The sequence below is a fragment of the Episyrphus balteatus genome, chromosome 2, assembly GCF_945859705.1.
Source record: "Episyrphus balteatus chromosome 2, idEpiBalt1.1, whole genome shotgun sequence".
Taxonomy (NCBI): Eukaryota; Metazoa; Arthropoda; class Insecta; order Diptera; family Syrphidae; genus Episyrphus; species Episyrphus balteatus.
This window is the reverse complement of record NC_079135.1, coordinates 133011946-133114777: the sequence shown is the minus strand read 5'-3', so window position 1 is coordinate 133114777 and position 102832 is coordinate 133011946. Positions and strand designations below refer to the sequence as shown.

General features: G+C 31.4%; 9 protein-coding genes across 11 annotated transcripts; 6 read left to right on the top strand and 3 right to left on the bottom strand.

Annotated features, from left to right (window-relative positions):
* Positions 1 to 6664: 6664 nt before the first annotated feature.
* On the bottom strand, positions 6665 to 9705 carry LOC129909777 (nose resistant to fluoxetine protein 6-like; the record flags this gene model as incomplete). Its single annotated transcript, XM_055986847.1, has 9 exons — positions 6665 to 6856; positions 6920 to 7252; positions 7325 to 7454; positions 7574 to 7755; positions 7821 to 8034; positions 8724 to 8839; positions 8896 to 9095; positions 9161 to 9234; positions 9302 to 9705. Coding segments are annotated over 9 exons (1800 nt in total), but the record flags the coding sequence as incomplete, so codon positions are not given.
* A 4890-nt stretch (positions 9706 to 14595) lies between these two features.
* Positions 14596 to 20690, top strand: LOC129911075 (nose resistant to fluoxetine protein 6-like). The gene is made up of 10 exons (XM_055988733.1): positions 14596 to 14923; positions 17282 to 17690; positions 17750 to 17823; positions 17891 to 18090; positions 18157 to 18272; positions 19330 to 19543; positions 19601 to 19782; positions 19845 to 19974; positions 20034 to 20366; positions 20429 to 20690. The coding sequence occupies exons 1-10, from the start codon at positions 14671 to 14673 to the stop codon at positions 20624 to 20626; spliced, it is 2109 nt and encodes a 702-aa protein (XP_055844708.1). The 5' UTR covers positions 14596 to 14670; the 3' UTR covers positions 20627 to 20690.
* A 3666-nt stretch (positions 20691 to 24356) lies between these two features.
* On the top strand, positions 24357 to 31078 carry LOC129911076 (nose resistant to fluoxetine protein 6-like). Of its 2 annotated transcripts, none has more exons than XM_055988734.1 (10): positions 24357 to 24654; positions 28536 to 28953; positions 29021 to 29094; positions 29160 to 29359; positions 29452 to 29567; positions 29629 to 29842; positions 29903 to 30084; positions 30148 to 30277; positions 30343 to 30675; positions 30750 to 31078. In XM_055988734.1, the coding sequence occupies exons 1-10, from the start codon at positions 24402 to 24404 to the stop codon at positions 30921 to 30923; spliced, it is 2094 nt and encodes a 697-aa protein (XP_055844709.1). In that variant the 5' UTR covers positions 24357 to 24401; the 3' UTR covers positions 30924 to 31078. The 2 variants fall into 2 exon arrangements, with proteins under 2 accessions (XP_055844709.1, XP_055844711.1); XM_055988736.1 differs by lacking the exon at positions 24357 to 24654 and adding an exon at positions 27120 to 27138.
* Positions 31079 to 36535: 5457 nt separating this feature from the next.
* Positions 36536 to 37433, top strand: LOC129909892 (40S ribosomal protein S10b). The gene is made up of 2 exons (XM_055987039.1): positions 36536 to 36669; positions 36912 to 37433. Exon 2 carries the CDS (start codon positions 36912 to 36914, stop codon positions 37383 to 37385), a length of 474 nt encoding a protein of 157 aa, XP_055843014.1. The 5' UTR covers positions 36536 to 36669; the 3' UTR covers positions 37386 to 37433.
* Positions 37434 to 40667: 3234 nt separating this feature from the next.
* Positions 40668 to 41270, bottom strand: LOC129910398 (uncharacterized). The gene is made up of 2 exons (XM_055987775.1): positions 40980 to 41270; positions 40668 to 40920 (listed from the first exon to the last, which is right to left on the bottom strand). Exons 1-2 carry the CDS (start codon positions 41121 to 41123, stop codon positions 40762 to 40764), a joined length of 303 nt encoding a protein of 100 aa, XP_055843750.1. The 5' UTR covers positions 41124 to 41270; the 3' UTR covers positions 40668 to 40761.
* Positions 41271 to 43169: 1899 nt separating this feature from the next.
* Positions 43170 to 46802, top strand: LOC129908655 (RING finger protein 141-like). Its single transcript, XM_055985310.1, has 4 exons — positions 43170 to 43489; positions 43553 to 43781; positions 46207 to 46433; positions 46505 to 46802. The coding sequence occupies exons 1-4, from the start codon at positions 43338 to 43340 to the stop codon at positions 46656 to 46658; spliced, it is 762 nt and encodes a 253-aa protein (XP_055841285.1). The 5' UTR covers positions 43170 to 43337; the 3' UTR covers positions 46659 to 46802.
* A 1295-nt stretch (positions 46803 to 48097) lies between these two features.
* LOC129908652 (sin3 histone deacetylase corepressor complex component SDS3) lies at positions 48098 to 55968 on the bottom strand. The gene is made up of 7 exons (XM_055985307.1): positions 55710 to 55968; positions 55565 to 55640; positions 49267 to 49483; positions 48822 to 48920; positions 48596 to 48764; positions 48327 to 48535; positions 48098 to 48265 (listed from the first exon to the last, which is right to left on the bottom strand). The coding sequence occupies exons 1-7, from the start codon at positions 55837 to 55839 to the stop codon at positions 48170 to 48172; spliced, it is 996 nt and encodes a 331-aa protein (XP_055841282.1). The 5' UTR covers positions 55840 to 55968; the 3' UTR covers positions 48098 to 48169.
* A 2176-nt stretch (positions 55969 to 58144) lies between these two features.
* On the top strand, positions 58145 to 65922 carry LOC129908649 (protein SPT2 homolog). The gene is made up of 5 exons (XM_055985303.1): positions 58145 to 58370; positions 63546 to 65019; positions 65096 to 65222; positions 65453 to 65538; positions 65686 to 65922. The coding sequence occupies exons 1-5, from the start codon at positions 58308 to 58310 to the stop codon at positions 65769 to 65771; spliced, it is 1836 nt and encodes a 611-aa protein (XP_055841278.1). The 5' UTR covers positions 58145 to 58307; the 3' UTR covers positions 65772 to 65922.
* Positions 65923 to 68342: 2420 nt separating this feature from the next.
* Positions 68343 to 88267, top strand: LOC129908651 (histidine--tRNA ligase, cytoplasmic). 2 transcript variants are annotated; one of them, XM_055985305.1, is made up of 7 exons: positions 68496 to 68632; positions 82252 to 82508; positions 82642 to 82854; positions 82919 to 83140; positions 83213 to 83419; positions 87199 to 87786; positions 87852 to 88267. In XM_055985305.1, the coding sequence occupies exons 2-7, from the start codon at positions 82308 to 82310 to the stop codon at positions 88053 to 88055; spliced, it is 1635 nt and encodes a 544-aa protein (XP_055841280.1). In that variant the 5' UTR covers positions 68496 to 68632; positions 82252 to 82307; the 3' UTR covers positions 88056 to 88267. The 2 variants fall into 2 exon arrangements, with proteins under 2 accessions (XP_055841281.1, XP_055841280.1); XM_055985306.1 differs by lacking the exon at positions 82252 to 82508 and having other exon boundaries at positions 68343 to 68632; positions 87852 to 88266.
* Positions 88268 to 102832: the final 14565 nt, after the last annotated feature.

The following is a 102832-nucleotide window of genomic DNA, read 5'->3' as shown; positions in this document are numbered from 1 at the left end:
GTACATCCTCATAGGTGAAATATTAAGTGGCCCAATATCTTAAAATGAGTGTTACATATTTTACTAACATTCCTATATTAATTTCATCCCTTTATCACAAACTGCACAATTATTTTTCATCCTTTTACTTTTGCACCTCACTCCTTTAAAACATTAATTTGTATGAAAATTTAATAAAAATTTAAAGCAAGCAATTTAAGTTTTGCATGAAAATTCAATATTCCATGGTATAAATATAATTCATTTTTTGATTTTTTTTAATTCTCATACGATGTACAAAATGTATATGCGGTTTAAAAAAATGCAAAAATATTCCATATGGTGCAATGGCACCATTTCAAATGCGTTCTTTCTCACTAAAAAAAAACACCCTTTAACCCGAAATATTTTGATGTGCATATTTTATTATTTTTGGCTCTTGTTCTTTAAGTAAATGACTATTTATAAAGAGTGCAATAACTTTTTATATGATGGTCCAGGCAAATTGGTATTAGTTTTATTCGATCGGGCGTTAAAAATTACCTTGAAATCATGTATTATATTGATAAAAAGGTTTCATTAGCTATACTATGATATGCAAAAATGCGGGTGCAACACAGAAAAGCTCTTGTAACTACCCTCCTGGATGGAATACAAGGTGGCCCAATATCTCAAAAAGCTCTTTTATTGAGAACTACCAATGATATCAATTTCATGCTTTTATCACAAAGTGCATGATTTTGTTGCTAAGCCGCCTCACTAGTTTAAATTGGTACAGAGTGTAAAAAATGAGTTTATAAAAATTGCGAGCGTTAGCGAGCAAACAAATTTTTTTAGAGGAAATAAAGTTTACCCATTTTTAATCTTTATACAAGAAATTATTTCGTACAATTTTGAGTAGGTACCTATACAAAGTTGAAAAATAGCTTTTTTTCTCACTTATGTATACATTTCAAAAAGTTTTAAATTAAAAATTATGGAATTCGAGTGCAAAAAAGCCAATTTCAATAATTTTTTGTTAAATTGTTATGAATAAAGGAAAGAGACATGGTTTTTCGGATTTTTTTTCCGAAATTTTAATTTGGCATTCGCGGGGCCCCTCTAAGCGCGGGGCCGTGTGCGGGGGCACACTCCGCACACCCCTTCCGCCGCCTCTGTTGAAGAGTCGCGAAATGGCGATTTTCATACAAAAGTCAGAATATTATTTTTTGCAAGATATATAACCGTCTGGTGGTACCTATTAAAAAATCACCACTAACCCTTGATAGAAAATAAATTAGTGCCAGACGTTTTAACCACGGCATTACCCCCACCAGACGTCCTTAAGAGTCCTGAAATAGCGATTTTCATACAAAAGTCAGAATATTATTTTTTGCAAGATATATAACGGTCTGGTGGTACCTATACAAAAATCACAACGAACCCCTGATAGAAAATAAATTAGTGCCAGACGTTTTAACCACGGCATTACCCCCGCCAGACGTCCTTGAAGATTCGCGAAATGGCGATTTTCATACAAAAGTCAGAATATTATTTTTTGCAAGATACATAACCGTCTGGTGGTACCTATTAAAAAATCACAACGAACCCCTGATAGAAAATAAATTAGTGCCAGACGTTTTAACAACGGCATTACCCCCGCCAGACGTCTTTTAAGAGTCACGAAATGGCGATTTTCATACAAAAGTCAGAATATTATTTTTTGCAAGATATATAACCGTCTGGTGGTACCTATTAAAAAATCACAACGAACCCCTGATAGAAAATAAATTAGTGCCAGACGTTTTAACCACGGCATTACCCCCGCCAGACGTCCTTGAAGAGTCGCGAAATGGCGATTTTCATACAAAAGTCAGAATATTATTTTTTGCAAGATATATAACCGTCTGGTGGTACCTATTAAAAAATCACCACTAACCCTTGATAGAAAATAAATTAGAGCCAGACGTTTTAACCACGGCATTACCCCCGCCAGACGTCCTTGAAGAGTCGCGAAATGGCGATTTTCATACAAGTCGTTATTTCGGGACTTTTCAAGGACGTCTGGCGGGGGTAATGCCGTGGTTAAAACGTCTGGCACTAATTTATTTTCTATCAGGGGTTCGTTGTGATTTTTTAATAGGTACCACCAGACGGTTATATATCTTGCAAAAAATAATATTCTGACTTTTGTATGAAAATCGCCATTTCGCGAATCTTCAAGGACGTCTGGCGGGGGTAATGCCGCGAATAAAACGTCTGGGACCGAACTTTTTGCAATCAAGGTATCGCCCTCTATCGGCTCTATATGAATTAAAGTGGTTATATACTCGACACAAAAATCGGAAAAAATGCATTTTTCAACTCCCCATAAACCATAGAATGCCGTGAAATAAACCTGCCAGACTTTCGAATTCTTCATCAGGACGCTATTACCTACACATACATATGACTCATTTTCGGTTATCCAAAAACTCCCAAAATCTGCTGTGGGCTCTCGGTCTATTATTATATATTCATGAATGATGAATAACACTGGGCAGCAAAATTGCACCTTTTTTATGTTTTATGAATTTTCTAGACTGTTTTTTTTTTTCGAGCAGCTCTAGTTTGGATGATACAGGTACTAAGAAAATTCTTAACAAGTATATAGCAAAAAATCGATCATTGAGATTTTATAACAGGAATATATTGGTTTCAAGTTCAACACACCCAAAATATTTAGAAAAATATTGATTTTTTTCCGGAACAAAACCACTGTAAGCTAGGGAAATGCTTAAATAGTTCACAGCAAGAAATCGATTATGGGGTTCTATAAAGGATATTTCAAAATCGCAAGCTGATATACAAATTCTGACTTCAAATTCTAATTCAAAACACCCGAAATATGAAGAAAAGTAATTTTTTGTTCCTGAAATAAAACCACCGTAAGCTAGGAAAATGTTTAAAAAGTATATAGCAAAAAAATCGATTATCGGGATTTTTTAACAGGGATATCTCAGAAACGCGAGCTGAATTCGGATTTCGGATTCGAATTTTACACACCCGAACCTTTAAAAAGTATTCTCTTGTTCCTGAAACAAAACCACTGTAAGCTATTGAAATTCTTAAACAGTAGCAAAAAATCGATTATTGAAATTTTGTTAAGGGAATATCTCGAAAACACGAGCTAATAGAAAATGTTTGACTTTGGATTCGAGTTTAGTACCCTAAAAACTTTTTGGAAAAGTTCATCAAACTTAATAAAACAAAACACTTGTCGCCCGTTGTAATTTAATTATTTGTACTTCGACAGAAAGCGGTTGTACGTATTTCACCATTTTCCCCATCTGAATATACAATATAGGGTAAATTAGGGCATTATGGCATACCTAAGCACAAACTCAAATAACTTTACTACGGACTACAATTTTTACTTCAATCATTTTTTTTAATTAAGTTTCATAAAAACGTAACATAAATAAACTATTTAAGAATACAAATTCAAGCTTTTTAACAAAAAATAAATTAAATTAAAAATAGTCCAAAAAAAACCATATTGCCCTATGTACGGGCAATATGGCGAACCCCATTTACTTCGGAACCCTTTACTTTTTGTACGTATATTCAGCATTTCTGAAATATAATTGTAAATAAGTTTCATAAAATTAACGTTAAAATGAGGTTATTTTCAAATTTAAAAAAATGCAGAGTTACTTTTGAAATTAGTTTTACATGAGGGCATTATGGCGCAGTCGGGTATAATATAGCGCCATAATGCCCTTATTGCATCTGCGCCATATTGCAAAATATACACATATTCACAAAACTCCAAAAACTAAACAAAATTTTTACTTCAGTTAAAATATAACAAGTGATATAACCAAACCAAAACTGTACTCTGCGTTTCACTCTTTACAACAAACACGTGCACTGTATACTTACCGAGATACACACAAACAAAAACAATGCGATATTATATTGGAACCCAGAACCGGTATATTTTTTTTGTTTTCTTTTTTGTTTGGCACAAAAATAATAGCACTGACCTGCGATCGTCACAAGGGTAGTGTTCGACGAAGGCCAAAGTTTCTGCATTGGTTTTATTTAAATGCGAGTATTGGAAGTATGGTAGTTGAGAGGTGCGCCATAATGCCCGGTGCGCCATAATGCCCGAAGTTACCCTACAATATACAATACATACATTACAAATTATAATATATTATTGAAAGAGATATCACAAGTTTTTCAAGTTGTTTCAAAAAGTGCCACATATATGCGTTCTTGCTTCGTAAATATAAATAATAAATCAAAATTGTAAAACTCAAAAACTATAATTTTATGTTATTCATTATAATGTTGTATTCTATTGTTGGAAAACCTTCATTATTATGAATGACAAACAAAATATACACAGAGAAAAATATGACCCGCTAAAAACTAACAGATTGCCATATTGTTTTACCGTCCATACATTTCATAAGGAAATCTTATTAAAATCAACGATTAATAAGGTTTTTTTAAGGAGATTTCTTATTATTTTTATAAAGAAAATCTTATTAAAATTTGACTGAAAAGTTGATTTTTTTTGCAAGTTAGCACTTGAACAAAAATCGCGATCAATATTTTCATGGCAGGTTGGTTCAGGTGGTAAGGTGTGCGACTAATGATTTGAAGTCTTCAGTTCGATTCCCAGTCTGGTCATCGTTTTTTTTTATTTTTTTGCAGATTTTAAAACAATAAGGAAAACCCGATTGTTTTAATAAGGTTTCCTTCTTGGATGAAAACCATAGAGAAATCTTATTGTTTTTGTTCTATTTTATGTGGTCTATTTTTCTCTGTGTAGTACTCTCTTTGTATGGGCTATTTCCAGCAATTATTTTTATTTTTCTCACATGTAATAAGTCTCGCTAGTTTGTTATGGCTTTTACAGCCAAAAAATCCATACAAATTCAACTTTTTCGAAGATGTGCTATCTTCTTCCACCCTCAACAATCTTAGCACATAATTAGTTCCAAATTCAATGAGGTGCTTTTTATGAAAATCGGTCGAAAGTTGAGAAAGTTGAGAAAAAACCATTTCAACACAGGGCAAAATTCGATCATTTGGGTACAAAACAATGAAGCTATGTGGTCTTTTTTTTGAAAAGGATGAAGGTCGAAATAAACTTATTTTCCTCCAAAACACAGATTTTGGGAGTTATGAAAGTTTTAAATACAATTTTATAAAAAATATCAATAAGCCCTAATGAACGTGAAAGGTCCCCACTCAAGTATTATTTGAGTATTGCATATTGTTATTCATAAATAGAACAATTTTCATTCACTTAGACTTTTTAACAAAAAAAAAGTTACTCATACACCACAGTGACCCAAAAGTAAAGTATGACTGACAGTCATAATTAAATACTTTTTCGGTCGAAAATGCACATGTAGGGTTCTAAGATCTAAAAAACCTTCCTTAAAGTACCTATATCACCAAAAATAATCAATGTAGTGCAAGTGAAAAAAAAATCAAAATTCAAACAAAACAGCGGAAATTGCTAATCTGATTCTTGTCACTGATGAAAAAAAAAAATATAACGAACACCTTTTCTTTTTAAATCTGATAATAGTAAACTTTATTTCAAATATAATGCAAGTTTTTTTCTTTTCTTTTTTTTGAATATTGCTTTCATAACTCCCCAAAATATTTAATAAGAACTTAGACCAATTTTTTAAAGAAATTAAAGCATACTTATTGGTAAATGATAACTGAATTCTATTCAACCTACTTCTATTTTAACATGCAAAATGAAAATTCCCTCGTTACAACTTTTAGGGATAATTGACTGAACAAATAACTTGTATTTAATTTAAAATTTTGTTCAATTTTTTAACGTACATATTTTACTTCTTGCTCTTTGCTCTTTTTATCTAAACTTGATGAAAATCTTTGAAAACCTAATAGACCATAGTAATATCTTGGGAGTAGAGCTATAACTAAAACGTGACAACCTAGCTTTATAGCAACATGCAGTATGTTACGAGTTCTTTGATATAATCGTGTTTATTAACCCTGCGAAATCTATATAATACTGCAAACACTGCCACAATTTATAAAATCGACATTTTGAGGCGTATTTAGACAAGTACTAAACAGCACCCAAAATTATATGTGGGCTCTTAGACTATGGTAGGTATCGTCTTTATTCTAAATTTAGTATAGGCACTTATTATTGAAATAGCTTACACATCTTATTTTCTGTATATACATATGTCTTATTCTAAAGCTAATTGTATTTAAAAAGAATTGTTTTATCGAATGCAAGATACTGATCAGAGAGGAAACTTAGTTCAAAATAAAATATAATTATTTTATTCCTTTTGACGTCAACAAAGTGCCATAAAAAAACTGTTATCATTTCTATTTTTTGAGACTGATACATTTTGACAGACAATTGATTGGTCAATTTGATATTGAAGAGAGGTACTTTTTTTTTATTATTATTATCACTGACACCGGCTAAAAATGTGTTTAAGATAATTATTAAGAATTAAATTAAAATTTTCTACAAGTTGTTGTTGAAAAAAACCATATTTATGTATGTACAAATGTAGATTTTCTTCTCGTATTTTTTTCATTTTTGTGTGATAGCGTTATAAAGTAATTAAAATACTGAATTTTATTATTAAACAATTTTATTCTTAAATAGATAACAAAAATTCAACAAAAATTAAATTCTATTCTAATTCTTAGCTAATTTACATTTATAATCTGCTTTGGGTTGGCTTTAAACAGTTTCTTTCTTCGTGTCCATTGATTGTTTTGAACCATGAAAAAATGATTTTTCAATCACCAAAACTGGTGATTCAAATGCTAGTGTGACTATTATTGCTGCAATAAAGGAAGTACCAAACGTACCCCAGAAAACTAATATCTGTAATTAGAAATATATTTTTCAGAATACGTAAAGATAATGTTATTAGTTTTAAATGAATACCGCAGAATAATCAGAGAAATAGACGTCATTCTTTGTAATTCCATAATGAACACTTTGAACAGTTAAATGTACCAAATACATAGAATATGTCAATCGACCCAATGGTTGCCAGATGTAATGAGAAAGAAAAGCATTTACTAAGCCAGCAAATCCAAAGTGACATGCAAAAATAATCCATGATAGTGCAATTCCCCATGTGACACGTCTCAAAGATTCATACATTGCTGCTTCAAGGACACTTGTTTCATGGTCAGCATTTATTGTAAAATATGGTCCATAGATTATGGCAAAAATTAATGCAAAACACAATATCCAACCAAGTAATTGAATCATCTGAAATAAAATAAAATATTAACCAAATTTTGTTTTGAATTTATTACAAAGATTATATTCGTTAATAAAAACCTTTGGAAGTTGTATTGATTTGTACTTGATTCTGTGCATAAAATATCCAAATCCTAGACCGAGCAACCAAACTGAAAATCTGGCATGCGTTGGTATATAAGTCAGTCTCAGTTGATCATCTCCCAAAACTCTAGAAACAACATAAAATTTATCTCAAAATATAATAGATCAACTTCTACAAAGTCATATATAAAAGCTAATGTAAGCTTCTGTAAGGCCTTATAAAAGTTGATATACAAATTGGATTACCCCATGAACGTATTGAATCCATAGTCAAAAAATGTGACTATAACATATCCAATTGATAAAAAAGAAAGTAAGAACATGATTGGGATAAATTTCTTTCCCCATTTCCATAAAGGTATCAAAACAAAAGGTGACAAGAAGTACAGCTGAGTGTCAACTGCCAAATACCATGTTTGCGATACACACTAAAAATTTAAACAATATGTGAATTATTTGCGAATTCAAATATATAATAAAAGTTAAAGCCTACAATGTCCAATGGATTTGCGTAGTTTTGAATGTAAAGCAATGTAGACCACCAATTATCCCTGCAGTTTCCATTAAATTCTTTGTAGACTTCTCTTAGTGGACCGGTTCCTATATACTTGTCAATAGCAACATTGTAAAGTATTACAGCCGCTAAGGGAGGTGTTAGGCGTATGTAACGATGTAAATACATTAAAGAAATGTTTAATTTTCCATTACTGAAAGAAAAATAAAAGTTTTTATAATGAGCTCAGAAAATTACAAGCAAGGAGGTATGAAGCAGAAGCACTAATTATTATAGAAGTGATTAATATATCGTTGTTGGATTATCACATAAGCCACATGTCATAACTGTGCATAATTTTACTTCATCAAACTTGCCATATCCAAGCAGAAAATCTTGCGACACTGCAGAAGCATGCACTATGAGAATATCGATAATGGACTTATGTCCCACCTCAGTAAAACATGAATCCATCAATTGCGACAAAAGTCCATATTTTTTTTTTTTTAAGATAGGACACAAGTCGGACACTTAAGATCCATATCATGCCCTTAAACAATTTTTGGAATCATATTTCTAAAAAAGTTATGTTTTAAGTGAGATGTTAAGTCGGGACATAAGTCCACATTTAAGTTTTTGAGCAAAGTCCTTCTTAAGAGAGACATAAAGTCTTCGTTTTCGAATCTTACGGACCTCAATGAACTTGCCTTGTGAAACTGGAAGTAGCTAGCTAAGAACAGAGCTGGCTTAAAAAGCTTGTTTGTTAAGACTTGAGTCACTTCAAGAAGAAGAATTTCATAAATTTCTCTCTCCTCTCAGAGTGCATAACTATCTGAATTTCTATTTGCAAATAAAATTGTCCTTATGTACTTCTTTGGTTGTATATTTTTTTATCTTACATACCTTTTATCCAATTCACGAAATCCTAGCCAGGCTATAAGTAAGCCACTTATGAAGAAAAATGTATCAACTGAAACAGTAGCCATCGTAATATGCATTGTTGATGCAGCTTTGAACCACTTATTCAAGAAAAAAATTTTTTTAACATTTTTCAAACCAAATAAAATTTACTTACTGGTATTAAATCGAATTTATTTATCATTGGCAACATTGGAGACATTGAATAACAATGACAAAGTATAATCCAAACCATTGATAAAACACGAAATCCTGTTAAGCAATCAATACTGCTATCTGATTTTGCTTGACTTATTTGAAATAATTTTCTACCATTTCTAATTATGGAAAAGGCCAAATATATTTCTTTTGTCTTTTCTATAAAAAAAAAACAACACAAAGTTATGTTTGAAATACAATTAATGTAAAATATGATAACGTACTGTCAAATTTGTCCGTATAAATGTCATACAATGTACTTAGCAGCATTAGTAATCCAAAGATTGAAAATATTAATCTTTAAAATATATAGATTTTTGTATAAATTTTTAAACATGAAATTAATTTTGGGTTAATTTTATTACATGCCAACAATATTAATAATCTCAAAGTTTGGCTTTTCTGACGTCATACAGCTGTTAACATATATTCCTTTGAGTGCTCCATTTAGAGTATCAACAGTAGCTTCTTGGAAAATTTCTGTAAGTAAATCCGGATAACAAACATCGGGAACACATATTCCAATGCTTATAGTTATTAAATCTTCATAAACTCTTCCCTGAGCTGATTTATCATGATCCAATGGTGGGTGTTTTAATGATGGATCTTCTAATAATGGTACTGATGCAAAACAATATTGTCCATTTGTTTGACCAGTTGCTGCAGTTAGATTTGTTGATATATCAAGACACTCATCAAAGTTACCCAAATCCTGCAAATGACCGTATAGTAAGCCTGAGGGAATTTTACCCCATGAATCAATAACTATAAGATAAAATAAGATGAAAAGTTCAAGTGAAATAAAATTTTATATATGCCCTCAAGTTTCAATAAAATTATTATATAAGTATCATTAATAACGGTAAATAAATATCAAATATCAATGGAACCATTTCGATACAAAAAAAAATCATCAATTATTCGTTCTTGTTGATTCTCATGAATTAGTATGACCAATTTTTTTTATAAAAACTGATGCTCTGTTGTTTTTGACGTGATAACGTCTTATAAATCGATGAACCATGGAAGTATCCACGAAAAATTGACGCCATTTTCTCCCATTCCAGCAGAAATTTTAAGCAGTGCGGCAAAAAATTTCAATTCAAAATTAAAAAATAAACTATTGCGGATACAAAAATTTTCTATAACTTATTTGAAAGATAATAACCTAAAATTTAGTACTGATGAAAAATTCCATCATTTAATAGGGTAAATAGGGGTAAATTGCAAAAAGTGGCTATTTTCTAAACGCGACGTTGCAGAAAGTTGATTTTTTTTTATCGATAGATAAATTTATTGTTAGGCCAACAATTTTTTTTTTTTGACAATTTGAAAAATGCCATTCAAAAGATAATAATTAAAAGATTAGAGGTCCGCTATAAATTTTTTCTAAGTCTCTGCGTTTGGAAATATGAATTTCTGAAAAATACCTACTTTTTTAGGGGTATTTTTTTGGGGGAGTTTTTGTTTTTAGCAATTTTTTGCACCGTTCAAAAAATATCAAACTTATAGAACATATACCTAGCTTATGTGCAAAAAATTGGTACCAATCACCAGTGTGGGAAGAAATGCCTACTTCTTTTGTAGGCATTGTAGAAATATGATTGAAGCGTCATAAGAAAGGTCAAATAATAAGCTTTCAGATGATATACAATTTATACTAGGTTGTCATTTAAAAAATGGAATTTATGGTAATTGAAGAAAAAGAAGATTGATTTTCCTGCTTTTTTTGATGACAATTGATTGGGTTCAAAATATTCTAACTCTTTTTGTAGACATGGTTGATAAGAATATTTTGAGCTGAAACAATAAGCTTTCAGATGGTATAAAATAAAAAATGGATTAAATGGTGCTAGAAGAAAAAAAAAATTTGATTTTTTCACTTTTTTCATGAAAAATGATTGTTTTCAATAAATTATTTGTATATCTTTTACGCATTGTAAACATTTAAGTATGGTTTTATTCTTTAGAGTAAATATTAAATTTTTTATTGGTGTAATTTATTGTAAACTTTTTATAAAAAAAAAATTGATAAAATGAGAAAAGAAAAAAAATAAAGGTATTTTTTTAGCTTTTTCTTGTAAATGATGATAGGATTCAAAAAGTTATTCCGTTTTTCTACAAAACATACAGATATAAATATGTAAGGTCTTAATCTTTAGATAATGTTCTTTACTACAAGATTATATTATATCGTCCGTAAACCGGCTTACAGACACTTTTTTTTCTAAATCTGAACACCGCAATATCGGCGATGCTGTTATGAACTTATGTAAATCTTGCAATCCAAAATAAAATTTCACTTAAGATCTAGAAACTTTTATCTCTTCGAATACTTATAACAAACACTGTTTCACTCTTATACACATATATTTATAACTTTTTTAACAATTTTTTTACAGTGATTTATTTTACGTGAGAAAATTTTTTTTAATTAATTGATTTTATTAGTATAATTGATAAAAGTGTAAAGGGGGTTTCACTCCTTTTACTGAAAACACATCTAAGGTTATTTTTTCTTTTCTTGACATTAAAATTTCGCGTTAGTTTAATTCAAATTCAATCCAATATTATTAAATGAATTTTGGAGGCCTTTGTTACTTCTTTAACTTGAGTTTGGTTCAAAATTTATATCTTGTCTGCATTTTTCCTTATATTTTATAAAATTTTATAAAAAATTCGGAAAACTTTTAAATTATTATTCTTTTATCCATGGGCTTCCTTGAAAAATATTAAATACAAATTAAAATGAGAAGTTGCGTTATTTTATTATTGAAAATTCAATTTTTATTAACTTTTTTTTATTTATTCCTTTTTTTAACTTTTAAGGATACTTTTTGTTTTTTGTGTTTTTTTTTTCACAAAAGCACTGTTCTAATTCACTTTAAACTGAATAATTGTTGCATTAAAAAAATTAACGAAACACTTCAAACTAACTTACATGGAAGAACTTCCAAACTAGGAAACCGATTAACAATTTCTTTAAGTCCCAAAATACACTTTTCCGAATCATCTAATTCCGTTTTTGAATGCGAAATTTGTTTATTTTTTAAATGTTCAAAAAATATTTTCGTAATGATATCATTCGACAAAGTCACATTGTTCAAAAAAGAAACGGTTTGTACTTGAACTATAAGGACAATTAAAGTTATCAAGGATAAGAACAACAAGTTGATCATATTTAATTATTTTTAAACCGAATGTCTGCGACGCGATGCGGATTTTTCTTAACTGAAAAACATTTTATTCATGTTAGCCTTATTTATGTTTTCACCTCATCATTAGGTCAATTCGATAAGAATGATAAGTAAAATGTTTCATCAATAACTCCTGGGGAAATTTTTTCAACATTGAGAAATGGTTTTTATGTGTCTTGCAGCAGAGTTTTCGATAAATTTTTTTGTTTGATAAATTTTATGATATCTAAGTCAAAGTTACAAATGCATGTTGTACATTTGTGATTAAATATAAACTTGAATAAAGCTTTTTTCGTGGATATGGTCAAGGTATTCCCATTCATTCATTTATTTCATATCTTGGAAACCATTTTAATTAAATATCAAAGGTAACGTTTGTAGATGTGTTTTTTTTTCAGCGGATAGCTTAGAATTTTGTCTAAAAAAAGAAAAGAGATTTTTAAAACATTTGGTGATACATATTGAATCATCAAACAAAGTCTTATCTTGTTGAAAGTTGTTAAACTACTGCTACATTAAAGGACGGTAAGTTTTATTGGACCTGATTAACAATGGCATAACGATATTAATTAGCGATAAATATAAATTTTTATTACATGTGGTTGAGTATTAACCACAGTAAGTGGATGATGCAGAGTATTTCATTCTAAATTTTATTAATTTACGGGAAAGATACAAGTTTCAATTGTTTAATTCGAGATGGATTTAAAAAGAAATATACAACATGTACTCCAGTTACGTCATTCATAAAACCGTGAATCAGATTCAATAGCTCTGAATCTTGGTTGTTGATGATACTGGTCAAAATTATTCCAAGTCTTTGACCTCCAACGTCAAAGTCAATATTATGCAAAAAACCCAAAAGTTGATGACAATGCTAAAGTGGATGTAGAGCTTTATTGCTAAGATTAAGGTGTGAGCCCTTGATGCAGAACAATTTGGCAAATTTTAGACATTGACGAGGTAAAAAATGAAGATTAAATACGGTTTTCGAAAACATCACTTCGTTTTTGAGATAAGGATAACCAAAAAACCCAAACCAAAGGATAAACAAAAAATGTCATAAGTAAGGTAATATCAGAATTTTTTGACAGTAGCTTATTGGGGGGGCTCAGGGGGCACAAAAGCCCCAAATTTAAAAATCTTTTAATATTTCTTAACCTATTAAAAAACACTCCGCTAAACAATAATCAACAAAATATTTACTTACAGATTACAGAAGCATAATAATAGGAAAAAGAATCAGGATGAATTTGACCACTAGCCACTTGAATTTAGTGACATTTTAGACAAACAGAAACAGCAAGATGTTAAGTCTTCCTAAAAAATACTTTATTTCTTTTTGCTCCAAGTATTTTTAGGACGACTTAACTTTCCGTTTGTGGAAAATGTTAAGGAAGCAAGAACTCTGAAAAAAATAGATGTTTAAAGGCGAAAGGAGGACAATTCACAGTACCGCAGCACTTTTCTTCTCTCTCGATCAAAGAAAAATACAAAAGAGAGGAAAATGATTCATACTTTGGATTCACGATTCACCTATTTTATTTACTTAAAAGTCCTACAAAATATTAAAAGGGCACCAAAAAATAATTAAAAAATGCCCACATTTTTGAGATCCAGAAAAGGAATGTTGCTACTAGCGAAAAACGTGTATTCATCTTACTAAACAAACCTCTAACTAAATATTAACTGATAATTTAAATTAGTACCCTAAAACAAAGTTGTAATGTTTATTTATAAAACCTATTCATGAAGTCCTTATCGATTTCATTTCTTTAGAAATTAAAATAAATTGTAGGATAGAATGCTGAATCACTCAAACTTGTGGACTTTGGAGTATCTATGATAAATTGCACGTTTAGTGGTAAATTAATTTTTATTGATTAAACTTACTCATTTATAACTTCTACGAGTTCGAACATTAAAACAAAACTTCCCTAAGTTAAATCGGAAGCTATGATAACTGTTTATTGTATAGTTAGGATGTATATTACAATAACTGTTTACTGTGTAAAAATGAGGTTTTAGGTAATAAATATGTTATAAGTTTTTAAGCCAACAACAGTTTTATAGCTTTTTATAAAATTTATATGGCTTTCAGCTGGCTGATAAATTCAGGTTGAACTAGATCACTACTACTTACACTTTTAAACATTAAACGATTAGAGTTCACAATTGTTGTGAGTTTAGAAGTAGAACTAGAACTTCATACAATACCAACTTATGTAAATTCAAAATTCTTTTAAGCAAGTAGTATTGATTTCTTATCAATGTAATAAAAACTTACTTACTGGCTTATCCTTATCATTCAAAGAAACACTGATTTAATTACAATGTGAATGTGGGTTGCACATTTGCAGACTACCTTGATAATCTTATCAGATTATGTCTTCTAATAAACATTATATATTGTAATAAAAGGACAACTATCTTCAAGTAAATTTTCCAGTTATACTCAAGTTCTTGTTGTGCTCGTATCTAAAAGTTACAATCTTCTTTCTTATTGTTCAAAACTTTAATTTATATTTTAATTCGAAATGTCAAATTTAAAATTAACACTATTTTTAGTTTTAACTAATCTCATTTACCATCAAACACATTCTATATCGGTTATTAATAATGTAACAGTTTCAAGTGATTTCTTTCAAGAATTGTTTTTAAAGAAAATACGATTAGATTTTAAGTTAACGGATATAGCTAATAATGCAGATGATGTTAAAAACGCAGAAAAATGTGTTCTTCAGTTGCAAGAAATAGTGAATCAATTTCCAAGTGTTAAAGTTGCTCGTTGTAAGTCTCATTTTTATTCATTTGATAAAAGTTATAAGCACAAATTCTTATTTTTCTAAACTCAGTTTTACTACGGATTGATATTATATAATTATGTATTTAGTATATGAGTTTTTCAACTAAGGATATAATTCATAGCTTGTTAATCCGAAACCACTTCAGCACTTCTTAATCGAGGTTTAGAAGAAATGTACAAGTACACCGAAAAAAAAAATTGATAATAACAGCTATCAAATTATCATTTTTGAGTGACAAAAGTCGTCCAACAATTAAAATATCAATTTTGATATTTTATCATATCATTTTGACATTTTTTAATTTTAGGTGGATAGTGAAAATTTCACTTTGACAATTAAAATATCATTGTTGACTAGATTTTACGTTTTAGTTTATTATAATGAAACCTATTTCTTTCTCTTTTTTATTATTTTTATTATTTTAAGTATTTGCTTTCTTTTTTTCAAAACATTACTGAAAGTGAATATTCTTTACAAAATAGTGGTGATATTATTTTTTCCTCTTTAGGTGATATAATTGTTTTGTTATTTTCTCCCAAACGATGTGAAGTAAAATCTTATTGCCGAACAAATTTTCTCAGTAAATCATACATTTTACTTCGAAAAAACACAAAGCGCCTTTAAATTAGTACACATTAAGAATTTTTTATTTAATATTTTTCAATAATTTGGAATGAGAAATTGATATGAAAAAATGATAATAAAATATATCAAAACAAATTTCCAAAATGTGACATTTAAATATCATCCTGATAATAAAAATATTGTTTTAACATTTAAAATATCATAAAACACATTTTATAGAGCATTTTTGGCTGATATTTAAAAAATGTTAAATTGATATTTAAATAAATTGCACGACTGGGGTCGCACGTACTTGCTCTTATGCTTAAAGTAACTATAATGTTAAAGCTTTTTATTCAAGAAATTTAAAATTTGATATTTTGAAGAAATTTCATAAGTAGTATAAAAAAATTAAATCTGTTTTTATAATTAATAAAACTCCGTTTTAAAATATCTTAAAAAAAAAAACAAATATGCCATTTTATTTCTCGTATAAAAAGGTATTTTTAGAAAAAAAATTTTGAAAATTGTAGGAGCCGTTTTTTAAAAAAATAATTTTTTATATATAAAATTTTTTTAACATTTTTCAAAAAAAAAGTTGGTATGCCATTTTGAAGAAATAATTAATTTACACATAAAAACTAAATTTCAAAATTTTTCATTGATCCGTTTTCAAAAAATTGATTTTTCAAAAAAAAATTTTGAAATATTTTTTAAAAAACCAAAAATGCGTTTTTTGAAAATTTTCTAAAATTTTAATATTATCTTTACTTACACACTTTTGTATAAAAATTTTCATTTAAATCGGGTTAATTTTGTACGAGATATTCAGAAACGAAAAAAACCGTTCTATGACAGGTACCGTTAATAACGGTACAAAAAATATTTTTTTTATTTAAAAAGTTGGCCCTTATGTGTAGTACTACACACAAAAATTTTAATCAAAATCGTTAGAGCCGTTTTTGAAAAAAATTACCTTTTCTATTTCCGTTATATGGCAGGTACCGTTAGTTTTGGTAATAAAAAAAAAATTTCAATTTCCCCTCTAGGGAATCACCAAAAACTGCTAACTACCAAGTTTGAAGAAAATCACTTCACTCGTTTAGGCTGCAGCTCCAGATAGAGACAGACACACAGACAGACAGACAGACAGACAGACAGACAGACAGACAGACAGAATTGCAGGACCCACTTTTTTGGCATTCTCCATCATCGTAATGTCATGTAAAATTGTTATCTCGAGTTCGATTTTTTTTACGAATCCTAAACTTGCCCTATAGTACCTATATCGCAAGTAAAAATGTTAAATTGATATTGTTTTTTTTTTTCGGTGTATCTGAGTAAAATTGATCTTTAAGTTAATAAGACAGTTAAGCAAAATCAGCTTCAATCAGCTGAAACCTTAAAAAATCATTTTCTTTTAACACATTTAAAACCATTTTTTTATATGACAACCTATAATAAATGTTATATCACCTAAAAGCTTATTATTTAAGCTTTAATATGATGTTTCAATCACGTTTGTACAACATCTAGAAAAAAAATTACAATTTTTTAAAGCCAACTAACTGAGATTACGGTACTTCCTACACTGGTGGCTAGTCATCAGCAACAGATCTCCACAGGTGTTTTGAGGTATTTTTCAAGTTTTTCAATTTAAGATTGTATAACTTGTAGAGCAAGTACCGTTATTTGGCTGTGATAAATTTAGTGTTTAGTCTTTTCGAACTCCGTTTTCGGTCAATATAACTTTCTACCATATTTTCTACAATTTCAGTCATTGATGCTTGGGGAAAATTTCCATCTGGACTTCTCTATGGACACTTAAGAGATCTTGGTAACTACGATCAATGCGTTAAGACATCTGTAGAACTAAATGAGGAACTAGGAATTGCTACTGGAAAATACTGTATGGCAACTTTTCCCTTAACATCACCCATTAATGTATCCGAAAGTGATTTATCTTTACTACGAGAAACTCCGCTCGAAGAAAAAATTGATGCAAGATCATTAATTAAATTGAGAATAGGAGTGTGCATTCCAGAGATATGTAGTCCACAGATAATTACTGCAATTTTTCAAGGAATAACTGAAAATGTATTGAATGGAACACTTTCAGGTGTTAAAGTTTCAGGTTGTTCTGTTGCTAAGAAACCTAATTACAAAGCTGTGGATATATTTGCAATGTAAGTATCTTTGGATTTTTATTGGTCGTAGATACATATTAATTGGTTTTATTCAACAGTGTGTTATTTTCAACTATTGGTGGATTAATGTTGTTCAGTTCCTTGTATGATTGTTTTACAAGTTACTTTGAAAGTAAGATGAGTCGAAAGGAAATCTTCAATCTAAACTTTCCTATATTTTATTTATTTTATTTTTTAAGGAAAACCTATCCAACTTTTAATGGCATTTTCCGTAATAACCAATGGTAGAAAGTTATTTATGATCAACACAAAGAAATCACCAAACTCAATCGATTGTTTAACTGGTATCAGAGTGATGTCAATGATTTGGGTGCTCCATTGTCATAACTATGCGTATTATGCATCACAAAATTTGATTAATACTATAGACGTACTGAGTGTAAGAATGAAAATTCTTATTGTTTTCGAAAAAACTAAAATAACTAATATTTTACAACATTTACAGTGGTATAAAAAACCTTGGACTATGGCGGTTTTGATGGGCACCGTATCTGTTGATTCCTTCTTCTTTCTTAGTGGATTACTCTTGGCTTGGATGGGCCTGCGAGAATTAGATAAAACGTAAGTAATATAATATTAGTACAGGTAAAAAAATTTTTTACACAAAGTTTGCTTTTGGAATAAGAACCAAGAATCAAAAAAGTCTATAAGAAAAAATTGGGAGGAAGGGTATTTTTTGCGGACAAGAGGGAAGGGGTGTGACACATATTTTTAAAGTATTTTTTGATGCTGAAGCTAATAACATAAAAATAAAGTCAATACGATTGCTCTAAGAAAAGTTATTGCCGATTAAAAACAAGGGTGCTTGTTTTTTTACTTGAATTAAATATTATCAAAACCCATGTGAAAAATAAAATGATGAAAGTCGTGATGAAGGTTTAAGATAAAGCAGAAACAAAGGATTCATAAAATTTCTAAAAATATTTTTGGTGAAAGGTTGTTTTTTTTTATGGGTAGAGTTTTTTGTGAGAAAGGTAAGATGTGAAAAATAAGATACATTGATGAAAGTCGGGATGAAGGTTTAAGATAAAGCAGAAACAAAGGATTCATAAAATTTCTAAAAATGTTTTTGGTGAAAGGTTGTTTTTTTTTTTATGGGTAGAGTTTTTTGTGAGAAAGGTATCGTAACAGCTGACATACATTTTATTAATTTTTTAAACTTGATGAAAAAGTTTCTTTTCTTATAAGAGTTAAGAATCTAAAAAGTCTACAAAATTATCTTGAATGAAAGGGTTTTTTTTAATGATGAAATTCGGAATTAGTACCACAAAAACTGGGATAAAAATGTTTCACCAACTAAAATCGGTACAAATGTTTCATTTATAACAGAAACCAAGAATCTAAACAGGGTTGGGGTCGAAATGCTGTATGTTGCAAAATTCTGTATTCAAAATACTGTATGTCAAAATTCTGTACGTGCAAAATGCTGTACGCACAGAATTCTGAAAGTCAAAATTCTGAATAGCAAAAATCTGGTTGGTCAAAATACTGTATTTCAAAATTCTGAACATCAAAATTCTGTAAAAAATATCGTTTTGATAATGTAAAAAAGTGCGCGCGCACTTTTTTTACCAATGATAATTGGTCAATAAATCCTCTTGTTTTTAAATAATTTTAGGAAAGGAAAACTCAACGTACCAATGATGTACTTTCATCGTTACATACGGCTTACTCCAGCTTTAGCAGCCGTAATCTTATTTTATGTAACATTAAACAAATACATTGGAAGTGGACCATTCCGCCAAGCATTGATTGACGTTCATAGTTCCTGTGATGAGACATGGTGGTCCACACTATTGTATGTCCAAAATTATGCAACTCCAAATAAAATGGTAATATTTGTAATATAAGAAAAATTTACAATCTAGATAAATATTTCTTTCAAATAGTGTGTGGTGCAATCCTGGTATTTAGCGATAGATACTCAATTGTATGTCCTTTCGCCTTTGGTTCTTATACCGCTATGGAAATGGGGGAAAAAGTTTGTTCCAGTTTTAGTGATCCTTTCACTATTGTCTATTGGATGTATATTTGCAACATTTATCTCTATGGGTTACACAAGCTTAATTGGGTAGATATTTAAACTAAGGGAACACTATCACTTACTTTAATAATAAATTGTTCTTTTCACAGTTTTGGCGAATTAGATCGAGTACAAAAAATATATTTCCCTACCCACACAAGATATTCAGTATGGATTGTTGGAATTTGTTTTGGATTCTTTTTGCATTTAAATAGACAGCGTTCCTTGAGACCTCCAATGGTTGTCAATTTAACATTTTTTTTTAAATTTAGAAATTTCTAATAAAATTTTCCTCGAAGATTATGCGACTACTCGGATGGATTATCTGTTTTGGTACATTGATCTCCATCGTATTTGCACCTTACTTTACAATAAGCTCTGATCATTCAGCATCTGTTGGACATGCGGCCGCCTATGAAGGACTTAAACGTGTTGCTTGGAGTTTAGCACTAGCTTGGATTGTATTCGCATGTCATTTTGGATTTGGTGGACTAATTAATTCAATTCTTTCACATCCGATTTGGCAACCACTTGGTCGATTAAACTATTGCATGTATCTGGTTCACATGGCTGTGCAAACAATTAATTTTGGGACAGTTCGTACCGATGCATATTTCTCTGATTATAGACTTGTAAGTTTTATTTTTCGTTAGTTCAAAATTTTTCATTTTTTTAATTTAAATATTTTTCATAGTATTTAAATTTTTGGAGTACTTTTGGAATCTCTGTTTTGGTGGCAATATTGCTTTCATTGTCTTTTGAAGCCCCTGTACTTGCAATAGAAAAAGTTTTATTTGCCACTAGCCATAAGAAAGATGATGGGAATAGGGCCGTTTTGCCGACTGCTCCGAACATGGTTTCAATCAATGGCAACGTTTCTAAAGAAGTATAAAAGTTAATGTATATTATTTATGTTACAGATAGTATTTATTAAATAAGTTGTTGAGTATTATTTAAATTTTAATGATAAATAAATAAATTATTAAACTATTTTTTAAATGATAGTTTTTTTAGTACATATTCTGTAATTCTGTGAAATTTGCTATAAGTTTACCAATAAAAAAGCTCTTCCTCATAAAGTAGAACCTTAATAAGTTGATTTCCAAATATAACACCTCCAGGAAACAGGGAGAACATAAGTGGACTTCAGGGGAGACCTTTCGGCATCCTGTTTGACACAGCCAGCAGCGCAATCATTGAAGAGTAGAAGTAAAGTTATTTTACGGAGAAGTTTTAACCAGCCAACGCGATGGTCAAAACGTTTCCAATGACACACAATTTCCCAAGTAATGATAAAAAAGTTATGAAGAACAGATAAACCTATAAAAGCACACTCCTTCTTATTTTTCTGCAGTTCGGTAACATGGCTAATCTTGATAATCCCAAACAGCTAAGTTTTGAAATTGATACACATAGCTCGATTTGCGATGGATGATAACATAAAAACACAAAGTCATGACTCAATGTCCAAAAAATACGTCATTGAATAATAATCTTCTAATTCCATCTAGAAGCATTTGTAACTTCGCACCTACCGGTATTATTTCGAAATTTAGCTACGAATTCATCTAAATATATTCTGGTGTATCGTACTTCTATTTCGATAAAGTACTATAGGTAGGTAGGTACTTCCTATCTTGATTGATAAAATGTTCAATTTAAAATATCAATCATTAACTAAATTTAAAATTGAATGTTTGTATTTACGATTAAACGATTAGGTGATTTACCTATATCTTCAAACAAAAAGAAATAAAATGCACAACTGGGTCGCACGTACTTGCTCTTCGATTTCAAAATGCTAATATTTTTAAGACTTAGGTATTTATACAAATTTGGTAAATTTGGTAAATTTATATGAAAATAAAAATAAAATTAAAAAAACATGAAATTAGTTTTTTAAATGAAAAAAAAAAACTCTTTAAATGAAATCGAGCTCAAAGTTTTAAATTTTCAAAATCGTTAGAGCCGTTTTTTAAAAAGAAACTAATTTTTTATAAATAATTTTTTGAAAAAAAATGTTTTAAAATAAAGTTGGTTTGCCATTTGGTAGAGACTATTAATCAACAACTCTTTAACCTTAAACCAAAATTTCAAACAAATTTAAAGCCGCATTTTCGAAAATTTAATTTTTTTTTTTTCAAAAATCCAAAAATTACTTTTAGTAGAGTAACATAAGCAAATTATAGGGGAACCCGGCCGAACAGCTCTGATTTTGACGATTTTTTTTTTCAAACGTAGGTAATTAAAAGTACTTTAAAGTCTATAGATTAAAAATTGCCGATGTTGCCGTATTGTTTTTTAAAATTAAAATTAAATTTTTTTGAACAAAACCATTTTTTTTTTGCTTAAATTTCATAAAACAAATGATAGCAAAAGATTTTCTAGGTAATTTAAGGAAAAAAAATTTAAGGGAGTAAGGGTCAATCTTCCATAAGCGGTAAATGCAATTTTCCCACAATCTGACTTCAAACACAAAAAAATATTTTGAAAACAACGGCAACACCTACAATATTTTAAAATACATTTTTAAAAAGCCAGAAGCTCATTCTTATCTTTTAAATTTAAATCCACTAAATTTAATTAAGGGTTTTTGAAAAAATGGTCCTGAAACTCAGAATTAAAAAAAAATGTTATTAATGTTATTATTTTGGCCATAAATATTATAAGTTGAATTTCGAAGCAGAAAAATTAATATATATCACACTTTTGAAAAAAAAATTAAAAATTACTTCAATTTCAATGGGGTTTTCGATAAAAACTGAATTTTTGCATTGAAATAATAAATTTTCTCAAAGACTTTGGTAAATAAGAACTTTCAATTTTTGCTATTTAACTTTTAACAGTAAGGGTTATTAAATGAATAAAAAATAATTTTATATTTAGATGATGAACTTAAAAAAAAAGATAAGTTAAATTTTTTTTTCAAAACTTCTATTAAAAAAAGTTCTTCGAAAATTAAATACTTCTTAATTTTTTTCATAAACCGTAATGCATTTTGACATTTCCTTTTTTAATTTCAAATCATTATAAATGCGGCCAAAAAATTTTGAAAATAAATGCATTTTATATTACGAAAAAGTTTTAAAAACGACATGCTAAAATTTTTTCAATAATTTTTTTTTCAAAAATCTGAGTTCAGTTACAATTCTTTCAAAAGCCCTTACTTCAATTAACTTAATTTTAATTTTACAAATATGACTAAGCTTCTAGCTTTTTAAAAATGTATATTTAAATATTGTAGTTGTTGCCGTTGCGCTCAAATATTTTTTTGTGTTTGAAGACAATTAATAAGAAAATTGCATCTATCGCTTGAACGATGGAAGATTGTCCCTCACTTCAATATATTTTTTTTTTCTTGACTTTCTTAGACAATCTTTTGTCATCAATTAATTTATGAAATTTAAGAAAAATTTTTGAAAAAAAATTTTTTTTGTTCACAAAAATCTTCAATTAAATTTAAAAAATCAAAACGGCAACACCGGCATTTTTTTATCTATAGACTTTAAAGTATTTTTAATTACCGACGTTTAAAAAAAAATATTATCAAAATCTAAGCTGTTCGTCCAGGTTCCCTAATATTGCCAATTTTTAAGCTTTAGTTACTCCACTATTTTTTCAAAATTTAATTTTTGATTGATATAAAAAATATAAAAGTGCTTTTATTTAAAAAAATTTCGTTGAAATTAAGCCAATCGTTTGGGAGAAAATCAGATTGTAAAAAAACCGTTCTATGGAAGGTACCATTAAAAACGATTTTTGTAAAAAGATAGATCTTTTTCTTGAAAAGATAGATCTTGTCTATCCATCAAAAAACTGCTACATACCAAGTTTGAAGTAGATCGGCCCATCCATTTAGGCTGTAGCTCCTTATACAGACCGACAGACATTCTGACAGACGGACTTTCGAAACCCGCTTTTTTCGCATTCTCTATTATTGTAATACATATCATGAAAATTTGTTACCTCAAATTTTTTTTTTACGAATGCATAACTTGATATATAGTACCTATATCGCAAGTAAAAATTAAAAATTAAATGTACAACTGTGTCGAAAGTACTAGCTATACAATAAGAGATCCTGCATATAACGAAGAAATTAATATTTTTTCTTTGATAAACTGCATAATCATAGGCCGAATAAACAGATATTGACTGATGCATTGCTCAACATTTTGTTGGTACTTTTCGTGAAATTTTTTTAGGTCATCTGATGCATTCTACATTTTTTTACTAATACAATTCATACCGCAGGTAGACCAACCAAAAACAAAAAATGATTCATGACTAAAATTGTTTCTATAGTTTTTTTTTTGGTAAGATAAACAATATTAATAAAAAAATAGTGTTAGTTAGAAAAATTCAGAGATAACATTATTTTGGTCAAAACAAAAACAAAAATATTATCATTCCCAAGTGAATTTATCGCCAACGTGCGGCAAATGATCTAAACGTCTTCATTTAATCATGACAAATAATTCTTAACTGACCATTCTTAAAATTAAAATTTAAAAAAATTAATCAACAACAACAATAAATTAATCTTATCTTAAAAGTCTTTTAAAGAAATGAAGAAATAGAATAAAAGGATAACTATCTCCAAAATTATTTTTAGTCGGTATAAGCCCTTCGTTTGTCTAGATTCAAACTTTAAAACAAAAATCGTTATGCGACAAAAAATATTTATGTTATTATTTTTCCTTTTTGGAATCGCTAATCATGTGAATTCGAGAACAGTGGTGAACAATTTTACGGTTTCGAGTGATTTTATTCAAGATTTATTCATTAATGAAATTGAAAAGAATTTGGATCTATCTGATATTGTTGGATCCATTGGATCGGATATTTTAAATGCACAAAAATGTATAGTTGAATTGAAAGAAATAGTCAACCAGTTTCCAAGCTTAAAAGTTGCACGATGTAAGTGTTAAAATCTTTAATTTAAATCCCAAAGTTCAACTTAACAGTGTTTTTCAAGGTGTGATTGTGTTTTTATTAATTTAAAGTTAAGTGCGTATTTCATTTCGAGTTTGCTAGGCTTTAAAGTAGTCTATCAGATCTATTTTTCAATAATAGCGAATAAAAACTCGAGGGAATTTGGAGCCCCAAAAGAAGTTTAACGTTGCAAAAAATCCCATCTATAAGCCTTTTTCCTTTAAATACAAAATAACCACTTTTCATGGAATAAAATTGTACAAACAATTAAATTAAGTGTTTGTGACTAATTGAATATTTTAACGAAGTTTTCTTTTGTTGTTATTGTTGTTGTATTTTCAGATAGATATGAACGAATAAACGTTTTATTTATAATTAAAATCAAGAATAAAAGGCCTAAAAAAAAGATGGATTTAAATTTAACCACTTATGTACGATAACATTTATCTTATATTTTAAAATCTTTGACACATTTTTTTTTTTTTTTTTTGTAAAAATAGACTCGTATTATTTTATTAAATGGTGAAATAGGTCTTCCGTATTTCTGTGGTTAGGTATTTGAAGACTTTACTTTATCTCAATAAGGAGATACCCCTAGTAGTACAGGAAACAGGGAGTTGAAAATGGGTCATCTGAAAGGATCTGAATTTGATATTTCATATTAAGAGGCGCATTGAGACGAACATAAAAAAAATATAAGTAATATTTCAAAAAGTGAGGCCAGTAAATTTTTTCTGGCTTCGGATTCAAAATCAGCACCCCAAAAACCTTCAGAAAAGTATATTTTGGTTCTTCTGGCAAAAAAAAAACAGTTTAATTTTGTTATCATTGTAGCCAACCAAAATATTGCATTCATCAGGTTATAACTGAAATAGTTTTGGGCGAACAAGAAAACTTAATATGCCAAAATGTAGGAAATTTATCATGTATCAAAGTAATTATTATAAGAATTTTTTCTCTCAGACGAACATAAACCGAAAAAAAAATCTAAACCTCACGGTCATTTCCGAAAATTTTACATGTTTTCCTCAATAACTTTTTATAGAGAAACATTACAAAAAAAAATTATTTTTATAAAAAAAATTTGAGAATATGTTTTTCTACAAAACAAGATAAAAAAATTTATTCTACGATAAAGAGGAGCCGAGAAAATCACAAAAACGCATTTTTCAAAATGGCGGCCAAACAACACGTTTTGGTACAAAAGCAATATTTTGTATGTTCGTCTGAAGACGCCTCTTCATATGAAAATATCAAATTCAAATCCTTTCCAAAAATTCTCAGATGATTCCCTAATGCCTATAGATGAAGGGTGTTAAATAAACCTTTAACAATCATAGTTCCTTCTTAATTAGTTACCAGCACACACTCGTATTAGTTTATTAGTACAAATCGGCCATTCCAAAGTAATGGAGAAGGTATATTTACGCTTATTGTCCAGTTTAATTGGATGACAAAGCAATCTGCTTTATGGAAACTTGGTGAGTCGCTACTGCTCATCATTAAGTTGGTGTAAAAGAAGTTTTTACGAAAACTCAACCAATTGTTGCGAAGTTTTTCACATTTAAAGTTGATAACGGAGAAGACCGTACGTGTCTTCTCCGTTACCGTCTTTGTCTGTCAGTATTTTCGTTACGTTAATATAGTTTTTCGTTAAATTTTTCGGACATCAATTTTATGATGAGCTCTAACGACTCACCATTTCAAGAAAAAAGGTTGCTTTTTCAGCCAAATAGACTGTATAGCAAGCGTAAATAGGTCCTCTCCTTACTTTGGAATGGCCCAAATGTAGATAGTATCTGAAATGTAGCATAATTCCCCTTACTAAGATACCAAAAAGTATATCTGATTAAAATGACCGGGTTTCACACAGGTTTTTCCTCTACAGAATCCACAAGGTTATATGTCTATGAAAACTTAAGTACCTACACAATCAATTGAAATTGGGAAATTTTATTTAAGAACAAAATGATCTAGTTTAAGTGATAATTTATCAAAGAGCGTCACAATAAATTACCCACCGATCAATCACTCAATTTAAGTTTTATTTCTATATCCATTTCAAATTACTCACCTTCAAGATTGTCTGAGTGTGATATAATGGAATCCGAATGCGAAATATGTGTTGATGAAATATTTTCTAGTAAGTACCTACTCGTATCAATTTTTTCCCATATTGCTATTCCGAACACGGCATTAGGGACGAAATTCTGTAATTGAACTAAAAAATTGTAACAAAACATACCAAAATATCGATTCTACCTAGTTTATTAATATTTTTGCTGAGTAATGTTTACAATCTAAAAATCGACATTTAGATAGGTAATTTCGAAGCCATTAACCCTATTTGGAAAATAATCTTTTCATCAAACCAGAAATTAATAAAAAATTAAGAATCCGATAAAGTAGGTAATCCAAGAACAGACTCAAGGACAGGACTTCAAAAACTTTGATAAACTTGCAAAATGGGTAGGGAAAACCTGTGATTTTTGTATATTATTCTAAAAAAAAATTGCGCAAAATGTATTTGGAACACTTTTAAATGTATTTGGAACACTTTTTAATGTATTTGGAACACCTTAAAGCATGTTCTGTAGACTTTGATACCCACAATGTGATTAGCCTCTTTTAGAAATATAATATATTAAATTGGGAAATATTCCTTTCTGAATCAATTTTTCTTTACTTAACTTTTATTTGATAAATTAATAAATTTCTAATTATTTTCGAAACTATTTAACATTACAAACTTTTTCTTAATATTTTTTTATTTATTGATTTATCAAACAAACAATGAACATACAAAAAATAAGCATAGAAGAAATGATTTTACAAAATTCTGCAAAAAATTAAAAAATGGTTTGGAAGCGCGCGCTTTTAAACATTTTCCAAACCATTTTTTATTTTTTTGCAGAATATTGTAAAACAGAATTTTGAACTCAGAATTTTGAAAAATAATTTTGACCCCAACCCGTAAAAAAATCACCATTTTCTTTTTGTGTGGGCAGTCAATAAAATAAACTAAAATTTTACTTTCATCAGGTTCTTCGATATTGATTCAAGAACAAGTTTAACAAAAACTATATAAAACTTTTTGTTCTTTCGTGTTATTTAGATATCGAAGATACAGAGACTCAGACTCTATGTCTTTCATAAGTTCGGCAGACTCATGGGAAGAATTTTTCCACTTATCTACGCATTAAATAAATTTATGACAATTGCAATCTTTATTCAATCTTTCTTTCCATCGATCACTCATTAACGAACAAAGTTTTATTTCCGATTCCTTAATCAACAACCTATAAAGATTGTCTGGACGCGATATTATAGGCAAATGACTAACTTTTTCTCTAACTCTAACGTATTCGGACAAAAATTCTGTGACTTATTTTGTATTTATATCCATTTTTGTGAATTTTAATATTAATTCATTGCTGTATACATTTTTGGGGTAAGTTTCAACTTTGAACACTTTTCATGCGTCACAAAAACGCTTTAAATTTAATAATCTTTTCAAATTAATTGAACCATTAATTAACAGCAGTAGAGAGTCTTGACTTTAATCGATCATAGTTCCGATGACGCCCACTTCAGATAAAATTATTTTATTCCTATTTTATTGCTAATTATGGCTAAGTAAGATTCCCAATAGAATGAATAATTTTATTATTTTTAATTTTACATATTAAATTTAATATCGGTGATACTGTTAAGTGTAGATATATTTTCTTTAGCCGCACTACACGAATGTGGAATGAAATACCTACATAAATTTGTTTCCATGATTTTATTTTCAATTTCAATGTTTTTAATCTATATAATAATTTGTTTGTTTTTAAAAATTATCTTTATTTTAAATTTTTCAGTTCTTGATTCATGGGGTAAATTACCATCTGGAATTTTGTACGGTCATTTCACTGATCTCGGAAACTATGACCAATGTGTCAGGACATCGGTAATATTAAAAGAAGGAAATCAACCCACAAAAGGACAATATTGTTTTGCATCATTTCCAATATTATCCCTCATCCAAACAACGCCCAAAGAAGATTTGAAAAATGTTCGAGATCTTTCATTGAATAGTGCACTAGGCGATGCGTTGAAAAGTTTACTATCAATCAAACTAGGAATTTGTATTCCTGATAGTTGTGACGCAAAGTTGATAACTAGTATTTTCCAAAAGGCAGCTGAAAATGTTCTGGGAGGTGCTTTAGCTGGTGGCGCAATTTCAAACTGTTCGGTTGCCAAGAAACCTGACTTTGAAGCTTTGGATATTTTTGCTATGTAATGGGAAAAACTTTGAACTTTGCAATATAATTTTTTATTAATTTTATATATTTTCCTGAAATAGAGTATTCTTTTCTTTGATTGGGGTCTTGCTTATTGCCAGTACAGCCTACGACTGGTATACTGAATATTTTGAAAGTAAGTTTGTTTTTCTAGAAAATTTAGGAAATTTCTTATTAAACATGTATCTTTTTTATTTTCAGTACAACCAATAGAACTTTTGCTAGCATTCTCGGTTATTACCAACAGCCGGAAGGTGTTTATGATCAATACCAAGAAGTCGCCAAATTCGATTGATTGCTTGACTGGAATAAGAGTGTTATCAATGGTTTGGGTCTTGCATTGTCACAATTTAATGTTCTGTTCGTCAATGGATATTATCAATCTGGTTGATTTCTTCAGTGTAAGTATTTTATTTCATAAACGAGGCTTATTTCAAAGTCGGAAAGTCTTGAAAAAGGAGGTCAATTCTAATTTACTAACTATTTCTTACAGTGGATTAAATTGTTCTGGTCAATGACAACAGTCATGGGAACTGTTTCTGTTGATTCATTCTTCTTCTTGAGTGGATTACTAATTGCATGGACATGCTTCAGAGAAATGGACAAAACGTAAGATCAAAAGAAAGGTGTTTGTGTTCAAAAATTGCTCAATAAACCTTAACAATTTTAGAAAAGGAAAACTTAACGTGATATTGATGTGGGTTCATCGCTACATACGCCTCACACCACCTTTAGCAGTTGTGATTTTATTTTACTTAACTATCAATAAATATATCGGAGATGGACCGTATAGAGAAGACTCAATAACAAGGCATTTTCAATGCAAAGAAACTTGGTGGTCAACATTACTTTATGTACAAAACTACGTGAGCTCAAAAAATATGGTAAGTTTTTTTCAAAAGAAGAAAGTAAAATGACTCCTTTAACTTATATGTTCTTTTTAGTGCGTCTTACAATCCTGGTATTTAGCAATAGACACTCAGTTGTACTTCCTGGCACCAATTGTTCTCATTCCAATTTGGAGATGGGGTAAGAAATGCATACCCGTGATGGTGGTGCTAGTATTAATAGCAATTGGATGCGTTTTTGCTGAAATGTACGCTGGAGATTATAAGACTCTTTTCGGGTAAGCTAATACTTTAGTGCAAGTTTGAATAAGTTAATCTAAGTTTGAATTATTCTTATGTAGGTTTGGTGAAGCAGGACGGACAGCTAATGTCTACTACCCAACTCACATAAGATTTCCTCCATGGCTTGTCGGAATTGGTCTTGGATATATAATGCATCTGTATAGAAACCGTTCAATTCATCTTCCTGTGGTTTGTCATTTCATATAAGTCAAATCCTTAGACCTTATTTTAATAACCCTTTTTTTTTTATTTAGATGTACCAAATTCTTGGTTGGGTTTTGAGTCTTGGAACTCTATTGGCTATAGTTTTTGCCCCTCACTTTAGCCTAAAGTCGTCTTATACAGTCAGTGTTTTTCATGCAGCAATTTATGAAGGACTGAAACGTGTTTCTTGGAGTATAGCTTTAGCATGGATAGTTTTTGCTTGTCACTTTGGTTTCGGTAGTAAAGTTAACTCAATTTTATCCCATCCATACTGGCAGCCTCTTGGACGTTTAACATATTGCATGTATTTAGTGCACGTAGGTGTCCTTACAATAAATTTTGGTATATCACGAACGGATGTCTATATCTCAGACTATTCATTGGTAAGTAATATTTGGCTTTATATTTTTCATCTGTTTTAAACTTTAATTTTTTGTTTAATTTTTTTTTTCTTTAGATGCTCTGGTTTTGGAGTAATTTTGGAATCTCTGTTCTAGTGGCAATTGTATTATCGTTATCTTTTGAAAGTCCAGTGCTGGTCATTGAGAAAGCAATTTTTGGTACGAAAAAACCCAAAGATGAATTCCGCAAAACTGTATTGCCAATCACAACTCCAGACCTGAGGGCCTAGACTGAATTTTGTATATTATATTTAATAATTAATTTATTTATTTCGTTGCATAAAATCATATTATAGAAAAAGCTATCATAAGAAAATAATATTTAACAATTACCTGTGTATATTAAAATTTCTAAATTAAGAATAAAATCTAATAAAATTGAAAATCGTATTCTATTTACTAAAATTAATCAAGGGGTACGGTGGGTGGTGCCATTCAAACCCCCTTTAACTTCGATAACAAAGATGCCAAACATTTCAACTTTTGATTTATTTATTGGACTAGTGGAAACAAACTCTACAAAAGACTAAAACGAGCTCCTCAAAGAGCTGAAATATCATCAAATATTATATAGCATTGCTAATTAACGTAGAATCGTGAATCCTGGTAGAATGGTACGTTATCCAAAGGAAACAAAATAAAATCTTTACATTTTCTACTCAGGAAGAGTGGTACCTACCCACGTTTTGATATATAAGAAGAGAATAAACAAAAGGCCATTTTTCCATCTTAACAAATTATTCAAAAGTCGCAATAAACTGTGACTAAGTCAAATAGCCAAAATGAAAAATGGCAAGGCAATATGTCCGGTTTGTATGAAATTCTGTTTTTGAAGGGTCATTTTGCATAAGAAATAAGGTGTTTTAGCAGTTTCCACTGAAAGCAAAGTGTAGTTTTGCCGATTCCATAAATAAATAAAAAACATTAAAAGTGGAAACACCCTGCGAAACCCATGTTGTCAGACCTTTGAATTCGATATAAAGACGCGGCTACAACTACTTGGCTACTATACTTCTTCTTCCAAAATTTGCTCGGCCTAGTAGATTGGATTGCTTCTACAATATGATGGTTACAATAACAATTAAGGGCTTATTTTACAGATAATTAAAAGTGTTATAACTTCGTTGACCATATCTCTAGGAGCGAAACCCGGGACAAATAAAAAATTCGTTGGATCGTTTTGAAAACATTGGTTTAAAAAAAAAAAACATAATTAAACGAGTTTTCATAATTTTTTCTTATATTGATATCAAGATTTCGTAATAGATTTTGTGGGAGAATTTTCGTTGAAATCATTTAAGTCGTTTACGAGGAAGTCATAAATCAAGAAAATTATTTTATTTTATAATAGGTTCTTCTAAAAAAATATTTTTTTAATCAAAATTGTGAAAGCTAGTTTTGAAATATAGATGGGATCTTTCCTTTTTCATATGTTGTTTATTTTTTGAAAAAAAATTCTGGTTTAGCTTTTCAACCAGACAAACAAAAACTGTAACTAAATAATTGAGGAATTTTTTTTAAGCTATTCAAAAAATTTAAAATAAAAAAATTATTTTCCAACCAATGTTTTCCTGTTTTCCGTAGATACAGAGTATTTAAAATTTTGAATAAAAAAATCAGAGAATGTGGAAATACGGGACAATTATGGGACAAATTACAAAATACGGGACACTTATACTCGTTTCGCTTGTGTTTGTATTATTATTTTATTTAAATTTATTTTACATTTATGAAGTTGTGAATTTCTGCTTTGTTGTTAAGAAAATTAGAAAAAATAGTATCAATTAGTTTTCCAGGATCATTGGAAAAATCAATGAATGTAAGCGTACTACGCTGCTGCTGCGAAACGAAAAATCCAATACAAAAATATCACAAGGAAAAATCTGTTTTATTAATACTTTTGCTGAGTTATATTGATAATCTTCAAATCTGTATTTTAGATAGGTAATTTGAACTTTGAGCCACATCACCTCATTGTAAAATAATCTTTTCAAATTGAAACAATCGCACCATTAAAAATTCATTAAGAATCGCGTCCATAATCAATAATTTGTTTGCCTATTGAGAGAAGGCCATTCAAATTTAGGTAGGTACTATATATATTTTTTTCTTTACAATTATGACGCACGAATGTTTCTAATCTTACGTTGTTTTTTACCCTCCTTTATTTTGGATATTCCATAAAAGTCTTCCTAAAATTAATTATATTTTATGGCTTAGTAAAAATCAAGATATTGCCAATCCCAACTCACAAAAAAGAAATAGAAATGAGGAAATCTTAAGCCTTAACTACATTGGCTCAAAAAGTGAAAAAGTACAAAAGTGAAAATTTTCAAACGCATTTTTGTATGGTTTTTCGGGCTAGAAAATTAAAATAAATGATGCAGAATGCTTATTTTTCCGTCCAAAAATCAATTTGTAAACTCTTTTTTACAAAAAAATCCCACTAGCGATAAAAAAAATATTTTCACTTTTGTACTTTTTCAAAAAGTGGTGAATGTAGTTAAGCCTTTAAAATCATGTATATTAATTTGAACTATTTATTCCAAAGATTAAACCTAGCTCGCTGAGGGAAAAACAACCTAAAATCAACAACGAAAACCACGTCGATTCAACTATTTATGATTTTGCGTTTACCACGATTATTTTAGATCAAAGTAGAACATCGTTTGTTTAAAGTGGTTTGTAGTTATAAAACATCCATATGAAAACCCATTAGTTGGAAAATCCATAGGGGTATTCACGATCCGATGCAACTGGTCTTGTATCATTGCAAAAGTGCAAAAGTGTAAAATCTTACAACACTACAACAACAAAATATACGGATTAAAATTTTACAACTGTCTTGCACTTTTGCTATACCCTAGACCTATTGCAAAATAAAAATACAATAGAGTAAAATTATTTTTGACAGATGGCAGCTCACCGTCGCGGCGCCCATGATAAACAGTTTGTCTTTTTTATTCTGTTTATTATAGTTGTCGGCTTGTCGGTACTCATGTCCCGTAATTTAGTTTCTTTTGATGTAAAATAATTTGTGAAAATTAATTAACCCGAACAAAACAAAGAATACAATTATAAAAAATGAAAAAAAAAAGAAGAAGCAACAGTGGAGGAACAACCCTGTTAAAAAAAAAAAAAACATCATGGATTTCATTCATGCTTCAATATTTACTATAGATATGAAAAAAGGGCGTTCACGACACGATCTATTGTAAAAAAATAAAATTTTACATTTTTACTAGGCCTGTTGCACCAGATCGTGAATACCCCTCATATTTATTTAATTCAATTTCAGATTCGAAAATCTTGCTAAATTTTGCTAATTCATCCTCTATCTACTCTCTAACAGAGTCAATTAGGTTTTAACAATTGCGATCTAGGTATATCCATCTTCAAATCAATCAATCATCAGCGTTCAAAGTCTTATTTCCGAATTTTCAACAAACACTTCATTAAGATTGTCTGGGTGCGATATTACTGCCAATGATTGATAATCTTGTTGCAACAAATGTAGACTTTTTTGTCCCAAAAAGTCTAAAAATATATCAAATGAAAATTTTTCAAAAAATTTGTATGTGGAAAAACTATCAAAAATCTTACTACACTTTTTTATACATTAAACTTTTCATGCGTCACAGTCGCATTAAAATATAATAATCTTTTCTAATTACCTAAAATAATCATATCAATAATTAACATTAATAAAGAATCTTGAGTGTAATAATCGATCATATTCCGATATCATCCTCTCGAAATTAAATGATTAAGATTTAATTCTTTTTGATTACTTATTATGACGTAGTAGGATTTTTGGACTACTAGCTGAATTATAAACAAATTAGTGGATGTATCATCGTTCCAGAACAAACTATCTAATCTTCACAATTTCGAAGTACTGAAAAAAATTGTTAAAATTAGTACGCGTTCCAGAGAATTAGTTCCGTTTTCTATAAGTAACCGTAACTCTCGTTTAAATACAGTAGGTAAGACTTATTAGCTTCATACATAAGCCTAATACTTTCGGACGTTCTGTTAACTATAGAGACCTTCCTTTAGCCGTAATACAAGAGTGTAAAATCATTTGTCCTATTTGCCAAAAGTTTTTATTAAAAATCTTCATTTATTTGTTTTTAAAAATTGGCTTTGTTATCATTTTTCAGTTATTGATTCGTGGGAAAATTTACCGTCTGGAATGTTGTATGGTCATTTGACTGATCATGGAAACTGCGACCAATGTGTGAAGCCATCAGTAACATTAAAAGAAGGAAATCAACCTACAAAAGGGAAATATTGTTTTGCATCATTTCCAATACTCTCATTTATCACAACCCCCAAGAAATTTTTAACTTTGCCTTGATAACTTTTAGAAATGGAAATCTTAAAGTTATGTCGTTATGGAGACATCGGTACCTTCGTCTTACACCACCTCTAGCAGTTGATTCTTTTTTACTTAACAATAAATAAATTCATTGGAGATGGGCCGTATAGAGAAGACTCAATAACAAGGCATTTTCAATGCAAGGAAACTTGGTGGTCTACATTATTGTATGTTCAAAATTACGTGAGCTCAAAAAATATAAGTTCTCAAATAGTTCAAAGTGCAAGTACTTTTTGTTTAACGAATTATAAATTTTCTATAGTGCGTCTTACAATCCTGGTATTTAGCAGCAGACACTCAATTGTATATCCTGGCACCAATTGTTCTTATACCAATTTGGAGATGGGCTAAAAAGTGCATACCCGTTATCGTACTCTTAGTATTTATAGCAATTGGGTGTATTTTTTTCTAAAATGTACGCTGGGCTGGAGATTACAATACTCTATTCGGGTACTATGAGAACCTTGTAGTTAAAATAAGTTTACCTTAAACCTCTAGAGTTGATTTATTCTGTTAAAGGTTTGGTGAAACATGGTTATCTAAAGTTTACTATCCAACCCGTTCAATTCATCTTCCTAAGGTATGTTATTTCATATAAGTCAAAGCCTGAAACCTTATTTTATTATTTCTTTATTTTTTAAAATCAGATACACCAAATTCTTGGTTGGGTTTTGAGTCTGGGAACTCTATTGGCTATAGTTTTTCGCCCTCACTTTAGCCTGAAATCGTCTTATAAAGTCACTGTTTTTCATGCAGCAGCTTATGAAGGACTGAAACGTGTTTCTTGGAGTATATGCTTCAGCGTGGATTTCTTAGAAGAATAAATATCAGCGTTTACTGATAATTTGTTACCGTGGGTAGTGCACCAGCTTTATAGGTGCGAATAGCCCTTTGGGCTCGAAACTCGGAAGCAAAAATGTTAGTTGGGCTAACCAGTCAGATTGTAGGGAAGAGGGATGCAGATTTTCCTCTTTTTGACGTTCCCAGAAAATGTAAATTGTAACCCGATTGGGCACAACACTGTATATCCAGGGCCTTAAATTGAGATCTAGATTTTGACTGGGAAGTTTGAACATTTGTCTTTGTTTTCTCTTTCTTTTTACAATTAACATTTTGGAGTTTAAAGCTCGGCTTAAACCAAAACAAACCACTTTTGTTAATAAATACAGCATTGAAATGTATTTTAAATTTAGTAATTTTTTTCGATTTTTTTAGATTAAGTTTTAGAAGAACGTAATCGATTTGTATGAGTTTTTTAAATTGCACGCGTCCTTGAAAATTTGTTTTGTTTTGGTTTTCACCCGGTTTACGAAATAATTTTTTTATTTTTTTTTTTTTTTTTTTTGTTCGTTTGGTACTGACGGCTGTGCGAAATTCCGAATTGAGTATGAAAAAAAAGTTCAACTCAAATCACCGATGTAAACAGTCCATTAGATATCAAAAAAACAAAAAATTCTGATTCCACCTTTAAACAGCTCTCTCTAACACCAAAACGCCACCTACATCTCAAAAATAAAACAACATTTTTTGTGAAATGTCATTTTCTTTTTGACAATTCCTTTCTTTCCGGTGACCGCTCTCACAAAGACGCTAAAGTATGTGAATTTTCATAAAAATCTTAAAAAATCTTAATAATCCTTAATTAAAATGGCTAAATCGAAACGAAATTGTAATCAAAAATAACAAACCAATATGAATAACATAAAATTATGTGATAATTTTTAAGTGTTTAGTGTATTATTTACATTTCAATTCGATTCAGTTTGTTTCTGTTTTCTAGTGATTTTTTTTTTCTATGCAAGTGAATAATGGAAATTTTTCTTCAATTTAATTTCAGATGTTTATGCCAAAGGCTCATCGCGTTGCTATCTATGAATACCTCTTCAAAGAGGGTGTCATTGTGGCCAAAAAAGACTTCCACGCCCCAAAACATCCCGAATTGGAAACCATTCCCAATTTACATGTCATCAAAACTATGCAATCCCTGCACTCCCGCGGATTAGTCAAGGAACAATTTGCCTGGAGGCATTACTACTGGCATTTGACCAACGAAGGTATTGAATACCTCAGGACATACTTGCACTTGCCCCCAGAAATTGTCCCAGCAACATTGAAACGTCCAGCTAGGTCAGAGACTGCTCGTCCACGACCAACTGTTTCTGGTCCTCGTGGTGATTCCACAAAGACTGGCGAAGATCGTTCCGCTTACAGACGTGCCCCAGGCGGTGCTGACAAGAAGGGAGATGTCGGAGCTGGAGCCGGAGATGTTGAATTCCGTGGTGGATTCGGTCGTGGTTCTCGTCCACAATAGGTGTTTACTATTTTAAATCAATAAACAAACGTTTCTACTAAAAAAAAACTTGCAATTATCTTTCTATTTAAAAAAAAAATGTTTAAGGAGGTTTTAATTCTTTTTCGTGGAATAATATTGCCGGTTCAATTTAACAACGGTAGCCAGAGGTTGTTTGAGGTTTCGTGATGTGCGAAATTGGTTTGTTGTACCAAAGTAATTAATCTTTTGGAAGATGCCAAATAAAACTTGGTTGCAATTTAACTTAGCTAATTTGGGCCACAGCCATAAAGTGCATTTCATAACAAAATGGTTATTTGGAGTTGTATTATGAATACCTTATTTTAACAAAATGGTTGAAGACGAGCTGGTGCCAAAAAAGAAATTGCACAAAGAATAAGAGATCTCAATCACAGGCCTGCAGAAGGGAAAAAACTCAGACGTGTTAGAAGAATTTTAAAATAGACAGGCTCTTGTTTTTTTTATGTTTTTCAATTACTCAATATCGTTGGACTATAAGCGAATTGTGAACTGCAGCATCAAATCGAATTGAAACCACTTGTTCCTTTAGCCGGTCTAAGGCATTTTGTTATCTTTATCTTGTAGGTAGAGACCAGAAATAACAGTCAACCTTTATTTTCAATTGGTTTCTGTCTGAGAATTACCCCATGACTACTTTAAATAGGTTTCGGTTAAGGTTTGAGATTTATTTTTAAAAATCAAAAATAAAGGCTATCGGTTGAGATTTATTTTTTTAAATATCTCAAGGGTTGAGATTTTTACAAACAAGTAACTGGAAAAGGTTAACCTTTAACCGTTTTTGCTGAAAATAAATCAAAAATGGTTAATTCAAAGGAAAATGTCGAATATCTCAAAAATGACTTTATTTTGACAAAATAAATAGGTATGAAAAGGATGTTTTTTCTTAGTTTATGTATTAAGTTCAACTAATAATAGGCTGTCAAAGTTCCAAAGATCCAAGATTATTATCTCTTTTCGCTTAAAATAAAATGTAAAGATGAGAATTTGCTTTCCACTGTAATTTGAGTCGCTGTAACGAGCACAACCAACGCAATTTCGAATATTTCAGGAGATTGATGTTCTAATTGATAAATTTGCAGATGAGATTTATTTTTTTTTCTCAGCGATAAATCTAACTGGTTGACCGAAACATAAAAAAAATACAAAATTAAGATTTTTCCCATACCTTGACCGAAATTTTTCTTTTTTTTAAATAAAGGTTATTTTATGACCTTTATTGAAAATGGCAACAAATAAGAGTTATTAAAAAACCTTTCAAAAGGTTGAGATTTATTTCTGATCTCTGCTTCTGGAAATGAATAGGAGATTTTCTATTATATATACAGCCCAATTATCTCTCCAGGGGAAATTTGTTGTGGAGAAAGGGCTTCCATTTGAAAAGTTCCTTAATTCAATTTCCGTTTTAATTTTGTTCCCTTTTCGTTAATAATGAAAAAGGAGCAACATTTATGGAACAATTTTGATTGCGAGCCTTACTCGCGAACATATTTCCCCGGGAGTTTTCATTCAGATTAGAGATGATAATGTATCCTATTTCATTTTGGGGGTTATAATGTAAATTCGTTATCCGTCAGCAATTATGAGGGGTTGAAAAAGTTCTCTCTCGGTAGCTAGCAACAGCGGCAAACAACTGGAAAAATGTTAAGCACGTGTCGCCTCCAGTTGTCTTGTCAATAGCCTCCCCTTACTCGTCGCGGCTTGCCAGGAAAAGCTTAATACCTTTAACTTTGTAAAATCGCTAATAAATACTCGCTAACTGATGGCATTAGAACATAAAAGTTTTGATGCAGCAGAACGATATTGTAGAGAATGGCAATACCAAAGAATTTCAGATAAAGGGCTGGTTATAGCGATCAGAAAATTTTTTTAAATCGATAATATTAACGGTATTTTATGCGATTTAAAGAACAAATGATAGAAAATCTCTAAAAGATTAGACAATAAACAATTGTTGAATTCGAATTTTTTTTTTTTGAAAAACCTATCTTTTCTTGAAATTGCACCAATAATCGTTTTAAAGAATTTTCCTGATCGCTTAAACCGGTCCCTAAAGTAGTTTTAACGATCATAGATTGTGAGTTTAAAGTGATGTGATATTGGGCTTTTAAGTTTAGCTTAAATTCAAATGAATTCTATAGACCAGTAGCCTCCAACCATATTAACAGTTCAAAATATGTATTGAAGTAAAGTTTACGTATTTACTGGCAAACGTGTTCGTTTTGGATAATAGAGCGAACAAATGGGTTTAATGTCTGTTGTATGTGGCCTCAAATTAAGATCAAGAGTTTCAGTCCGTACTTTAAAGATTAACCTCATATCCGGGAAGGCTCTACGTAGCTCTAGAGACAGATTTCTTAGCATTTTTAAGATTATGTTTTCATTTCATGTCTACGATAAAGATGCAGTCATAAAAGGTACTTTTCCATTCGGTGTTGACATAAAAGTTCATTGGTATATTTTTAGAGAGGCAAGTGCACTCCGGTTTCTAAAAGGGGAATATTCACAATTTACTGAAAATTATTTTCATTAAGTTTGTATCAGATCTATGCATAGCTTTAGTAAACAAAATTGTGGTGGCTTTTAAACTTTGTATGAATTTTCGAGGGATGCCAGGCGCAACATAACATTGAAAATACTTCATTGCCATAGCAAAAGCAACTGTTAACTGTAGCATTGAAAACTATAAATTATGACTTTGATTCAACGAACTTTCTTGAGCAAAATTGTGGGAAGGAAAGGGCAATTCGCGAAGTTGTGATAATTACTAGTATCGAACGAAGGTCAAACGATAGGTAAGACAGTCGTAAGCATTAACGAGTATCGTTGAAATAAAACGATTATCGTAATACCCAATCGCATTTGAACAAGAACGAAGTAGTTTCAACGATAATCGTTTTATAAAATAGGGCCCCAGAGGTCCAGGAACCTAAATGCGGACATTTATTATGGAGCGGGGACTAAAATAATCAAAAAATCCGTCGCAGTGGAAATTTGTCCGATTTCATACGATTTGGAAGGTTCAATTTAATTTTTAAAATTTCAAATCGCTCCCTTGTTTTAGACCCAAACACGCGAAATTTTTCTAGCGATTCGAAAGTCATAATAGGGGCCGTAACTTGATACAAACGAGTTAACTCCATACAATGAAAGGGAATGGAAGGGGTCTATGGGCTTAAATGTTAAACTTATATATACAATGCATTTGCATAATGAATTTAATGTTTACCAGACAAATTAAGAAATTCCAAACAAAAGACATAATTCTCTTAAACTAAACATTTATTAAAAACTAGGACAAAAAAATAAAATCAAATACATTATTATTACATTTTATATTATAATTATTTATCATAATTCATTCACTTTTCGAGACTCTACGTTCAGTGTTTGTAGCTTTGTTTTGTTTGATGGTTTTTCTAATGCTAGACAATCGCAACAACAGACCATAGTGTTCTTCGACTTTTCGTAAACATGATCTGCATATAGTTTTTGGCAGAGGATCTGTTGGTGAAATCTAATAGATACGAAAAATTCTTTTAGCATTCAAATAAATTAAAATATAATTCTAATTACAGTAATTGGTAAATATCCATTTATTTTTTCATCAATTAGAAATTTCTTGACGCTATTGCTGTAAACATGGACAACAATTTTGTGAATTTCCGAACAAAGTCGGCAGAGAAAACCAGATATGTATGCTTTGGCTATGCTACCCATCGGTTTAGAAACTTTTATTCATAAGTTACAAAACAAAGTTATTAATTGGTTATTATCTTTTTCTTGGAAAATTAATTTTATTTGACGAGCAAACTTTTTAGTAATTTTCTTTTTCTGTTGTTTTTTTTGTTTTTTAAGAAAATTTATAGCATTTGTGATTTTTATGGAAAAATTGAGTTGAGGAGTTGAAAAGTTCAAACCTTGCCATATTTAAGGCCATCGTTACACCGTAGCAAACAACCCGGGAACTATATGTGCAAGTCTTGGCATGTAATCCAAAACAACCACAAGTCGAGTGCAAATGAAAATTCCTGGTTAATGCTGGATTTTGCTGGATTTACATACGTCTGCATTTCCTGATCTGCATTGAAAGGAGACACAGTTTTTAAGAACCACAGATGTTGGATAGAGAGAGTAGATGAAAATGCAGACATCTTGACAAATGCAGATTATAGGAAGATTATGGCGAAGACGAACATGTTGGTGAGGGAGAGGCATTGATGACAATTCGCCTTTAAGCAACGTTGCTTATGCCGACATTTCACGAGTCGATTTTAGCCGCACGATATGTCGCACGGCTTAAGTCGACTAGGATTTTTTTATGGGGACTGTCATTTTAGTCACCTGCGGCTTACGTTCACACGAGTCGAAAAGCTTGGCCGCACGGCAAAAATCGACTCGTAAAAAGTCGGCATTACATTTGTATTTATAATCGAATTTCCACAGATGATTAACTAATCGATAGTTGTATCAAAAAATGAAGGGGAATTGACTACTCTAGTACAAAATACTATTACATTTAAGAAACATCACGTGGTTTTTGACAGCTTGAGAGTATGTATTTTTGTAAACAAAAATTCTTAACCTTGACTGAAAAAAAAACACATATTTAATGTTTAACAACTGGTGTAATTGTTTAGTCAGCTATAAATTTGTTTTAACTATTTTGTTTGTGCGGGTCACTGTGGTGTATGTGTAACGTTTTATATTGAAGTATCTTATTGGTTAATACAAATTACGAAAATTGTAAAATATGGTACCTAAATAATTTTTGTATTTATTAACTACACTTTTTAAGAACCTTTTTCATTTGAAGGCACGAACAAATAATTTTGATCAACTTTTTGGGTCAAATACCGCAAATATGTGCAGCGCCAATGAACAGCAATTTCAGGGGTGACATTCTGTGTCGCATAAGCGAACAAACTTTTTCGCGTGTGCGAAAGATTTGCTTCATGGCATAAGGCAAATCGTTCGCACTCGCGAAAACGTTTGTTCGCTTATACGATACAGAATGTCACCCCAGAACAAAAAAAAAAAAAAACATGTCTGCAATTCACACTTGGTAGAAGTGAAACCTTCAATTTTGATTGATACCTCAAACATTAAAATCAAGCAAGTATCAAACTGTCACCAATCATGTGCAGTTGGATTAAACAATTTTAAGATTTTCATAGATTTACTCAGGAATGGGATTACGGTATTTCCTACACTGGTGGTTGGCCATCGGCAACAGATCTCCACAGTTAACTTTTGGTAATTTTGAAGTTTTTGAATTAAATATTGTGTATTTTTTAGTAGAGGTACCGTTATGTGAGATATATAAAATGAAAGGTCATGTTATCTTTATTTGAAATAAAGTTAAACCGATTTTGCATGTGCTCTAGATCAAAAGATATAAAGTGTTTAGAAAAATAACATCTTTTCACCGTTATCTCAGAATTTTGAATACATATGAAATTAATTGAAGTTTTGTACAATTATAGCTTGTTCTATTATCTATCTTCAGTATAAATTTCACTCATCTGCCTATTAAAACAAAATATTTATAACCAATTGATTTTTCCTGTCGCTTTTTCGTTTCATCGTGTTTCAAATCACTACGATACTTAAGAAGTTTTCACTTCAAAAACCTCAATAAACAACAAGTAAAGTTCTTCTTTTCAATATGAACATCAACTAGAACACGCCTAGATTTGTTTTTTTATTTGACAGCTTCTTATCAGTTTTTTTTTTGTATTACAAGAACATTAATGAAAGAAAAACGTCAAAAATAAAAAGTTCGATAAAAGAAAAAGAAAGACAGTAAAAAGGACGGGCATTTGATATACAAAATAATTGAAAACAAAAAATTTTCTTCTGTATAATCGGTTTTTCCAAAGCAACATGACACTTTTTTAAAAGAAACAAAAAAATCAAACAAATTACACAATTATGGGTCAGAATCAGAGCATTACAGACAATGTTATTCCCGACACAGTCGATACTCTTCAAATACAAGTGGTCAAACATGCAAAAGTATTTTCCGAAATAGGTTTACTCACCTATGACGACTTTAAGCAATGCCTTGAAGGTTTAAATGCGTTGTAAGTTGTAAAAATAAATAAAACTTGCACCGGTTTTGGAATAACATATAAGCACTTTTTTAGGTCACGCAACTGTTTGGATCCTTCTGGGAAGCAATTAGTGTTCCTTATCAAGAATGGAACAGATAGTTCACTTTTATGGAAAGCTACAGTGAAGATAGCTTGTGTAAAAGTCGATCCAGTTACTCGAGAAATTGACCAATACAAGCTTCTTAATCTGAAGCAGTTTTTATGTGTTTTCAAGACATTTCAATCCCATCTTCAAACTTTGGTTTCCAGTGAGAAACAAACCGTAAGTATTTTCATACTTTTGGAATCTTAAACTAGTAGTTCACTTTAATTTTTGTTTATATATTATTTTGGCAATATTTTGCCATATAAAACAAAATGCACGACTGGGTCGCACGAACTTGCTCTTAGAGTTCAAGTTGTTTAATGTTTTAAGACTTTGTATAGAAATTTGGGAAATGTAGGTTACAAAAAAAATAAAACATAAAATTCGTTTTTTTTTTTTACATAAAACAAAATCTGAAATCAAATTGCCCTCCACAACTAGTATGCAGTTTTGATTGATATATTAAGATGAATTTTTAGAAAAAAAATTTTTTAAATCGTTAGAGCCCTTTTTTTAAAAAACTGATTTTTTATAACTAATTTTTTGGAAAAAAGTTTTTAAAATAAAATTGGTATACCATTTTGTATAAATCACTAATCAACAACTAAAAACAAATTACAATAAAATTCAATGTCCCATTTGATTTTTCAAAAAAAAAATTTCAATTTTTTTTTTAAATCCAAAAATTATTTTTTTCGAAATTTTATTTTTGGCTTATATTAAAATTATATAAATGCTACTTCAAAAAAGTTTCGTTGAAATCGAATAAGCCGTTTCGGAGAATATCTCTGGCAGGTACCGTTAATAATGATTTTCATTATTTCATTAAAAGATAGAGCTTGTCTTTAAACTTCCAATTGAATTTTTTAAACAAAATCGTTGGAGCCGTTTTTGAGCAATTTCAAATTTACAAAAATCGTTATATGACTAGTACCGTTATTTTTGATCCAAAAAAATTAATTCCAAAAATCCCTCTGGAGTCTCCAAAAAATGCTAGTTACCAAGTTTGAAGTCAATCGGTCCATCCGTTTAGGCTGTAGCTCTTTATACAGACAGACGGACTTTCGGGACCCACTTTTTTGGCATTCTCTACCATCGTAATATCATGAAAAATGTTATCTCAACTTTTTTTTTGCATACCTTGATACATAGAATATAGTACCTATATCGCAAGTAAAAATCATTACAATCATTTTATATAACATATTTTAAATAAATCTTTTTTTAATTAATTGAAATTAATTTGTTTTTAGATCTTTGTAAATTTTACTCATTTTTCAAAGTATAAGGAAGGCTGTTATAAATATCAAGTAAAACCACATTTGTGGTCTTGAAGTTTCTAAATCTTGGTAACATGAAATCTCCAGCATTTCGGAGGGCAAAAGGTTGTACATCACCAACAAAAGATACATACTCGTATAAATAATTAGGCAATATATTAAATTTCATTTTATATACAAATACTATCACATTATACATACATAATTCTTCGATTAACACTCATCAAAGATAATTTAAGCAATTTATTCACTCTCCATTATATTTAAAGTCTCCATTAAAAATTAAAAAAACTGTCAAATCTTATACAAATTTTAAAATTTCCCTTTTTAAATGGCGACTTTACATTCAATGGAGTGTGAATAAATTAGGCCTTATTGGGGTATATCCATTACACATTAAAACAATTTTCATTCCCCTATTTTGAAATCTATTCATTTTCTGATTGTTACACATAAACACAATACTCGACCAATACTCAAAGTGTGGTTTTATCATTGTATTAAAACATTAATAGTTGTTTTCATAGACATTTTTTTCCGAATTCGACTTAAAAAATAAATTTTTTTTATATCTTCTTACAAACATAATTTACATGAGAATGTAGCGTTAATTTATCATCAATAACAACACCTCAATATTTTTCATTTACTGTCTCAATATTATTACAGTTTATGCTGATAGTTCTATTAGTAAACCCATTTAAAATCATAGCTTTAGTTTTATTTATATTTAGTTTTAACATATTACTGTCAAACCAATCTTGTACATTTTAAAGATCTAAATTAATTTTATCTACACATTCATCTATATTACTACCGGAGATAAACAAACATAACAATTTTTGAAAATCGAACAACATTATCCATATCGTTGATATAAACCAAAAACAGCAAAACTACAAGCAAAGATCCTTGAGGAACTCCGTGATTTACAGATACAGATTTTGAAATGACATCATTAATTTTCGTTCTTTGAGTCCTATTTTCGAGGTATGATTTGAACCAATTCAGTTCTTTATTTCTCACGCCATACATTTTGAGTTTATCAATTAAGATCAACTTGTCTACAGTTTCGAATGCTCTGCCATTAATAAGCGATAAATTTAAGATTTTAAGTAACATTTCACCACAAATTTCAAAAGTGTCAAGATACATCTTAATGTTAACTTAAACACAGAATTGACATATGGTTTTTTTGGGATACTGTTTCTAATTTCGACAATGCTTTCGTCAAAAAACGAATTTAAAACATTGGACATTGCGATACATATAGTGTTTTTACTGTTATTGTATACAATTTCATTGATATTTTTTTTTAATAGGAAAGAAGAGGTTCTGGTTCTTCAGATTCTCCATCTGGCACTCCAATAACTGCATCAATACTAATGGACCAAGTACATACAATGATGAATTCAGGTCAATTCAGTCCCACCTCTTCACTGTGTTCTACCCCGGACCAGTTTGATGAATGTTCTATTTGTTTGGATCGCAGGACCGAAGTTATACTTCCATGTGCACATAGCTTTTGTGCTCCATGCATAGAACAATGGTAAGATTAATATAATCTTCTTAGTTACATATCCTTGGTAATAGATTTATTTTTTATTGATATTTTCAAAGGAATGTAAATAACAAAACATGTCCTATTTGCAATGAACTATTAGCCAGTACAGATGATACTTGGGTTATGTCTGAAATGCCTGGCGTCGATGAAATAAATGACAAAATATGCGATGAGCTGATGAATCTCTCAAAGCAACAAGCTGAAAAGTAAACCTTTGCTAGATTGTGCTTAGACAGAGTCCTCGGGGAATATATTATATGTTTAAATTATGTTATTTAATCGCTAATATGTTATTCATTCTGTTATCCAATTTAGTTGTATTATTAAATGTTGTGTCTATTTTTAAAACATTAATTCTAATGTTGTGTGTAATTAAATTTAAAACTATGCTCTCCATTATGTTAAGAATACGAATTTTAAAATAAAACAAAAATCTACTATTACAATAACCTGACTTTTTTGAAGAACTTTATAGATTTGTATCTCCTGTTGGATTCCTTTTTACAAAATAAAAAAAAAAACTGATTTCATTGGGAAAGGGGTATCTTTACTCCGAAATTTACACATATCATCATCATTTCATGACATCATTGGTTATGTTATGAGGAGTTTTTCGTCAATGAGTCGTTCAATGTTCAACCCCAACTCTCATGGTTTAATAGTAGAGGGAGTGGTAAATGAAATAAATGTGGAAATCGTAGAACACCTTCGGATACATAACCATTTCGGCAAGCTTTCCGGTTTTGTATTGTTCCATTTCTGAGGCCAAATGAATGCTGGTGTTTAAGCATTTGTTTGTACCAGGAGTTTTTAAGCCTACGTTTCTTCTTACTACGTTTTTGGAACGTTTTATGATATTGCCTTTTTGACAGGATTCTCAATATCTCCTGTGAGCATGTTATTACTTACTGGGTATGTCGTATTCTATTATTTGAGAGAGAGTATTTTTAACATGAAGGCTTCCTCGGATCTTCGTACTTCTAATTCGATCAAACCTTCTAACTCCTGCTGTCATGCGAAGCATCTTCACCTCAGATGTCAACTTACTCTCATACTTTCTATACATTGTCCAACATTGTGAACTGCTGGACGAACAACCGCGGTGCAGAGCCTTCCCTTCAGCTTAGGGAGTATTTGTTTTGACTCTAAATTTTCGAGAGTGAATTCAATGAATTAATATTATTACTATTTATTGGCCACTTACCTAAAATATGAACTCAAAGACTCTCGACTCTTCACTTTTTGATTGTATTTTTTGAGCATAGTAAAATGCAACAGAAAACAAAACAATAGTCAAAAGCGCTGAAGGTCACAGAAAAAATTCCACCCACTCCATTCACTTAACGTACAAAAATGGCTTGGTTTAACAATTTCTTTCAATTCAAGGACCTATCAATTTTAATCCTTTTAAGAAGCCACTTACCTGCTTTTATGAATATTCTCCATCAATCATTTTCTCTGAAGCCAAATCTTGAAGAACTTCGTTAAACAATTTTTTTGCACATCAGGTGATCTAAGTGCATCGATTCATTAATAATTAAAAAAAAAAGTTTTTCCATTCACTGATTACTCCACAATTTGATGCCGAGGAAAAACCAAAATTCTTAGATCGACTGAATACAAAAATATTCAAACATTGAAACAAAAACTGCAGTTATTAGTTATTTAATCCTAAAAAATTATGGTTACTGTTAACGTTAAAGAGAAACACCAAAAGAAATTTAATTAGCTCTACGCTTGATTGATACTTTGCCCTTTGCTAAATGGGACATGCTAATCTTGGTGCGGCTGTTGTCAGTAACTTTCTTAACCCAAACCTGCAATTATAACGAGCATCGTTAGAAAAATGTTTTTTATGCTGCTATAAAAAAAACTTACTATTTCATTGCCAATAGCTGAGATAGTAGCTGCAAATTTAGGCAACTCTTTGCCTTCAACATAAACTGGCTGACCTCTGTGAAACCATCTACGTTCATACAACAATTTTCCATCCTCTATTCTCGTCTCAACAAAGGAGTTATTAGATTCAGGCATTATAAGTCCTGCAGAATTATTCATGAGACTGGATACTCCATTTTGAGACATTGCTAAAAGAAAGCGTTTGAAAAGTTAAAAACAAAATCCTTGAAAAACAACAAATAACTTACTTGGAGTCATGGGTTTGCCCCTGCTTATGGTTTTGAGATCATTATCGATGTCTTTGTCTTCCAGCAGATAGACGAGAAGTTGACCAGTTGCAGGTTTGCGTCTCTTTTCAACAACTGGCATGGGTTCATTAGGTCGACGCCTAAGTTTTCTGGTAACTGTTGGTTTGATCTTTTCGGACAAAAAAGTTTTAGTTTTTTCTATGCATGAAAAATTTCAATAGCTTACCTCCATCGAATCACTTGTTAGTTCGAGACTATGACGTTCATTTTCAATTAATTTCTTCTTATCTTCAAAGTCAGTCAGGATGTTGTCTTTGAGATCGGCCTGTAAGTACATTCATGGGAGCACATTAGAGAAGTATTTAGTAAAAAGAAAAAAGTCATGCTACACAGAGAAGAACAAATGAATGAAAGTTGTAGCTGATTGAGACAATTTAGGAGGTTGTGTTTAAGTATGGACATGTTGACTTCAAAATAGTTCAAGTTCGAGTTTATACTCCGCAACATTCGAGTTTGGGTTCGTTCGTTTTAAAAAAGAACACAAATTTGAAATTATACTCGTAAGCTCAGTTAGGCAAAATTATTAATTATTACAACAACTGAAGACGAGTCTAGTACTCATAAATTTGTATATAAATACTTACAATATTACCCTCAGTATTTAGTCTTACCTTTTTCTCTTCGTATTCCTTTAGAGCAGCTTTCTTCTCAAGAACATAGTCCCTTTCCACACATTCTCTCAGGTAATCACGATAAGTTTCGTTCAGCCGTAAACGCTCTTTATACATACTCTCAAGTTTCTTTACCTTCTTCATGTATTCGGGATGACAGAGAGCTTTCAGTTCACCTAACAGTTTATGAAGACTTGCTAACTTGTCCAGATACATTCTAAAAAAATTTAAAACGTTAGTTATTTTCTATATAACTTTATTGGACCATATCGTCGATTCAAAGGAAAAATTCACTAAGGTCCAATTTATTCACACTACATTAAATTTAAAGTCGCCATTAAAATAGGGAAATTTTAAAATTTGTATGCGATTTGACAGTTTTATAATTTTTAATGGAGCCTTTAAAAATAATGGAGAGTGAATAAATTGGGCCTAACTAATAAAATCGACATTGGGATATACATAATTTGATTCAAACACAATTTTCGGTCTTAAAATTTAAATTGTGAATTAGATTAGTAGAGTTCACTGAAGTGTTTGTTAAAATTATACTTTATAAAATATCAGAGATATTTGAGGCTAAAGTCGGAGGTCTTTTTTCGAGAAATTATCGATTTTCTTGGAAATGCGCAAGGTTCTTTTAAAACTATTGCCTGTTTATAATGCATAGGGGTACTCTTAACATAAAACTGAACTCAAAAGTAAAAGCCTCCTGCGCATTTCCAAGAAAATCGATCATTTCTCGAAGAAAGTCTTCCGACTTTAGCCTCAAATATCTCTGATATTTTATAAAGTATAATTTTAACAAACACTTCAGTGAACTCTACTAACCTTGGCCCATAGCTGATAATTTTTAGTTATTCTTATTTTCACTTAATACGAAGAAAAAAATTATATCCATGATTAACCACTAAAACTGGATGAAATCAATGGTATCAAACTTTGCACTTTGATGCTTCACTTTTTCAGCTGTTGTGCTTAATTGATGATATAAATCTTAAAAATAGATAGGGAAGAACATATACTCATGAAATAAAACAAAAAAAAACGTAAAAGTTATAATTTAAGAAATGGACTTTTGGGTATCCCTCCCATTAAGTAGGCCCCAGTGTGCGTTGATCAAATCAAAAAATTTGACATGGTCAAATTTCAATGTTGCATATTCTAGATTTTAATATTGCAGTCTGTTTCTAATTACGTACAAGAACAGTTACATAAGTTCTTTTTGCAGTTTTCGTTTTCAATTTTTAAAATATTTCTCTTTAGATTCAAAAGTGTAAATTGACCTAAAAAAAAAAAAAATAAATAGTAATTTAAAAAGTCAGACAAAGAAGAAAAAGAACAATAAGCGTTTAATCCTCTTCTTCTTGGTAACTATTATTTTGACCATTTTCTGGTAAACGTTCAATTTCTTTGGATACATAAAACGCCTTTTGAAAGACCCATATACTTAGCACTAAAGGATAAGGATACGCAGTTAATCATAACATAAATATTATATTTTTAACAAAGAAAACCACCCTCTTTCTCATAGATGTCATAGTCAAAACTAGACCAAATCAAAGTAGGAAGCGCAAGTCTTCAAAAAAAAAAACAGAAACATCAAAATCAAAATTTACCAGTGGTAAGTTCTGAAGTAACATAAACTAAAACAAATACAGTCGAATTGAGGACTTCCCCTTTTTAAAGTCAGTTAAATATCTTTGGGAATATAAAAACCGTTTGATTATTGGAAATTAGAATAGAGGAGAAAAGATACATTTTCAAAAGAAACCGTTGCTATAATACGTCTTTACACACAAATATAAAAGACACGACTTGCTAGCACGTTCATCTTATAGTAATGGTTTAAAGATGACCTAAAGATTTTTTTTTATACCAATATAGATATATAGATCAAGAATTACGTTACAAGCTTATTTAATGTTCTCTACTATCGTAATGTAAATTTTGATCAAAATCTAAATCATTTTAGTGAAAAATAGGGATGTAAATCAATTGTTTGCACTTAGTGGTTTTTTAATGTTTCTAATTCCCGTTAGAGCGATATTTTCGAACTAAAGAAGAGAGGATGACCATTTCCATAAAAAAACTTAACCCTCTGTGGGCACACCTCTTTTTTGTGACGTGATAGGCACACAGGTGCGAATGTGGTTTATACTTTTTCATGTCGCTAGAAATTTTTTCGGTCACAATATTTTATAGAGATAGGCTATTGATTATGTCGAAAAAAACAGGGTAATAAGGAACTAAGACGTTCACGGGTTTTTATTGCAGGAATTGTTCAATGGGTCATAAAAGAACATAAAACCGCGGAGTGCTATTAAATGAGAGGGTGGAAACTGAAGATAGGGGTGTAAAAGCCCCCTTTTTGGTTTTTCCAATATATCTCATAAACCGAGCAAAATTTTAATATATTGCTCTCAAAACTTTTAGTAGAGAATTGAATTTCCTATTAGAATAATGTTTTTTAAAAATTGAAAAAAAAAATTTCCATACCAAAATAGTCGAAACAATCATAAAAAAAATATCAAAAAAATCGATTTTTTGAGTTTTTTTGCTTTTTTACTTGTACATTTTTTTTGGGTTGAGATAGACATAAACATTGCTCCAAAGAAAAAAAGAAGATTAAATTTCCTTCAAAATGCTGTACTCACTAAATTTTTTCATTGAAAATTAACCGAAGTATGGCCATTTTAATATATCTTTTTTTCGCATTTTTAGTTTTACTCAAGTAAAACAGAAACATTTGAGGGGAAAGTACGATAACTTAAGCACCAAGAACTGATAATGAGATTTTGTAGAGGGGTTAAATACAATCATTGTTTACTATGGGAGGGGGGGTCTATGTCCCCCCGTTTTGGCGGGAGGGGCAATTTTCTAAAAAAAATACTTAAAATAAAAAAAAATTATTAAAAAACAACGGCAACACTTACAGTTTTGATTGATACTTTTTTCAAAAGCTAGAATTATAAACTTAATATTAGTTTTAAAATGAAGTTATTTTAATCAATTGTTTTTGAAATACTTGATTTCAAAGTCAAAACTTGTGAAAAAAAAGTTTAAAAAGCACATTGAGTACAATTTAAACAAAGATTGTGGAATTCAATACGAAATTGATCGACAAAGTAAACTGCCTTAATTGATTTCTTATCAAATCATGAAAATCATAATGTTCCTATGCCTTCTACTTTTTGAGAAGATTCAAAAATAGACAAAATACTTTCTTTATCGGAATCACTGGTTTATTTCAAAAACAATTGATTAAAATAACTTTATTTTAAAATTAATATTAATGTCGTTTTCGATTGGCTCTCCGGAAGCGTCCGGAATCATTCAGAAGTCATCTGAAACCATTTTATTGGCATGAAAATGACAGCTAGAACGATTTTGAGAAGAGAAATTCTCTTCTCGATTTCAAATCAGAATCCACTCAAGAAGTACTAATACATGAATATTGAAATGCCAAAAAAAAAAAAACTCAATCAGTGTGTTTTTTTTTATTCAAGAATTAATTGTTTTCTGAAATTAAAATTAATTAAAAAAAAGAAATAGTTGCATTAAAGCGACGGAATTATTTATAATCATCATCTTCTTCGTCGTGGACCTCATAATTATTATTTTTCAACATTAATCCATGTCATTCGTTTGCCAGAAAAAAAATTAATTCAAATTTTTGACATATAAAATTTTACACAAACGCAAAAAAAAACAGAATTGAGTGGAAGCGATTCAAACCGTTTTATTGGATTTCAGAACGAGTGAATCCTCGAGTGAAACCAATCGAAAACGACATAAGTTTATAATTCTAGTTTTTGAAAAAAGTATCAATCAAAACTGTAAGTGTTACCGTTGTTTTTTTAATATTTTTTTTTATTTTAAGTATTTTTTTTAGAAAACTGCCCCTCCCGCCAAAACGGGGGGACATAGACCCCCCTCCCATAGTAAACAATGATTGTATTTAACCCCTCTACAAAATCTCATTATCAGTTCTTGGTGTTTAAGTTATCGTACTTTTCCCTCAAATGTTTCTCTTTTACTTGAGTAAAACTAAAAATGCGAAAAAAAGATAGATTAAAATGGCTATACTTCGGTTAATTTTCAATGAAAAAAATTTGTGAGTACAGCAATTTGAAGGAAATTTAATCTTCTGTTTTTCTTAGGAGCAATGTTTATGTCTATCTCAACCCAAAAAAAATGTACAACTAAAAAAGCAAAAAAACTCAAAAAATGAAATTTTATGATTGTTTCGACTATTTTGGTATGGACATTTTTTTTTTTCAATTTTTAAAAAACATTATTCTAATAGGAAATTCAATTCTCTACTAAAAGTTTTGAGAGCAATATACTAAAATTTTGCTCGGTTTACGAGATATATTGAAAAAAGCAAAAAGGGGGCTTTTACACCCCTATCTTCAGTTTCCACCCTCTCATTTAATAGCACTCCGCGGTTTTATCTTCTCTTGTAACCCATTGAACGATTCCCGCAATAAAAACCCGTGAACGTCTTAGTTCCTTTCTAAATGACATAATCAATAGCCTAAGAATCAAGTATGAAATTGATGTAGAATATTCCGAGGAATTTGAATATTGTATTCACAATTTTCACAATTCCGAAAAAAAATATTTTTACCCTTATAAAGAGACTTTTTTGAAAATCGTAATTTTTTTATTTTTGTCCTGCCAAATTCGCACCCGTGTGCCGACAGATGGTTAATTTTACAATTTTTGTACCTAGTTAGTGAGTTTTTCCTTTGAGCTGAAGCACGATATTCATATTTATTCAGTTTTTGCTAAGCAAAAGTAGATTTTTTCATAGGTGTATGTGGATTAAGCATTAGGGTGTGTCAAAATGCAAAAGTATGGAATTTTCAAATGTAATAGCTTTTTAAAGTTGCATTACTTATCAAAAATAAATCCTGCGTTTACAATTTTCATTTTAATTAATATCTTTGGCTTTCTCAATATATAGGAAGAAGTCGAAGAAATTTGAATTTTTAGAGATTTTTTAAATATATGTTTTTGTTTTAATTGCGCCGTTTGAATACAAAATCAAATATATTAAATATATATCTTTATAAGAAAAAAATTTTAAGCTTATATTTGTTCTAATTGAACACTTAGTAAAGAAGCTGCGAAATAATTTACGAAGAAAAAAAATCAATTTTTCATATAAAATCGTTTTTTTCCTAGCAACTTCAACCGATTTGAGCGATAAAGTAATACTATTAGTTTACCAGTGATTTTCAATGAAACACACTTTCAACAAAACTAATACAATTCCCATCTACTTGGAGGGGGGAGATCATGAGCATTTTTATTAGACCAAGGGGCAATGTATTGCGCAGCCAAGTTCTCTACCAACTTTGGCACTACACCCTTATTTACAGGAAAAAACTTCGGCCATTCTCGTATCCCGTTTAAATTCCACACCAAAGATGCCAGAAATTTCAAAACCAAACTTCTTACAAAATTTAAGCTTCTTACGTTGAATAGTCTCAGAAATATAGGCCTTCAAAAATCGAGATAGACCATTATGGAGAACTTCCCGCTATCGTACAAACTTGAAATTTTACACGCCGATGGGACTTGTGGTGTATACAAAGGAAAAAATCAAAAATTTGAGATTTTCAACTCAGGGAAGTGATAACCGCCCATTTTCGCTGAATTTTCATCAAATATAGAGATTTTAAATTCTACAGCAATACCTTGCAAAATGTAGTGAAATCACAACAAAAATATTACTGTGTAAAAAAAAGCCAAGTTTTCCTTTATTGAAATTATGCTAGCACAAAAAGTACTGAGATGTAAAAGTGTACCAAGTTCTAAACTTTGGTTTTAAATTTGTGTCAATACAATTTTGATTGTTCTCTTGACAATTTTTCTTTTAATTACCGATTTTTAAACTTATTTCAAAAATTGCCAAGTAAAAAATCAAAATTTTAGTGACACAAATATGAAACCAAACTTTAGAACTTGGTACACTTTTACTTTTTGTGCTAGCATAATTTCAATAAAGGAAAACTTGGATCTTTTTTAAAAGTAATGTTTTTGTTGCGATCATCTTCTCACGAGTAAACAACTATCTCCAAAGGAACGGGGCTATTGTTTAGAACCATTTCTGAACGAATTGTCTTAGAAAAGATTCGATCGAGCCTATTTAAAATCTTCAAACTCCAGTTTAGTTTAGATCTGGATTTTAAAGCGATATGAATATGGTACCTATGTACTTTTGCGGTAAACTTGTTCTTTGTTAATGAACGGTAATTTTCCTTAACTAATTGTAACTTCAACTTACTGTTCTTTAATTTCCATTGGTTCATCATTGCTACGATGATGATTTCTGAATTCAGTTTCACTAGCTTCTTCTGTATCTGAAAATGTTTAAATTTATAATTTATATTTTTCTAATTTTCTTTTTATAAATAAATTCTAATAGGAACCTTCTTCGCTATCGTAAAGATTTTGATCAAAATTGGTGTTTCTGGAATCCTCATTGAAGTCGACGCGATCATCATCGTTCATGTTGTTTATCTCAAACATATTTAAGTTTGCGTAGCCGTGATGAGACATATTTAAATTAAATTAATTTATTAGGATTCTTTTTTAATTGATTGTTTTTTAAATAACAGTTAATGGAACGGGTAAAAACATGTAGACGCTGCAACAAATAAAAATCAAGTTCTTCGAAATTCACAGCTTCACACTTCACAGTAAAATAAATATACAAAAAAAGGAATAAAAGAAAAGAGGAATGTCAAAATGAATTCATTAGCCATAAGCCAAAGCCCATAAGCTGAGTACGTAGTACTTTCTTTTTCTCCAGTCGGTAATGTAGGGTATTTGATAGCTGGGTGATTGCATTCAGCAAGAGTTCATAAGTTTTTGGTTTTAAAAATATAATTTGTGTTTATTTTTTTTAGGAAAAAAATATTTTTATTTATGTACTTAATAAATACAATAAAAATTATTTGTTTTTGCCCCAGAAAATTTGGTTTGACTTTTGAGTATTTACGAATAAGTACTTTTGAGTAAAGCCTAGTAGATACGCTGCTGATGCAAAACGAAAAATTTTCAAGTCTCCAAAGTCGACAACGAAAATGGTTACGAAAAAATATCATCGAGTATTCTGTCAAAGTCAAAATAAAAAAAACTCAAAATTAATTTGAAATCAAGAAAAATCAACAGAAAATAATTTTTAAAGTGAGAAATAAATGAATTATAAAAGTGAAAAAACCGTTAACACTGCTCTTGAAGTCAAGAAAAATGCGCAGGACAGTAAAAAGTAAGTGACCAATGAGTGAAAACTCTCCAATTTTTCGCTAGAGCTGCGTAATGAAAAACGAAAAGCAAAACAAAATTTTTCGTTCAAGATTTGTTAACGAAATTTTGTATGGAAAATTTCGTTTCGCATCAGCAGCGTACAAGGCTTTAATTCCGATTTGAAATCGAGAAGAGAATTTTTTCTGAGAATCATTTTATCTGTCATGTTCGTGCGAACATGAAAACGACAAGTTTTTTTTAATCAATATGGATGCAGATTTGTATATTCTTCTCTTTTTCGCTCATGTTTGTTTAAGGTATAACTATTCTACCACATCGCAAAATGGAAAAGTTTACCAAACACATATTTCATGAACGCCCCTAAAATAAAAATACGGTAAATGCGGTTGACGGCAATTTATTTGAAGCCTATTTGGAGCTAACAACTGAAAAAAGTATTTAAAATAGTTTTTTTCTATGCTCGTTTACCACATTTGCCATTTTACCACGTTTACCTGGTTTCATGAACACCCCTTATAAAACACATCTATTTGAAATGTATAGCCAAACTTTCACTTAGCTCTTGGTAAACGTGGTAAAGTGGTAAATGTGTCAACATTTTGTATGGTTTTGACAGTTCGTTTACCACATTTACCATTTTACCACGTTTAGGACCAGTTGTACAAATATTTAATCCGTGGTTCAGCAAATTTTATCTTCTGAAATCGGTGGAAAATTTCGGTTTAGCACTTGTGCAAGCTCCACATTTCTGTGGCAATAAGGAAAAACAACATAAGTCAGTTTTTACAACTTTTCAGGAGAGCGTTTTGAAAGTTTGGCTTCCCATAAGAAGTCAATGCTAATGTCATTTTTCTTTTACCTGTAATTCATAAGCCGCTTAAGATAAAAATATGAAAAAAATATGGTAGATAGAATCGCTTATTGTGCATCAGATTTTGTGAAAATCTCAATTTCGACATAAGTTGACTTATGTTGTTATTCCTTGTTGCCACAGATTTATGTAAAAATAGCCACATCCATGCTTGAACCGAAGTTGACCCGCAGCTAATCCGCCGAAATCGGTGGGTTAAATTCCTGATCCGAGGCTGTACCACGTTTGTACAACCGGCCCCTAAAGGCTTGGCCACACCGAAGGGTACATGCGGTAGCGGTACGGGTACTTGTATGAAAAAAATTCCAAACTGACACATCAACGTTCAGATGGGGAATTTTTTTCATACAATTTCCTGTACCGCTACCGCATGTACCCTTCGGTGTGGCCAAGCCTTAAGGCTTGGCCACACTGGAGGGTATGCGGTAGCGGTACGGGTAGCGGTGAGGGTACTTGTATGAAAAAAATTCCAAACTGACACATCAACGTTCAGGTGTGGAATTTTTTTAGTACAAATATCGTTACCGCTATACCGCATATCCGCCGGTGTGGCCAAGCCTTTAACCAAAGTTTACACAGTTCTCGTTGCATGAATATTTCTAATTACTTTTTAAATTACTCATTATTTTAACTGAACTCACTCATCGTGATTATCAAATCTACATATTGGCATCACTTTTATCAAATGTCATCCTAATCTTTTTTCTAGTAAAAAAAAAAAATTGACAGCTTACTAGTCTTTCTTCAATTTTCAAGATGGTCGTATGTCGTTTTCCAATCATCACCAATTTATAACATATTTTCAATTAATTTTCTATTAAAATCAAATTAAATTAATTTTATTTTTATCAGAATATTACAAGTGTATAATTTCCATCCAATAATCATGGATTTCGGAGCTTTGTTACATGTTGCTAAGAAAAATAGCGAAACTACCAAGGATGCAGATGTAAGCAAAAAAATTTAATTTATTTTTTATTTTACACAACTTTCACAATTGTCTGTAATTTTTCCATATAAAAATAAATCGATTTAAATATAAGTAAATTAAAATTTATATATTCTGCAAAAAAAGAAAAATTTTCCTGATTTGGTTTGTCCAATTAAGGGCATTTACAAAAATGATGAACCATATTGTCTATGAAATCTATTTTAAATCAAAATTAAATTTATATTTTTTTTCGAATAAATACTATCCAATTCTTTGTTGAATTTTTGAAACATTTTATAATGAGCCTATTACATTTGATAGTAAGGATTTCGATCATATTATTGATAACAATATTATTTTGAGTTTTTAAGTTCCATGTCTATAACAATGCATGAACTAGTGGTGAACTCAAATGCCTTGATATTAAAAAAGGCTGTGGTCCCGAAGGAATCCCACCATTAGCCCTGTTCCTTTGGGAGATGGCAAAGTACTACTAGTAGTTTACTAGCGATATTCAATGGAACGCACTTTCAACGAATTCAATCAAATTGTATCTGCTCGGAAAGAAGAGCATGAGTAGATGATAGTACTAGATTAACCAAAACATCTACTTTTATTAGACTACCACCTCCAATGGAACAGGGCTAATGCATGAACTAGGGTAAAGGCACTAGTATCCGTACAGTTAAGGTTCTTTTGAACTTTGACGTCGAATAGTTTTTTTGCTATTCAAGCTATAGAAAACATTTTGGTAGTTTCTTAAAGTTTGGCATTTTTGTAATAATGTTACATTCACATAATTTTTAAATAAAACATTATAATATTTAAAAATAAAAATAATAAAAAAGTTAGATTTGCACTAGTGTCCGGAGGCAAAATTTAGTTTCCGGACAATTTTATTTTAGTATCCGGGCACGATAGGTTAGGTTAGGTAGCAGTGGTTGTCAGGCAAGTGACCCGACACACTTAGACTCTTATGGATCCATTTTAATACCACAAAAGACTAGCAAAAGACTCCCTTGCCCAACCACTCAGAGCTTCTTATGAATGAAGATAGACTTTTAACGTCCGTTTTCACTAGATCGCTAGTGTATTCATAGAAGAATTCTCCTAGATGGAGTTTTCTTCTACTAGATAGAGCAGGGCAGGTGCACAGAAGATGTTGAACAGTTTCCTCTTCTTCTTCATCCATGCAACTTCTGCAGAAATCGTTAGAGAACACGCCCATTCTTTTTGCGTGTCTACCTATTAGACAGTGTCCTGTAAGAACACCTATGCTGCCCATAATCTCGTAAAGGCCCTAACTACACTTTTCTTACTTCTGAGTTATAGAGTGAAAAAGAACAGTAAATCTAAAATCGCAATTTGCATATAAAAATGAAAAAATTAAAAGTTCATTTTGAATTTTCTGACGTATTTAAAGACCTAGGCTAAAAAATAAATGAGGATAATTCAGAGACAATGCCCTAATTCCAAATATGCAAAAAAATCAAAATCGAAAATTTTGTAGTTAGGGCCTTTACGAGATTATGGGCAGTATGGTTGAGCTAATATGCATTCTGTTTAAATTCAACAAACCCTTTGAACGTTTCAAGTCTATATAAGACCATATTTGTTTAGTAGCTGGACAAGTATTACTCTGAGTCCATCTGTGGTTGGTTTTCTTTAAAGCGTCCTGCTTTAGCATAAGTTTGCATGTAGCGATAGGTGTTCCTATATTGTTCCTTTCTGGTTGTAGAGGAGTGATTGTTCCTTGTTTGGCAAGTTCGTCTGCCCTGCAATTGCCTGAAATGTCAGTATGTCCCGGCACCCATACGAGGTGAATGTTAAACTGCTCAGACATCTCCCTCAGAGATGTTTGACAGTCGAGGACCGTGATTGAATTTGTAGTGACAGAGGCAAGAGATTTAATAGCTGCTTGGTTGTCCGAGAAGATCCGAATATCCGTGTTGGATATTACGTTTTCTCTGAGCCAAGAGAGAACCTCCTAAATCGCCAGAATTTCTGCTTGGAACACATAACGGACACGATAATTTTATATGAATTTAAAGTTCTTTTTTCGTTTTTATGAAATGAAACATCTTTTGTTTTTGAAAAAATATGAACATAACTTTAATATATACAAAAAAATTATTAGTCGAAAAAAAAATCAGTTTGGTAATACTACTTTTAAAGGTTAAAATTGTTTTTAATAAATGTTATCATTAAGGACAAAGTTAAAATAAGGACACTTATATTTGTTAAAAGAATTAATAATAATTCATTTTAGTTTTTAAAAAATCCTATAGGTACTTTTTTAATTGGTTACCTACAAAACAAACGAAAAATAGTTCTTATAATAAAGGTAATAATCCACTTCTCTTTGTAAACTTGTCGTTAAAACAATTGTATAAATAAAGACTTAGGTAAGTGTTTATGTAAAAGCAAAATTGAAACTTCGTTCGGAACCGAAGGAATTGTCAAAAAGTAGGCTTGGAAATAGATTGAAACACGGAACGAATATTTCCAGAATTCGTCACTAAAGGTGACAACAAAATTTAGGGGTCCATTTTCCACAGTAACATCACATTGTTACTACCATATCCATATTTTTCATTATTGCTTCATTTAAAAGTGGTGAAAAAATCAGTTAGGAAGTACTTGGTCTACATTTTTTGCATCCCAATCATGAGCTGTTATCTTCCAATCAGATTAAAAGGGTTAAAATCACTAACATCAGCCGAAAGCATGATGTGGCAATGCGTACAAAATAACTAGGTTTTTGGAACAAAATTCAATGTGGCTTTTGTTCATCAAAGGACGTTCCACTTTGCCATCAAGAAAGCGTTTGTATCTGCAGTTGGCAATATACTCAAAAAAGGTTTCGCTCCTCAACCAGTAAGATTAAGATTAAGATTAGGGTGAGAGGTGGGAATAATTCGCCTTATCACTGCGGCCTCTGATGGGCCTATTGTGATGTCCTCTTTTTAGAGTTCACGTAGAAATCCTGAGTTTAGAAAACTTAGTATGTTTTTGGGTGAACTAGCGGCAATGTTTTCCGCTTCGAGATAATACCCTCCGAGGTGACGTCGACGTGTATTGATTAAGCAATTACAGTGACACAATATGTGTTCTGCTGTTTCTTCGTCTTCGTTACACATTCTGCAGGTATCGTCTTGTGTAATGCCCATGGTCTTGAGATGTTTTTTTACTGAGCAGTGTCCAGTAAGGAAGCCTGTGGTTATGCGAATCTGACTCCTGGTGAGTGTGAGGAGTTGTTTCGTTCTGGCGTGGGAGATGTTTGGTATAAATTTTTTGGCTTGTCTGTTACCTTCCGTATGCGTCCAGTAATGATTAGCCATATCTCTTAGCCATTTATTAATGTAATGTTTTGCAGTGCTTGTTGGTATGCCACAGAATGGTCTTGGCATCATGAATGTAGATGCGGAACCTTTTCTGGCTAGTGTGTCTGCTATTTCATTCCCAACGTGACCGCTGTGACCAGGTATCCAAATGAGTTGAACTCTGTTTGTACTGGCAAGCTGGTGTAGAAGTTGTATACAGTCCCATACCAGCTTTGAGGTGACTTCATTGCTCCTAAGAGCTTGGAGTGCGGCCTTGCTGTCAGAGAGAATACAAATTTTTTTGTTTATTACAGCTCTGTTTAAGTTTTCTCTGAGGCAGAGTTCAATTGCGAATATCTCTGCTTGGAATACGGAATTGAAGCTGTCCATGCTCTGGTGCAGATAAGTTTTGGTGTTCATTCCGGCCCCAACACCTTCATTTGTTTTGGAGCCATCTGTGTACCATACATGAGACTCGCTATTGAAGATGGGTCTGTTCTGTTCCCATTCATGTCGTGAGGGGAATGTGACCTTATAGTTTTGGGTGAAGTTATATCTTGGGAGACAATTGTCTACTAGAGATATTTTAAGTAATTCTTCCCTATTTAATTCAGTGAGAATATCAGAGTGGATTATCTTGGAATTAGAGTTATCTTCTGCGATGAGCCTGTAGCCGTTGACCATGGCTTCTTTCTCCTCAACCAGTAGCAATCTGATAATTATTTATGTAGCCTTAGGAGAAGGGTGCTTTTTAAAAATCAATTTTCGAAATTTTAATGGGACACCCTTTCATTTTGTTCTTCATGCCTTAAATATAAATTGGGTAAAATTTGGTCCAGTTTAAACACGTTTTAGGAGTCGCTACCACAATTCAAAGTCTTGAAAAACACAATAAATTTTGTGTCTTTTCTCAGAAAATTTTGAAATTTGTAATCAGAATTAAAGGGTAATAACACCTTGTAAACCACGAAATCGAGCGTCATTTTCATTAGCGTATAAAACAAAGAAGAAATATTATTTTCTTTTGGTGTTTGTTTAGTTTAATTAAGTATATTAATAGGTAACAGAATAGGCTAATGTTAAATTTTTTAATGATGTGAAATTTTTTAAATGGCGTGCTTCCATCGGGCGACCAACTAACTCCTACAGTTTTTAACCTTTCGGGCTGAAATTTTTTGTGCAGCTTAGTAATACTATTCCCTACGTACGTAGGATTTATTGATGTTTGAAGAAATGGCATTAGTTTGAAAAAATTATTTTATTCCTAAAACAAAATTCGGTAAAAAAAAGACCATAAAATCGTTAAATTTTAATATTTCAAAAAAATCCTACGTACTTCACTAGGGAATAGTATTATTAAGCTACACAAAAAATTTCAGCCCGATAGGTTAAAAACTGTCGCCCGATGGAAGCACAGGATTTTGCTATCATCCTGAACTACACCGCCATTTAAAAAATTTCACATCATTAAAAAATTTAACATTTGCCTATTCTGTTACCTATTAATATACTTAATTAAACTAAACAAATACAAAAGAAAATAATATTTCTTCTTTGTTTTATACGCTGATGAAAATGACGCTCGATTTCGTGGTTTACAAGGTGTTTTGATTTTTTTTCACAAGATGGAAAAATAAAAAAAAAACATCATGCAAAAAATGATGGATGAAGACTTTTCTTGATATTTAAATCTATTTAATAATTTTTTACTTTTGCTTTTTACATTTTGTAAAAATTTTATATCTTTTTTTTTTTAACTTTTACTTATTATTGTGTTATATTATTAACCAATTGTCTATACTTTTATATTAACTTGTTGTCTAATTTTCGCAAAATAAACTAAACTAAACTAAACAAAACAATTTTACAGGGCAAATATTACAGTACGAAATTTGCTCCCCCTAAAAAGGAATCAAAAGATAAGAAATTATCGCACAACATCCAGAAGTTTCTTGCTAAAAAAGAACAGGAAGAAAGGGAGCGACAACGTTTAGAAAAGCAAAAACTTGACCAATTGATGGCTCTGCGCGATGAAAAGTCCAAAAATAAAATCAAGAAAATGCTGAAAGTCACGAAATCCGCCAACAAGTCTGTGTTGGACGATGCCGTCGACATGGATCACACGGCTGTGACTCGCGAGGGAGGGGAACAACCCGACCAAGACGATTATGGTTACGTTTCGAACGAGGCCAATGCCTTCTACCAAAAATACATAGAAAAAGTCAAAGATGTTAAAGAAGACAAGCAATTTGCTCCCAGTCGACCAGCTACTCGAACAGACTTAAATAGCACAAAGGATCGCGTCAAGGCAGCTATTGAGCGTGAGATATTGGAGCGAAATATGCCACACACTCGTGTGCGAACATCAACAGCAGCTCCTAAGTTGGCCTCAGCGTTGATGACTACTGGGTCATTAAGGAAGAAAGATCTTTATGATCCGGAAGCTGAGAGGGAAATGGAGGAGAAGAAAAAACGTGAGGAGGAACAACAGAGAAGGGCGAAGAATAAGAAACCTCCGCCTCCAGTGATGGATTTTCAAGCGCTTCTCAAGCTGGCTGAGAAGAAGCAATTTGAACCTGTTGTAGTGGAAGTGGAGCCGAAGAAAAAGGAGCCCGAAAGACTACTCACGAAGAAAGAGAGGAAGGAACAAGAAGAACGCCAAAAATTCATGGAAGAAAGAGAAAGACGTAAAAAGGAAATGGAAAAGGGCGGAGGAAAGTCGAGTGCGGCAGCTCCGCCAAAAGCACCAGAGAGGCAGAAAATGGAACCCAATGGCCGCATACCCAAATTGAATCAATCTGCTGCTGCTCCAAAAGCACCATCATCCTCATCTACAGCTTCTAGTAGCAGCAAGTCCGTAGATACAAAATCAGCCACATTTAAAAAGCCACTAAATCCTGTTTCAGCCAGTTCAAGTTCCAGTCAAAAAAGTTCACATCCTTCTTCGAAGATGTCTTCCTCGCCAGCAGCATCAAAAAGTACAAGCAGTAGTGCAAGACCATTGACAAATGGAGGAACATCATCATCGTCAAAAGATAAACCATCTCAGAAAGCTTATCCTCCTCCTAGTAAATTGTCATCATCATCATCAAGTTCTTCCAAACCTAATTCCGCTGCAAGCTCAAAGAGTGCCTTGAGTCAAAATGGAGGCACAAGCTCAAAGAGTGCCTTAAGTCAAAATGGAGGCAAAGGATCGTACAATGGACCAACTAGGGAATTTCCACCCAAGGATGTGAAGGCTAGAACTCAACAGGCACCAGCTCAAACAACACGACAATTCCCACCTTCAGATGTTCGACGGTCCAATAAGCCACCTGAGAGAAAACCCCAACAACCAGTGAAAAGTAATAATTATTATTGATTTTTTGTTTCTTTGAAGATTTATTAATGAAAAATCTTTTTTTTTTTGTTGTATTTTAGGAAGAATCTATGATGATGACGATGAAGATGAATATGATTCTGATTTGGATGATTTTATTGATGATGGACCAGATGGCGAAGATTATTCGCAGCACATCAAAGCTATTTTTGGTTACGATAAATCAAGGTAAACAATTAATATTTTTTCAACCGTTGCAAAAAGAAAACAGTTCTATCAAGACTTTCAGTTCTAACATCTTAAGTTAATGAGCCTCGTCTCAAAACTTCAATGTTACGCTAACAATGAGACAATTTGCCAAAATTTGTGATTTAATATCCTAAAATTATTTTGTTTTAAAATTGAAATGTGAATCATTATTTCATTTTAAACAAATAATTGTATCAATTGTATTTAAGGTACCGAGATATTGACGAAGATGATTCTGGAATGGAGTCCACATTCGCTCAACAGATGCGCGAAGAATACGTTAGTAAAAAAATTGGTGAGTTAGATAATTTCCCAATGTACACAAATAAAAATAATTCAATTTTAAATAGAAATAATTTAAATAATTTGTATTATTTTTGTTATTTTTTTCTTCGTTATCAAATAAAAATATTTAATTATTTTTTTGTGTTAAAATTTTAAGGTTTAATGGAAGACTTAGAAGATATGCGACAAGAAGCCGAAGATAAAAAACGTAAAGCGAGCATGAAGAGAAAAAAGGTGCATTGATGATTTGGACTATACAAACAACAATAAATTATTGAAGGATAGTGCAACCTTCTGACCATAAATTATGTTCAAAGTGATATTTATATAAATAACTGTAACTATGTTATTTTAACTATTGTTTTATATTTTAAATAATAATTAATGAAAATTACATATATATTTTTTCTTTTTCAATTCTTTTGCCTACTTTAAAATTTCATGTACTGGGTACATGAATTTTACTCCCTCTCTCTCACACTTTATATTTAAATACACAAATTTATGTATTTTTAAGTTTAAAATTTTAGTTTTTTGTTTAAAAAATAATTGACTGTTTGAACACAAATAGAAAAAAAAATTGTTAACTGCAATGTAACAGTAGGCGAATATTTAAAAATTATATATTTTATATTAATTATTGAAATTAACAGTATGTGAATTATAAAAACAAATAAATTAATATTAGTTTTATTTTTTAATCAAAATGGAAATAAAACTAAAGCAGGAAATGAAGTTGTTTCAAGATTATCAGATCAATTCTGAATTGAAACTGCCGAGAAAATATTCCATTATTTCATATGTTTTTTTTTTGTTTTGTTTTACAAAATTAATTAAAAAAAATATTGGGCATCCTTCTCCCAATGAAATCAACAGTCCTGAAAAAAAGTATTCAATATGTTTTTTTAAATTTGTTTTCCCATATTTTGACTTTCAAATTAATTGAATTAACTTAGAATTGAATTTGAAATAATAAGAAATGATCTACAGAAAACCGTTATCAATTCTTATCACCTAAGTTATCATACTCTCCCCTTTTAAGCCTAGTACGTAGCTGAATCCAAACGAAATTTTCCATACAAAATTTCGTTAACGAAATCTTGAACGAAATTACTGCGTACTAGAGGCTTAAAGTCGAAAGCGAACACAATAATTCAATTTCGACAGCTAAAACAATCGACTTTGAATTCGTTAATCAGGCCACAGCACCTTACCAGCAGACCATGCTCGAACATTGAAGATGAGTCAAAATTAGGGAATGTACAGACCTATCCTGAGTTTCTCGTGGAAAATTTTCCACCCGAAATATTTTTGTTCGCCCTTGATTTGAAAAGCTATCGTGAGTTTCACCAGAAAGGAATTTACATTTTCCTCTTAAGTGAAAAAAAAGTAGTCGATTAACTGAAAAAAAAGTTCAAACTTAGAAGAATTTTCCAAGTCGATGAGGACTTTTCACGTGTCGATTTTAGGTGCACGATATGTCGGTCGACTAGGATTTTTCTATGGGAATTGTCACTTTAGTCGCCTGCGACTTACACGAGTCGAAAAGCTTCGCCGCACGGCAAAAATCGACTCGTGAAAAGCCCCCATTACAGCGAAGCTTTTCGGAGAAAGTCGACTCGACGCAAGCCGCAGGTGACTAAAGTGACAATTCCCATATCCTAGTCGACTTTATCCGTGCGATATATTGTGCGGCGAGAATCGATTCGTGAAAAGTCGGCATTGTTGAAAAGTGCTAATCTATCGAATAAAGCCTAGTACGCAGATCGCTCTAAATTTTAGCTCCCATACAAATTATCAAAAAAATAGCCGAGCTAAAATGTAATCCCATACAAATTATCGAAAACGTGTATGGGGGTTTTAGCTTGGCTAAAATTTAGCTCGATCTGCGTACCAGGCTTAAAAGTATCCGTGTGTGCTATGATTATCGTCGATGACACTACCAAATCAACAACCAATAGTGCCATCGACACCACAAACATAATTATTCCTAAGCCATGCTGACTTTAGCATTAAGTCAGTACCTACTTGTATTGGGAACGGAAACGAATTATATATTATTTAATTTCCTTTCCCATGATAAAAGTGATAAGTTGTAAAAAAGAAGAAAATCAATAAAAGTATAAAAATATGGTGATTAATTGATCAACCAGCAAAAAGAACGGTTTTTGATTCAAACAAATGAGTCTACGTTGTTCCGATCGTGAATCCTCATATACCTTAATTCGTGTGAAGTTCGTGCTATCTTAAGTTGAAGTGAAGTTGAGCATTTTTCTGTAGGCAGTTTTACGTTTGATCGAAATTGTTATAAATGACAGGAAAAGTAAATTCAAAATACAAAAACGTATAAATTGATCGAAATTAACATATTAACATTATGCTGGATGTACATATGTACGTCGTGTATATACGTCTGCATTTCCAGATCTGCATTGAAAGGAGACACAGTATTTAAGAACCACAGATGTTGGATAGAAAGAGTAGGTGAAAATGCAGACATCTTCACAAATGTAGGTTATAAGAAGATTATGGCGAAGACGAACATTTTCGTCTTCATCAATGCCTCTCCTTCATACGTACGGATTTTAGGTATTATATCTATCCCCTTTACTTTTCTGCATGAAGACGTATTTGCAAAACCAGCATAAAATGTTCAAATTGAATACATTTTAACCGATGTCATCACACCCCAAGTCAACTAACTTTTATTTAAACAATTTTCTCCTCACTACCATCCCCGTTCACCATATCAAAACGTCAAAAGTAGTTTCATCGAATTTTTAGACGTTTCATTTCAAGTTTTTCTTTTTTGCATTTTGCTTTTGCATTTAACCTCGTGTAAAGAAAAGACGTCCGCGTTTCTTTTCTATCAAAAATCAGAGATTTTATTTTATCTGTGAATTTTGATTATGGTGTAAATATTTTATATATTATAAAAATTCTTTATAAAATAAACAAAACTATAAACATTTCTGTGTTCTGACTCCATCTAAAAGAATTTTTAAAATAGAATGAGTGAAAATCGCGAACAACTATTGGAATCAATAAAGTGTCAAGGAGAAGTGGTCAGGAAATTAAAAGCTGCCAAGGAACCCAAGGAGAGGGTGAGACAAATAAAAAAAATCCTACTCTTTTAAATGAATTTTTTCCAATTAATAAATATTTTTACTAAACTTTAGAACTTGCATTAAACTAACAAAAAGAACTAACAAAAAATTGAATTTGATGTGCTGGCAATTGGTAGTTTATTGAGGCATATATCCAGTTCAATGCTTTCACTGAATACAAACAAAAAATAGTACTCAAACCAAAGAAAAAAAAGAAACAGGTCATTTAGTCTGATGTAAGTGAATATATGTATCACAATTGCAATAGTTGAGATATATTTCGACATCTTTGCTGGCTTTGGGGCTTGTGAATTACTCACTTTGCAAACCCACTTCCAAAAAGCACACAAACGAAAACGTAAAGATTTGAGCGCGCGAGCCCCTCTTTGTCAAATGAAAACAAAAAACCTTGAACGAACTCGTAACTCCGTCTTCAAAACTTGTTACAATTGCACTTTTGTTGTTGTTGTTACATTAGATAGCAAAACGTAGGCATTATAAGTTCGGTGACCATCTGTCCTTTTTATCGGAGGACAGTTCTTTTTTTCGTTACTGTGTCCTCTTTAATATATGTATTTGCTAAAAACAGTTAATTGTCCTCTTTTTTCAAAACTGCCCTTATGGGGCAAGTTATACTACCAATAACCTCGTAAAGGCCCTAACTACATGTTAGCATTATAGAAAAACACTTGTTAATATATACTGTAACTACACTTAGGAGCAAAAAACAAAAAACAAAATCAAATAAATTATTTTATATTAAAACCAAAAATTCCAATGCATAAAATAATGTTTCTTCAAGTCTCATTTAAAAGCTTGAATTTTTTACTTTGAAGTTTGAACTGTTGGTAAAAACATAAAAATGCATACGATAGTATCCTCGCTATATGTCAATAAATTGCACTTAATTTTTTTTAATGTTAAATTTTTCAGATACTCTGTTTCAATTTCAGTGTTTTTTTCATTACATACTTCATTTATGTGAACGGGTTTTTCATATAACCTAACCTAACCTGAACGGGTTTGTGGCCTCATACCATTGATTTAAAGCTTTTGTTTCAAGCTTTTTAATGGTACAATTAACATTCTTGTATGTCAAATACATCCCGACCAATTATTGGTTTTACAGAACGCAAATTTTTAATCCATTTTTTTTGCTCCTAAGTGTATTTATATTGAAATCAATCAAGTAGCTTTTGCTATAATGTAGTAGAAAGGTATGAATATTAAAATTATAATTAAATTGATAGCTTGTTAAATAGAGACTTGTTTTCTTACACATATATACTAATTTGGCAACGAGGATTATTTAAGAACTCAATTCGTAATTATTAAACCAACATTCATCTTTTTAAAAAATGGCGACTGATCTGTTTTAGCCTAGGTCTTCAAATAAGTCAGAAAATTCCAAATATTTTTTTATTTTTTTCATTTTTATATGCAATTTGCGGTAATGGATTTAGTGTTCCCTCTATAATTGAGAAGTATGAAAAATGTAGTTAGGGCCTTTACGAGATTATGGACAGTATAGCTATCATTGAAATGCATCATTGAAATTTTTCATTTGCAATTTTTAGCTTGAGAAGCAAACAAAAATGGTTAAAAGGGGTATCAGCATGAAGATAATGAGATAAAGAACACTTTTACTTAAAAAAAAAAATACTTGATTTTATCATTTCACCGATTGAAATTAATTCCAACGATTGAAATTGATTTTTTTGATTGAAGCTGATTTTCGTTTCGATATTCGGAACACAAATCGTTTAAATGAAGATGTTCGAATCCTTTTCTGTTATTTTCTGTCAATTTTTATTTCAATGATCAACTCTAACCTTATATGCCTACCTGCAGTAATAAATTTTACTGACAGGGCTTTCCGATAATGTAAATTTTTCAATGATGGCTATAACTGACTATACTCCCTTAGACTTTGAGAACATTATACGTTATAATTATAACGTTTTCTTTAAAAACTATTTTCCTTCTTTCAAAACCTTTTTAAATCTTTTTTATTGTTAGAGATATCTTCAGTTGTTTGGCTTATTGTATGTATCAAACAGATATCACGTTTTCATATCCTTTTTGATAAATTAAGTCAAACACACTTACTTCATTTTAAGATACCTAATAAAAAAGACATTGCCAAGATTCAAGGTGGTGATCAGTCAAGAATTGAGGAAGTCGCACAAAAAATAGGTTCTAATGCCGTAAACTATTTACCATACGTCAGTGCTTGGAAAAACTGAGTATTTGATAAATGTCAGTTTTTATCAGCTTTCTACAATTTTTTTTTTAACCATTTTGGTCAATAGAAAAATGGTCACCATAATTATAGGCTTTGTTCATTGAGTCTCTTGTTTTTACTTAAAATAACTATTTATGACTGCATATTTTGTAGAGTATCAAATGAAACAAGTTTTCCTTTCTTCAAAACAAAGCCAGTCCATGTGCCACACAAATGACCTTGTATTGCTTTTATTATTAATTGCGAATGCGTCGTCATTTATGTTAATAATATTTATGTTCCTGATTGGAAAACACCTCATTTTCCGCTATGAATCAGTTTTTAGTTTTGATGAGTTGACCTAAATGTCAATAAACTGCTTCTAGTCTTCTCTTTATAAAGGAGATTAATGGTGTGTTGCATTTACCATGCAAGCAATTGCATGCTCCATTGTCCTCTACCAATCATAATATAGATATAGAGAGAAAAAACTGGTTCTTTTTTTTTAACATGCACGTGATAATACTAGCTTTACAGCAATGTGGTATGGTTTTGAGTAAAAACAATTGATCTTTCGAGTAACAAGTTTTGTGGAACAGAAGCAGGTACCATTGTGTCTAGCATTGAATAAATTAGGTTTTGCAAAAAAAAAAATTGTGGTCAGCACTTTCTGTCGTTATGCTTAAATGTTGATTGATTGTATTTGTATGTACAATTGTTGTATTTCTTTTTTTCAAAATAAGAATGTATGCTACCAACTTATTAAAATTACCTTTAGCAATTGCATTGGAAGCAAAAGAGTTGAATGAGCCCAATTTTTTATTTCACTCCTAGTTATTTATTAATGGCTACCACCAGCGAGCTGTATGCATCAAAGTCGATTTCTAGTCAGCAATGATAGATATCGACTCTAATTGGTGTTAGCACAAAGCACAAGTCTTGTTTTTGAAAATACCCACTTTGTTCGTCATCAAATTTTATTATTGTAAAGGCATCATTTACAGCTCACTTGGATCCTCTTGTCAGATCGATATCATCAGCAAATCTAGATATTATGAGACACTTATCAGACCAATTAAAATAAATAAAAATCCAATTAGATCATCAGCGGGATTTAAAGTAAGACTGATTAAGATCAAGTATTCTTCCTTTCTCTTCAGTACTTTCATAATCTGTACCCAAATAGTATATCATAAATTATTTCTATCTTCGTGACGTTTTTTAAAATAGTTTTAACTCCTACGTAAGCCTGAGGTTAGGAGTTAAAATCAAATAATATATCTATGATTGAGACATAAACAGCCAATGGGGACAAAAATTTTAATTTCTCAAACATATCTAAACAAGTAAAATATAAAAAAAGTCACATAACTCTTTACATACCGTCCCCCTCAAGCCCTCAAGGTAAATAATTCGCCAATCTCTGTTGTTCAAAACCTATAAATTTACCAAAAGTTTAGTCACAGTAATTTATTAATGGGGCATATTCATATTGGTTTTAGACCCCAGTTTATCTAAAGCTGGGGTTTATCCAATGTTATTTGAAAGCTCCAGTCTTTTTTAGTAGGAGTTTATACAGCATCTATGAATATGGCCCAATGTTTAAAAGCGGTAAATGTTTGTCACAATCAATGACAGCTTTTTCGGATTCATGCTTTTGTGTGTGTGCAACTTATGTGTCAAGACCTCAGCTTGGAATATACTGTTGTAAATAAAAAGTCTGCTAGGAAAGGTGGTCGTAAATGGTTTATGAAAATTTAAACAAAGTGTTGTATAGTCTGTGCAAAGATTATTTCCCCTGCATTTTTTGTTGTTAAATTTGACTATGATCTAACCAGATCATTGCCCAAGCCGTAGAGAGGTATTTGCTACAAATTATCTCATTGCCCAGGCCGAAGAGCGGTATTTGCTATAAATAATTCTAGAAATATAAGACTGAGTATTCTAATTGTTGGTCTATGGCGGAGAGAAATTTTCTTGTCGCCAGTTGGTTTACTTATCCGCATAATATATGCGACAGTTTCGGCTCAACTGTGGAAAATTTTATAAGAACTAAATAATATGGTTTTAAACCATAGAATTACAGAATAAAAAAATTTAAAAAAAACTAATTTGGTCTGGGAAAAATTAAGTTGATTTCCTACATTTGGTTACGAGCTAAAACACAAAAACTGCAACGAGCATTCAATTTTAAGCATATGTAAAAAAATTACCCTGACAAATCGTTGAAGGAATGAAAAGATTGATTAAAGGAAATATGTACTTGATTTTAGTGCGCTTATCGTGAAACCACAAAGATAACATTACATCAGAATTCAAACCTAATTGGATCTATAAAATGAGGACACTTTTGAAAAATTGCATATTGTGTTTCAAACAGTTACAAAGCAAAGGTTACTATCTTATTTGTATTTTTTCTTCGAATATGGGACGATTTATAAAGGCAGCGATTTTATTAATCATTACTTGCAACCTAAAGCTTTCAACTGGTAAGTAATTGGTTATAAAGTAAGAATCCAATGACGGATAAATACATTTTATGACGCTTCTTTTTTAAGGATATGAATGGGTTAAAGTAAAAGAAGGAAGTGAGCTTCCCAGCAACACTATAAAGCTTTGGAATGGAACGTATGTTGGACGAGTTACTCTATCCAATGTAATTCTTCCCGCAGAAGTTTTCAACAGCTCATATGCGGTTGCATATTATCCCAATCCTAATACAACATTTTCGAGAAATAACTTCGAAGTTTTAATAGCTTCAGAAAATTGTCATTGGGATATGTTCAGGTATTTCTCTGATGTTCCTGAAAACGCAGTCCGTGTAGGAAGAGCTTGGAACCGTGAACCAAATTATATAGGACGCTATGATCGGCATGGAATCGCATCTATCCTTTGGTCTGTAAATAGATTTGCGGATGGGCGACGTGGACTTAAAAACGTTTTAGTTTGTGATGACCTTAACAAATGGATTGATACAACACCACTCTCAACAATCCCAACAAATGCAATAGTTATTAATGAAAATAAATTTGTTGCTAGATTAATTGGTCCGCAAACTTTTATACCAGCCCTTATAAGAAAAGATTCCTTTAATTCATTTGATTGTTCAACAAGTTATAACAAAATTAATATCTATTCGATGACTTGTGAAGTGTTAGTTGTGAGTGACTCAAATGAATACACCTGGCAAACGCCTGGAATGTTTGAACGCATTCCTGAATATGCTGTTGTTGTAGGACGTTCAGAAAGAGGCGAGTTTATTTATGCCATCAGAAACACCTTAAAATCATTTGCTTCTGCAACCTTTTCTCAACTTTTGTCTATGAATAGTAAATATTATGATGTTTTGGTGAGAAAAGTGGTCTAAAAATTAACAGAGACTTGTAAAATGTATGAATAATACCATTGAATAAATACAAATAGAAGTGACACTGCAGATTACTCTGCAACTACAAGAGTACCGGAAGATAAATGAACTACATGTTTGCGCCTCAACTATTATGTATTTTCGAGTTGAGTCTTAACTAATAATTTTTTTAAACCTTCATAAAAAAATTAATAATTATTATTATACATATCAAAGAGCTTATATTGATATAAGTTTTCGTATATTGAAAAGTCATATTAGTCTAGAGAACAAGGACGATGCCTTTTATGTTCATATTTATGTTTTGTATTCATTGTTAAATTAATCAATGGTAATATAGACTCTTTGCACCTTCTGTCTCGTATCAACTTCAATATTCCACAAAGAAATTTGAGAAACATACCAGATAGTATACTTATTTCAAACTGTCGTACTAATTATGAACAATTTTCACCTCTAAATAAAATGTTTAAACTTTTTAACTTACATAACAACAGTTATTATAATTTGTTTGACAAAAGAATAGCAAATTCTAGTAAGTTTAAATTAACATTTTTCTCTATAGTCAATTAAAATCATATATCCTAGATTAAGTATAATTATTGTAAACTAGTAAATTAGTTATGTTTAATAAATAAATAAATAAATTACTCCTACTGGCCTAGGTTCGAATACTGGTAAAATTTGAAATTGTTTTTTTTTTTTTTTTTTTGCGGAGATTTTTTTTGAGAAATTTAATTAATTTTTATTTTAGTAATGTAAAAAAAAAACAATCTCAATTTCCCGTCAGATTCGAACCTAGGCAGGTTCACTTAACCTTATCCTCTAGGCTATCTCCACTTTTTGAAATAGGAAAACATTTATCTATATGTATAAGCTGTTTAGGATTTGATTTTGGGTTGCTGGATTTGCTTTTGGATTGTTTGCTTTGCTTTTGGATTGTTGGATTTGCTTTTTTAATTCAACGCACGATATAAGCGACAGCAACTTTACAGCGGAAGTTTCCCTGGGTGTCCACTTCTATTTGTAATTATTCAATGATAATACTTATGTATGTATATCAAAGTGAATTATATATGTATTTTAAACATTTAATGTAAATGTTGTTATAAATTTGTTTTATTTTGAATTCACTGTGGCCTAACTTGCCTATATGAAAATCCATTCTAAAAGTACCAGTTGAAATTTTAGTTAAAGGCTACTTCAAAAATTATCAATATCCCTGCTCAACGACTGTGGAATTCAAGCAATTTTAAGCGAACCAAACATATATGTAGCTAATAAAAAAAATAAAATAATAATAATGAAAATTATTTTTATTTTTAAGCTTTTAACATTTTAATTGAATCATATAGCTAATATGTATGTTTACAGACTTACAAAATTTGACAACAAAAATCGGAACTTTGAAAGTACAAAATGTTGCATACAACCAATCCTTTGATAACATGGTAGCTCAATTAAACACACATTATAAACAAATTTAGGCCAATAAGTTGACAACGAGTTTCATACGAGGGCATTTAGTCCGGTCAAATTAGACTAAAATAAGGGGGTGAGGTTACATTAATTCCCAGCAAGCTGAAAATTGGTAGGATTGTTGGAAACACCATCATAAATTAAATCTAAAAAGTCCTCATCGATCCGAGGTGTGGAAAAAAATTTACGGGGGGTCAAAGGTCACAATAACTGGTTTTTCACGATTTTCAGCAAAACGGTAAGTCTTATCAAAAAAATTTCAATGCAAGAATTGTAGACCAGATTATTATATATAAAAAGTGTCATGAAACTTTTTTTCCTAAGACCCACCGTTTCTTAGGTATAACGATTCAAAAAATTGAAGTTGAGTCGAAATCGTCATAATCAGGCCTATTCTGAAAAAAATCTCCCAACTGAAAAGTTCCTAAAATTTCATTATTTTTTAGCTTGGATTTCGTTCTTCAATGGTTAAGAATATGGGGAAAGCAAAAAAAAATGGAAATTTTCACCATTTTTCCGATAGGGGCCCTTCTCCCGAAACCATTTCCTTGAGAATTTTTGTTTAGAATAGGTCTGAATACATACAGGGTGTACGATAGAGAATGGACAGCCCTAAAACGGTTGATAGCTACACTTATGACTGTTCTAAAAACAGATAGAAAAAAGTTCTATCGCAACCAGTTCATAAAATATTGGCTTTTTTTCGTTCAGTGTATTTTAAATTTTATCATCTTATGTTTTCGTTCACTACAACCACGAATGAATGAATTTTATTTATTTCTTTTTTTTTATCATTTTCTACAATAATTGTATGAGTACATAAACGCTTTAAAAACTGCATTGCTATTGCACATTTTCGTAAAAAAAATTTTGAAATCTATTTTTTGATGCAAAATCCTTGTATATAGAAACTATAGTACTATCATGAATTCGATCGACTGAAGCGCCGTCTGGTTCAAGGGAGCGGACCTAATCCTGGAATGATTTAGGCAGGAGTGGGGGACTAAGAATAATCAGATAATGAAGGAGTCACCAAAATATTGGAATATTATTTAAATATTGGAATATTATTTAAATTTTCAATTTAGGGGGAATGTCACTATTTAGCTTTGTAGATAGAGGGAGATAGAAAGATGCATAAGTAGAAGTGGAAATTGTTTATTAAAAATTGAAAAAAAAAAACTTAAAACGTACAACCACGGTTGCCCATAAGTAAAAATTATTATTTTTATGTAGTTAAACAGATTAGATTCTAAGAACTTATTTTGTTTTTAAATAAATTTAAAAAATTGTAAATAAATACATAGTAGATATTTGGTTTTTAACCAAGACAAATATATAAAGTCTTATGAAATGATAAATAGTAATAGCAAAAATATTAAAGTTTCGTAAAACAGTTATAAAATTTCCCCCATCAGATTAATGATGTCCAGAAACATTTAATATTTTTGAATTTCATTTAGATTCAGTTTTTTGACAGCGAAATTAACAAAACGTAGGTAAATTCTGTAGAATATTTGTTTGAATCTTCTCTCTTTAATAAGTGAGAAGCATTTTTTACTTCTTAGAAAATAATGAAACATTAAATTTCAAACATGGTCTCGAAACATTTTATCAATACTTGCAGTGAATGTGGCATAAGATGATTGTATTTAAGTGTATGTATTTCGCGTTTATAAAAATCTGCTTAAATATTTTAGTTAAATTTGACTAATGTGGCAATCACGTTTAAAATAAAATTTAAAATTGTATTCTTCTTTGAAAATGTTTTTTTTTGTATTCTTCTTTTTTAAATATTTGTTCCTTGTTTCCTAGGTGATTGATGTCGAATAGAATATTTTGTTTTGAAAACTTGAATACATTTTTGTTTTGGAATTTTTGTTTGATATTTTCTTACGCAATGTTGCAACATTTAACTTAACTGTAATTTATTTTATTAATGAAATAATAAAGCGAGTAATGCTATATTATTATTTTATGTACATAAAAACAAAAACTTTTGCTTTCTTAATACAGGGCGCTCTACAACTGATTATTCTAGAAAAGTGGATTTTTTATAATTAAAAATTTGTAGGTATGCAATTGTAGGTACATTGTACACATACAATGTAGTTTTTAATTTTTTTTTATTTTAAGATTTTTGTTAAATTTTTGAGCTTTTTTATTAATTAAAACGAAAGGTTTAAAACTTGACAAAAATCATAAAACTTAAGAAAACATTTAACATTTTGTTATGCCAAAAACTAATGACCTTCCTTTGAATTTCATCTGACTCGTTGATGCTCCCTTTTTTGATTTAGTTTTTAACTTACTTTATAACTCAAAATGATGCAGTTTAAAACTTATTTTTATATTATCAATTTTAATTATAAGGTAAAAACTATACCTAATAAATAATAAGCGATACAAGATAAGTTAAATGTTGCAACATTGCCTTAGAATATATCAAATAAAAGTCCCAAAACAAAAATCTATTCAAATTCGCAAAAATAAATTGTTTGATTTAAATATACTCAAATTACTATCACCTAGGCAACAACAAATAAACAAAGCGTTGTAAACAAAAAATATTTTGTTTACATTTCTCCTTCCCTATTTCCAGGCAGTCGAAATTCAAACATATGATTTCAGTTTTTTCTCTTTATCCTTTTAAAAAGATGAAAGTACCTTTCTCCCTCTTACACACGTATTTTATTCCTTCATTCTACTTTCCAAAACTGGAATAAAGCTACCGCAGCGCACCCTAGTTCAAGGAAGCGGACCTAATAAATTCACATTCATGATAGTACTATAGTTTATATATACAATGGCAAAATGTAAAAAAAGTATTTTATGAAAAATTTTAAACACCTGTGGTATAAAATAAATCCATAGAAACCTAGGTGGCCAACTTTCTTAAAAATATTCCCCTTAAACGAGAATGTCTGGTCTACAATTCTTGCATTGAAATTTTTTTGATAAGACCATTGTATATATAAACTATAGTACTATCATGAATGTGAATTTATTAGGTCCGCTTCCTTGAACTAGGGTGCGCTGCGGTAGCTTTATTCCAGTTTTGGAAAGTAGAATGAAGGAATAAAATACGTGTGTAAGAGGGAGAAAGGTACTTTCATCTTTTTAAAAGGATAAAGAGAAAAAAATGAAATCATATGTTTGAATTTCGACTGCCTGGAAATAGGGAAGGAGAAATGTAAACAAAATATTTTTTGTTTACAACGCTTTGTTTATTTGTTGTTGCCTAGGTGATAGTAATTTGAGTATATTTAAATCAAACAATTTATTTTTGCGAATTTGAATAGATTTTTGTTTTGGGACTTTTATTTGATATATTCTAAGGCAATGTTGCAACATTTAACTTATCTTGTATCGCTTATTATTTATTAGGTATAGTTTTTACCTTATAATTAAAATTGATAATATAAAAATAAGTTTTAAACTGCATCATTTTGAGTTATAAAGTAAGTTAAAAACTAAATCAAAAAAGGGAGCATCAACGAGTCAGATGAAATTCAAAGGAAGGTCATTAGTTTTTGGCATAACAAAATGTTAAATGTTTTCTTAAGTTTTATGATTTTTGTCAAGTTTTAAACCTTTCGTTTTAATTAATAAAAAAGCTCAAAAATTTAACAAAAATCTTAAAATAAAAAAAAATTAAAAACTACATTGTATGTGTACAATGTACCTACAATTGCATACCTACAAATTTTTAATTATAAAAAATCCACTTTTCTAGAATAATCAGTTGTAGAGCGCCCTGTATTAAGAAAGCAAAAGTTTTTGTTTTTATGTACATAAAATAATAATATAGCATTACTCGCTTTATTATTTCATTAATAAAATAAATTACAGTTAAGTTAAATGTTGCAACATTGCGTAAGAAAATATCAAACAAAAATTCCAAAACAAAAATGTATTCAAGTTTTCAAAACAAAATATTCTATTCGACATCAATCACCTAGGAAACAAGGAACAAATATTTAAAAAAGAAGAATACAAAAAAAAACATTTTCAAAGAAGAATACAATTTTAAATTTTATTTTAAACGTGATTGCCACATTAGTCAAATTTAACTAAAATATTTAAGCAGATTTTTATAAACGCGAAATACATACACTTAAATACAATCATCTTATGCCACATTCACTGCAAGTATTGATAAAATGTTTCGAGACCATGTTTGAAATTTAATGTTTCATTATTTTCTAAGAAGTAAAAAATGCTTCTCACTTATTAAAGAGAGAAGATTCAAACAAATATTCTACAGAATTTACCTACGTTTTGTTAATTTCGCTGTCAAAAAACTGAATCTAAATGAAATTCAAAAATATTAAATGTTTCTGGACATCATTAATCTGATGGGGGAAATTTTATAACTGTTTTACGAAACTTTAATATTTTTGCTATTACTATTTATCATTTCATAAGACTTTATATATTTGTCTTGGTTAAAAACCAAATATCTACTATGTATTTATTTACAATTTTTTAAATTTATTTAAAAACAAAATAAGTTCTTAGAATCTAATCTGTTTAACTACATAAAAATAATAATTTTTACTTATGGGCAACCGTGGTTGTACGTTTTAAGTTTTTTTTTTTCAATTTTTAATAAACAATTTCCACTTCTACTTATGCATCTTTCTATCTCCCTCTATCTACAAAGCTAAATAGTGACATTCCCCCTAAATTGAAAATTTAAATAATATTCCAATATTTAAATAATATTCCAATATTTTGGTGACTCCTTCATTATCTGATTATTCTTAGTCCCCCACTCCTGCCTAAATCATTCCAGGATTAGGTCCGCTCCCTTGAACCAGACGGCGCTTCAGTCGATCGAATTCATGATAGTACTATAGTTTCTATATACAAGGATAAGACTTACCGTTTTGCTGAAAATCGTGAAAAACCAGTTATTGTGACCTTTGACCCCCCGTAAATTTTTTTCCACACCTCGGATCGATGAGGACTTTTTAGATTTAATTTATGATGGTGTTTCCAACAATCCTACCAATTTTCAGCTTGCTGGGAATTAATGTAACCTCGGATGTCTAAATTGACCGGACTACATTCGAATGTTTCAATGTAAAAGATACATCACAAATCTTGTAAAACGTTTTGTATGTTTTCAAGCCTTTCTGAGGCATTTTTATAAAAAGGACTCAAAATAACAGCAGTATTCTAAAACAGATTTAACAAAGGAATTGAAAAGAGATTTGAGGATATACGGTGAACTCCTTCGTGTTCCTCAATATGAAACCAAACATAGAATTCCCTTTTATCTACAATGTAGTCAATGTGAAGGTCAAATCTTAGTTTTTTATCAAATAAGACCCCGAGATCCTTCTATTCAGTAATTCTGATCAGAGGTGTATAAACGTATAAAACAAGGGAGACTGGGACCGATAGTAAGACATAACTTGGCACTTGCACACATTGAGAAAAATTTGTTTTTTTTTTTTTTACACATCTTATTAAAGAAGTATACAATCAGAATACGACTTTATGTGACAGTAGATTTTTAAGTCGTCGGAAAATAAAAGTTTGCTAGGTGGCTTCCTTGAGGAACGCCGAAAGAAACATTGATAGGATGGGAATTTACATTATTTAAATGCACATATTGGATACGATCACATTAATATGACTGTAACCATTTAAGAATGTTGGAATGAAAATCTAAAGTATTTAATTTGTTCAATAAGATATGGTGATTTACTTGATCGAAAGCCTTGGCGAAGTCTGTGTAGATAACATCACATTGAGATCTACTTTCCAAGAAATTAACAAGATTGTTTTTCGGTAATTTTAGGGCTTGAAATTTCTAAAAACTAGTAACCAGGCACATCCCAGCAGTAATTGGGATGCCAAGCTCCTATCTCCCTAGTTTCCTCAGAGACAGTCTCAGTTCCTCAGAGACAGTTAAGTTTTTCATTGCAAAAGATTTTTGGTTTAAATTTCCGCCATATGTGGCCGAGTACGAGTATGTTAAGTTTGAAATTCTTCAACAGATAAAGCGTTTTCAAAATTGCACTATTTCTATGTTTTTATTTATATATATCAATTTTATTTTGCTGCGTTTGTTTATTTTCAGAAGCACTTTTATGTAATACAAATAATATCTCACTAAAAAATATTAAAAAATATTTTGCAAACTAACCAAATATGTAAATGCTTTAACGTGTGTTGTGTGCGATTTAAAAAGTTTCGTGTGGTGTTGGTTTATCTTTAAAAAATAACATATTTTGCTATTACTTGTGACTAATAATCGTAAACTAACTTAAATTTAAATTGTAGTGAAAGTGTGTTGTTGCATTAATTTATTTGTCTCGCATTGGTAGAATAGGGCGCAACATTTTTTCGCTTTTAACATTGGCTTGCATTTTATTAACTTTTGTTTTACACAGCAAAACATTTTATCCATCTCACTTTTATTCTCTATTTATAATTTTAAAAATGCACTATTTTTTGTTTGTTTTTCTTCATTTAATTTTGTACTTTGAAAGTAATATGAACTCTAATCAGTTTCATTATATTGTTGTTTAGGTTTAATATCGAGAGTCTGGGCAAATTCCAGTTTATTATAGTTATAAGTTGTAAAAATGTTGCGTCACTTTAGCTGCCGCCATCATAATTATTCGCGGCTAATTCAGACAATTTTTCAAAATCACCAACAAGTCAATTGTTTGCATAATTCAGTAAATTTATTTAAAATTCAAACTAGTCAAACAATACAAAAGAACAACAACAACAATAATAATGATACTGATGATGAATCCATTGTACAGCAAAAAATATCAAAGGTTAGCATTGCTTTTCATTTAATTTTTGGAATTAAATTTTAAACTTTCTACATAGAATTATTTTGAAAATACATAGTTATTAGGGGAAAGGTATCATATTATAACTAATTCCGTTTTTTTTTTTTTGTTATAGATCGATGCTGAAGTGTCGAAATTACTGGCGCTCAAAGCGCAACTATCAGAAGAAAATGGAACACCGCAAAAGTTCACCTTAAAAACACCGAAAGGCACACGGGACTATAGTCCCGAGCAGATGGCCTTAAGACAAGGCGTCCTTGATAAAATCATTGCCGTCTTTAAGAAACATGGTGCTGAGTCTATTGATACTCCTGTTTTTGAACTGAAAGTAAGTTTGATTATTTTTTAAATCTTGCCAGAAATTAATGTATTTTTTTTTTTCTCATTTTTAGGAAGTACTTACAGGGAAATATGGTGAAGACTCCAAACTTATTTACGATCTTAAAGATCAAGGTGGAGAAATTCTTTCGTTGCGGTATGATTTAACAGTTCCTTTGGCTAGATATTTGGCTATGAGCAAAATATCAAGTATTAAGAGATATCACATTGCAAAAGTATATAGACGTGATAATCCTTCGATTGCTCGTGGGCGTTATCGTGAATTTTATCAATGTGTGAGTTGAAATTTTAATTTTTTTTTTTTGGAATGTTGTAAATTTATTTTTTGATTTCTTCAATTTTTATAGGATTTTGATATTGCTGGAACATATGACCCCATGTTACCAGATGCTGAATGTGTTAAAATTGTTGTCGAGGTGCTAGAAGGCTTAGATATTGGTGACTTTGTTGTCAAACTAAATCATAGGCAACTACTCGATGGAATGTTTGAAGCATGCGGTGTTCCCAATGATAAATTTAGAGCAATTTGCTCAACAGTGGATAAGTTGGATAAGGTAAATATGTACGCTTTGAAAAGACAAATAAATAGATTGAAGAGTAGTATAAGGTTAAAGAATAATTTTTGTGAGATATTTATTTTATAATTAAGTCTTTGAGTTTATAGTAATTTTTTTTTTTGTTTTTTAATAAGTCTGGGATAAATATTTCTCTTCAAAATTCCAAGAAGTTAATAGATATATAGATTAAATTTATTTTCAGTCAACAGTTTTTTTTTTTACATTGATATTATAGTAATCCTAATCAATAAAGCATGACAAAATAGCCGTCTCTCTCCGTAGTTCTTCAAATTTTATTTGTAACGAGTGTTGCCGCAGGCTTTTTTAAAAATGTTACAAATTTTCCAAAAAGTGTAACAAATAGGAAAAAGGGTAACAAACTCCAAAAAGTCATAAATCAAATCTTATCTTATTGGAAAGATTATTATTACGAAGTCTAGTAGGCTGCTGGAGCGAAATAGAGGTGGAGATTTCTCCAAATAAACTTCTATAGTTTTCATATTTAAAAAAGCAGAAGTAAATTTTTGTTTAAGTCTGAAACGCAGCTGAAACAAAATAGTACGCAGCTGAAACAAAATTTTCCATACAAAAATAGCGCAATGAAATTTTCAACGAAAAGGAGAATGGGCAAGTTTGTATGAAACGTGGACGTTACGCGGCCAGGAATGAATTTGTTATTTTTTGATGTAATTAAGGTTTACATATATTGTGCAGAAGTTTTATACCTGTGACGTATTTCAATAACGGATAAAATGCATTTTTGCATTTAACACTTTATATATGTCTCAATGTTATAACTCAATTGTGTATTTTAAGTGCAAAATATTATTTTCTGTCATTTTCCCTGAGTCTGAAGACCTTTATCTTGAATATCCAACCACTAGAACCCAAACTATAAGCATTTTAAAACAACAAATTCAAGCCCATTTTTAGAGTTTTGTTGTTCAATTTTTTGTTACTTTGAATTGTTTGAAAACTTTCGAACCTGAAATGGTTGTCTTAAAAATCTTATATTATGAGTTCTATTGATCGGATTTTCAATATTAATGTCTTCATGCTCAGAGAAAATGACAGAGCATCATATTTTATATTCCATATAAAAATATAAATCAGTTTTTCCTTCATACATTGAACAATGCATTAACAATACTAATACTGCATTATCTTGCATTCTTAACGCAATACAGCGAAACGTCCATAGTAAAAGTTTTTCCTGGGCTATAATTCTTTCATTTGATACCAATTTTATTGATGGCCGCTCAACGTCCAAAATGCCCATTCTCCTTTGGAGACTTAGAAAATTTTATTTTAATTTATAATTTTTAGTTGTGCTATTTTTGTATAGGAGTTAGCGTTTCTCATTTATTTTTTAATTAATGAAGTTTAAAAAAAACCGTTGCGGTGGAGGGTAACTATTTATTAAACTTTTATCTTTCTGGAAAATAGCCCCGCATTTTTAGGAAGTTTTGTCTCCTTTTGGTAATTTTTTTAAGATATTTTAAAACCCCAAAAGCTTTTAAATTATGGATAAATTTTAAATTGATAACTGTTACTTTCAAAATTAAATGCATATTTTTATATATTATTGGTAAATACATAATTTAAAAACGGAAAGGTAGAACTATTTTCGAGAAGAATTTCATGGCTAGAGCGTCTAGCCTAAAAATTAACATTTTATAGTTATTGTAACACTTAAAATATTCTTTTCATTAACTCACATCAATTTTGCCCTAAGCAAATACAATTACATATACAAAAAAATTGATTTCAAACTTTTTTTTACCATAAGCAGATCATTGTTGCCTGCAAAATAGACAAATTTATTACATAAATTGTGGTCTCTGCAAGCTAACAAATTTATGAACTTATTTCAGTCCAAGAAAAGAGTGTTCCAGTTGAACTTTTAATCTATTTCAAGGAAACACAAAATTTTATTAGAAAAAAAGTGTAACAAAACGGAATACAAAATTATTAAATATTTTAAGAGTGTAATACTTTTGTTACAATTTTAACATTGTGGCCACAATTCTGGTAACTTTGTTTACATTTGTTAAAAATTTATCCTGTAAATAACAACTAACGATTACTTTAGTTTGCTACTAGCAATCATTTGTTGTTGAATTGTTAAGAATTTTTGAGTGGCTCGATCAACCATAGGATTAGAATTCATTGGTAATACCTATTAGGTATTCACTTTCCAGGAAGTTACAATTATTGAGGGTATCACAAGGGATCTACATTGATTAAAGTGTGACGGTAACAAAATCAACTGTGAGCCCATATAACCTAACCTAATTCTTCTTCCGTCCAGTCTCTACATCTTCTGGGCCACTCTAAACGTTTTCAATTATTACAACTTTTCTCATTTTCAACAAATTTTCTCTTAAGAGCTGAAGAATCTTAAGTAAATACTTCAAAGCGTGGCTTTAATATACAAATCTTACAATTCAGGGCCCTATTTCATAGATGATACATCACATACATTACATACATCATACATTAAATTTTTTCATACATTACATACAATTTTTTGTTTCATAGATTTCATTGAAAGTAATGTATAAAATCTATTTGTTGTAGTTGATGTATTTATTTTGACATTTCGTTTGAATGAATTGTGAGGTTAGGTTTCGTTGGAGTGTAGGAATTTTTTTACTGACTAACCAAAACGAAAAGTAACAGAAACTTGGGGGTCATGAAATTTAACAATATAACAAGAAAAGACAATGAATTATTATTTTCTTTGCAAAAACACAAAATATATTATGTGCATATTCCTTATTATTAAATTATGAACACAAAACTCCCATTTTTATAATTTTATTTAGTAAATAAATTTTGTTTACAGCAAAAAGACTTGCTGTATGAAATGTATTCTCCGTTCATACACTCATGTATGCCAGTTCTTCATACAATATTTCTATAAAACAGAAATAATACATCAGAACTATCAAAATCATATAATGTATGTAATGTATTATCTATGAAATAGGCCCCAGGTCTTTAATTTTTAGGTTTTGAAAACCTTTTTTATGTCTGTAGAATTATAAAAAAATGCTTCATGAACAACCAAAGGTAATAAAAATTCATAATGACGAAAAACCCAAATACATCTCAATAATCCATATAAGCGGTTTTTCGGCATTAAAAAAATTATTAAAAATTTAATTTCTAATTTCGTGTGGTATATTTTTCAAGTACCTAATACAAAAAATAAGATAAAAACCCAATTTTATTTCATTAAATCAACCGAACCCCAAGCAAGAATGAAGTTAATTGTTTATGTTGGACTGAACTTTTAGCCTGTAGTGGATTATTAAAGTGGACTTAGTCCACTTTCATAATCATGGGCACATTTATTAACTACTTATTAAAATTACAAGGCAATATAAGAAAAAGAGAGCCTAGCTGCGAAGACTATTAGCTCTGCTTGTATTTAAATTTAGATATTTAAGTTAAGTTTAGTCAGGAATTTATTAACATTTTCAATATTTGAGGAAGTTGGATGTTTTAATACGTCATATATCGACGTGTTTTTGAAAATTGATAAAACAGCTGGTTTTGCTTTTTGGCAGTTTTGGAGAAGGTGGGTTAGACTCATTGTTGTGTTACAGTTGGTGCAAATCGGTGGATTGTTTTTGTTGGACTGAACTTCCAGCCTGCAGTAGTTAAAAATTATTTTTATCATTATTATAAAAAAAAAGATCCTACTTCCATAAATATTTAGCTCTTATTCACTGAAAATTAATGTTTTATTTTTACTTTACAAATTTTAGAGCCCCTGGACAGAAGTTCGAAGAGAAATGATCGAGGAAAAAGGTCTTGACGAAGCAGCTGCCGATAAAATTGGAGAATACGTACAATTGAGCGGGGGTGTTGAACTGGTTGATAAACTACTTGAAGACGAAAAACTGAAATCCATCAAATCCGCTGTTAGTGGCTTGGAAGGAATGAAATTGCTTCTAAAGTACTGCAACGCCATGGGATTGAGTAATAGAATATGCTTCGATCTAAGTTTGGCACGTGGACTCGATTATTACACAGGAGTTATCTATGAATGCGTGCTCAAAGCAGAACCAAAGATAGCACAAAACGGAGAAGAGGCTGGAACAGTTGGTTCAATTGCTGGTGGTGGGCGTTATGACGGCTTGGTTGGCATGTTCGATCCAAAAAGCAAACAAGTCCCTTGTGTGGGTGTATCGATTGGTGTAGAGCGAATATTTTCTGTACTGGAAGCTAAAAATGCTGCCAGTGGTATTAAGACACGCACAACCGAAATAGAAGCTTATGTAGCATCCGCTCATAAAGGTCTTCATGAAAAGAGATTACAAATTCTAAACCAGCTATGGGATCAAGGAGTAAAAGTAAGGAATCTATTTGTAAATTCATAAGTTGCAAGAATAACTTTATATTTTTTTTCATTTCACAGGCCGAACACTCTTACAAACTTAATCCAAAACTCTTAGCGCAATTGCAATACTGTGAAGAAAATGGCATTCCCTTGGCAGTTGTTTTTGGTGACTCCGAGCTGGGAAAAGGAATTGTCAAAATTCGAGAGATAACAACAAGGAGGGAAGAAGAAGTTAAAATCGAAGACTTAGCTGATGAGATCAAAAAACGTTTACGAACATAAATACATAATCTATAATTTATAAGCATTCTATGATAAAATGTATTTATTTATTTATAATACGTAAAGAACTCTCTGCCAGGGCATTTACTTATCCGTGCTGTAGCTATTCTCCCATTAAATTACCTGCAAAACAAAACAAACCAAACATAATAAATCACAAAATAATGATAAAAAAAATCAGCGAGAAAGCCAAAAAACAAAGTTGTTTTATTTTACTTTGAAATTTTAAATTAAAAATAATAAATAAAACATCAAATAGTTTTGGAGTTTCAACTAAGTTTGAATGAATATTTTTTCTTCTTGATTTTTTTCTTAGATTTCACAAAGGAATTTCAGACGATTTCATCGCCATGCCGGATCCTCATCGAAAAGTAATTTCTATCAAATTTAATAATCACATATCAAGCAAAAAAGAATCCGCGAAAATGAACGCGTTCTTACAGACAGGTTTTCTGGTAAGTACCTAAATATTTTTATTTTCTTAAAGAAATCATAGAAGTTCTAAACAAAAAAAAAACTTTATTAAAAATATGTGTATTGCAAACGTCAACTTCGTACATATATTCTTTCTTTAGTCGTATTACGAAAATTTGGAATGCATTAACCGCCTCAGTTTTTTCCTCGAATTTCAATGTTCAGAACTCTAAAACCAATGTGCATCGGTATATCGTTTTAAGTCCTTGCCTCTTTTCCTAACGCTCGTACTGTGTTAACATATTAAGGGTACCCAAAACACCCCTTTGGTGCGTGCATATTTTATAAATAAAAAACAAATACTAGTCAGTCTGCGATTTTTCTATAGGTAATTGAGTTTAGCGTTTATTGCCTTAATTTTCTTATTTATTCACAAAAAAATAAAAAAAAGTTGAGACAAGTTTAAATGCACTCTAGAAGAAATAAATAAATTATTTTGAGGCGATGATCCAAACGTTAAGATGCATTTTTCACTACAAAAAATATAGAATGTTCATAAGAAACTATATATCTGTTTTATAAAAAAATTATTAAATTAATGTTAAGAAAGTTTTAAATTAAAACTTATATGTAATGAGTAAATGCAGATAAGAGTTGACTGGTTTTCAAATTTTATAATTGCCACTAATATTATTTGAAGGGTCCAGGGGAAAAACGGCATATGTCAACTTTTTGTCAAAAATAAACCAATGATTAGGTCTTGTAGTATTTACTGAGCACTATCTGATGGCATCCTTACTATTATAAAATAAATGAAAAAATAAATAAATTGTGTGCTTTAATCACTGAGTTGTATGGAGAACAAAATTTTAAAATGCGTTTTTCTCGAAATGAGTTGGAATGCTGTTCTACCCCTGGACACTTCATTTGTTTTAAATATTTTAATTTTTTTCTGAGTCGATGAAAATTCTTTGGGCAATATCTGATATGAGGCGCGCAAAGTGTGTAACTTTATTTTACCAAATTTCATAAAATTTTAATAATTAATAATTCTATTTATGAATAAAGTGTAAATATCTGGTTAGAGCGGTAAAGTTGTAACAAATGGCATCAAAATCTTCAATTTCAATTCAATTTTGGTTTATTGAACTTGTTATTTACAATGGACTTAAAATAACTTATTTCTAAGATACATTGACAGAAAAAAATTTTGTTGGCACAAAGGAGGCCTAACGATAAACAATGACAAAGTTATAAAATATAAATAAATATAATACATGGATAGACTTAATTTAAAAAGTTTGCTGTCTAGGTTGTCCTCGGGGTGTTGTGACCCGGATGTCCAGTTGTAGGGTTGGTTTGGTGGGCGTTTAGCCGCGGTAGTATGCCGACCGGGTGTCAGCGTCTAAGTTAACTGCTTCTTCGGTGTGTATTGAAATTATGTGCCCATCCAGTATATCCAAAGCGCAAAGGTAAATAGGTTCAGGACGTCGTTTTCGGGTTGTCATTCTTCTCAACAGCTGATTGGGGTGATTGGCGATATTTCCTACAAGTATCTTCGCCGATTGCAGTTGATACTTGTCCAGTGGTATGATTTTTGCTTCCTCGTAGAGTCGCTTGTTGCTATAGTATTTCTACCGCTGTCGGTCGAAGATTAGTCCGGTGCACATCCTCAGTATTTTTCTCTCGAACATTTGTAGTTCTTTCATGGCTGTCTTGTACAATACCGGAAAGCTGTATGCAATGACTGGTCGCAGAAGCTGGTTATAGATCAAGAGTTTCGTTGGTTGACTTAATCCTGTTCTTATTTTCATCAGAGGGTGAATGCGATGGATGGTTAAGTTGGCCAAACATTGTTGAATCTGAAGAGCTCGTTTAAGGGGATTCCTAAGTACTGGGTGTTGCATTTGGCTAGCAATCTAGTTCCATCTGGGAGTGTCAATTTGATGCTTCTACAGCTTCCAGCCGATCGACTGCCTCTTCCTCCTGGGGGTCAATTCTCGATCTGTGAAACTGCGAAGTGATTAGTTTTATCACGTTTTCATAATAAATTCGATTCTTGATTGTGATCGTCTAAGGCACAATAATCCCGAATGGGCTGAGTTGTTTCGAATACCCCATTTACTGTAGAACTCATACAGTTACGAATGTAAGCTTCTCATTTTACAAAAAAATTCTAACAACAATTTTCGTCTTTCACTTTTTATTTTTTAAGCATTTTTGATAAGACATATTAAAAAAATGACAATTTGAATTTTTAAGCTGACTAATTTTATACAAAGTTGACTTCTCATTCCCATTGAACACTGTCCTCTTAGATACTTTTCTAAAAAAAAAAAATAATTGGTTTATATAAGATAATTCCTTACAAGGTTACCAACCAAATAGGCAGTAAGTTCAATTTTTTTTTCATTTCTTCCCTTTTGTTTTAGAAGCAAAAGAATTTATTACATCTCAAGGGAATTTGTGAGCATTCACAGAAGCTAACTATTTTAATCATATAACATGTACATTATGTATATATGCACCACCAAAAGGTTTCAGATAATGATAAATATAAGTATAATGCTGTGGGCAATTGTACGCTTATCAGGAGCTCATTTCATAGAAGTATACAATCGGCAATCGGAAAGAAAAAGGATGTCACACAAAGTTATCACACCCCATTTAGAAAACGATAGCCCTAAAGTGGATGTATATTGTATAGTCCTGGGGCTATAATCGTTTTTATTTCTTGATTTCCTTTCGATTTTTTTTTCTTTCAAAAGAAATTACATGTGGTTACATATCTGTTAAATACCGATAAATAAATAAGATCCTGGGGAATATACTTACTTCCTTTTCAAATTCTCAAACACATTGCAATAAGGATATTCAGGCATATTTGGATTCATACATAATATTGTTAAACGAACTTATTTTTCTTTTTTTTTTTGTTGACAAAAATATGGATGTGATATTAGGGGTGGAAAAGAAGTAAAATACAAAATTCTAAATTAATCCGCTTTGATGCCTTTTATAACACTGAATACACCAAAGCAGAAAGGATGATGCACTAGATAATGACAATTTCAATATTCTTTTTGCGACCATTCATTTAGGGATAAAAAAAACCTATTCGTTTTGATTTTATTTCGTTTTTTTATTAATATTTGGCAGAGGGGAAGGTTATTTGCTGGTTGGAAACCCGCTTGCGTTTAATTTTCGGATTATGCTCGGAAAAGAATAAACCCTGGGATCGTGGGAAGCAATATTTTGTTGAACACTATGGTCACACCAAATTAACGAAATGTCATTTAAGTCCATGGACTTTGGTGTCTCACGAATAAACTGTTTGTGCATTATGGAAATAGTATGGTTGTGCATAATTGGATTGTGACACAATACAATAATATAACCTAGTTTGTGGTGGAGAGAAAAACGATATGTTCTTTATTTTGGGGATTGAAGACTGAATTCAATGTGAAAAATAAAGGCAGTTTAGACGTGGATTATAATATAGTATCCGCGCTTGAGCGAGACTTCGAAGAAGAGGCAGTAACCTATGAGCTTAATTTTGAGGCAATTCGTTTAATAAAAACTGATGAAACCTTATCACCGAATAAGCCCACCAAATAACACTAATTGTGTTGTGCTCTGTGAAAAGGGAAAGTAAAGTTTATATACATTATACCTAAATCCATGCGCCTTGCACCAATTTAATTTTTGATCCATAAACTCACATTTCACACCCTTACAACTATGATTAAATATTTTTCGGATTATGTTAAAACTTCTCCCTTTAAATGTGTAAGTAGTTTCATAAAGGACATCCTCGTCACCAATTATAAATGATTTGTATTTATCTCTCATGTCTCGTTCGATTTTTTGGAATGCCTTATTATTTATGAAGTGTTGGGATTAAAAAAACAAAACTTTGTTTCGACTGCAAACGATATTGCTTCGTTTATCTTAGGGGATGAAAATTTAGTTAAGGTGCAACATTCATATACAAAGTAGAATTATAAAATATGTAGAAAAACAATAAATAACAAGCATAAGTCATACAAAATTATGTCAGAAATTGAAAACAAAACGAAAGCTGGATTTAATAAAAAAAAGTAGGTTAAAGTATTTCTGTTGTGGAATATTTCCAAAAAAGGACTTATTGTGATGGGTCGATAGAATAGGTTCAACCACTTTTAAGAAAGTTTAGGTTCAAAGTCTTATAGATCAGTGAGGGGGTTTTTTGCAGAGTAAAGTGGGGTTTATTTAAACATATTTAACTTGAATTCTTGGACATTCCAAGTGCATTAGTTCAGATGAAAAATAAAAATAAAGTCCGATCAAAATATAAATGCGCGTGTAAAATGAAAAATTAAATATCTCATAATCTACCGAGCAGTTTTTTAAGAAACAAAGACTACGAGAAGACTAAAGAATAAATATGAAATGACGAAAAAATGCATCAAAATGAAATAAAAGCGAAATATTATTGGTTAGTTTTCCATTCTTCCATGTTAACTCTTAAATTAAATTTTCTTCTTAGTCTTTGAACTGTTAACAAATTGATGTAAAGTGTTGGAACTTAGATCTCATGAACATCAAAGAGAAAATAGCCCAGTTGGAATGTACAAAAAATAAATCGTGAATTTTTTTTTCATAGGACGGTAGAGAGGGTCACTGAGAGCTTTAAACCAGTTTTTTTTTCGCGAAAATTGAGCTTGAGTCAAAGCCGCCATTTTGGATATAAGGAAAAACAAGTTTCGGTGAATAAATCTGCCATTTGCGAATTTCTAAAATTTTATAAACAAAAGGTAATATCTTAACCCTGGAAGGTTATGCTTATTAAGCGCACACTTAAGTCATGCTTCGTCTAATCGACGAAATTCGAAAATCGTTATAGCCGTTTCTAACGTTTAAAGAAAAAAGTTGGTATGCCATTTTGAAGAAATAATTATTTTACATATAAAAACGAAATTTGTTAAGTTTTCACCAACCCGTTTTCAAAAAATTAATTTTTCAAGAAAAAATTTCGAAATATTTTTTAAAAATCCAAAAATGCGTTTTTTGAAAATTTTCTAAAATTTTAATATTAGATACCTTTACATATACCTATTCCGACTGGGCTAAAAAGAAAAAAGGAAAGTCACAACAAAATCGTATGACCAAATTTTGAGTTATGGGTCCTTAAAAGTGTACCCCTTCGTACAATTGTTTTGGTATACCTTTACTTAAGTTAATGATAATTTCTCTGTTAATACTAATGGTAGAAACTTTGTAGAAGTCTTTGTTTTTAGAAAAATGTTATTTCTTGTAACTGCGTTTACAAAATGCTGATATCTTTTTTGGTTGCATAGTTGGGCCTTTACCCGGTGGACAGTTCGAGTTGCGAACATAAATTATTAGAAAACCTATTCTGGGTTAAAATATATCAAGTTGCAGCGGTGTTTTTATGGAACTCAACATAAGTTTGAATTTTAGTTTCGAGTTTCATTCCATTTTTTCCTACATCCCAGTTTTATGCGGAATCTATTTTATTTATGTTTTAAAATATATTTTACACAATATATTTTCCGATATCCTTGATGTGAATAACCATTACCATTACCAACCAACTTGAAATCGGTCATAAAATTTAGTTTTTCTTGCGAATTCCTAAATGAACAGCTTCCATCATTAGCAGGTCTTTCAGTCTGTTAAATGCAAAATGTCAGGACAAAAAAAAGCACAACCGAGGCTCAAATTTACCACCAATCGTTTGGAAAGGTCACGTGTCTTCTATTTCTTATCGTGGTGACCAACTTTCCATACGCCACGTGCCATCAAGTAACTCATCTCTGGAAATGCAATCAAAGCCATGATTTTAAATTTGTTTTCATTCTGTGCAAGAATATAATTCATCATCGCATTTTCGAAATGATTTTTTTTTCTTAGGGTGAAAAACACCATCATCCAGACACAGGAGCAAATAATTTAACTTCTGGTTGCATTCTCTGGAGTTCAATTTGACTTTATTTCAAGTTCGTCGATGCATTGCTAATCGATCCGCATTTAATGGTACTTTCTAGATTGTAAGGTCAAGATTAAGCCACAGCGCACACTTCCTTATTCAGTTATTTAATTAGAAATCCTGCGCTGCAATCGAGATGATCTGAAGCACGTTTCACACATGATTTTTTTGTGTGTTAGCTCGCACTTCCCGAAAAGTAAAAGGAAAATTTACTTTCAAATTCCATGTAATATTGCAATTCTGTAGGAGGATGAGATGGTGAAGAAGTGGAACTCTTGCATTTGACAAGCAATTTTTCTCTGTCTTAAAGCTAAAAAAGAAAGTAAGCTATTTACTTTGTTATTGAAAATAGAGATGAGTCCTTTTGGAGTTGGAGAAGGACAATTTCCTGTCAAAACATCGTTATGAACATTATTTTGAAATTGATTCGAGAACAAGGGTTTTGTAAACAACAATGGCCCATTGGGGTGACCTATTCTTTTGAAATATCGTGCTCCTTGTTGTGTTCGAAGGTAAACAAGTTAAGCAAAAGTATAATCGAATGAGTATAATGGAGAAAATAGGTCTTTCGGACTCGCACAAAACGAAAACTTTGAAATAGATCAGATGTAGCACACATCTGATTTATTTGTTGAAGACAACGGAACAGTCCCACAAATTATACCACCGAGAAATGAAAATGTATTTCTAAGTACGATGTATCTATATTTGTCTTTTTGCCCGAATGGAATGGTGTTTTATTCAAGAAGAAACAAAGTTTTAAGTACCCCATCTTTCGCATGCTGGACATAAGGGATTGTTTTTTAAATAATGACTCCTGAGGGACGTAACCCTTTCGTATCCTTGCATGGGTTAATACATTTTGTTTTTGGTGTGTTTCTCTTATTTTTTTGCTAAGATATTGTTGTCTTCCAATAATTTATCATCTGACAGGCTTAATTAGAATGGTGAATGTAAAGAGATGGTCACGATGTGAGAATGTCCTTAGCGTAGTACCTACTAATAAAATCCATTATAGTTTACAACTATTTTAATTTTGATTTATCGAACAAAATATATTATGCTTATTTTGTCTTCTGGTGGGACTGTTTTTTAAATTAAACTGAAGTTTTGCATTAAGGTTTTGAGCTTTTTTTTAACCCTTCTTTTTTCTGCTCACCTTTGGGACTACTTCGTTCGCTCGAACACATTTTGAAGTTTTCTTATTTTTTAATATATTGGTTAATATATTTTGAGAGTAGATTACATTGTAAAATTTAAAAATGAGTAAGACACAATTTTGAATAAATCTAAATCCTAAAAAATTGGAGTAAAAACTTTAAATTCCTATAATATGCTAAAAATTGAAAATTGCCAATGGAAATTCTTGTGTAGGTATAGGTACTTTTCTCTGGCACATTGTAAAATCCTTCTTTTAATAAAACTATACTTTTATAAAAGATTTTGGTATGCTGATCCCGAATCCGAAGGCAGAATTGCTCTAGCACGTTAGGTTTTTTTTTTTTTAGATATTCCCGTTTGAAAGCCGCAAAACACCACTTTGTTGTTGATTTGGAAGCAATACTTTGAAGTAAGGTAATCCTTTTCAACTGAACTTGTTACGGTTTCAAACTCAGCCCATCAAAAACTACATAAAAAGTACTTTTGTTGCTGGGAGTTGATATTAAACATTTCCTCTAATTAAGATATTTCTGTTCATGCGGGATTTACCTACTAAAAACAGCAGAATTTTTTTTAAATGTGAGCGAACATTTATTTATAAGGACATATGAATTTGGTGTCATTTGATAGATCATATTATGAGGAATAAGTCCTCCAAATTTTAGCTGAATACAATTAATAGTTTTAATTTTGAACAAGGTCAACCGAATCTGAAAGTACTCACATTTTTCAAAAATCATTTAAAAAAAAAATGATGAGTGCTAGAATTTTTGTGTAAACGGATTTAGATTTAGGAAAGTCAAATCTTTCATAATATCGAAACATTATTTGAAGAAGAAAAACAAGTTAAAGGAGAATGGGCAAGTTTGTATGGAATGTGGATGTTGCGCGGCCAGGAATGAATTTGTTATTTTTTGATGTAATTAAGGTTTACATATACAGTGGAGAAGTTTTATCCTTGTGACGTACTCCAAAAACGGATAAAATGCATTTTTGCATATAACACTTTATGTAGATTGTCTCAAAGTTGTATCTTATGTGTGTATTTTAAGTGCAAAATACGATACTCTCTCATTTTCCCTAAATCTGAAGACCTTTATGTTGAATATCCAACCACTAGAACCCATACTAGAAATTTCCTGAATATTTTGTACAATGGTTTTTTATCCTTTGAAAACTATTTTTATAGTTTAAAAAATGGATGTAATGCTTGAATCCAGCATAAATAAGCATTTATTTTTTTCATCATTGTTCGATCGGGATTTTCCTCGAAATTAATTTCAAGGGAATACAAAATCCTTTGAAATGATATGGGTATCATTTAACTTGAAACAAGGGAAACATTTGCGATATTTTTTTTTAATATCTTTAAAAAATAATATTTTTTAGTTTGAAGTTAGATATCACAATAAAAATACAATTTAGGGTTAATTTTTCAATAGTCAGATAAACTTTTTTTTTATATTGAAATTATTCGCCTTAAAAAGGATAAAAAAATACAATAATGATTTCACAATGAAAAACTTCGAGATCGTACTGAAAATTTTGGTTTTATATGATTGAGTATTATCTTCTGGAATCTAAAATAAGTTTATGAGATGCGTTTTAATTTATTAGATTTTTGACAATAATCCCGTATCTTAAAGTGTTTCTTCTATTATAATTATTGTTCTCTCATTAAACCTATAACCAAATCAAGCTGAAAAACAAAATATTCTTTCATATTTTTTATTTCTATACTTTGTATTCTGTATTGTATACTCTTTCATTCCCTTAATTGGAGTGTTTTTGTTTTATTGAACATACTATATACAATTGACTTAAGCTTAACTTATTTCTAATAAGATACATTGATTGATATAAAATTTGTTGGCACATATGGGGCCTAACCTTATACAATGGATAAAAGATAAAATATATATAAATATAGTACATGAATAGGCTTAATTTTACAAGTCTGCTGACTAGGTTATCCTCGGGGTGTTCCGTCCCGGTTGTCCAGTTGTGGTATTGATAATGGTGGGTTGGGTGGTATGGCATTTAGCCGCGGTAGTAGGCCGATTGCGTATCGGCGTAAAAGTAAACTACTTCCTCGTTGTCGGTTGGGATTATGTGTTCATCCAGAATATCCAAAGCACTAAGGTATCTGGGTTCCGGATGTCGTTGTTGGGTTCTCATGCTTCTCATCAGCTGATTGGGGTGGTTGGCGATGCTTCCGACAAGTTTCTTTGCAGATTGCAGCAGATACTTTTCCAACGTCATGATGTTTGCTTCCTCGTAAAGTCGCTCGTTGCTGTAGTATTTTTGTCGCTGTCGATCGAAGTAAAGTCCGGTGCAGATCCTCAGGATTTTCCTCTCAAAAATTTGAAGTTCCTTCATGGCTGTCTTGGAAATGGTATACCATACCGGAAAGCTATAGGCGATGACAGGTCGTAGAAGCTGCTTGTAGATCAGGAGTTTCGTTGGTTGGCTTAATCCGTTTCTTCTCTTCATCAGGGGGTGAAGGCGATGGAAGGCGTAGTTGGCTTTTTTCAGGACAGACCTAGAGTGAAGGTTGAACCTCAGGAGCTCGTTAAAGTTGATCCCTAAATACTTCGCGTTGCGTTTGGCTGCCAATTTAGTACCATCAGGTAGTGTAAGTGTGATGCTCCTACAGTTTGCAGCTGACCGAATGCTTCGTCCTCCTGTTCGTCTAAAGCACAGTAATTCCGATTTGGATGAGTTGATCCGGATACCCCATTTACTGTAGAACTCATACAGTTTTCGAATGTGAGCTTCAACTTTCCTGGCAGCTATCGTTGGCGAGACGGACTTGTAGTATGTGAGCGAATCGTCAGCGTAAAGCAGGTTCTCGCACTCACTTGCAAGCGGCTGGTCTGACGTCAGGATACTATAGAGGAAGGGACCAAGTTTTGATCCTTGGGCAACTCCAGCTCTAATGCACTTCTTTGCTGATTTTCTATCCTCCACTTGTACGAAGAAGTTCCTAGAAGAAAGAAAAGAAAAAATGATTTTTATTAGTGCTACAGGGAAGCCTAGTAAATGAAGTTTATGGATAAGGGCTTCTATCCATACGCTGTCAAATGCTTTCTCGACATCCAGAAAGCATGCGACGGTAACTTGATGGTTGTTCAAAGCTGAGGTGATGTCTTGGTGGAACTTCATGAGCGGATGCAGTGTGGAGTGCTTCTCCCGAAAGCCGAACTGCATGTCTGGGATAATGTTGAAATCGCTGCAAAACTTCTTGAGCTTCCTCAGTGTCAGCTCTTCCAAGAGCTTACTTAGGTTGTTGAGAAGAGAAATTGGCCTGTAATTAGATATAATGTTCCTCGCACCTTTCTTAGGAATTGCCACGATTCTTGCAGTTTTCCATTTCTGCGGGAAGTAGCTGTTGTTGATGCAGTTGTTGAGGATAATGGTTAGGAAGATTAATATTGTCTGCGGGAGCCTCTTAATGACGAAGTTGGAAATGCCATCCGGTCCGGCTGATTTCTTAGGTTTGGATAGGCTTATTATTTCGGCAATCTCTTCTGGGGTGCTCAGGTTTGGGCTGTCAACTGGATCACTTGCGGGATTGGTGTTGCTGAATGTTGCTACATCAATGTTAGGTACTAAGGTCCTTCGGATGGATGCTTCCATTTCCTGTAAGAAGACTGGGTCTGCGGAAGGGTTCGGTGTGAAGTTACCTTCGAAGTGGGCTGCAAATGCTTCTGCTTTTTCCTGAGATGTTGTTGCTTCTCCATTGTTGGTGTTAATAACTTCCGGCATTGGTGACTTCTGTCCAACAATTCGGTTGATATTCTTGAAGGCATCAGGTCCGGGCTTTATTGACTGCAGTCTCTTCTGGAACTGTGTGTTGTTGAAGTGTTGAATGGCGTTACGGAGCATGATGTTGGTGCACTGCAGCTCACTCCACACTGTCCGGTAGTTGGCATTTGATGTGTTTAAGTCCCGCTTGTGGATCCTTTGGAGGCGTTTTCTTAACCGCTGTCTGTGTGCGTATAAATTTTGCACGTGTACTGGAAGATGTTGGTAGCGGTCCTTTGATGTCTTCGGCTGTTTTTGATTGTCCAGTGCACTTGTGATTGCCGTTTCCAGAGAATCAATAGCAGCATCAATTTCAACATTCTGGAGATTTCTGTTGTGTGGTGGGAAAGTGATGGATTGTTCAACCTCTCTCTGCAGCCTGTCTATATCCAATCTCCTATAGTTGATGAAGTGTTCCGCTGGTTGTGTCACTAAGTTGATGGGCTGATGAAGCTTAATACTGAGCTGAACTGCTTTATGGTCCGAGTCGCTGGATACTGTTGAACAGATAAAGTTGCAGAAATCAGGATGAATATGCACAAAATTTGATGTTACTAAGAAGAAGTCCAATGTTGAAGGTGTTCTTGGGTAGGTTGGTTTCGGTTGAGAAATTACAACTAACGAGTGTTGGGCACTGTTGAAATCCAACCAGTCGGATATTGCCTTCCCTTCGGTGTTGATTGTTGTATCCATCCAAAGGTGATGTCTAGCATTGAAATCACCGCCGATGAGTCCATAAGTGCTTCTCGAGAGTGTGCCGTTGAGGGTCTGTAAGTCGCTCTGGATGTTTTTGGCCGTGGAATTGCATTTGAAGTACACGCTTATTATGGTGAGTGTCTCATCTCTTCCTAGGTTTAAGATTACGGCAGTAGCTTCACTGGTCGAGAGTCCTTTGATGATGGTTTCACTGGTGCTTATATTTTTCTTTACAAAAATTGCAGTCCCTCTTCGGTTCTCGGCTTTGTCCTGTCGGAAGGTGTTAAATCCAACGATGTCAATGTTATTTTTCCGTGTCACGTTGGTCTCGCTGATGAGGGCGATGTCTGGGCTGTTGTTCTTCAAGAACAAGTTGAATGATGTCCTCTTCTCCAGGCTGTACAATGAATTGACATTGTACGTCAGTATGCGGAGCTTCTTTAATGACATAGTGTGTAGATGAAGGTGGCTAAGGCCGCGGACTTATCTTTATCACTCAGAAGCCCATAGTTAGACGGAACGGCACTCCGGGCTTTCTGCATCACTGACAAGAGGTCACTTCCGAAGAGGCGCTCAACTTCGTTGTTGAGATTCATCGGTGGTGGTGCTGATGTAGATGCTGGTTTGGTCGGCTTAGTTGGCCCTGTCTTAACTGGGATGCTCTTTGCTGGAGTCCTGGTTTGCCGTTGTTGTGTTTGGTTCTTCATTGGTGCTATTGGCTTGGGTGTTGCTGCCTTTGGTGGTTGTGCTTTTAGGGCCATTGCTGCATAGCTCACTGCTGGCCGGGTAATGGTACATGCTGACTTAGCAGCAAACTCCTGGTGAGACTTTTTCTGCGCCAGCACCTTATTCCTTTCGGTAAGCTTAGCTTTCAGTGTCGGGCATCCTTTGAAGCTAGCTGGATGTCCTTCCTTCTTACAGTTGGCACACCATACATCCGATCCGGTGTTTTCCTTCCTTCTACATTGTCCTGGTTCATGGTCTTCTTTGCACTTAACGCAAACATATTGGCGGCCGCAGTTTGTGGCAACGTGACCAAAACGTTGGCAGTTTCGGCATTGCACGATGTCGTTGGTCCTAAGACGCTCCCAATGAACCCGGTGGTTCATTATCAATGTCTTTGAGTAGACCTCGGCGATGTCACAGCTCTTACTTAGTTCTACGACGAAGTTGTTGAATTCTTTGCCCTGTGCCTTTTTGGACTTGAATTCAGTGACTTTGATGACTGGGAGACCCTCGATCCTAAGTTCATCTTCTATTTCAATGGCTGCGAGTGTGAAGTGAAGTCCTTTCAGCATTAGTAGGTTCTTCCTATCTTCTCGGGGTGTAAAGGTATTAAATTGGATCTTCCTCACCTTTAGGAAGTTTTTAATGTCCTCAAAAGATTGGCGGTTCCCAGTTGAAATGATGGTTGTCTTTGTGCTCCGGTTTTTAAATGTCACCTTGATGTTTTTATTTTTGCAGAATCTGCTGATTTCCGCGATGTTAGCGGAAAAACAGAAGATTGGTGGCATTCCTGTTGTCTTGGTGGTGGTGATTGGAGGCGTTGGCTGGGCGGCAGTTGTACTTGCTGTTGCTGGTTGTTTAGCTGTTGGTGGCTGTGTTGCAGCTTGTGACTGTTGTGCTGTTGGCGGCTTGTTTGGACTGGCTGATGTTGGCTGCTTATTCGGAGAATGCTGGGCTGTTGCTGTTGATGGCTTGTAGAAATCCGTGATTATTAGTTTTTTGGCTGCAGTTGCTCCTTTTCCGGATTTCCTAGGCCTCTTCTGCCCTGGCTGGGGAGATTCACCATCAATTTCCGAACTGGAAGCAGAATCACAAGTATCCTCTTCTTCGCTGGCTGGTTCATCTTGGCTGGTTTGCACCTCATCGTTGGCGTGTGTCGATGAGCTTTCTTCACTTTCGGTTTCCATTTCATCTTCGGCTTTGTCTTCTTTGTTCTTCTGCAATTGATCATCCCTTGTGATAAAACTTCCTAGGGTTTTATTGATTCGCGATCCGTGTTCAGGACCCAGGTCGTTGATGATCCTCTTAATTAGTTCTTCCAGGGCAATAAACGCACTTTCAAGATTAAAAGGCTCACCCATTTTTAATTGCTGCTAATTGTTTTTACTTTAATTATTATATGGCACCACTTAGTTTAATCCTCGCACGATATTTTAAGAAAAACTTTCATGCGCACATTAATTAAGGGTTGGCTTAGGTAGCTTAACTCTGCTAATGATTTCGGGTTTTATTACCACAGGGTAATAAAACTTTTGAAAATCGTCGCAGGTAAAACCCTTCGCTGGTAGATTTGGTGGTTGTTTTTGTTAAGTGTTTAAAACTATCCGCTGCACGTCTATCTGCTTTGAATGTCTGTTTGAAACTGAATTGGAGTGTTTGTTGAGCGGATTTGTTCCAATTTACATTTTATTTGAACAAACGATTAATTACAAAACATAATCTATTGGTTTTCCTTCAGTTCACAAGGGTTGAACCGAATTCGAATTCGACAGCAAGTTGTGTTGAACAAAATCCTTTTGGGTAAAGTTTGAATTCACTTAGAAAATACACACACATACTTATCCAATTCGTAGGTAAACCATATTGTCCAGTCTGGAGTTATTTCAAAAAGTGTTTACTTCACTTTCAAAGAACAGCATCCCAGACAAAAGCGACAAAGACAAATCAATCGTCGCAGAAGTGAACCAAACATCCACAAACA

Excerpts from the sequence above, each read along its gene's own strand:
- LOC129911076 (XM_055988734.1), top strand. The coding sequence starts at position 24,402 with ATGCGACAAAAAATATTTATGTTATTATTTTTCCTTTTTGGAATCGCT. Across the intron at positions 24,655-28,535 it reads AAGCTTAAAAGTTGCACGAT|TTCTTGATTCATGGGGTAAA; the intron begins GTAAGTGTTAAA and ends TAAATTTTTCAG. Across the intron at positions 29,568-29,628 it reads TTCAGAGAAATGGACAAAAC|AAAAGGAAAACTTAACGTGA; the intron begins GTAAGATCAAAA and ends TAACAATTTTAG.
- LOC129911075 (XM_055988733.1), top strand. The coding sequence starts at position 14,671 with ATGTCAAATTTAAAATTAACACTATTTTTAGTTTTAACTAATCTCATT. Across the intron at positions 18,273-19,329 it reads CTGCGAGAATTAGATAAAAC|GAAAGGAAAACTCAACGTAC; the intron begins GTAAGTAATATA and ends AAATAATTTTAG. Across the intron at positions 20,367-20,428 it reads ATTTCTCTGATTATAGACTT|TATTTAAATTTTTGGAGTAC; the intron begins GTAAGTTTTATT and ends TATTTTTCATAG.
- LOC129910398 (XM_055987775.1), bottom strand. The coding sequence starts at position 41,123 with ATGGGTAGCATAGCCAAAGCATACATATCTGGTTTTCTCTGCCGACTT. Across the intron at positions 40,921-40,979 it reads ATGGATATTTACCAATTACT|ATTTCACCAACAGATCCTCT; the intron begins GTAATTAGAATT and ends CGTATCTATTAG.
- LOC129908655 (XM_055985310.1), top strand. The coding sequence starts at position 43,338 with ATGGGTCAGAATCAGAGCATTACAGACAATGTTATTCCCGACACAGTC. Across the intron at positions 43,490-43,552 it reads CTTGAAGGTTTAAATGCGTT|GTCACGCAACTGTTTGGATC; the intron begins GTAAGTTGTAAA and ends GCACTTTTTTAG. Across the intron at positions 43,782-46,206 it reads TTTCCAGTGAGAAACAAACC|GAAAGAAGAGGTTCTGGTTC; the intron begins GTAAGTATTTTC and ends TTTTTTTAATAG.
- LOC129909892 (XM_055987039.1), top strand. The coding sequence starts at position 36,912 with ATGTTTATGCCAAAGGCTCATCGCGTTGCTATCTATGAATACCTCTTC.
- LOC129908651 (XM_055985305.1), top strand. The coding sequence starts at position 82,308 with ATGTTGCGTCACTTTAGCTGCCGCCATCATAATTATTCGCGGCTAATT. Across the intron at positions 82,855-82,918 it reads CTCCTGTTTTTGAACTGAAA|GAAGTACTTACAGGGAAATA; the intron begins GTAAGTTTGATT and ends TCTCATTTTTAG. Across the intron at positions 83,141-83,212 it reads ATCGTGAATTTTATCAATGT|GATTTTGATATTGCTGGAAC; the intron begins GTGAGTTGAAAT and ends CAATTTTTATAG.
- LOC129908649 (XM_055985303.1), top strand. The coding sequence starts at position 58,308 with ATGGATTTCGGAGCTTTGTTACATGTTGCTAAGAAAAATAGCGAAACT. Across the intron at positions 58,371-63,545 it reads AAACTACCAAGGATGCAGAT|GGCAAATATTACAGTACGAA; the intron begins GTAAGCAAAAAA and ends ACAATTTTACAG. Across the intron at positions 65,020-65,095 it reads ACCCCAACAACCAGTGAAAA|GAAGAATCTATGATGATGAC; the intron begins GTAATAATTATT and ends GTTGTATTTTAG.
- LOC129908652 (XM_055985307.1), bottom strand. The coding sequence starts at position 55,839 with ATGTCTCATCACGGCTACGCAAACTTAAATATGTTTGAGATAAACAAC. Across the intron at positions 48,921-49,266 it reads AGGAATACGAAGAGAAAAAG|GCCGATCTCAAAGACAACAT; the intron begins GTAAGACTAAAT and ends ATGTACTTACAG. Across the intron at positions 48,765-48,821 it reads TAACAAGTGATTCGATGGAG|ATCAAACCAACAGTTACCAG; the intron begins GTAAGCTATTGA and ends TTGTCCGAAAAG.